Source organism: Dromiciops gliroides, chromosome 2 (assembly GCF_019393635.1).
Source record: "Dromiciops gliroides isolate mDroGli1 chromosome 2, mDroGli1.pri, whole genome shotgun sequence".
Lineage (NCBI taxonomy): Eukaryota > Metazoa > Chordata > Mammalia > Microbiotheria > Microbiotheriidae > Dromiciops > Dromiciops gliroides.
In genome coordinates, this window is record NC_057862.1 from 311279598 (window position 1) to 311423776 (window position 144179).

Consider the following 144179-nt stretch of genomic DNA (forward strand, 5'->3'; position numbering starts at 1 on the left):
AGACCTAGTAGTGGTATCATTGGGTCAAAGGGTGTATTTCTTCCTGAACATATTGTCTGCTCATGTCCTTTGACTTGTGTCCTGTTGGAGTGTATGAATTATTAGTGTCAAAAATGTTTATCAATTCTTTAGAGACTCTAAATGTTAGACTTTTGTTTGACATAGTTACTTAAAACATTTTCCCCAATCACTTTACATTTTTAAAATTTTAGTTTTTTTGGCTGTACAAAATTCTTTTATCTTTGTATAATGAAAACCATTGATTTTTGACTCCAATAAATCTTTCTATTTGTTTAATTGATAAAAATATACCTCCTCTTGAAGAGTTGAGACAAATCTATTCTTTTTTCTTCCATGTTTATTTTCTGTATGTGTGTGTGCATAAGGTTTGTTTCTTATATTTAAACTTTGGTTCCAGTTAGAACTTATTGTAGTATATGGATACAAAGCTATCTACCTTGTTTCCTCAGCAAATTTTGTTGAGTAGTGAGGGATTTTATTTGCCTGTGTTTCTTAAGCATCAAGCACTAATCTTTCTTGGGCTCTCAGGTTCTCTATTCCGTTTTCTTTTTTCTTTTTCTTTTTCTTTCTTTTGTTTGTTTGGGTTTTTTTTGGTGATACAATTGGGGTTAAGTGATTTGCCCAGGGTCACACAGTTAATAAGCGTCAAGTGTCTGAGACTGGATTTGAACTCAGGTCCTCCTGACTCCAGGGCCAGTGCTCTATTCACTACGCCACCTAGCTGCCCCCATTCTGTTTCAATAATTTGTTTTTTTAAAAATACTAGATACTGGGGCAGCTAGGTGGCACAGTGGATAGAGCACCGGCCCTGGAGTCAGGAAGACCTGAGTTCAAATTCGGCCTTAGACACTTAATACTTACTAGCTGTGTGACCCTGGGCAAGTCACTTAACCCCAATTTGCCTCACTAAAAAAAAAAATACTAGATACTTTTTATCATTATTGGTTTATAATACATGTTGAGATCTAGTAGGATTAGTCCCTTTTGGTTAGTTTTCTATTTTTATATTTCTTCTTGATATATTACATATCTATTTTTCCATATACATTTTGTTATAACTTCATCTAATTCTATGAAATAACCTTTTTAGTACTTTGGTTGGTATTGGATAAATCTTTAAGTAAGTTTGGGTATTGTTGTCATTTCTACTCTATTTATTTGGTTTTATCCATAATCCAGCTATACCCATCTATTTGTTTGGCTCCTTCTTGATTTCTTTCAAAATCAATTTGAAATGATATTTAGGTCTTTTGTACATCTTCAAGAGTTAATGCTCAGCTATTTGGTGCATTTTGCTATTATAGTAAAGGATTTTTCTGTTTCTGTCAGTTTTTCTTGATTTTTGTTGAAGCACATCAAGAAAAACAAATCATTTTTGTCGGTTTATTTCATATCCTGCTACTTTGCTAAAATCACTTGTTACTTCCGTTAATTATTTTTTGTTAACTATCTTGTGTTTTCTAGGTATCTAATCATGCCTGCAAATAAGAGATTTAAAAAATGTTAGTATTTTTCACACTTTATTCCTATTATTAATATTCACAAAACTATGCTAGATATAGTGGAGGTGGATATTCCTATTTAACACTGTTTTTAATGGGAATGCTTTGAGCATTTAAAACGATTGTGTAAATATGATCTCATGGTTTAAACTATCTACTTTTGGAAAGCCTTCTGTTCCTGTAATTTAAAATAATTTTAAATCATGAATGAGTACTATATTTTTGGAAGATTTTTTTGCGGCATCTAGTGATATACATCTGTAGCTTTCAGATATTGGTCTTTAGTTTTCTTTTTCAGCTTTGTCTTCGTTTACTTTAGGGTTCAAATTCTAAACCTCATCCGAAGAACTAGTCATTTCATTATCTTTCTCTATATTTTTAATCCGTCTATATATGATAGAAGTTCTTGTTCTTTAAAAGCTTGGTAGGGGGGCAGCTAGGTGGAGCAGTGGATAAAGCACCGGCCCTGGATTCAGGAGGACCTGAGTTCAAATCCGACCTCAGACACTTGACACTTACTAACTATGTGACCCTTGGCAAGTCACTTAACTACCATTGCCCCCCTCCCCCCCCCAAAAAAAAAGTCTGGTAGAATTTAGTTGTGCATCTGTCTGGGCTGGCTCAGTCTCTTTTTTCAGAGACCCTCTTACGTCTTCTCTGATTTTTCTTTCTAAAGTTTGTCTATTAGATTATCCATTCCTTGTTTTGTTAGTTTTGGTATTTTATACTAATATAGATAATCATCTCTTTCTTTTAAATCCCTAAATTTATTCATTTAAGAACGGTATATAGTAATCTCTGACAATATTCTTAATTTCTTTTGGCTTCATTGTGTTCACTCTTTTTTCATTTCTAAATTTGATTTGGATTTGCTCTTCCCGAGGAGGAACATCATGAGGACATTGGGACATAGAAGATTATAGGAGCCCTTCGGTGTCAGAGTTGCCTTGGCTAAAGGTATTCCTTACACATGTCTTGCCACAACTATATTCTAATCATGTTACTATACTTAGTATACTCTATTTATACTTGTGTACTCTACATTTGTATCCAAACCCAACATTCTTTCTACTAGAGCATATTGCTACTGAACTGCAATGACTCTGGAAGAGAGAGTGAGACTGACAACTTTGTGCAACTCTACCTCACTCAAATTGAATTTAGAAAGCCAACATATCACCCCATGATGTTACTGGTTCTCTTTAAAAAATGAAGGATGAACAACAACAATAAATTAAGTCATCCACTGGGCTCTCTGGCCTTGAATCTCTCTGCCAAACACCTCCCAATCTCAATAACTTAATTTTCTATTGAATCCATATTTGACTTTTTTCTCTGCTGCCAGGTATCCCATTTCTTGCGGGCACCCATATTGACTAGATTACTCCTGTGGCCTGCCCCCTTCTGGTATCTCCTACTAAGCTGGGAACTTTGCTAAAAGATGACACGGCCAATTGGAGCGGTAATGGGTTGCAAGGGGAGGAGGAGAGAAGGAGAAATCCCTTTCCACCATGTTGCCCTCAGGTAAAGGCTCAAGGGAAAATCTCTCCTAAGAACTGGGATCTTTCTCCATAGCTGTTGTTCTTCTAGGCTGATGAGTCACATTCCATAAAGCTTTCCTGTCTTGATACTGTCTCTAGAACTGGCAAGCTACCAGTTCTAGAGATAGAATTTAAAGGTCATGTGGGGTAAGACTGATCTTTGGCTAGCCAAAGCTATCTTTCTGATTCCATTATAAAAAATATAAATCCCCTTTTTATATTTCATTTAAAACCTTATTACTTGGCTGAAGGTACACATCAATTGATCACCAGTGTGCTGACCAACACATACCTCCAAAGTTATATTCCTTTATTTCAAACATCCTTTGTTCTTCTAGAAACATTCAGTGTGAATGTGTTTATTTTTGCAGGGCAATGAGGGTTAAGTGACTTGCCCAGGGTCACACAGCTAGTAAGTGTCAAGTGTCTGAGGCCAGATTTGAACTCAGGTCCTCCTGAATCTAGGGCAGGTGCTTTATCCACTGCACCACCTGGCTGCCCCTCAGTGTGCTTTTGGTAATTATTTCTTGTTAAATGACTTTTGCATTTCTTTTGTTAACATGTAAGTCTTTTTGGTTATCATTGTACTGTTGGAGCTTATTAATGATATATCTAGATGTGTTCATTCTTAGGTTTTTCTCTGGTCAGACTCTATGGATTCTATTTTTCTGCTTTTAATTTTATTTTTCATTTATTTGTTTGTTTGTTTGCTTATTACTAAACCACCTGCCTCTGCACAGGCTGTTCTCATTACTAGAATAAAATATATATTTTTTAACTTTGGCTTTCTATAGTTCCTAGATCCCTTCAAAATTCAACTCAAATGCCATTTCCTATAGGAAGCTCTCCCAATTGCTCTAGTTCAGTGGTTCTTAACTTTAGAATTTTTTTTCTTCTAATGGCGCAGCTTTCTTTGCAATAGGGAATGAACATGGGGCAGCTAGGTGGCACAGTAGATAGAGCACTGGCCCTGGAATCAGGAGTACCTGGGTTCAAATCTGGCCTCAGACACTTAACACTTACTAGCTGTGTGACCCTTGGCAAGTCACTTAACCCCAATTGCCTCACTAAAAAAAAAAAAATTGGGAATGAACAAGTAAGTTGACAACATGTATTGCAAATGCACAATTTCCTCTTAATAAGGGTAACTTTTTTGTTGAGATCTTTTTGGGTTCAAGGTCTGACATATTTTAAGGTTAATGCAAACATGTTGTAGACAAATTTTGTTCATTTTGAGAACCTACATTTACTGTACTTTGTGTACTGGATAGGTAAAAGAGACATAAGGCAAAAGAACAGCTATGGAACTGAGATCTGTTCTTGGGTTCACTTAAACAAGAACGTGTTCTTACTATCATTTGTGTGCAATCACCATTGCTGTCTGGGAGATGGAGAAAGTAGAGAAAACTTCACTACTCTCTGGAAGTCTCAGGAAAAGGCTGCCTGAGTTTTAAGTAACAGGCACCAAAGAGAGGAAAAAAGAGAAGGAAAAGGAGAGAGAGGGTGGGGTCACTCCTGTTATTTATTTTTATTTGGGGGGAGGGGCAGGGCATTGAGGGTTAAGTGATTTGCCCAGGGTCATACAGCTAGTAAGTGTCAAGTATCTGAGGCAGGATTTGAACTCAGGCCCTCCTGAATCCAGAGCCGGTGCTTTAGCCACTGCACCACTTAGCTGCCCAGAGTCACTCCTTTTAAAAACTACTAAATGGGCTGTTCTTTAGATCATTGACCTATCATCTTTGACATAGCCCTTGAGCGCCAGCCCTGGATTCAGGGGGACCTGAGTTCAAATCCAGCCTCAGACACTTGACACTTACTAGCTGTGTGACCCTGGGCAAATCACTTAATCCTCATTGCTTAGCCAAAAAAAAGGGGGGTGGGGAGTTAAGGAGCAAACTGATCCCTATGCATGGTTCATTGGATGACCCCACCAGTTTGGGGAGGGGAAGGTCCTGATTGGCCCCATTATAGGTATATTTTGTATTTACTTTTCTGAATATGTGTTATTTTCTCCCAATAGACTATAAGTTCCTTGAGGACAGGGACTGTTTTATTTTTCATTTTATATCTCCACTACCTAGTGCAGTTCCTGGGACATAGTAGGTACTTAATATATATGCTTATTGAAAAAAAAATGAATGCTGAGAAATTTTATTTGATTATTTTCTGGAATATTGTAGTTAGATTCCATTGTTTTATTAAGTGTCCTGGGATGTCAATAATCCTGAGATTTCCTTGTCATGATCTGTACTCCAGGTCTGTTACCTGGATCTGATTGTTTTCCAGTTATTTGAACAATTTGCTCATTTTTTTTAAAAAGTCCATTTTCTCTGTGTGACCCTGGGCAAGTCATTTAACCCGCATTGCCCTGCAAAAAACAAACAAGCAAATAAATGAATGAACAAACAAAAAAATTTTTCAAAAAGGGGCAGCTAGTTGGCACAGTGGATAAAGCATGGGCCCTGGATTCAGGAGGACCCAAGTTCAAATCCAACCTTAGACTCTTGACACTTACTAGCTGTGTGACCCTGGGCAAGTTACTTAACCCTCATTGCCCAGCCCCCCCCCCCCAAAAAAAATCCATTTTCTGCCTGTTCTCATCTATGTGAAGTTTCTTCTGCAGTACTAAGTTGGCTGGTTGTTGCTCTGTGTGTGTGTGTGTGTGTGTGTGTGTGTGTGTGTGTGTGTGTGTTTCTATTGTAGTCTCCATTTTAGTCAATTTTCTTATTGCCTGTCAAATCAATATATTCAGTCTGAATCTTAGTCATTTTTTCATCTGTAGTCTGATTCTGTCCAATTTTGTGCTGGACATTTCTACCTGGATGACTTGCAAGATACTTCAAACCCAAACATGTCTAAAATTGAACTCACCACTTTGCCCCTAAACTTGATCCTCCTTCCAACTTCCCCTTTCTGTTGTTCATTGTACTATTCTCCCAATCACCCAATCAATTTTGACTTTCCCCCTCCTTATTAACTCCCCAGCCCCACACATATCCATTCAGTTGATAAGCCCTCTTGAATGGACCTCAATTGTGCCTCTCATGCTGTTACCCTTCCCTTTACTTACATTCAGGTGGCCCTACTTTCAGACCCTCATCAGTTTTTGCTTGGCCATTGTAATAGAAACTGGTCTGACTGGTCACACTGACACCAATCTCTCTCAAATCGATTCCATCTTTCACTCAGTTGTTCAAATGACCATGTTAGTTATCCTCATTGCAAAAACCCTCAATGGCTCCCTATTGCCTTTAGGATAAAATGCAAATTCCTTAGCTTGGTCCTTCACTGTTTGCCTCCAACTTTCTTGGCCTTAGTTCAAATTGTTCTTCTTTATACATTCTTCATTCTTTCCACTGAGAACTGAATGCAACATAATATCTTCCATCGTACACATGTAGGCACACCCATGCCACATAGACCACTCCTGTGATTTCATTGGTATGGGGAGCTCTCAGTGAAAAAATTTCCTCTACTAACAGGGACTCCCTCTTTGTTTATGATTTTTAGAATTCTTCTCTTCCTGCAAGTTCCAATTTTACTCTGTCCCCCTTCCCCAAACTTTTTTGCCCTACTTGAATTTTCCTAGAGCACTTTGCTGGGATTTCTGCTTTGTCCCTTTTTAATATTGTACATTGTACTCATGCTTATCTGTATTACTGTCATAGCCCTTCTGTTACCTGCCCCAGCCCCAGTAGAATGCAAGCTTCATGACGGTACGGATTTTGTTTTTCTTTTTCCTTTAATTTGTGTGTTCCCAGTGCCTTGTATTTAGTTGGTGCTTAGCATATGATGGTATTGAATTAATGAGCTCTTTAAAATTCAGTTTCATAACATTGTTTTTAGGTGTTTTTTTATTATAGTTCTTAATCTCATGCAATGGGCTTGTATAATAAATAGGGTCATTAAGACAGTTTTATCATAATTGTTAGCAAGATATTTTTATTACATGTGTAGTTGCCCAGGGGTGATGCAAGAAGAATTACATAGATCTGCTTCCTGCCATTCAGGAGGTTACAGCTTAAGATAGACACACTGGTATGGGCACACCCGCACACAGCATATATACAGAAGATTGATATATTAAGCCACAGGCATGAGTGGGCAAGAAGGGATTTACATCACCACACGCTTATGTACAGCCAAGCATCCATGCAGCAGTGGGCTAAGAACCAAGTAGGCAACAGTATTGTTGGTTCCCAATGTTTCGATGGGGAAAAATGAGGCGCAGATCTGTACATTATGCTAGATGTGATTTGCCTAAGGTTGTTTGCTATCAGGTCTTCATTAGAGGCAGCTAGGAGGCTGAGTGCATTGAGCCCCAGGCCTGGAGTCTGGAAGACTGATTTTTCTGAATTCAAATCTGGTCTCAGACACTTAATATCTGTGGGACCCTGGGCAAGTCAGTTTCCTCATCTGTAAAATTACCTGGAGAAGAAAATGTCAAACCACTTCAGTATTTCTGCCAAGAAAACCCTAAATGGGATCAGGAAGAGTGAAGCATGACTGAAAAGACTGAACAACAACTTTTCCATTAGAATGTAAGCACTTTTTTCCACCACAGTATGGGAAATAAGGGGCAGTTAGGTGGTACTGTGGATAGAGTGCTAAGCCTGGAGTCAGGAAGAGCTGAGTTCAAATATGGCCTCAGATGCTTCCTAGCTATGACCCTGGGCAAGTCACTTACTCCTGTTTGCCTCAATTCCTCATCTGTAAGATGAGCTGAAGAAGGAAATGGCAGGCCACTCCAGTATCTCTGCCAAGAAAACCCCAAATGGGATCATTTAAGAGCTGGACACGACTGAATAACAACGTTTACACCTTGGAAATTAATAAATTACAAATCAGGACTTGATTTATTGTTTTGTTGATTGTCTAGACTTAAGAAAGTGATAGGAAAGAATGTTAATAATGCAGACTAAAGTTAAGAGTGTGTCCTGCATACTTTGTGAAGTCTGTTGCAAACACTTACCAGTATACCCCTGAGGTTGGACTCGGTGACCTCTAAGGCTCCTTCCATCTCTGTTTTATAGTCCCAGAAATCATAGACCAGTGTTCTTGAACTGCAGTATTACAGATGTCAAGACATTTTTTTTGGCTGACAATTGAGTCGATGATTCAATTCATCAAGGTATAATTTATATAGCGTAATGGAAGGAGTGCTGGATAGGGAGTCAGAGAACTGGGCTTCCAATTCCATAGTTAAACAATGTGACTTTGGGCACCAATCTAGACCTTTGAAAAATGAGGGGGTTGGCTTAGATTAGCAGCTCTCAAATTATGGTTTGTAAAGGGGAAAGTAAAGATCCCTTTAAGGGGGTCTGGGAGATCATAACAGTTTTCATCATAATACTAAGATGCATTTGCTACTTTCACTCATTCATTGATGTGGTTTCAGATTCCACATTAAAAGTAACCTTTAAGAAACTACCATTTGTTGATTTGGGGTAAAATGTCAAAGAAGAAAATCCACTATTATCAGAAAAAAACAACAAGATTGAGAATATTCCTCCCTTTTCCAACTACATATCTGTGTGAGGCTGAATTTTCTTTATATACTTCAAACAAAACAATATATTGCAGTGGATTGAATGCACAACAGACGTAAGAATTCAGTTCTCTTCTTTTAAGACAGACATTAAAGGGATTCCCAGAAATGCAAAACAATGCCACTCTTCTTAATAGGTTTTTTTTTGTTTTGGAAATATAGTTTTTTCTCATAAAATATATTACTTATGTTAACATCCATTGAGTTTATTGTTATTTTAAGTAAATTAGTATTTTAAAACAACCATTTTATTTTCCAGTGTGGTAAATATTATTACCTATAACCCTCATAAATGAAAACACTTTGGGGTTCTTCATAATTTTTAAGAGTGTAAAGGGGTCCAGAGGACATAAAGTTTGAGAACTGATAAAGTTCCTTATAATGCTAACTCTATGATGCTAGATCCTATATGCATGAAAGATAAATTACAAATTGGTAGGGAGAAGACCTTAGAAAGCAAAAAATCATATTCTTTTGTCCTAATAATTTGGACTGTTGATATATCATTTTCTGCAAGTAGTGGAACTGCATTTTAAAATTCATATAGTAGAAGGAAGTTAGTTCTTTAACAACATTTAACCAGTATCACAGACACCCCTCCCCCAGGAGAATGGAAACTATAGCAGAATATAAATGTACTACATTTTATATGGTTTTTGTGCTTATAGAAACATAATAGTAAATAAAAATTTACTTTTATAATGAATTATTTTATAATATAATTTGTAATTATTATAATTATTGATGTTCAGTTGTGTCCGACTCTTTGGTGACCCCATTTGGGGTTTTCTTGGCAAAAATACTGAAGTGGTTTGCCATTTCCTTCTTCAGCTCATTTTGCAGATGAGGAAATGGAGGCAAACAGGGTAAAGTGACTTGCAGAGGGTCACACAGCTAGGAAGTATCTGAGGTTGGATTTGAACTCAGGTTTTCATGACTCCAGGTTTAGCACTCTTATCTACCATGCCACCTAGCTGCCCCCAAATTATAATAGCTGGCTTTATACAACTTTTTTTTTTTCTTTTAGTGAGGCAGTTGGGGTTAAGTGACTTGCCCAGGGTCACACAGCTAGTAAGTGTTAAGTGTCTGAGGTCGATTTTGAACTCAGGTACTTCCTGACTTCAGGGCCGGTGCTCTATCCACTGCGCCACCTAGCTGCCCCTAACATTTTAAGATTTATAAATTATCTTCCATACATTATTTTATTTGATTATGCCATAGTGGATTTAGAATTAGAGGGCTTGGGTTCAAATCCTCCATCTGCCACTGCCTGGATTTGTGATCTCGGGTACAACCTCTCTGGGTCTTAGATTCCTCATCTGTAAGAGACTGGACTAGATGACTTCTGGCATTCTTTTCTTTCTTTCTTTTTTTTTTTTTTAAAGTGAGGCAATTGGGGTTAAGTGACTTGCCCAGGGTCACACAGCTAGTAAGTGTGTAAAGTGTCTGAGGCTGGATTTGAACTCAGGTACTCCTGACTCCAGGGCCGGTGCTCTATCCACTGCGCCACCTAGCTGCCCCTTCTGGCATTCTTTTCACCTCTAACTCTGTGATTCCTCCATCTCAAGGCCACCCTATGAAATAAGTGTGATTATTATATCTCTCTAGGACCTTTTGGTGAGCTCAAGCTAGACCAGGCTCTTTGGATACCCAGAGTCACCAATTAAGATTTGTTTTCTGTGAAGCCAATATCCCATAATCAAGTGTCCAAAAGGCTCAGTGAGCTCCAGTGAGTTGTTCTAGAGATTTGGTTTGTTCAGGCCAGGAGGCCTTAGGGAGGGGGAGGTGCTACTGTGAAAAATGAGGGGACTGTATTATCCAAGTTATTTTCCACATGTATAGCCAGGCCTGAGTTTTTGCTACAGTTACCGGAATGATCACACCTGAATGCACTTCCCCTAGTGCACTACCTTCTTACTGTCTCCCACTGGGGTTCTCTGGAACTAGGGGTGGAGGAAGCAGCTAGAAGAACAAAGGTGAGTGCAATAAAACAGGAAGCCAGAAAAAACAAGTTCGTAAGATTGATGGCTTTGGGGCTTGGGTAGCTTAGACAATGACTCTCCCCTGAAATTATTGACATTCTTGATTGAAACTTACAAGTTGCAGACACTCCCAAATGTGTTCTTAGCTCCTGGCTAGCTGGTTCACCACCTTCCCGGATCTCTGCTGCCCTGATAGCCTTCATACAGAGGAAAACCATAGGATATTAGAATTGGGAGGGCCTTTGGAAATGATCACATAGTCCCCCCACTGCCACTTCTCCCTGTAGTGGATTAGAACACCGTATTTAGGAAGACCAGTGTTTAAATTTGGCCTCACACACTTATCTGTGAGATCCTGGGCATTTTATTTAAACTCTTTCTGCCTCAGTTTTCTCATCTATAAAATGGGGATAAGGATAGCACCTATCTCTTAGGGTTCTTGTGAGAATAAAATGAAATTATATTTATAAAGCATTTTGCTAACCTTAAAATGCTGGCTATTATTATACTTACAGAGGAGAAAACTGAGGCTCAGGGAAGGGAAGTTACTTGCCTGAGGTCCCCTGGGTAATTAAATGGCTAAACCAGAATTCCAATTCAGATCTCTCGACTCCCCAGAATTCTCATTCCCTCATATTATGCAGAGCGGCTCAGCCACAACATTGAGTTAGATTTGCTCTTCCACCAGTCTGTTCTCTAAATCTTAGTGTCTGATTCCTATAGACTTTTAGCTAATAGTTGCAGTGTCTTGAACCTCTTTTCGTTACAGTAAGAAACCACAAGGTTGCCCTACATTGTACTTTTTCTAGGGTGGGATTTGGGGATGGGGTGAGGGTTCTTTTTTTTTTTTTTAGGAGGCGGTGGTCTTTTGTCTTTTAACATGGCAAATTGGGATGTTGCAAGCACAGTTTCCTGACTGATTCCCTCAAGCTGTGTAATAATATTTATATACAAATGCTGACTCTGTCTTTCCACCCAGGAAAACATCAGATGCTATTGAGAATCTTTTGTGTGTGTGTGACAGAAAGCAGAGGGCTGGGGCTCACACATGCCTGTCTCTTTAAGCTTCTCTGGAGAGTGTTCTTGGACTAGAAAGTGATTTTGATTTGTGTTTTTCAGTGACATCCCAGTGATGCATGCCGGCAAATGAAGAAATATTTCAGAGCCCAGAGAACCCGATCCTGTCCAGAGGAGGCTCAGAATCATTCGGTCATTATGGACTGGGGAGGCTGGGGGGGGAAGACATTTTCGAAGGGGTTAGATTCAACTTCCTCTCAGGCCATCCACATTTCAGATATGGAGACACAAAAGACTCGGCTGTATTTCTAAACAATCCCTTAGAATGCCTGTGGTAAATGGGACCTTGGTGACACTCTTGATTAACCCTGAAAGGAAAAGATTGGAGCCAAGACAAATAAAGCGCCATTGAGATAAATTAGTCAAGGGCAGACTGAATAATTGTTCTTCTAGTTGGCTGAAAGTAATACATAGGATAATTACTTTCATAACCAGTTACCCTCCTGAAATCCCACCTCCTTCAGGAAGCTTCCTCCATCTAATTGGGAGAGTGATGGTGATTTCCTTGACATATGACCCTGAGGCCTCCCCCTTCACTCACCACCCCACTTAATGCGTTTACTTAAGGCATTCATGTATTTAATTTATGCATCTGTTTAACTGTCTTCTCCGGGAGCAGCTAGAGAGCTAGATCTGGAGTCAGAAGATTTGAGTTCTAGTCCCAGCTCCAACATTTACTAGCTGTGTGGTCTTAGGCTGGTCCACTAAACTAAACCCCAATGTGTCTGAATTTCTTCATGCAGAAGATAATAACAGATACACCTCCAGCTTCTCAGGGTTGTGAAAAACTCAACATATCAACAACCTGTGATTTTCTTGGAATGGGATTCCCTCCACCAACACCAACACTTGCCTGTCTATGGCTCAGTGGATAAGCTGAGGGATCGCTCAGGGTCACAAGCAAACCAATCTCAGAGGTAGGCCATGAACCCGTGTTCTGCCCACTCCAGGCCCGGCATGCCAACTTCTACACCAGCTGCTTCTCTGTTGTGAGGAAAGTGCTTTGCAAACCTTAAAGCATATATAAGTGTGAGTTATTTTACGCACACACGTATGTATGTAGACATACCATTTAGTATACAAAGATATACCATATAATACATATATTTCTATATCATCATGTGATTTCCTCCTCTTCCTTCTAATGCCTCCTCTTCCTCCTTTTCCTCTTCTTCTCCTTCCCCTTTTACCTCCTTTTCCTTTTTCATCCTCCTACTCCTCTTCTTCCTCTTTCCTGTCATTCTCATATCTTGTTCCAATATAGGTTGCCTTTTGAAATGAAATCATCTAGTTGGGAAAGTGTCATGTAACTTGCAATTCATTTTGTACTATGTCTATCACTATAGTACGGCAAGCAGGTACTTAATGAAGACTTCAATGAAAAAAGCTGGGTTGAGTCCCACCTCTGACACTTTGTTGTGTGACCTGGGACAAGTCCCATTACCTTTTCTGAGGCTTAGCTTTCTCGTTCCTAAAAAGGTGACGATGACATTACCCACCCCACCCCACCCCAGAAGTGAGAAGAAAATGTTTAGTCCTATATAATGTAAGCTATTTATGATGATGTGCCATGCCTTTAGCTCTCATTTTAAAAACTCATATTTAAAAATTTGTGATCCTAAGATCTTAATGCAGGTTCAGTACTATCTGAGCAGGTATGTCATTTCTTACTCTTAATTGTGTATTTCCTTCAGAGCAATCAGAATTTATCAGTTTGTTTTGTTCTTCTGTGGTTTCCTTCCTTCCTTCCTTCCTTCCTTCCTTCCTTCCTTCCTTCCTTCCTTCCTTCCTTCCTTCCTTCCTTCCTTCCTTCCTTCCTTCCTTCCTTCCTTCCTTCCTTCCTTCCTTCCTTCCTTCCTTCCTTCCTTCCTTCCTTCCTTCCTTCCTTCCTTCCTCCCTCCCTCCCTCCCTCAAATGTGCAAAGGACTGGGAAGAGGCACTGAAACCTGAGTGCTTTCCTCCACCCAATTTCTATTCCTTTGCCAGAGAGATGTAGGCAGCTAAAGCACTATTTAATTTGTTTTCTCAAGAGCCTACTCCCTCCCCCCAACTAGAAAAGAAGACATCCATTTTCTAATGGGCTCCCAGCTGTCTCCAGCAGCCGGAAAGGCAGCCCCAGAGCAGTGGGTGTGAATTGGGTAGTTAATTCCAGGCCTTCCTGCCCTGAAGTGTCCCTGGGACTGGGGGCTTCACTGCATTCCCTTCACACCTGGCCTACTTGGGGGAAGGCAGCCAGCCCAGCGGAGTCTTTGAGAAACAGCCAGGTTGGTGGGAGGTGAGGAAGCAGACAAATGCCGAACTATTGTCCTCTTTTTTCTTTTTCCTTAAATCTGATTGCTTTGCACCCTGCCCCTCCACACTCCCCTCCACCCCTGCCCCATCTGCCTCCACCCCCCATGGCTCATCTTCCCTAAACAATTTGGTCCTGGTCTTCCATCTTTTTTCACTATGCAATGCTGTAATGCTTTCTGCTGGAAGGAGATAGCTCTGCTTTAGTTAAATTTGGCATTCTAGCTATAATTTAGCCAGATCTCTAAGAGGGAGGGAAAAACAGACACCTATGCATAGATATGTGCCTGGTAAATTTCAGATATTACTTTTGTGTATAACAGGCTATATAATGCAGCAAGCCTTAGGCAGAGGAAAACTGGAGCAAACTAAAGTTGCTAGTCCCTAATTGTCCCTTACGGCATCCTTAGCCCCCTGAGGCTGCCACCTCCAGCTCTCGTGCTCTTCTCCCACCCCAGCTTTCAGGAAAGGCTTTGATAAACTCATTCACCGGGGTGTGTAAATGACTGTGGAGTCTTCCTGTGTTATCCCTCCCAGGGGTATTTGCATTTTAAAACCTTTAGTCAAAGGGAATCTCCAATTCTGGAATTGGAGCCTAGTTGGAGCTGGGTAGAAGGAAGTGTGTGGGAGAGAGGAGAGCTTGCCTGTCTGGAATGGCCCCACATGGGCAAAGCAGTCCCCCGGCCTACTTTTGCAGCTGGTCCCGCTTCTGTATCATGTAAACTTCATTAAAGCCAGGACCATCTCTTACTTCTGATACACTGTGGGCACTCAGGAAATGAGAAATCCTTGCAATGATGCAAACTTTTAAAGTAGAATTTTTATTGTGTTAACTAATCAATTTAGGAATTGATAAGAAGAGAATGGTGAAAGTTTGTGTTCCTCTTAAAAGTAATGACAACTGCAATTCATCTATAACTTTAGAGTTTACCAAAGTCCCTTAGGTTTATTGTTAGTATTTACCTTTAGTTCAGTTGGAATGATGACAAAGACAAATTTTCCAAGATTCGTGGAAGGAGCATAGATTTTGAGCTAGAAGGGACCTCTTCTTGTTCATTCTTTTCTTTCTTTCTTTTTTTTTTTTTTTGGTGAGGCAATTGGGGTTAAGTGACTTGCCCAGGGTCACACAGCTAGTAAGTGTTAAGTGTCTGAGGCCAGATTTGAACTCAGGTCCTCCTGAATCCAGGGCCGGTGCTCTATCTACTGCACCACCTAGCTGCCCCCCCATTCCTTTCCTTTTATGAAACACTACACTTCTGACCCGGGACTTGTTCTCTCATTGTCTCCCATGCTTGGACCTCTTTTCCACCTCATCTCTGCTTCCTGGCTTCCTTGATAAAATCCCAATTTCAACAGGAAGCCTTTCCCCATTTCTCTTCAATCTAGTGCCTTCACTGAGTTTATCACCCATTTATCCTGCCTGCTTGTACACATGCAATGTTGGTCCATAGATCTCTGCACGTTGCCTCCCATTAGACTGTTGGCTCCTTGAGAAGGAGAACCATTTTGTACCTTTCTTTGTATCCTGGATGTTTAGCTCCATACTTGGTCCATATAAATGTTGACTTCCTGACTGACAGGAAAATGAGATGGAGAGCAGTGAGATGACCTACCCAAGGTCACACAGGCAGTGAGAAGCAGAGGGGCTATTGAAAGCCAGGTGATCTGACTCCCAGATCCAGTGTTCTCTGAGCTTGCCCCACTCCTGCCCTGAATTGTTTATTCTTTCTGTAGATTTCACTTCCACTGTATTCCAAATCTTTGGGAAAAAAGGAGAAAGGATCTGCCTCAACTTTAAGTTGCTGGGTATTATGCATACTTTAAATGATTCTTTGTTTCATTCTTCAGTGTGTTAGAATTGAAATCCTCAACATCTGTGGCCACCAAAAAGGACTACAACAAACAACAATAGTAAGTAAAGTTTATATAGTGCTTTCAGGTATGCCAAGTGCTTTACCTCCCTTATGGCATTTGATCTTTGATGCCTACCTAGGTGACCCAGTAGATAAAGTGCTGGGCCTGGAGTCAGGAGGACCTGAGTTCAAATTTGTTCATTCTTTTCTTTTCTTTTTTTTTGGTGAGACACTTACCAGCAGTGTGATCCTGGGCCAGTCACTTAAACTGCTTCAGTGCCTTTATCAATAAAATGAGAATAGTAACAGCATCCACCTCCCAGGGTTGTTGTGAGGGTCTGAGGATCATTTGAGATAATAATTGTAAAGTGTTTAGCCCAGTGCCAGGCACATCCTAAGTACTATATAAATGTTAGCTATTATTACCCTGTGTTTTGTTTGTTTTTGCGGGGCAATGAGGGTTAAGTGACTTGCCCAGGGTCACACAATTAGTAAGTGTCAAGTGTCTGAGGCTGGATTTGAACTCAGGTTCTCTTGAATCCAGGGCCAGTGCTTTATCCACTATACCACCTAGCTACCCCAACCCTGTGTTGTTAGGCATGTTTGACTCTTTGTGACATCTTTTGGGGTTTTCTTGGCAGAGATACTGGAATGGTTTGCCATTTCCTTCTCCAGCTCATTTGACAGGAAACTGAAGCAAACAGGGTTAAGTGACTTGCCCAAGGTCACATGGTTAGGAAGCATCTGAGGCTGGATTTGAATTCAGGCTTCCTCATTCTAGGGTAGGTGCTCTATTCACTGTACCACCTAGCTGCCCAATTAGCCTCTAAGCTAGGTGTTTTCTTTAGTACCATTTTATGTATAAGGAAACTAAAGCTCTAAGAAGTTGCCTTATCCAGAGTCATACTGTCTTATATTGGATACTGGATTCAAACCCAGGTCCTCTTGTATATAAGTCCAACATGTTTTACTATATTCACATAGTTTACTCTGATAATTCATTACCCAGTGGGCAGCCTTCTGGTGATGAGCCTCTGTGCCCTCAGGCTGGTCCATCTTAGTGCTTTGCTATACTGCCAAAATTGACCCATATCTGCCCTAGACTTTGAAGGCATCAAGAGGTCTAGAATCAAGCCCTTCTTGACTTTAAAGTCCTTCACAACCTGGCCTCAGCCTATCTTTCCAGGCTTATTACCCATAATATCCCTCAAGATCCTTAATATCTTGTTAAATTTGTCATGCTGTTGCATTTCCTTTCCCTGTATCTTTTTACTTAAATGTAATGGACTCCTCTCCGCCTCTGCAAAACCAGTCAGTCAGTCAGGAAGCATTTATTAAGTGCTAAGTGCCGGGTACTGGGCTAAGCAATGGGTATCTAAAGAAATGAAAAAAAATTTAATCCATGCCTTCAAAGAACTCATGTTCTAGTGAGTGTACTGTAGTCTCCTTAAAAGACTGGAGGAGGAACACCTGTATGAAACCTTTCCTGATCCTATCAATTGCTAGTTCCTCCCTTTCCCTTTCCCCCAATCACCTTTTATCTATTTTTCATAAATCTTCAATTTGGGGGGAGGGAGACATCAGAGCTCATCTAGTCTAGCCCTTTTATTTTTATATTGAGAAAACTGAGGTCCTGGGAGGTTAAGTGACTTGCCCAAGGTCACACACATGTGCTCTCCTCACCACAGAATATAAGATCCTTGAAAGAAGGGATGTTTCACTTTTTTCTATCTTTGTATCCTCAGGGCCTAGCATAGTATCTTTTTCTTTTGTTTGTTTCTGGGTTTTTTTTGTGAGGCAATGAGGGTCAAGTGACTTGCCCAGGGTCACACAGCTAGTAAGTGTCAAGTGTCTGAGGTCGGATTTGAACTCAGGTCCTCCTGAATCCAGGGCTGGTGCTTTATCCACTCACCACCTAGCTGCCCCCCTTTGTCAAAGGTGACAAAGTGGATAGAATGCCAGGCCTGAAGTAGAAAGACTCATCTTCCTAAATTCAAATCTGGCTTCAGACCCTTCCTAGCTGTGTGACCCTGGGCAAGTCAATTAACCCCTGTTTGTCTCAGTTTCCTCAGTCAAATGAGCTGGAGAAGGAAATGGCAAACCACTTTAATATTTTTGCCAAGGAAACCCCAAATGGGGTCACAAAGAGTCACACTAGACTGAACAATAACAAAGCACAGTACCTGGCACGTAGTAGGAACTTTAATAAATGCTTTGGATTGATTTATTATTAGATGATGAAGTTGACAAGTGAGGTCTTGGAATTCCATCTCACAGGGACTGTGGCGACGCTAGATGTCCCTGGCCATTGCTGCTGTTACTGATGATGAAGATTTCACATCAAATCCCAACACTGTGCTCCAAGCCCTCTATGCAGCTAGGGTGAGAGAATCCTCAAAATACCCTTTTGAAAGTGCTTCTCATTATAACAGAATAGGGACCAAGAACCTATAAGAGATGAAACTCCTATGATCACATTACTCCTAAAATCCTTTCTTTTTTCACCCACCCAAACAACCTTCTGTTGCTCTAGAATCCATAGGAGAATTCTTCGTTTGTAGGAAAATCATTGGTGCAGAGACAATCCTTGGGTCATCCTCTCAAGTTATCATTTTCCTCCTACTTAAAATAATGGCCTAAAACCAACACAGTAGGATTTGGGAGGAACCAGCTGGTCACTCAGCCCTAGCCCATAGCAACTTGACGCATATAGCTTCCCATATCAGAACTGAGGAAGAAGATGGGACCAGTCAGAAAACAGATCTTAAATTCCTGAGGATGACGGAAATTGGTAGGAGAGTTGTTGAAAGGCAGGTGAGAAACTGGGACTGGGTAGAATGATTACATTTATCTTTAATGATAAAACCCACTTGGAAGCAGATTGAATATGGAAAGTCAGGTGAGCAGATCGAAGGGGAAAACCTTGAGTGAGGGGAGGGGATTAAGAGGCTGTAGAAGCCCCTAGACCAGAATTTAGAAAATCTTTATCAGCTTTCCATTTTTTTAAGGTTTTAGTGAAGTGGGGCTGCATTACATAGAAGTCAAATGCATCCTCTTTTTTGAATCTTTCATTTTATTTTCCAAATAACAAGCATATATTTTCTTTCATCCCCACCGCTACCCTCCATCTAAAAGGGGAAAAAACTTAACAAAGATGAATAGTCAAGCAGAACAGATTCCCACATTGCCCAAGTCCAGTGTACATCTTGGATCTATCACCCATCATTTTCTTATTTAGCAAGAATTTATTAAGTATATATCAGTTGCTAGGCACTGTGATAAAAGTGGGAATGAAAAATTTAAAAAGATCAGATCTTATCTACAAGGAGTTTATAGTTTATGGGATAGTGGAAGGAGAGAATGTGTACACCCAAAAGAAAAAATTGATATGAGGAAGGCCCTAACGTGTGACCAATCATGAAAGGCATGTACACCTGAGGAAAAGCTTGAAGGAAACTTGAAAATGAGGGGTTCTAAGGGTAGCTAAGTGGTGCAGCAGATAGAACAGAGTTCAAATTCAGTCTCAGATGTTATTAGCTGTGTGACTCTGGGCAAATCACTTCACTCTGTTTCCTCATCTGTAAAATGAGCTGGAGAAGGAAATGGCAAGCCGCTTTAATATCTTTGCCAAGAAAACCCCAAACAGGGTCATGAAGAGTCAGACATGACTGAAATGACACAACAACAGGGGTTTTAAGGGAGGGATTTGGAAGAGGGATAAGATGAAGACTCTGATTGCCCTTTCCCCAACTTTCCACCCCAAAAAGGGGAGACTATGACTGGAGGTTTGCATGGTGTAATGGAAAACATATTTAAGTGATGGAGAGTGGGAAGAAGTAGATTTCAGTTCTGGCTGTGCCATTCAGCTGTATGGCCTTGGGCAAGTCACTTCTCCCATTTTTCACCTCTGACACCTTGTGTTTCAGTGGTTTAACTCATCTCTTCCAGCCAAGTACCTGTTCTCTGTGGTCTTCCTGGACCTGTGGGTCAGCCTGGGCAAACACTTTTTATTGAAGCCTCAGGGAAGGGGAGAGTGATCAAAGTTAGATTGCCACTGGGTAGGCCTGAGCTGAGGGCCTTCCTCTTCCAGCCCATTCAAAGCAGTTTTAAATAGGATTAGCATTTCAACAAACACTTCTAGGTTTACTCTCCTCAGAAGGAATGAAAGAGCCAAGGAAGAGCCTCAGCTGTTTGCTTTTCCTTTATGTAGAAACATGGGCTGTGGTTCCAGCGTCCTTCTCTCTCTCCCATCTCCTCCAACTTAGAACTTCTCTCACATGAGCCTGCTGAGTATTGTAGAACTTAAGAGCTGGAGGAGGCATTCTACCATTTGACAGAAATGGGGTGGTCTCAAGGTCTCCCAGGAGTCATTGCGGAGCCCAGACTGGAACCCTTGATCCACAGTCCAAGGCAGTCTTCCTGCTACCATGCTGCCACCCCATTGCTGCTTTCCTGGGGGCAAGAGGATGGAGCCCGCTGCTTCTCAGAGGCTCAAGGAATTAAACACCGGAACCTGCCGTCAAGCCTCCTTTTAGCTCTTGTCCCTTAACTCAGCGCTTTGGTCACTAAAGCATTTGTGAAAGGGAAGAAATGCTTTATCATGCGAAATAAAGGAGGCACCCTGGTGGAAAGCTGAAGGAAGGATGTGGGTCTGAGAGAAGACTTGGGTTTCAATCTAGGCTCTGATGTTTACTACCTATGTGACAGGCCAAGTCCCTTCCCTTCTGGTCTTAGTTCCCTTATCTATAAAATGCAGAGGTGGATAGTATTCTTCATCATAGTGATGTGGATGGGTTTAATTGATCAGATCGATTGTGAGGCGTCCCAAAGGATTACAAGACTCAGTGACTCAGTTTCCTAAGTTTTTTTGAAAGACTGTTGACCACAGGGAGAGAACCAGAAAAATGGAAAGGTATCCCTCGAATAGGGAAAGAAAAGACAGTTATATTTATAGTACCGATAAATTATCAGTCTCATTATAATAATCTCCACCTTAGGGAGGTACAGGGGAGGGCTTATCCTAATTTGGAGTTCCTGGGATCCTAGGCAAACCCCCAAGGCGGGAACCTTTTTCTGTGGAGGTATGTTTCGGGGGTTTACACATCATAAGGTGAACTGGGGACAGATTTGGCCTTTTCTGTGCATATTACCTCAACTTGCCAAGGTCAGAGTGTCCCTGTGTTTTTCATTCCCAGGCCTAGTTTCTGGGTATTAACATTTATCAATTAGGATTTCTATAGCCTGTCTCTATGTTTTTGTTGTAGTTAGGGTCTCTGTGACCTGCCTCTTTATGTTTTTATTATGAGTGGTGATTAATGGGGATAATTAATAGGAGCCAGATCTCCAGGTACCAGTTAACAAGAACCTAGACCCTGATTTGTATTGATGAAGGCCCAAGTCTTAAGTTATTCAGAACTGGGGTCTGTAAGTTATAGCTCCTCTTGGAGCTCAGATCTAAATTAGAGCTCAGGTCTTAGGTTTTTCTGTTAACCTCTTTTTACTTCCTACATCACTTGGCTCTCTAGAATTTTGTTTCGTCATTGGATTGATTAGAGTTCTTAAGTCTTGCACAGTTGTTTTGTCTTTATAACTTTGTTATTGTATAAATGGTTCTGGTTCTGTTCACTTCACTTTCTTTGTATCAATTCATACAAAACTTCTCAGATTTCTCTGAAACCACCCCCTTTCTTTTGGCAATGACAAGATGTAGAAATTCAAGGTCATGGCTAATGTTGGAATTTGTTTTTTGTTTTTTTTTACTATTCATAAAAAATGTTTTGTTTTCATTTTTTCCCAATTAGTGGGGGAATGTGAGAGGGAGAGAAAACAAATACCTATTCATTAAAAAAAATTAATTAGGGGATTGGATTAGATGACTGAAGAAATCCTATGTGCTTAAATATCTCTTGCCTCCATTTTAAAGGGCAGGTAACTAGAACTGGCTTCCTTTCCCTAATGGTAGAGGAAACAATGAGGATGGGAAGTCTTTGTTCAGTGTTGCAGAGGTAGATGGTGTGGGTGGATGGCTACTGGAGCTGGGCATACAGAAATATAAAGGAGGCTTGTTTTTCTCCACCTTTTCTGCTGATATTTCCCCGTCATTTCAGTGATATGTTTTCAGTGCATTCAGTCTCATAATCTTTGCTCATGACAAAATAATAACCCAAGACATTTCTCACTACTTAATTGAAAAAGATGGGCTAGGAAAGGGGTCTGGGAGAACTAAGGTTTGAATTGTGTAAGTTTTGCTAGTTGCCCTTCCTATAAAAAAGACTATCCTTCAAGCCCCAGAACTGAGTCAGTAACAATTTGTTGTTTGCTACTGGAACATAGGATTGTAGATTGAGAAGTGAAGGTACCTTAAAGGTTAAATAATCCAACCTGCTCATTTTACAGTTGAGGAAACTGAGTCTCAGGGAAGTAATCTCTTCTGTTAAAGTGGATTAGAGTCTCCTCTCAAACTTTAGCACAGAAAATACTAAAACGATCAAGAGGAACATGAGGCATGAATTCAAAACCAAAAATTTATGTTTTGGGTAATGATAGTTATGCAAGTATGGCTCAAGTCCTATCCAGTTCACTTTCTACCCCTTGAATGATGTAGGATGACTGTTATTATCTCCATCACTTACTGAGCCATTCTGGGTAGGTGGCCTCAATTCCCTTGGAGTGTCTGACAGTTGGAGGAATAGGCAGGAATGAGGCAATCTCTGGATTCAGCCTTCTTCACTGGGTAGAGGTATCCTTTGGCCTGGGACAGTATTTCCTTAAACCTTCAAAGAGTTCCAAGATGCATTTTCTTTTCTCTACATCTTTGAATCCAGATCTCCCAATATGGGCCTCCAACTAGCACCAACCATCCAATTACAACTGGTAGATGGGCTTTTCATGGATCCTGATTTCCTAACTCTTCACTGAGTCTATCTTCCTGGTCACCAGGGAATCTAGTTTCCCTATGGACAGCATGTGGTGGCTCATCTTTGTTTGGGGCTCTTTTATAGGCCAGTAGTTTTTCAGCTACTTGATATGGGGTAGCCTTCCGCTGGTCAGTTATCTTGATATATTTTATTTTCTTTGGATATTAAGATTTCATGACAGGGAACTTCTGGCCAAGATGGCTGCCTGAAAAGAGACAGGTAGCTCATCTTCCATACACCTACTCCAGGAAGAACCTACAAATTGCACCAGACAAATATTGAATGATAAACTTCAGTTAAAAGCTTCTTCTGCCCCATAATTGCATTAAAAGTCAGTCAAAAGCCCACGGGCCTAGAAAAGAAGGTTTCCAGCAAAGCCACCACTAGTGCAGATTAATCAAGTTTGCGGTTTCCCAGGGAGACCAGATATAGACTGGAGACACTGTTAAGTCTGAAGGCAGCAAAGGCAAAAGGCTCACAAAAGGGATCCACAGAGTGGGAGCTACTGGAAGCAGTGGTGACCAGTGCAGGCAAGGCAACGCTCAGACCAGGACACCCTGGGGTCTGAGATTCCCTAACATTCTGTTCGGAGATATTACAGAGGACACGGAAGATCTGGCACTCTGAACCTTAAAGATCAGGGAGACTTAACCCTGGGAGGTAGAGGAACCCTGGGGCCACAGGGTGAGGGCAAGTAGGGCCGACTATCACAAACAAAAGCATAGCAGGGGGCAGAGCCTGGCCTTGGTACAAAGCTCTCCAGCTCTCCTAAAGCTTGAGAGAAGGGTAAGCCAAAGAAGACACCGACAGACATTAAAAAAAAAATTATACAGCTCCCTCAAAGGAGAGGGAAACTCCATAATAACTGCAAACAGAAATGCAAAGAAAAAAATAGATTTTCCATAAGGACTATATGAATACCTAGAAGCAATGAAGCAAGAGAGGCTTTTGCTTTTGTTTTTTCACCAGGCAATGAGGGTTAAGTGACTTGCCCAGGATCACACAGATAGTGTCAAATGTCTGAGGCTGACTTTGAACTCAGGTCCTCCTGAATCCACAGCCAGTGCTTTATCCATTGTGCCACCTAGCTGCCTGAAGCAAGAGGTTTTTTAAAAATCAAAAGAATATGAAGGGGAATAAATAGCTTAGAACAGAAAGTAGTAAACTTATCCAAGTAAAAGACTCTTTGAAACTTAGAATAGACAAACAGCAATCAATGATTTTGTGAGATAGCAAGAACAAAATTTAAAATAGAATATGTAAGTTATCTGATATAAAAAATAACCTAGCTTAAGGAGAGATAACTTAAGAATTATCAGACTTCCTCAAAAATCATAATTTTGAAAAAGCTTAGATACTATATTTCAAGAGATTTTAAATGAAAAATTCCCAGGTCTGTTTGAACCAGAAGGCAAAATGAAGAATCCACTGGTCACTTCCTGAAAGAAACTCCAAATGGAAAAGCCCCAGGGTTGTCATAGCCAAAGTGTTTGCTGACAATACAAATACAAGCAGAAAGATATTGCCTGCCCTTAAGAAGCTTAATTCTAATGGGAGAAAACTATATAAAAGGAAGGTGAGACTAAAAGGGAAGAGCACTCCAAGCCCAAGCATAATAATGAAAATCAGAAGGGAAGTCTAGGGAGGAATGAAGATATGGCTGGCCAGGACATCTACCTTAAAGTGTAAGTTTCTGGCAATAATTAGCCAATTAGAGGGAAAGATTATAGAGGGGAAGGTACTTTCTTCAGTGTGAGAAACCCAGAGATATGTGTGTGTGTGTACATATACCCATATATATCCTAAGCAGCAAGAAAGGAGTTCCAAGTACCAAGGAACCACACTCAAAATTACATAATCGGGGGCAGCTAGGTGTCACAGTGGATAAAGCACTGGCCCTGGATTCAGGAGTACCTGAGTTCAAATCTGGCCTCAGACACTTGACATTAGCTGTGTGACCCTGGGCAAGTCACTTAACTCCAATTGCCCCACAAAACAAAACAAAACAAAAAAACAAACCAAAAAACAAAAACAAAATTATATAATCAATCAACAGTACTATTATATAATCACAATACTTTGCCAAGTGTTGGGGATACAAAAAGAAGCAAAAGACAGTCTCTGCCCCCAAGGAGCTTACAATCTAATAGAAGAAACAACAAGCAAACACACACACACACACACACACACATACATATATAATATACACATACATACCCACAAGCCAGATACAGGAGAAATAGGAAATAATCCAGAGAAGGAAGGCACTAGAATTCAGAGAGGTTGGGAAAGGCTTCTTGTAGAAGGTAGGATTGTCAATGGGACTTGAAAGAAGCCAGTAGGTGGAGATGAGGAGAGAACATTCTAGGCATGGCAGATAGTCAGAAAAAACAGCCAGAGCTGAGAGATAGAATGTATTGTTAGTGGAACAGCAAAGAGGCCCATGTTTGCTGGATCAAAAAGTATGTGGTGGGAGTAAAGTATAAGAATACTGGGAAGTTAGAAAGGGGCTCAGTTATAAAGGGCTTTGAACGCCAAACAGAGCATTTTATATCTGATCCTAGAGGTTATTGGGAGCCACTGGAATTTATTGAGTGTGGGTGAAATGATCAGACCTGCCCTTTAGGAAAATCACTTTAGTGAAGGGAATAAATGTTTATATAGCACCTACTATGTGCCAGGTACTAGGTACTTTATACATATGATCTCATTTCATCCTCATAGCAATCCTGCAAGGTAAGTGCCATTTTACAGTTGAGGAAACCGAGGCAAACAGGTTAAGTAACTTGCCCAGTAAGTGTCTAAGACTGGGTTTGAACTCAGGTTTTCTTGACTTCAAGGTCTGTCCACTGTGCCACCCAGCTGTCTCTTCAGTGGCTGAATGGAAGATGGATTGGAGTGGGGAGAGACTTGAGACAGGCAGACCCACCAGCAGGCTATTGCAGTAATCCAGTAGTGAGGTGATGAGGACCTGCACTAGGGGTGGTGGTGTCAGAGGACAGAAGGGGGTGTATTAGAAAGGTGCTATAAAGGTAAAGTTGACAGGCCTTGGCAAGAGCTTGGATGTGGGTGGGTAGGGGGCAGTGAGAGATAGTGAGGAATCCATGATGACTTCTAGGTTGTGAACTTGAGGGACTGGGAGGATTGTGTTGCCCTTGACAAGGTTGACAAGGCAGAGAAGGCAACTGATGAGGGAGAGGTATGAAGGTCATTAAAAATTGGGTCCTGAAAGATGCAAAGAAGATGGACCAACAAGACATCTAGTTTAAAGAGGCCAAGCATGTCATAGGGAAGGTAGACAGGAAATATAAGGACACCCTAGAAGGTGATCATTGAGGTAGGGGTGTGCTGGTAAATGTTTAAAAACCATTTCTCCAGGGGTAAAAAAAATTACCCAGGACACACCTTTTAAGTTTAATTTGCATTAACATTTTCTCATCACTTGCTTGTTGTTTAATTGTGTCCAACTCTTCATGATCCTGTGGATTATAAAGCTCCAATACTGTTCATGGGTTTTCTTGGAAAATTTACTGGGTTGGTTTGCAATTTCCTTCTCTGGTGGATTAAGGCAAACACAGATTAAGTGACTTGCCCTAGGGTCACACAGCTAATAAGTGTCCTAGGGTTGGATTTGAACTCAGGTCTTCCTGACTCCAGGCCCAGCACTATATCTATTGAACCATCTAGCTGCCTTCAGGATACACAGCAAAACAACAAATGAAACCCTGATTTGTAGTCTTTGCCTATTTTCAAAGTGTTAAAATTTAACAATCTCCCTGGAGCTCACACTGATGATTGAAAGGCAAGGAAGAGAGGAGTGAGCTGAGTTGGCCAAGTTTCTTTGACAAGGACTCATATAGATGAGCAGGTCAGACTGATGGACCAGAACCTGAAGTGTCTGAATGTTACTGAAGACAAGACTTCTCATAAAGAAAACAGATGTGGAGTTGAGATAAGGCTACTAACTCAAGAAGGCCCAGCCCCATGCCGAGTTTGCTGAGAGATCAGTAATCAACCAGAAAAAAAACCTGATGATTTAGAAGATGACTTCTGTGCCCAGAAGCTGAAGTATAAGACCATTAGCAAGGAAATGGACAATGCCCTCAGTGATGTGACCTCTAAATAAATTTTTACCATTTCTTTCCTCTGCTCTGTTCTGGATCTATCTCCTTAGCTTGAGGAAACCATCTTTCTCTCTGCACACCCTCTCCCCCCACCCCCCATGTCCTATGTTCTTTCTGGATTCTGTTTTGTTTGGCATGACTGGTCTCTTGGCTTTGGGTAGAAGGATCAGAGAGCAATTTATGTATTCAATCCCCTTTCACCTACACTAAGTGAAAATGTTTCCAAACTTCAAGAAATATTCACACACACCCCTACAGCTTCTTTTGATGCACTTCGTTGTTGCTTTTCTCCAATCTCTAGACCTAAACTTTCTTGTCTGCCTCAGAGAGACAACTCTGAATAGTGGCCCAGCAGTGCCAGTCCTGACTTGGGCTGGTTCCTAAAAGTTGACCCCTAATTCAATCTCAGCGGCTCACACCCAGGGCTCTACCTGGAGACTTTTGGGGTTACTTTTTGTTGCCTTAACCTACTCTCCCCATCCATGTACTTCCTCCAGGATTTCTGGAATTAATTTGGGGGTCCTGGGGTCTATTCCCATTATTTATATAGTTAAAGGTTCGCTAATAATAATAAAAATAATAACTAACATTTATATAGCACTTACTATGTGCCAGGCACTGTTCTAAGCATTTTATAATTATCTCATTTGATCCTCACGACAACCCTGGGAGGTAGTGGGTATTATTATCCCCGTTTTACAGATGAGGAAATTGAGGTTAAGTGACTTGTTCAGGGATGTACCTCTAGGAAGTATCTGAGGCTGAATTTGAACACAGGACTTCCTAACTCCAGGTCCAGAACTCTATCCCGTGTCACCTAGCTGCCTACAAAATGTCATGATGGGGGGCAGCTAGGTGGCTCAGTGGATAGAGCACTGGCCCTGGATTCAGGAGGATCTGAGTTCAAATGTGACCTCAGACCTGTGATACTAGCTGTGTGACCCTGGGCAAGTCACTTAACCCCAATTGCCTCACCAAAAAAAAAAAGTCATGATGCCACATTGAGTCCCCCTAGGTACTTGAGTCAGCTTTGTATGGTTCATTTACTCTATAGTCACTGTACCTCTGATAATGACCCTTTGTAACAGTTCTCTTTCTTGCCTCTTGGGAAGGAAATTAGAACTCCATATAGTTGCCCTCAAAGGGCAGCTACTAGTTGGTACAGTGGATAGAGCACTGGACCTTGAGTGAAGAAGTCTTTGAGTTCAAATGTGGCCTCAGACATTTATTAACTCTGTGACCCTAGGCAAGTCACTTAACCCTGTTTACCTCAGTTTCCTCATCTGTAAAATGAGTTGGAGAAGGAAATGGCAAACTACTTGAGTATCTTTGCCAAGGAAAACCCCAAATGGGGGTCACAAAGAGTCAGACAACTGAAAAATGACTGAACAGCAATAAAAGAGTTCAAAGCATACTATAGAATCCCTTCAGTTTCCTCATTGCCCCAAGCTGTGGGTACCTTCCAAAAAAACAGTCCTTGATGAGAATCCAGTCCCACAACTTAGACAATATTATTTCAGCAAGGTATACAATATCATTTTAACACATCTTGGTAGGCCTAGTCAACACATTTTCAGTTCCTTTGGTAAACTTATCATAGGCATAACTGGCTGATACAAAAAAGCCCCTGGGGTCATGTACTTTTTTTTTTCTTTTCTCACTTGAGGGTTCCATCCCTTCCCAGAAGGATGTCTGTCCCCTAGGCTCAGAAGTAATATTTAGAATGGAGACTGCAGTAAGAAAATTCCACTCACCTTATAGCTAACTCTAGGGCCATGAGAATTGCCTTTACTAGGCCTTGATGCTACACTTAACGACACTGGCAGCATCCGAGGGGCAGGGTAGTGCTGTGAATTAAATTCTTGCCACCATTGCTAGGTCCCAGGTTTGTTTTCATTCACATTCAGGGATCATCCATAAAATATCAGCGCTGGAAGGGAAGTTAGATAGCATTAATCCTACCCACTATATCTGAGGCCTTAAGGCCTTAAGTCATGTGTTTATTAAAAGGGCTCCTTGAAAATGAAGCCAGTTCTCCTGATTCCAGATACTCCCTTTTTAGGCTCCAGCACCTGACCTCATTAGGCCCTAAGAGCAGACTGAAGACCTGGGCCTGTTGTTGTTTTTTGTTTTTTTTTTTTTTGGTGTGAGGCAATTGGGGTTAAGTGACTTGCCCAGGGTCACACAGCTAGTAAGTGTTAAGTGTCTGAGGCCAGATTTGAACTCAGGTCTTACTGAATCCAGGGCCAGTGCTCTATCCACTGTGCCATCTAGCTGCCCCTGGGCCTGTTGTTAACAGTCAATATCTACAAAATGGGGCTGGGAAAGCTGCAAAAATCACCGGGTGGTTCGGTAAATCCAGATTCCTCCAAGAGCAAAGTGGATTGATAGGAATTCAGTGTCCCTTTCAAACCTAGGAAAGCTATTAACAACACTGACCCTACTGAGTTCTTTCAAAATCTTGTGCTTGTTTAATAGGTCCAGTGTTATTTGGCAGCACATGGGCCAGAAAGCAGAATGGAAACATGCAGAGAGCCACAGACCATTCTTCTCTTTGCATGCCAGGCCCTGTTGAATGTTGGAAGAAGAAAGAATATTTTTCTGGCTTTTCAGCTATTACATCCTGTGAGGGGAAAGACTTAGAACAGATGGGGCCCTGAGAGTTGTAAGGTATTTGTCTCCCGCCCCCCCTTTTGGGAATGTTTAAATTTCTTTTTGTGGTGAAAATTATTCTCTAAAAATGAGAAACCCTGCTAAAAATGTAGGGGTGAGAAGGCACCACAGGGGCCAGAACTAACCCTTTCACACTTAGGAGGACTTTTTAAAATATGTGCAAAGTGATAATTTATTAGCCATACCAGTTTGGGCACAGCTATTGCTCAAGTGGGTCTGTGTCCGAGGGGAAAACAGAAAAGTTGCAAATTTGTGGATTTGGACAAAACAACAACAACAAAGGTCAGAGAGAATATACATGTGAAACGTTTGTGACTGTGGCCGAGGAAGCACAAAGTGGGTCTTTGAATGGATTTTAGCCCAGGACTCTGAAGGCAGAATCTCTGCTGTAGCTCATTGGCTACAAAAATACAACGAAGTATAATGGGCCAGATGATTCACAGCAGTACACAGTATGTTTTCTTACCTTAAAAAAAAAGGCCTCTGATGAAGTGTTGCCACAAATGGGGGCCACGAGGTTATTCTGGTCCTCCTGACTCCTTAACTTCTGCCTCAGAACACAGGTTCATTTTGCACAAGGGATCTCTGGAGTGTGTCAGCAGTTGGACGCTGAGGCCTTGATGAACAGTTCTGACCAACCCAAGATGTTATCGGAAGACAGTTGTGGTCCACTGACTTGTCAAAAGGACAAGAGGGCCTTCTGGTCTTTTCTTATAGATTGTCTGACTCTTGCTTTCTTGTTGGTTTCTATTTTAGATTTTTTTTTCAATCAGCTCTTCCTTCCTTCCCTCCCTCCCTCCTTCTCTCCTTCCCTCCCTCCTTCCTTCCTCCTTCCTTATGACTTGCCCAGAGTCACACAGCTTTTTCTTTCTTAAGGAGTCCTGGTGTTCCCAGTCTTGGGAGAAATTAAGGTTGGAGTAGAGGGGAACCTATTCCTTGGGACTTTGATAAAAACTTGACTGGCAAATGCACATGGTTTCTCTGAAGCAGAGATCGAAGGGGTGTGTGTGTGTGTGTGTGTGTGTGTGTGTGTGTGTGTGTGTGTGTGTGTGTGAAGACCTACTTCTTCTATAAAAAAATATTTTTGGGGACAGCTAGGTGGCACAGTGGATAAAGAACCAGCCCTGGATTCAGATTAACCTGAATTCAAATCCAGCCTCAAGCACTTGACACTTACTAGCTGTGTGACCTTGGGCAAGTCACTTAACCCTTATTGCCCTGCCAATATATATATATTTTAAATTAAACCTGCTCATCTTTCAGTGTCATATGTACTGAGAGAGAGAGATGGCTTTTGACTCTTTGAGACTACAAGATATTTCTAGCCATCCCTTATTCACCATAGGATTTCTCCATTTGGTCTTTTTCTCCTTATCTCTGAAATTAGACATTATAATTCAGTTCTAAATAATAGGTGGCAGCTAGGTGGTGCATTGAATAGAGCGCTGGCTCTGGAGTCAGGAAGAAAGTTCAAATCTTTCCTCATACACTTAGCAGCTGTGTGACCCTGGGCAAATCACTTAACCCTATTTGCCTCAGTTTCCTCATCTGTGAAAGGAGCTGGAGAAGGAAATGGCAAATCAAACTAGGATCTTTTCCACAAAAAAAAAAAAAGTTGAGAAACAACAACTGAATTAATAGGGGCAGTGAGAGGCAACATAATACAGGGGATAGAGATTTGTTTGCTCTCAGAGTCAGGAAGACATGGGTTCAAGTCTGCCTTTGACACATACTGTCTGTATGACTCCATTAGCCTGCATTATACGTTAATGACAGAATGCAAAAGCTAAGTATATCCAGGATAAAGAGGAGGTAATCTCAGAGGGAAGGAAGGCCCTGCTATTAAAGTGGATTGGGAAAGTTTCTCCTAACAAGTGAGATTTGTGTTATTTAAATTATTGGGGGACTAGGCTGGGTTTTCTAAAATATTACTAAATTATATTTTATTGGCTATTAAAAAAATTTTTTTTGCAGAGCAATGAGGGTTAAGTGACTTGTCCAGGGTCACACAGCTATATATTAATGGCTATTGCATCAGTTTTGGCAGTAAGCATTTATTATTAATTAATATCACATATTATTAAAGTATTGATCATGTCTCCCTAACTTCCCCACTAGTCACAGGCTTACAGGCCTATACAATTACATACCCAGCATATTGAGCCAAGAGGAGAGGGCGCATGGAGAGTAAAAGAGAGTCCAGGGAAAAAGAGAGTAAACCCCTTGAGGTCAGTCTTTTTCCTCTTTTCCAGAGGGGGCTCCTTACATACTGATCAAAGCTAATTGGCTAGCATCATTCAATTCCATTGGTTGACATGACTTGAAGGTGGTCCATATTAAAATGAGCTGTTCAGTGATGACATCAGGGTCTAATGGGAGCGACTCCCTGAGGGGCAAAGTCAAAGTCCAGATAGGTGCCTGCTTAATCCTATCAGTTTACAGAGCTAGTCAAAGTGTCTATTCTTCACTTCTATTGTACCCTTAGACTGGTCCCAAAAAGAGATTAGCTAAAGTTCCTGAACTGAACCTTCTGAAGTAGAGGTGAGGATAAAGGGTCCTCCCCTAAAACCCATTATTAATAATTATTTTCTCACAGATTTTATTTGGAACTTGAAGGAACCCTTGAGATCCCTTGTAATTCCAGGAGGAGGAGGAGGAGTATAGTGGAAGAATGATATATTAACAATTCATTTAGATTCAAATAAGCATTTATTAAGCACCTCCTTTGTACAAGGCATTGCATTAAGAACTGGTGAGGCCAAGATGATGTCAAAAACAACCTTAGTATCACAGACTTAGAGCTAGTAGGAAACTTAAAGGTCACTGAGTCTCATCACCTCATTTTACCAATGAAGAAAATGAGATGAAGCAAGTTGACTTGTCTATGGTCACACAGTTAGTAAAGGGCAGGGCAGGGATGTCAGCAGAAGTCTTCTGCCTCCAAATCCCATGCTCTTTTCTCTATACTTCATTAATAGCCAGCATCAAATTCAGGTAGGGGACCTTTAAGAAAAGGATACCAGTCCCTCTGTCTGGAATGTTCTAGGTAAGTTCCTGCCTGAAGGCAGGGGCATTGGTTGAATGGCCTCTAGATGGCCCATTGGGTTCATGACTGTCAATATTCCAGACCCACTTGCTTCACAACCTCTTTGCTGTGTGTGTGTGGTTTTCACTTTAGTGACATTTATCTGGCCTACTAAAGAGCAGGATAGATATTACAGACAAAAGGAGGTCTGGTGTAATTTCCCTGTACATTATAAAAAGGACAAGAGGGATCATGGATGGGGACCCATAACTTTTCACTTCAAAAACTGTCACTAGGGGCGGCTAGGTGGCGCAGTGGATAAGCACTGGCCCTGGATTCAGGAGTACCTGAGTTCAAATCCGGCCTCAGACACTTGACAATTACTAGCTGTGTGACCCTGGGCAAGTCACTTAACCCCCATTGCCCTGCCAAAACAAAAAACAAAACAAACAAACAAACAAAAACTGTCACTAAAGTGCCAAGCACCTCTAAGTCTTTTAAGGCTTTCTTGATTTGGAGACGTAACTCTACGTGAGAAAGGGCCTTTATCACATGACCAGAGGGACTTGTCTGTGTGTACATCAGAGTTTCTGGGTCCTGCCGATTCAGACCTTTGGAAACGCCAAGAAAGAAAGGCACATTTCCACTAGAGTGGTGGACATTTTTATTTCTGGGGATGGGCAATAGGGCCTTGACCAATAAATAAATAAATAAAAGAGGAGAGAAGCACATAAATGATTCCCACCTCTTATCCTGAATGAACTCATAAATACAAACAAAGCCACACCTGGAAAAGACCTTAGAGATCAGCTAGACCGACCAATTTTGCTGATAAGGGAATTGATGCATAGAGGGGTGGGTGATTAGACAAACTGCAGGTCACACAGGTAGTAAGCAATAGATGTATTATTCAGCTGTAGAAGAACTATTATTAGAACCTAGGTCACCTAACACCTGGTCCCCCTCTTCTCCCCTCCTCTTCCTACATTTTATTTCGTTTATAACTCCTCTGTCATTTCCATCACGTTTCCATAAGGGCCATTCAACATTACTGAGGCTAAATGATAGGTGTCTGCAGCCATCCGGTGTCGTGGGCCCTTTGCCACAAGGGGAAAACTGTTTAAAAGTTGTATTGCAGGTCTTTCCAGAATGACTAGTTTTTCTGAAGACACCTGCTTCCCCTCCCACCCCCCCCCCCCTCCAGGTTGTATTTTAGACTTGTATTTTCCAGTGTGCTTGGGGCTTTGAGAAGTGGATACTGTTTTAGGATCATCAATTTAGAGATGGTCATCTAGACCACTTACCATATTTTATAGATGAAGAAACTGAGGCTCACAGAGAGGAATTTATTTGTCCAAGGTCTGAGGGAGGTACAACCAAAGGGGCCATCTTCTGGAGATTTTAAACTCAAGTCTTTCCAGCCCAATAGGTGCCTATGGTCATATCTCTTCTGTTGAGTTTGGTGGATGGAGACCAATGGGAGACATGTGTCAATCTCTTGTTCTCCTGAGAGCTTGCCCTTGTCATTTCAACAGCAATAGCTGTAGCTCTATAAACAAACATTTCTCTCGGAGGCAGTGATTTTTTTTGGTTTAAATAAATTCTTGATCCTCCCCTACTTTTTCTTTTCTCCGAAGAATGAAGAGTGAGGGAGTCTCTAGGAACTTGTAGAATCATAGATTTAGAGTTGAAAGGGACCTTAGAGGCCACTGGGTCCAGTGTCCTCATTTTACAGGTGAAGAAACTGAGGGCAAGAAGGTGAAATGACTTGCTCAGGGTCATCTAGCTATTATGTGTCTAAAGTAGTATTCAAACCCAAGTCTTCCTATGTGGCGTAATGGACAGAGTGCTGGGCCTGGAGTCAGATAGTGCTGTGTAAGTCCTTAGACACTTTTTTTTTTAGACAATGTATTATTTTTTTTTTTTTTTAGTGAGGCAATTGGGGTTAAGTGACTTGCCCAGGGTCACACAGCTAGTAAGTGTTAAATGTCTGAGGCCGGATTTGAACTCAGGTACTCCTGACTCCAGGGCCAGTGCTCTATCCACTGTGCTACCTAGCTGCCCCAGTCCTTAGACACTTATTGGCAAGTCGCTTCACCTCTATCCACTTCAGTTTTCACAACCATAAAATGAGAATAACAATAACGCCCACCTCTCAGGGTTGTTGTGAAGATCAAATAAGATAATATTTGTAAAGCTGTTAACACTGCCTGACAGGTACTTAATAAATAATTCTTCCTTCCTTCCTTTTCTTCCTCCCTTCCTTCCCCCCTTCCTTCATTCTCTACATCAGATTGCTCAGTTTAATTCTCAGCACTGACAAAGACACACTGGGCCTCCTCTTCAACACCTTCTGAATCCTTGTGTCTTAACTTATTGGCAAAATTGGGTTTATATTGGCACATTCAACATCATATTTCACTCTGAAGCTCTTCCATAGAGGCAACAGGTAGGTTCATCTCAGTGACTTTAGTCTATGTGTATGGATGGATATCTTAGCCTGCACTGTTCTATCTTTCCCCCTCTGTCCCTAAAGAAGTAGACAGTGTAGTGTAGAGGCAAGAGGGTGGGCTTGGAACACAGACTAGAACTCAAGAAATCCTGGTTTAAGTCCCCGTTTAGCCTCTAAATTTCTGGGTGACCTTGGTAAGTTTAATTCCCTTGAGTAAAATGAGAGTGTTGGATTAGATGCTTTTTTTTCATATAAATATTTTATTATTTTCTAGTTACATTTAGAGATAGTTTTCAACATTTGTTTTTATAAAATTTCTAGTTTCAAATTTTTCTCCCTCCCTCTCCTCTCCTCAAGATAGCAAGTAATCTGATATAGGTTATAAATGTACAGGATTAGATGCTTTCAAAAAGCCTTCTCAACTCTTTAACAGTTTCTGGGTTGCCTCTTTCACTCCCATCCCTGCTGAGCATCTCCAAGATTCTCTTTCCCTGTTAATAATAACAATAACATAGATAAGGAATAAGAATAAGAAGTATAGTTTAGAGTCAGCCTTGGAATCAGGAAGATCTTATTTCAAATCCTGCTTTTGACTTACTAACTGTATGACTAAGGGCAAAATCATCCAACCTTTCAATGGCTTTAAGCAATTCTAAAACCATAAGTTATAGATGAGTTGATGATCTATATTAGTGGATGGAATTTCCACACTAGAACTTCTCCAAATTAATAATGTCACAAATTGATCAAATTAATAAAACATAAATGAATAAAATCTCCAAAAAAAAGAAAAAAAAGTTGACATTACATAGTACTTTGAGGTTTAAAGTATAATTTACATGCATTATTTCTTTGATCCTCAGAACATCCCTGTGAGATAGGTGCTACTGGTATTATAATCTCCCTTTATAGAAGATAAAAGTGAAACTTATTGAAATTAAGTGATTTATTTAAGGTCACATAGCAAGTGTCTGAGGTGGCAAGATGTGAACCCAGGTCTTCCTGATCCTATAAGTAGTGCTGTCTATTTATTCCACATTAGCTCTCAAGTATCCTTTATAAGGATATCTGGGTCCTGGGGGAGGGGGAGGGGGGGTCTGTTTAGTTCTCTTCATGCAGTGCCTGGCATAGTATAATGCTTAAATTGGCACTTCAATATTTCTGACTTTGAAACCTATGTGTCTGGGAGTATACACATACATATATACAGACACACAGGCAACACACTTGCACACACACATGCAGCTTTTTAGATAAGTCATTTCAAAGGTGCCGTCTCAAATGTGCACAGCTTGAATTGGCTTCATTTTTTCAATCATTCTCCTGAGTAATCTCTAAAGCTGTCCCTATCTTTTTTTCTGCCCATTCTTTATTTATCTGTCTCATCGCTAGTGAGGATAACCCTAATCAGAATTTGACTTCCACCATCTTCCAGCCATTCAAACTGGTATGTGACGATTATTGCTCAGTGTCTTGGAGTGATTGCCATCTGATAAGAATGGTGTCGATATCCCTCCTTGATCGACAAGGGATCACCTCGCATACCTGTGAGTAGCATCCCCTGAAGCAGGAGAGGCAGTCAGACAGACCTGCCAACAGTTCCATAATCAGCAAATGGAAAAGTGGTACTTAAAATGAATTTATTCAGGTGGGAGCCATGTAAGGCATGAAAATAAGGCTCTTGAGTTGCTACACATAAACTTGAGTGTAAATGAAAAGCTTTTTATTTGGTTTCCGAGCCAGACTTTGAGAAGCCAGTGTGGCCATGTGGTCTGGAACCAAATGTTATGGGCAGCAGGTCAGAACAGGGGGCACTTTGAATGGCGAAGAGAGAGAATCTCTCTTATGCAGCTGGAAGAGCTGAAAAGTCACGACATTAGTAAATACAGAACCATGGTGTGGAGGAGCATTTTTCCCCAAAAGAAGGAAGAAGGAGGAAATTCTGTCGTCTAGCTCAGTGTATATTTGAGAGGGAAAATGCTCAAGTGAACCCATGTCAGCAGCTTTTACTGCTTCCTCCCATGTGTTGTGCATATCCCAAACAGGCTCACGCTTTATTTTCATGTAACATAGCTGAGTAGGACTAGGGAAAGCTCTCCCAACGGCTGCTTGGCTGGGCCCCTGCCAGGACAGTGAGGTAGGATTTGCCTCAATGACTTTTCAGTTCAGTCCAAATAAGGAGCAAGACTGCCCAGCCCAGTGGACAAAGCAGGAGGCCTGAGCCAAAGGACTTTCATGGGGCTAAAGCAGGGCTGCCCTTTCTTTTTTTGTGGCTTGTTTGCTTTGACACTGTCCTCAAACATAAGGTCATTTTATGGCTGATGGTGGCTGGGGGGAGGAGGGTTGCCACAGTGAGGAAGTCACTTTAGGAAGGAAGGAACTAGGCCATGTAGTCTAAATATTATTGATGGGATATTGAATGGGGGCCCATACCCTAAAGAATTTAAATAATGCTTCTTTGTGCTCCTGTTGCTTTTCACCTTGGCCCTTTTTGTAATGGAGATGAACACATATTTGTACATTCCTGTTGGTTTTGGTGATATGTATATGCTTATGTATATCTGAGACATATCTGCTAATGGGAGTATGTATAGGAATTCAAGTGGAAGTCTTATACTGCTTTTTTTATACAGGAATCTGGAAGGAGCCCTAAGCCAACAAGTGGGCATGGGTTAGAGGAGCTAAAACTCAGAATTCTCCCCACACTTTTAAGATTTGGAACTAGAAGGGAACCTAGATTTTCTGGTCCTACCCCCTTGTTTTAAGGATGAGTAAACTATCATGAAAAGAGGCACAATGACTTTTAAAATTCAACAAACATTTATTAAGTGTCTACTCTGGAAAAGGCATTATGCTGGTCCCAGGGGGTATAAGAACAAAAATGATATAGTAAGTGCTTAATAAATGATCGTTGCTTTGACTCATTGACCAAGTTCCAGGCATTGTGCTAGGCACTAGTGGTACGAATACAGCGAATGAAACAATCGCTTTTTGGAAAGAGCTAACATTCTAATGGGGGAGATAACAAGGCCATGTATAAGTATCTACAGAACAAAAATAGAGGTTAATAAATAAAACATAGTTTGAAAGGGAGGGCACCAGCAGCTGATGGGATCAGGAAACTCTTCATGCAGAAGGTGGTGCTTGAGTGTGAAGTAATAGAAGGATTCTATGAGGCAGAGGTAAGCAGGGAGTGCATACCACTTGTGGAGGACAGCTAGTGCAAAGTCATGGAGATGGGAGAGAGTGTGAACATCAGAAAGAAGGCAAGTGTGGAGAATGGTGAGAAAGTACAATGAGACTGATGTGATTTAATGCTTTGTCATTTGTTTGACTTTATGCTTCCCTCAAAGTATAATAAAGTAGTCTCTGTGTGTGTTTGTATATATGTATTTGTATGTTTGCATGGGTATATAAATATCTGATTTATGTCATGCATTAATACATTTATCTAAAATAGGAAGTAGAAACGGACAGTGAGCTGAGCTCTGAACTAAATAACCAAAAGATGGTAGCCTAGGTTGCACTTGGCAAATTGTACAGTACTTTTTAATAATTCGAAGCTGCTCCCTGAGAATCAAACCCATCTTTCACATAAATATTCACCAGTGTTGCTATATGACTGAAAACTGTAGCAACAGTACATTCTCTAAAGAACCAAAATTGTGAGTGACCCAAAGGGCGATGTAGCAACATGAAGCAGGGATGGGGAAAGGTAGGCTGTAGCATATAACTAGTGATAACTCGCATGCAAGTTGGAGTATAAAAGATATCATATAGCAAATGTATGAATGGAAAAGGTGAGTCTGTCATGTAGTGAGGATAACAGATGGACAGCCCCAAGGGCTGCGTTAGTATCTGAAAGAGAAATGCTTCTGCCATGTTGGGTCATTTCTCTATAGAAGATTTATGATAGGAAATGAACAAGAATTGCCCAGAATGAGAGAGTATGGATGGATTGTGGGTTGTAACATCAGAGAGAGTATTTACATAGATGAGATCATAGATTCATTGAAGAATGAGGTAAAGGAAAGAAGGGAATATTTCTTTCTATGTACTCATAAGGACGTACATGGAATTATAATTATCTTTATGGATCCATGACCTCCTTCAAATGGATATTCCCTTCAGTGATGTAGTGGCAGCTCCTACTACAAGACTTGTATCCATGTCCTCCTCTAAAGTATCCATAGGAAATCCTCAATATGTTGGATAACTTGCATCAAATCCTTTAACATTGCAATGGATGCCATTGGAGTTTGTGGGTAGTTTGTCACTTATCCCTCACTTTGCTATATAACTGGTCCTTCTCCTTTTCCAATCATACATCTCTCTATTGATGTCTTTTATGCTGCTTCTTCTGAGCAAGTCTTCATTGGTAATATCCTGCAGCTGACTCAGACTCATCCTGTGTTGCTCCATTGCCCTTTTGGTGATCTGTGATGTTTATTCTTCAGAAATAGTGATATTCCATGGAAGGACTCACAACTATCTAGTAATACCAAAAGAATATCAATGCTGAAAAGACTTTGTTTCATAGAGAAGGCTGGGGGTCATTAAAAAATCTGTTCAGTTTCCCAAAGGTCATCCCCACTGCTCTCTTTCTGGGCCCACTCCACTACATCTATAATGTCTGTGAAAGATATATGTGTGCATGTGCATATACATATACACACATGTAGATATAAATGTGATATATAGATATGTCGCTATGTATATCTTTCACAGACATATACATAATATTTATACATATATTCATATACACATACATATATTGTAATAGTATCTATAGAATAACTATATAGATGAACAAATACAAATGTATAGATATATATCTGTGATAATATTATCCAAATCTATCTATACATATAGGGCAGTTAGGTGGTGCAGTGGTTAGAGTGCCAGGACTGCAATCAGGAAGACTCATCTTCCTGAGCTCCAACCTGGCCTCAGATACTTCCTAGCTGTGTGACCCTTAGCAAGTCACTTAACTCTGTTTGTCTCAGTTTCCTCATCTGTAAAATGAAATGGAGAAGGAAATGGCAAACCAGTCCACTCTTTGCCAAGAAAACCCCAAATGGAGTCACAAAGACTTGTATACTACTAAAATGACTGAACAAGAACAACAACAAAAGCTTACATATATAGACTGCACTAGGTAGATAATCTCTAGATTGTCCATCTACTTGCATATCGTAGTTTCTACAACAGGAATTCTTGTTTTTCCACTTTGCTTTTCCTAGGTTGGTGGTTGTGGAGAACTCATTTGAATGATTTTATGGTTCATTCAAAGAGACTGCAGTATTCCAGGACTTGATACAATCCACATAATGTCATCTGAAATATTCTGGAAAACTTCACTCTCTCTAGAGGTTCCTTCTTCCATTTATACTCTGAACTCTGCATGCTCCATGACATAGAAACACCTCTGATGAACATGTATCTCTCTCTTTGATGTCTCACTTATTTCATCACAAGACTTTCAGAGCACACCTTAAGACAGACTCCATATATATCAAGTTGGGAATCACTGATAGTGCTAGCTGATCCCTTATTCACAGGCTGTCCTTAGGGATTCTTATCTCTCACATTTTCCTCTGCTTCTTTACTCTTCAAAACATTGGTCTGAACATAATTTTCTCTCTCTCAAAGAATTTATCAGCCTTTATATCTTATCTCTGCCTTAAATTCTTGTTTCCTTATTTCTAATCACCCACAGGTCATTTATTTTCACATGATCCTGGCTTCCAGGTCTTGCCTGGCTTCTTTCCTCAGTTTCACAGTTTCTATTCTGACTTAAGGTCGGGGAAGTTGGTCAAAGGAGAATTGTTGCAGGAACTAGGGATAGTTAACCTCAGAATTAATTGCTGCTGGACTAAGAGAATGGGACACTACATCCTTTCCCCTTCCACTAAGGGTCTTTGCTCTAAACTCAGTCTAGATGGGGTTCAACCCTTGACAGGGGGAAACAATGGCCACCTAGAAGAGGGGTCAGACTCCTTTTTCTCAGAGTCTTTGGTTCATCATACCCTCACCCCTCCACCCAGGGGAAAAATACTTAAGGCTTTGGTTTTGGCTTATGTCTAGAGTTCCCCCAAAGAGGGGGAGTAGAAAGGTATTTGATGTCCAATGTGGATCAAATAAGAGATTTGTATTTATTTCCTTTGTACAAGAAAAGGGCTAAACTCACAAGTGTTCATTGACAGAAAAACTTAAAATAGGATTCAGTACCTTAACTTATAACTACTGTTATACTGTCTCAGGAGGGTGAGACTTGAGCCTCATTTGTAGGATTGTTGAATAGACATTGTCGCATTTCACCTTGGTTCTGCATTGTCCCACCAGATTCCATGTCTACTGGAAGACCTTCAGTGAGGCCAGGGCTTGGACTCCTCTTGTCAATGGTTATATTCTTCAATTCTGAAACCTGCTTTGCCTCCCGTCAACTTGACCTGATAGATAAGTCAAGGACCTGCAAGACCTCTCAGACTTCCAAGTTTACTCTAAGCCTGGTTGATGTTCAAGTCACCTATACTCATAAAGAAACAAAACAGAAATGGCATCTATAGCTCTGAGATCCAGTATTGGGTTATCCTAGGCAGGGCATATACTTTAGCTGTTATGCACCAAAGTGGGAAACAGATTGAGTTGTCCTTCACCTCAACTCTTGCCAGGCTCTGAGGCTCCTGTTTATGCTCTGAGAATGGGAAGAGAAGAATGGCAACCCTTCCTCCTTTTTCCCCCCCTCCTTTTAAAGAGTTAGATTAAAGAGTCATCAATCCCTTCATGTTCAGTGGCTAAAAAGGGTAATACTTTATCATCCCTTTTATTACTGAGTCATGCATGGTGGGAAGTAGACAGGGTGGTGTGTCAGGTTTTTTTTTGTTTTTGCTTTTTAATCTATAAAGAGCCCAAGTGAAAGTCAGCTTTGCAAATACCCTGTTGGATGAAGAAGAAAAGACTTAAAAGGAAAATAATCAATTGGGCAGCATGGTATAGAATAGAGAAATCTGAAGACATGGATTCCATTCTGAGCTCTGCCAGTTACTAGCTGTGTTGGCCTGGGTGTCACTGAATTTCTCTGAGCTTCAGTATCCCCATCTGTAATATAAGTGGGATGAGATAGATGATATCAAAGTTCCTTCCCAACTATGTCATTCTACCTTAAAATATTTGAAAAACTGTCACCTAGAAGACGGGGGATCCAGGGGCAAGAATCAGCACTTAGGAAAGAATGTAAGTCTTGAGGGAGGCAGATTTCAGCTTTCCTCTTACAATTGTTCAGTAATGGAACTGTGCAGTCTTTTTTTGTGTGTGTGTGAGGCAATTGGGGTTAAGTGACTTGCCCAGGGTCACACAGCTAGTAAGTGTTAAGTGTCTGAGACTGGATTTGAACTCAGGTACTCCTGACTCCAGGGCTGGTGCTCTATCCACTGCGCCACCTAGCTACCCCTGTACAGTCTTAATAGGCAGTGAATTTCCCATCCTTGGAAGTATTTAAGCAGAAACTGGATTGATTTTACTCATTAGGATTCTTTTAAAGGGGAGTCATTAAATAAGAGGTTGTACCTCTGGTGACCCAACTCTGAAAGATGCCATGTTTTAGGATTACAAGATTATAGAACTAGGGCTAGAAGGAATCTGAGAGGCCATCAAGTTTAATTCCCTTGTCTTACAGAATTGTAAACTGAGACAAAAAAGTTTAAGTGACTTGCCTAGGGTCACACCACTAGTAAATGACTAAGACAAAATTTTAACTCTTGACTCTAAGTTCTTGGCTCTAGCCACTGTTCCATACTGCCTTTCAGATCTCCTACAGTCCCAACCCTCTGGTGTCTTTGAGACAAGTCCTAAATGTCTAGTAATAAGAAACAAAGTTGTAGAAGTACAGAACATGGGGAAAACCCACTGTGATCTGTTTTCATATGATTCCTTCCAGAGAAAGGGGGTCTTTAGCTTGTCCTCTTACCCAAAATCTCTTTGGCAGAGAAATCACTTAAAAAGTCACAAACTTACCATATGACTGAGCAAGGCACTTCACAGCTAAGGATATTTCATGTTTTACATTTCAGTTCTAATTTTGGCTGTTTTCCTTCCGATCCTCTCTTCCTCCTTCCAGTTTTATTGATGCCTTTTGTTTCTTACAAAGCAGTCATTTCTGGATGTCCATCTCCTCCTCCCACACCCCAGTGAGCCTTCTCTTGTCATAAAGAAAAACACATGAATAAAACCAATGGACACAGATACTGCATCTGACTATATATGCAACATTTTGTCTCCTCAGTTTCCCACATCTTTAATCAAAGGAGAGAGGTACATCTCCTCATTTCCAAGCTCTTGCAGGGGCCAAGATTGATCACTCAATTACAAAACATTGGATCTTTATTGCTCTTTTGGTTTACATGATCATAGCTACAGTGTATTTTATTTTGTGGATTTATCTTTCTTCTCTCTTATCAATTCCTGTGTCTTCCCAAGTTTTGTAGAATTCCTTATGTTCTTTCTTGTCATTACATTAGATTCATATTCCAAAACTTGTTCAGTCATCTCTCAATTGTCCGGCACCCGCTTTGTTGGAACCCACTTCTCTAAGAGTTCTGGGCAAACAGAAAAGCCTCATTCTTTGCTCTTCAAGCCATTGGAGGTTGGTCAGCTTGAGCAAAACTGTTTTTGTGGGGGTTTGCAGGCATAGTGAGCCTGTTTCTTTAAAAAAAACATAGTTGATTATATTTGACCCTTGAAGTAGCTGTGCCTAAGTTTTTACAAGGTTTTGTACACAGAGCCACGGGAGTGCAGCACAGTGTTGTTTCAAGCTGACAGATTCGCCCCCTCTCCTTGTAGTACATTTTTCAGAAATCCCAGATGTTTCTGCCACTCTTATTTGACCTAACGGTTGAGTGAGTGAGTGTGTGTGTGTGTGCGCGCGTGTGTGTGTGTGCATGTGCGTGTGTGCGTGTGTGCGTGTGTGCGTGTGTGTGTGTGTGTGTGTGTGTGTGTGTGTGTGTGTGTTCCTGCTCATGCCTCATGAACAGTTGGGAGCAACCAAATTCCAGCTGAAGCCCTGGGCCGCCCTCGAGCCTGCTGAGTGACCCCAGAGCTCTGCAGCTGCACCTGGTTTGGTTGTTGTGGGGGCTGGGTTGGGGAGGGGGGTCAGGAGGAGGGAATGATTAATTCACAGGGGTGTTGGCTGAAACAGCTGGGAGAGTTTGGTCTGCCAGTGAAAAGGCAGGAGTTTCTAAATGGCGTTACCGCCCCTAACCTTATTACTTGCTGGTTCCTGTCCACCATTTTCCCTCGGGGGCTGGGGTCTTACTGAAAGAGGGGGCCCTCTATTCTCTCACAAGTAGCCCTTGAGGGTCTTGAGGGAAGAGGATGGAAGGAGGATTAATCTGACTCCCCAGGGCCCCGTACTTCCTTAGCCTCACTCAGCAGAGGCAGAGATTGTGACCCCTGGTATTCCGGGGCAAACAGCTGACATCTCTAAACATATGGATGGACCAGCCTGGGAAACGTGTGGGTCCATATGCTGGCAGGTCATGACCCCAGGTGAGGGCTAGATAGGGCCTAGACTTATTAGCTATTGAGTAGCCCAACTTTTGGAAGTGGGTTCCAGGATTTAAAGTTTTAAAGCTGATTGGTCTCTTTTGTTTTTCCATTACCTTCATTTCTCAGTATATCCCTTCCCCTTCTTTTATTCAGAGCCATTCCTTACAACAAAGAATAAAAAAGAGAGGAAAAAAAGCAGTTCAGCAAAAGTAATCTTCTAGTTGAGTCCTACAGTATATACAGTACTCTCTACAGAGAAAGAAGAGAAGTTCATTCTCATCTTTTCTCTGTGTCCAAGTTTAGTTTATATAGTGTTAACTAACATCCTTCCCTTCCTTCCTTCCTTCCTTCCTTCCTTCCTTCCTTCTCCTTCCTTCCTTCCTTCCTTCCTTCCTTCCTTCCTTCCTTCCTTCCTTCCTTCCTTCCTTCCTTCCTTCCCTCCCTCCCTCCCTCCCTCCCTTCCTTCCTTCCTTCCTTCCTTCCTTCCTTCCTTCCTTCCTTCCTTCCTTCCTTCCTTCCTTCCTTCCTTCTTCCTTCTCTTCCTCCCTTCCTCCCTCCCTTCCTTCCTCCCTTCCTTCCTCCCTCCCTCTCTTCCTCCCTTCCTTCCTCTCTTCCTTCCTCCCTCCCTTCCTCGATTTCTCCCTCCCTTCCTCTCTTCCTCTCTTCCTTTCAACATTGTTATATATATTGTTTCTTAGGATTTAAATCTGAAGTCTTTTCTGTTGTGGCTACTAACTTAATAATAACAATATGGCCATAATGACAAGACAAGGGAATATTTTGGACATCATTGTTGCAGTATAAAACTAATAAAAAATTTACACAGAAACAATAAGCAAGTTCAGTGGAGGCCTGTAACACCACTGCATGTGATCACTTGGCTTTGGATTTACTGGGAGTTAGATCATGACCACTCCCCAAACACTACAGCTCCATATATTAAAAACCCCATATGATATGTAAGTTGTGCCCTGATACCAAGGTCATAATTGGAAAATTCTGTTCTATGTAGTGGAGCTAAAGCTCTACATATGGAAACTAAGGGGGCAGTAACATAAAGCCAATGTATTTATTCTTTTTTTTCCCCCAGGGCAATGAGGTTTAAATGACTTGCCCAGGGTCACACAGCTAGTATACATCAAGTATTTGAGGCTGGATTTGAACTCAGGTCCTCCTGAATCCAGGGCTGGTGCTTTATCCACTGCACCACTTAGCTGCTCCCAAGCCAATGTATTTATATGGACTACTAATTCCATTGTATAGAAGTAGGGAGCTGTGGCTTGTTACAGTGGAAAGAACATAGATTTTTGGAGTCAAGGTCCTTAGTTTGAATCCTTATCCTACCACTTGCTTTTTCTGTTTGTTTATTTAAATTTAATAACCTTGGGGCAGCTAGGTGGTGTAGGTGGATAGAGCACCGGCCCCTGCGTCAGGAGGACCTGAGTTCAAATCTGGCATCAGGCGCTTAACACTTACTAGCTGTGTGACCCTAGCAAGTCACTAACACCCAATTGCCTCACCAAAAAAAAAAATTTAATAACTTAAAAAACCCACATTACCTTTATTTCCAAGAATATCCTTCCCTTCATCTCTTACCAAAGAGCTACCTATTACTTGTATCGGAAAATAAAAAAAGAAAGAGAAAAATAAGGAAAGGGGGAAAGAGTTGTACAAAATGAGACAACACATCAGTGGAGTCTTACCATCTCTTGAAAATTCCATATATCCACAGTTTTCCCCATCTCTCCAAAGCACTAAATGAATTTGTCCTGTTTGTTCTTTGGGGCTAAGCTTGGTCGTATTTAGATAGCATTATTTTGTTTGTTTGTTTTGGTTGTTGTTCTTTGCAGTTATGTTGTTATGGTCACTGTATATTATTTTCCTCTCTTTAATTCATTTTGCATTAGTTCATATGTTCTATAATGGTCTCTAGTTTTCATATTCATTGTTTCTTATGGTACAGCAATATTCCATTACATTTAGGTACCACAATTTGTTTAGCCATTCCTCAATCAATGGGTATCTACTTTGTTTTCAGTTCTTTGCTAGTATTAAAAGTGCTACTATATTATTCTAACATTAAAAAATACTGCTGAGCCCAGGGGCTAGGATACTGTGCAACTCCCTCTCCCTAAGGGGCCCTCTCTTCTAGCCCATGAATATGTTTGGACCAGGTTCAGGTGTGGGGAGGGACCTAGTCTCTTAAGTGGAAGTAGGGCTAAACTCCAATTTTTTTCTCACCACTTTTTAGCTTGTTAAGTCCCCTACCCCAGTGCTCCAGGAAAAAATTGCTTAATGCTTCAGTGTGAGCTCATGTTTAGGGTTGTCCCAAAATAGAAAGAGGGTGGCTAAAAAGATTACTGATGTACAATATTAACTGGGCATTGGGCATATATATTTTTTCTTATTTATAAAAGAAACATTAAACATAAAAGATTGACAGTGTGCACTTACTGAATAATTTAAAAGAGGACTCAGTGACTTAACTTATACTATGATAGACTTTCCTGGGAGTTTGAGACTCAAAACCCCATCAGAACATAAAGTGCTTTACAGACTGCTGATTAGGCATTTTGATTTTCACTTTGACTCTGAAACTGCCCCAAACAACAGAGCATTGTTTTCTTGGCCAGGACTTTGTAATTCCTCTTTCTTGTAGCTGGTCATCTTAGCATGAGAAAACTCATCCAACAAGCTTCCCTCAATGGACTCAGGACCTCTGAACAACTTCCTGTTCTTGTTCTTGTTCTTGTCCTTCTTCTTCTTCTTGTTCTTCTTCTTCTTGGTTTTCTTCTTTTTTGCAGGGCAGTAAGGGTCAAGTGACCTTGGCCCAGGGTCACAAGAGCTAGCAGTCACGTGTCTGAGGCAAGATTTGGAACTCAGGTCCCTCCTGAATCCAGGGCCTGGTGCTTTATCCACTGTGCACCTAGCTGCCTCCGACCTCTGAACCTCTTGAACTCACAAAGGTCTCCTTTAAGATTGGACATATGCTCCTTGAGGTTGACACTTACACAGGGAAATTTCACACACAACAGAAAAGGCAGATCTAGGTTTAAGGTCATTTAACCTGAATCCACAGAAAATGGACCCCTGTAGGCCAATTCAGCCTCCTAACATCTGTGACCAGTGATTTGTCTTTGGTGACAGTAGTGAAGATAATACATCTAAAAATTTGCAGTCACTAGGCTATTTCCTTCTCAGGGACCATAGGGTCCTTCATTTTACTGGTGTGTTGGTTCCTTCCACTTGAGCAGATCACAGCTCTTCCATGCTTTAGGAGATAATTTTTATAAATTTCTGAAAACATTCATTCTCTAGTGACCAACTTTCCATTGATGAGCCTCTCCAAATGGAGTTAGGCTTGCCTTCCAGTCACAGACATACAGTTCATATGTGCAGATCCATATTTGAAGGCTTCCAACTTACTTGTCTAAAAACGTGTTGTGTCCCTCCAGTAGAATATAAGCCCCTTCAGGGCAAGGACTTTTATTTTTGTATTTGTATTCCTGGTGCTTAATGATGGATTATTTGATTGGCACGAATAGTCAGGCTTCAGAATGCCCAGTAATTTCTATTCCATGGTGAGACTTCAAAAGAGGTCTTGAGTGAAAGATTTTAATCAGAGATGATTTTTTACCTTTTTGAAAAAAATTGTTGGTGTTAAAATCACAGTCATTGCTAAATATAGCCCTATTCTTGTTCACCACCCTTATCATTGCAATTTTCCTTGTAACAAAGGAAAACAGTGAAGTTAAATCAGACCTTACAATATCCATGCCTGTTGGTGAATAAAAAATCTTGCCTATGCAGTCTCACACTTCTCTGATCAGAGGGAGGGTAGTAGGTTTCATCATCTGTTCTCTGAGATTGGTCATTATAGTTATTCAGAGTTAAGCTTCCTTTTAGAATTCTTTTCTATTACTATAATCATTCTGTATAGAATGGTTCTGCTTACATTACTCTGTGTCTGTTCATACAAGTCTTCCCATGTTTCTCTCATATTGATTTTTTGGGGTGCAATAACATCCATTACGAATAAACACCACAATTTGTTCATCCATTTCCTCAATCAATGGGCACCTACTTTATTTGCAATGTTTCAACTACCACAAACAAGTAGTACTATGAATATTTTGATATTTATAGGAACTTTCTGTCTTTAACCTCTTTGGGGGTTTTTGCCTAGGAGTGGGATCTCTGAGTTAAAGGTTAGGAATAGTTTATGCCCTTTTCTATCATAATTTGAAATTGTATTTGAGAAGTTAGCCAGTGATTATTGTATTGGTGACCAATGCTGCTAATAATGAACTTATTAAGGATTCATCTGAGTTATTAATTGTTGTGATAATAATACTCTAATGTATACTGCATCTTCTTAAAATTCAACACTTTTTCAACCTTATAATCACATTTCATTCTCATCCCTGAGAAGCAGAGAGAGACATGTGATACAAGAAAACTTTGTCAATATAGTGACTTACCCAAGGTCATCCACCAACAATATAAGGAACAGTTGACTCCAGTGTTATAAATAGAGTATAGGTAGGAAGTGGACTTCTACCCAGGGGAATGAGCACCATTAGTGCTCCAGGGTTAGCTTGGATCTTAGTCTGTCATCTATTTGCATTTTAGGCAATTGAAGGACGTTCTAGTGGTATTTGCTTTGATGTTTCAATGACATTATTATAGAGGGCACTCAGTCAGGGCCGCCGCACATGAGTATGGCTGTCCACTCCCTTGGCAGGCTTATGTTGCTCATACCAACAGATGGACCATCTCTACCTCGTCAGGAGAGTGGAAAGACTGGAGAGAAGATTTGGACAAGTTGGCAACAGTGTATGTAGGATAAGGGACTTTGAAAATCTTCCTGTAGGGTTACAATATCAACAATCACTATATAATTTACCCAATAGCTGCTTTAGTCTGAAGCAGGGGCCCAAGTGCTGGACTATTGTTCATGCAAATGTAAGTAAGAGAGGTGAGCTCAGGGGAAACTGGAAGTCCTAATAACTAGGATTAGGTTATTGTATTCATATATTCTAAAGGATTTCCCTAAATCCTTGAAGGCTAAACTAGTGGAGTACAAGTTCTGGCAGGTTTTTGCCAAGCTAAAAAGGTTTTAGGTATAGGGTTGGCCTTGGAATTTGTTGTCTCCTGTTTGAGGGAATCCCCCAAGGCTCCATCTTGGGCCCCATTCACATTTTACTCTTGACTATATAATATTGTGAGCTTATCGGCTCCCACTGCTCAATTTTCTTTGTGCAGATGGTTCCCAGAGTTATACATCCAGACTCAGTCTCTCTTCTGAGCTATAGTCATGTGTAAAACATGTTTAAAACAAAACTCATTATTTTTTCTCAAAACCTCTTCTTTTCCAAACTTCCCTTTACTATTGAAGGTATTTTCTAAGTCACTTAGGGCAGTAATCTTGGTGCTATCCTCAACTCATTCTCATTCACTCCATACATCCAATCCATTGCCAAAACTTGTTTCTATCTTTACAAAAATCTCTTGTATATATCCCCTCCTTTCCACTCATGCAGCCACAAAACTAGTTAAGGCTTTCATCATCTCTGGGCTAGACTACAGCAAAGGCCTTTTAGAAAAACTTTTTTCCCCCGCCAATTACATGTAAAAACTTAATATTAATTTTTTTAAAGTTTTGCGTTCTCAAATTCTATCCTTCCCTCTCTTGTCTCTCCCCTCCCAGAGATGGTAAGTAATCAGATATAGGTTATACATGTATAATTATGTAAAACATATTTCCATATTAATCATTTACTCAAGGAAAGAAAGGAAGAAAGAAAGAAAGAAGGAAATGAAGGAAACAAAGGAAGGAAGGAAGAAAGAAAAAGAAAGGGAAGAAAAAGAAAGAAGGAAGTGAAAAATAGTATGTTTTGGTTTGTATTCAGATACCATCAACTCTTTCTCTGGAGGTGGATAGCATTTTTCCATCATGAGTCCTTTTGGTAATGTCTTGGATCATTGTATTGTTGAGAATAGCTAAGTCATTCATAGTTGTTCATCATATAATATATCTGTCACTATGTACACTGTTCTGGTTCTGTTCTGCATCAGTTCATTTAAGTCTTCCCATATTTTTCTGAAACCATCCTGCTTGTCCATTGTCATATACCACAACCTGTTCAGCCATTCCCTGTTTGATGGGCATACCCTCAATTTCTGATTCTTAGCCACCACAAAAAGAGCTGTTATAAATATTTTGTACAAAAGACCTTTTAAAAAATTTTTCAGTCAAGAAACATTTATTTTAATTTATGGAATAAAAAAAGTATTTCCATAACATAGGACAATAAAAGATGATTGTACATTAAACTGCAAATCTGCTACACACAACTTGCTATTCCTTTCAAATATACAACAAAATTATCATGTAAATTTATTCCCTAGAGATGTCTACCATTAGACACAAATAGGTACATATATGTAAAATTATTCTCTCTATATTTCTATTTATCAGTTCTTTTTTTGGATGCAGATAGCATCTTTATATGTCCTCTATAGTTAATTTGGGTATTTATAATAGACAAAATAACTTATTCACTCAAAGTCATTCCTAAAATAATATTGCAACATATCCCTGGGGAAACTCATATACCTACCAAGGTACCCCATTTTCCTTTTTTGAACAGTGCCTTGCACACAGTGATCACTTAATCAATGTTTGTGGAATTACACTGAACCTTGAATATGCTCTCATAGGTCCCTCACAACTGTATAGTTGTCAGGATTGTTGGTATAAGTGACATGTTATGTGCATAGTATTCAAATGCTTGACAGATGAATTAGCCAAGGTCACATGGTCTGGTGAGGGAAGAAGTAAAAAGACAGTTCAGAAGGAAATAGAGCCCAAGGATATAAGGGAATTATCTAGTGAAAATGAGAAAATTTTAATCCTAGTAGAAAAAGAAGGGGATGATTGATAAAGGATCTGGAACGCTGGGAAAGAAATGTGACATGGGAATAATTTGAATATGATCCAAGTCCTAGTATAATTTTTAAAAAATCATTACTAGATTGCATTTTTTTTCATCTTTAGATTGAGGAGGTTGGGACTAGTTCGTTTCTGGGTCAGGTTCTATAATTCTTTTCTTCTTTGTGTAACCAAAAGAAAAAAAAGATGAAAAGAAACCAGACCCTGGCAGGGGGAACTACTACCAGTGAAGACTGGCATCCATTCTTTAATTTATAGTCTTTTTTTCGGCCTTTCTTTTATTCCTAGTGATTATTGCAATGCCTGACACGAAAGTTCTTAATAAAATGTTTGCTGCTGCTGCTGCTACTGATAATGAATAATAACAACACAACAATGGAAGAGTTGTCTGGGACACTGAGAGATTAAGCTGCCTTCTAAGGATCTCAAAGCCAGTACTTGTGAGGGGCAGAATTTAAATTCACATCTTCTACCAAACTAGATTTCTATCCATTATATGAAGCTACCTCTTGGGAGGAAGGTAGGAAGCTGGTGCTTTTTTTTTTTTTTTCGGTTTGTATTATCAGAGAGAGAAAGAAAAAGAAAGGGAGGGAGGGAGAGTGAAGAGAGAGGTTTGGGGAATTGCTACTTGGATTGGCTATTGTTTTTCCTGGTGATCCCAGGTTCTTTAATTCTTTTTAAATTAATTGATTGATTTAATTATATTTTATTATTCCATTTATTTTTATATTCTAATTGTTTCTATAAAATATACCCAACCATACTCCCTTCAATAAACAAACAAAAAGAAAAACTAATGATACAACTACTATATCTAACAGCATATGAAATACTATGAACCCATAGTCCCTTACCTTGCCAACAAAAGGAGGGAGATCCATTCATCTCTTCAGGGGGCCAAGATCAATCATTACAATTATATAGTATTTGGCTTTATGTTAATGTTTAAAAAATTTACATTATTGTATAACCCCCCCCATTCTTCTCACTTAACTCCACATCAGTTAATATCATTAATCCTTTGTTTCTTGGAATTCTTCATATTCATTGTTTCTTACAGTTCAATGATATTCTATTTTATTTATATACCACAGTTTCTTTAGCCATTCCGTAATCAATAAACATGTGCTTTGATTCCAATTCTTTATTACCACAAAAAAAAAATGCTGCTCTGAATATTGATATCTATGGATCTTTGGGGGGCAGCTAGGTGGTGCAGTGGATAAAGCACCGGCCCTGGATTCAGGAGGACCTGAGTTCAAAATCCGACCTTAGACACTTGACACTTACTAGCTGTGTGATCCTGGGCAAGTCACTTACCTCAATTGCCTCACCAAAAAAAAAAAAAAAAATTGGACCAATCTATGGGACCCTTTTTACTGTCTTTGCTCCTTTTGAGGTATATGCCATCAGAGGGGTCTCTGGGTCAAAGGTTATAAAACAATTTAGAGTTTTTTCTTCACATAATTCCATGCTGGCTTTTCCAGAATGTTGAATCAATTACAGTTCAATTGATATGTATTAGGCACACTGGTCGAGTCCTTTAAGTTCGAGAACTTATATGTTTCCATGCCCTATAAAGGAGATTAATGAATAGCCTTACCTTATAAAAAATTACATTTTATAGTCAACTCCCATGATAGAGAGGCATCATGGGGTAGTAGAAAGAGTACCAACTTGGAATGAGGGAGACACCAGGGTTCAGATTTCACCTATGATACTAACTCTGTGAGCCTAGACAAGTCACTTAATTTCTCTCCAAGTCTCAGCTTCCTGTAAAATGGAAACAATAATACATGCAGCACCTAATTTTTGCAGGGTTATTATGAATATTGAATGAGATCATGTATGTATCATCAGAGATTGATTGATAACACAGAAGGGCTGAAGATATACTTACCATCAAGGGGCTCTGGGCTCCTAGGAGCTTAACGCTGGGGAACATGCCTCTAAAAGGAAGACAGACTTGCTTGCTGTCTCTGCTCATTATATCCCTGCTCTTCAATAGATCTCTGGGGAAAATCACTTAAAGTTAATTTTGGTTCATGTCTGAGGTCTCCCCAAATGATATCAGAAAGATATTTAGATACAGTGTACATCAGGTACAGGACAGCTATTTATTTCCTCCATACAAATAAATGCTTAAAACATAAAAGACTCATAACGATTTATCAGTAATACTTAAAATGGGAAACAGCACTCAGTCCTATTATGCTCTCCTGGTAGTTTGTGCTAAAAACATTAAAATATGAGCGGCACCACTGAACAGCCATTTCACCTTGCATTATCCAGACAATTCCCTCAGGATCCATATCTTTTAGTAAGCTAGGGCATGGCTTTGGCTCCCCCTTGGTGGTAGACTTCTTTGAGGAAGGTATGGTTGAGAAAACTACTCTTGGGGCAGCTAGGTGGCGCAGTAGATAGAGCACCGGCCCTGGATTCAGGAGTATCTGAGTTCAAATACGGCCTCAGACACTTAACACTTACTAGCTGTGTGACCCTGGGCAAGTCACTTAACCCCAACTGCCTCACCAAAAAAAAAAAAAGGAGAAAACTACTCTTGCTACCAGTCGACTCCAAATGAGGGACCCAGACACTTCCATCTAAGAGGATGTTACACAACAACACAAGAGGTATTACAAGGTTACCTCCAAGGGCAGAAATGCTCGCTTCATGGACCACTATTCAGTCACCCGTACCAAGGCAAAAGAACAAAGAAGAAGACCAACGAGGGACCTGAGGTCCAGGCTCAGGCTCAGCCTGGCAGCGATGTGCTTCTAGTCATGTGGGAGCAGCCTTTGTAGCTGCTGGGGGTAGGGAAGGAGCCCCTTTTCTACTCATAAGAGAAGTTCCAAAAAAACTTCACAGGATCCTCGTGTTCTTGGAAGACAAGAAGAGAGATCACCAGAAAGAGGGTGGAGTTACTCCTTTTAAGGTCTGCTTTATTTTTGTTGTCCTGTTAGACAATCATTTTTTAAAATAGCAGAAATTGCTATATGATACTAAAGTCCTTCAGTGTTGAACACATGTCTCCATAACTGGCTAGAGGAGCTCAGTTTAGTTCCACCACATGGACCCATGGGGTAGCCTATACTTCCATTACATATGGAGTAACATAAATGTGGCTGTGTTTTGGGCTCATGATGTTCAATCAGATTTTTTTCATATGCATAAAGGTCTATCCCCAATAGTCAGTTAGCAGCCTTAAGATGGCAGGTTTCTCTTTTAGACCACTTGGTTACCATTTTAGTCAGTGCAACTGATACTACTGTTGTTGTCCTTCATTCTCGAAGAGGGACGATGACATAGGGAGGTGATGTCATCACTTGCACTGAATTGGATTTAAGTGAGGGCTGTGCAAAGTCACAGCCTCACTCCTCTCCTCCAGAGCCATCTGAGTCCAGTGCAAGATGACTGGAGGTGGCCCCGGATGTTTGAGGCAATTGGGGTTAAAGTGACTTGCTCAGGGTCACACAGCTTAGTAAGTGTCTGAGGTGAGATTTCAACTCAGGTCCTCCCAACTTTAGAGCCAGTGCTCTATCTACTGCATCACCTAGCTGCCCCTCCTAGTATTGTTTAGGTGTTATAAGAATGGGAAACTTTGAAACTCAACTATGATCAGGCAGGCATTGATAGAACACTACTCTGAGCAAAGCTTCATGTATGGTACTATAGGAAAGACAAAGAAGTGGAAGGCTTGATGTTTACCTTCAACAAGCCTAGGGTTCAGTTGGGAAAAAACAAGATTAAAACACTACCTACTTTCCCCCAAAACTTAATAGGCGCCAAGTGAGTGCACTGGACAGAGTGCTAGATCTGGAATCTGGAAGACCTGAGTCAAATCTAGCCTTAATGTGACCCTGGGCAGGTCACTTAACTTCTCTCTGCCTCGGTTTCCTCTTCGTTCCTAAAATGGAGATAATAATGGAACCTACCTCCCAGAATTGCTTTGAAGATAAAATGAACTAATATTTATAAAGTGTTGTTCAAACTTTAAAGCATTATATAAATGCTAGCTATTATTAATAAGGGGGCAGCTATATGTTGTGGCACAGTGGATAGAGGGTTGGGCCTGGAGTCAGGTAGACTCAGCTTCCTGAGTTCAAAATCTGGTATCAGACACTTACTAGCTATGTGGCCTTGGGCAAGTCACTTAACCTGTTTGCTCAGTTTCTTCATCTGTAAAATGAGAAGGAAATGGAAACCTACTCCAGTATCTTTGCTGAGAAAACCTCAAACAACTGAAATGACTCAACAACAACAACAACAAAAATTATTAAGAGAAAAAACAGCAATTAAAAAATAACTAAAAGGGCAGCTAGGTGCGAAATGGATAGAGCACCGGCCCTGGAGTCAGGAGTATCTGAGTTCAAATACGGCCTCAGACACTTAACACTTACTAGCTGTGTGACCCTGGGCAAGTCACTTAACCCAATTGCCTCACTAAAAACAAAGCAAAACAAAACCAAACCCCCCAAAACTAAAAAAGTCAATAGGTGACTGATTGATAAATTGAATGATTCCGTGTTTCAGTTTTTATGTAGGAAAGTTCTCTTTCTTGGTAAGTGTAAAAGCAGAAAGGTACCAAATAAAATTAGACAATTAGAAAATACAATTAGACTCACACTGATTAGGGGGAAAACGTTGCTTGTCTCAGTAGAAGGGAGTAAAGTTATTGGGTAACCTATATGGATATTCCATTCCCTTTACAAAGCCCTTTAATTCTAATACAGGGCACTTTCTAAATCTTATCAGACTATAATCCAAAATACAGAAAGGGAATGAGGAACCAGTGGAGTTTCAGGCAGAATTGGATGTCAGTTGTGCTGAATTCAAATGGCAGGGATCTAATGGAGATGGGAGCAGAGCCAGGAGATAAAATGAGTCAATGCTTGGATTGGGAGAGCTCTGATGCAGCTGGTGGATAGTGGGAGGGGGCAAGGTTCTGAAAGCATGACCTCCAGTCTTCTGTGTAATGACCAGAAAATAATGGAGGGGTGAGATCTGAGACCCTCAATGCACCTGCTTGGAGCTCCACAGCCAACAGCCTGTCTCTGTTCCAAAGGACCTTGAGTTAGCTCCGTGGGAACTGACAGCCATCAGGTTACCTTCAACTGCTCACTGAAAACGCTTCCCAGGTAACAGACCGTCTTCTAAAAGAGTGCTGTCCTGAAGAGACTCTTACTTTACTGGATCGCCCTTTCTGGAGTGGAAAGACAGATCTGATTGTCTCACTCTTTTCTTCTCTGAACACCGCTCCCAGCTTATCTAGTCATAGCTTTTGGGAGATGATAATTTGTTGTTTGTTGTTTAGTCATTTCAATCATGTCTGATTTTTCATGATGCCATTTGGGGTTTTCTTGGCTGAGATACTGGAGTGGTTTGCCATTTCCTTCTCTAGCTCATTTTTACGCATGAGGAAACTGAGGAAAAGAGGGTTAAGTGACTTGTCCCAGGGTCATACAGCTAGTAAGTGTCTGAGGCCAGATTTGATGAGTCTTCCTGACTTTAGCCCATGGAGAATGATAAAAGCACTCCATATAAACTATGCATGGAGTGGGTTTGAGATTTATGCTTAATTGACCCCAATTTTCTGTCCTGTGAAATGGAGACCAGGTTTATAAATAAAGGAGGATAGTCATCTATCCATAGGTAAAGCATAGAAGTATATTTGTGGCCCTACTCCTCAGGATCTGTGAAGAGATGCTGTGCTGAGCCTATATTGCACCAGATATATAGGAACTGTGTATGCCTTCATACTCATAAATGTTAGATCTAGAAGGAACACAAGTACATCTATCCAACCTCATGATTTTATAGATGAGGACACTAAGTCATAAGATCTGGCAACCTGCATAGCTTAGGCTCTGTCTATTAGTCTGAAGTATCTTTTGAGTGCCTCTTTTTGTGTGACTACCTGTTCTTGAGACTCTCAGAGATATCAAAAGCCAGACCTTCTCTTTACTCTTAATGAACTTGCACTCTTTGGGGGAGATGAATCATATGTCCTTAAGACATGGACCAAAGCAACTCAGGAGTCACACAGACTGAGTCACACACAGTTTATATCAATCAGTCAACACTTATTAAGTACTTACCATGTGTCAGGCACGGTACTTAGTGCTAGGGATACAAAAAGAAGCAAAAGATAGTCCCTGCCCTCAAGGAACTTGTAATCTAACGAGGGAGAAAACATGCAAACAAATCTATAAAGCAGCTATACACAGCATAAATAGGAAAAAAATTACAGAGGGAAGGCTCTAGAAATAAAGAGGGGTTAGAAAAGGTTTTTAGTAAAAGGTAGGATTTTAGAAGGGATTTAAGGAAGCCAGTAAGTTCAGTAGGCAGAGCAGAAGAGGGAGAATGTCCCAGGCATTGGGGGACAGCCAGAGAAAATTCTCCCATGGAGAGGGGCAGACCCACCAGCAGGTTATTGCAATAGTGTAGGCATAAGGTGATGAGGACCTGCACTAGAGGGCTGGCAGTGTCAGATGAGAGAAGCAGGGATATTGGAGAGATATCACAAAGGTGAAATTGGTAGGCCTTGGCAACAGATTGGTATGGGAGGGGTGAGAGATAGGAGTCCAGCATAACACCTGGGTTGTGAGCCTGAAGGACTGGGAGGACCATCTTTTCCTCTACAGTAATGGGGAAGGTAGGAGAGAGTAGGGGAAGCTTTATGGGGAATGCATTCTAATTTGGAAATATTGAGTTTAAGATGTTTGGGAGATTCTCATGTGGCACATCTTGCTGCTAATGTACAGGAGGCACAGAATGTCAGGGTGTTTGGGTGCAGAACCCCTTTTCCATTTTCCCTTTTTGCTTCCTCTTTGCCTTTAGTTCTTTATTCCTGTAGTACCTTGAATAGGTTGGAGTTGGTCCCAATCAATGATGAAACTGAAGATGTTTACTAGATCTGGATATACCCAGGTCATGAATGATTGAGTGAAAAAAAAAATTACTAAGTGCTTTCTATGTGTCAAGCACTGTGCTAAGTGCTGGGGTTACAAATAGAAAAATAAAATAATCTCTGTTCTCAAGGGGCTCGCACTCTAATTGGGGAAGACAATACATGTATTAGGATTCAGTCAACTACAGGGCAGATGAAAGGTGCAGGAGTCTTTTAGAGTGCATTGAGATAACTGTCCTATAAGATGGGGAGGCCTGGAAGACATCAGCCCACCACCACTGGGAAGATAGGAGTGGGGCTAAGGGTTAGAATGGAACAGGGATGCTGGGTTCCCTCCAGTAGGAATAGGAAGGAGGTGTGGTGGTGGTGGGTTTGTCAACATCAGGCCAGGAAAGGAAAAGGGAAAGGAGGCATTGGCCGGAAGGTTGGAGACAGGCTCTAGATAGGGAGGGGAGAGTGGGCCCAACTTGGCACTAGCTCCTAGCTAGGGACCTTAGCTTCTCACTGACACCTACAACTTCCTTTGGAAAATGAGACTACAACATTTTGGTTTTGAACTGTGCCTGTCATTTCACTGTCATTTATTTATTTCCTCTGGCGAGAAAGGCTCCTTTTACCAATGAAATTTGTATCATTTATGCAATTCAAATCTTAGTTGCTTGGGGCACTGAGAGGGTCAGGTGATTGCTCAAGGACACACAACCAGTATGTGGCTGAATTCATGTCTTCCTAATTCTAATGCCAGCTTTCCATCCACTCCACTACCCTGCTTATTTCATAACATACCCCAAAGATCAGTAGCTTTTACCCATGTCCAACAGAGATCAGCCCCTGAATGAAGGCTATAGATACCTCAATTTAGTCTTCAGATTTCTTCATAAAGCAAGTGTTCTGTAACTGCCTTTACCATGCATTGTCTCCATCATAGTAGGACATGCAAAATCTTCAGTTTTGACCATCACTGCTTCATGGGATTTATGAGTTCAGATATAGATAGATAGAGTGTTTATTAAGTGCTTTTTATATGCCAGGCACTATGCTAAGTGCTAGGGTTGCAAATACCAGCATACAAATGGGGCCCTGCCCTCAAGAAGCTTACATTCATATGGGGGAAATAGCACATAAAGGAGAACTACCTGAAATTGGAAGAAGATGGCCCAATAGTATCATCTGGAGATGGTGATAGGGAAGTGGTATGGAGGCTTAGTTCCTAGAAAAAATAGGGTGAAGGCTAATCTCTCAGAATCCAGTGTGGTTTCATTGGGAAGGGGAGTCCAAGATTCTGGAGGGGCAGAGAGGGAGAGGATGGCTGGAGTGAAGGCATCATGGTTTGAAGCTAGCAACTGGGAAATGAGCCAAGGTGGAAAAGACCCACAAAAATCTCCCAAACCAATCCTCTTCTCTCAAACTGCCCCATTGCTTCCCCATTCTTCCAGTCTCCTAGGTTCCTAACTTTGGTGTTATCTAAGAGTCTTCATTCTCTCTCATTTCACATATACAGTTATTTTGTTTTGTCTTTTCTACCTCTGTGACATCTTTTTTTTCTAAAAATATTGTTTTATTTTATTTTTCCACTTACATATAAAGACAGTTTTCAACATTCATTTTTGTAAGATTTTGAGTTCCAAATTTTTCTCCTTCCCTCCCCAGTCCTGAAGCTCACAAGCGATCTGATACAGATTATACATTACAATCATATTAAATATATTTCCAAATTAGTCATGTTGTGAGAGAAGAATCAGAACAAAAGGAAAAAAAAAACCACAGAAAGAAGAAACAAACAACAACAATAACAACAAAAAGAAGAAATAGTATGTTTCAATCTGTATTCAGAATCCATAGTTCTTTTTCTGGATGTGGAGAGCATTTTCCATCATGAGGTTTTTGGCATTGTCTTGGATCATTATAAAAGAGCTGAATCTATCACAGTTGATAGATTCATCACACAGTGTTGTTGTTCAATGTTCTCTTGGTTCTGCTCATTTCATTGAGCATCAGTTCATGTAAGTGTTTCCAGTTTTTTTTCTGAAATCTACCTGCTCATTATTTTTTACAGCACAATAGTTTATTCCATTACATTCATATACCACATTTGTTCAGCCATTCCCCAATTGATGGGCATTCCTCAATCTCCAATTCTTTGCCACTACAAAAGAGCAGCTATAAATATTTTTGTACATGGGGTCCTTTTCCCTTTTTTATGATCTCTTTAGGATATAGACTTAGTAGTGGTATTGCTGGGTCAAAGGGGGTATGCAACAGTTTTATAGCCTTTGGGCATGGTTTTAAATTGCTCTCCAGAATGGTTGGATCAGTTTACAGATCCACCAACAAACGCATTAATATTCCAATTTTCCTGCATCTTTTCCAACATTTATCATTTTCTTTTTTGTCATGTTAGGGTGTAAGGTGGTACCTCATGAGTAGTTTTAATTTGCATTTCTCTAATGAGTAGTGATTGTGAACATTTTTTTTTTCATATGGCTATAGATAGCTTTAATTTCTTCATCTGAAAACTGCCAATTCATATCTGTTGACCTTTTCTTTTGTTTGTTTGTTGTGTTTTTTTGGCAGGACAATGAGGGTTAAGTGACTTGCCCAGGTTCACACAGCTAGTAAGTGTCAAGTGTCTGAGTCTGGGATTTGAACTCAGGTTCTCCTGAATCCAGGGGCCAGTGCTTTATCTACTGCGCCACCTAGCTGCCCCCTGTTAACCATTTCTCAATTGGAGAATGACTTGTATCAGAAATACTGGCTATAAAAATTCTTTCCTAGCTTTCTGCTTTCCTCTTAATCTTGGTTGCATTTGGTTTTGTTTGTGCAAAACCTTTTGAATTTAATGTAATCAAAATGTTCCATTTCCATTCATAATGTTCTCTAGTTCATCTTTGGTCTTAAATCTTTCCCCTCTCCATAGATCTGACAAGTAAAAACGATTCCTGCCTTTTCTAATTTGCCTATAGTATCACTCTCTGTCTAGATCATGTACCCATTTTTGACTTTATTTTGGTATATGGTATAAGATATTGCTTGATATCTGTTGACTCCATCCCCCTTCTCTCCCCCCACACATGGCCATCGTCCTAGTTCATGTCCTCACAATTTGTGCCACTCTTGGGTTCCCCAGCACTTCCTTTGAGCACAACCTTCTGTAACATGTTTCCATCCTTAGGGAAAAAAACTGACAAATGTCTTTCTTTCCCCCTAAGCTGTGGTTAGAAACTTCTCTTCGGTATCCTCTGTGCTCTCAAACATTTGAGGTTCTGTGGACCTAGGAATGTTTTTCTCTAGAAGTACATGTAATGTCTTAATGTTGAAAGTGGCTCTCCTGGGTTCTCTAATACCTGCTTATGTTTCTCTGCCCCAGTTCCTTGGTGCTCTTTTCAGGCATCTTGTGGCATAGTAGATAAGGGAGCCAGGCTTGGAGTCAGGAAGACCTGAATTAAAATTTGGCCTCAGACACTTAGTAGCTGTATAACAGTGGGCAAGTCATTTGATCTCTGTCTGCCTCAGTTCCCCCCAACTGTAAAATGGGGATAATAATAGAACCTATCTCCTAGGGTTATCATGAGGGTCAAATGAGGTGATATTTGTAAAGTGCTAGGATAGCAGCCAGTACACAGCAGGCACTTAATAAATGTTTTATCCCCTTCCCTTGTCTGAGATCTGTAGCATTTTCTAGCCAAGTATGAAAACAGCCTTCTTGACAGGTATGTGCACATGGCCCTTTGTGTCCAAAATGACCATAATTGTCCATAGTAGGGCCTATGGAATTATACTGTTTGCCTGAACTTGTCCCTTGGACAGAACACCTTCCTCTGTTGGCACTGGGTTGCTGCTGAAGAATGAGAGTCTGTTCCCTTGTGTCTGTTTCCATCATGCATCTGACTGACTGATTTTTCTCTGGTAGGGACATTCATAGTCAGAAATAGGGATTTTGTAATTAATCTCCAAATACCTTCCCTCTCCAGGTATCTCTTTAGGAATCAGGGAAGGCTCCAGGATTCCAGCAGCCAATATAAAACCTCAGCTGTATTACTTTTCTATCATTTGTACCCTCCCCTTCCCAGAGAAGGTCTACATTTTATAAAATCTGTATTCATTGTATTGGGTGCCCACATCACAGTCTGTAGTCATCCTCCACATCAATAGTCTGTACTCAATTGGGTAGTCATGGTGGTGACCTCAAACCTAACACATGGTCTAGAAAGCTCCAGAAGACAGGCTTGACTAGTTGTTGGTAAAGTCTATACAGAATAGCCTACTGACAGTGCTGGTGACCTAGGCAATCCTCCCCCTACCACCTCATACGAAAAAGAACAATCAGCTGAGTCCTCCTGCCCTGGAGATGTAACCTATGCTCTAAAGGAACCTAGGATTCACATGGACCCAAGTTCCTAATTTGGTAGATTCTCAGTGATTAATACTCTCATATAGCTCATGCCTTGTCTCCACTCAAAGCTAAGCTCTCTCTTTCTCTCTGCATCTCTTTGGGAACCTCAGAATTTAGCCCGTTTTAAGGGTTTTTGAGTTAGCTCACATAATAGTGACCAAGGCAACCAATAAGCATTTTGAATATTAATCTACTTATTAGGAAAAAGATGAAGACATAAATGGGGCATATATCTGAGTCTGATAGCAAGGATCAAACAAGTAACATCAGTAGGAAAGTAAAATGCTACCTCTTGAATGCACTTGGTGCTTAACGTCCAAGTGAAGGAACACAACATTTACCTGGCTTTTCCTCGGGGTTTTTTACCCCATGTTCTCTGCTTTTGTAGGGCCTAATCTGTGTCCATCAGCTCCACTCATGCACATCCCAGCCAGCTGCAATCGGTCTTTGCTCAGGAAAAGCCTCAGGCACTAGCCCTTACAACCCCAGCCTGCACTGCTGCTGTTTGCTAGTCTGTCTCTGGCTTCCGTGCATGGTGCTTGGTTTAACAGTACCAATGCTCTGTTCATTTTTCCATATGCCACTGACACACAGTGTTCTGGGAAATGTAGCCTTTGCTTTCCTCTGATCCATTCATCAGCTTTCCTGCTTCCTGGGGGTGGGAGGTGGGGGTTGGTTAAAGATAAAGGAGCAAAAACTTCACAGAAGAGGTCTGTCATATGTTGTAGAGATGTCACAAGTATTCTGGCCTTACTTTTTTCAGAGTGAGAAAAGCTACAGCTACCCCACAGAGTTCTAGGGATATCCCTGAGGGGTTGGGGGGTAACATTCTCTAATGCTATTGGCACAAGCTCTTTATCGGATGTGGTTTTCCCCACAAATAACCACTAGTAACTAGCACCCCATTTCCTTTTTTTATTTTGGAGGCAACTGGGGTTAAGGGGGACTTGCCCAGGGTCAAACAGGTAGTGTCTAAGGTTCCAACTGAACTCAGGTCCTCTTGGACTCCAGGAATCTATCCACTCTATCCACTATACCACCTAGCTGCCCCTCCTCCCCTCCCCCATTCCTTTTTTTTGGGGGGGGGCAAGGCAATGAGGGTTAAGTGACTTGCCCAGGGTCACACAGCTAGTAAGTATCAAGTGTTTGAGGCCAGATTTGAACTCAGGTCCTCCTGAATCCAGGGTTGGTGCTCTATCCACTGCACCATCTAGCTGCCCCCCCATTTCCTTTTAACCAATTAATATCAATAAGCTTTTACAAAGGAATATTTAGGGGTGGCTGAGGTGGTGCAGTGGATAAAGCACTGGCCCTGGATTCAGGAGTTCCTGAATTCAAATCCAGCCTCAAGACACTTGACACTTACTAGCTGTGTGACCTTGGCAAGTCACTTAACCCCCATTGCCTGCAAAACAAAACAAAACAAAGGAATATTTAGGGAACATAAGGGGAAAAATACCCCCAAACCATTTATTGTGTGGTATGTGCCAGGCCCTGTGCTTAGTGCTTTACAAATATCTCAGTTGATTCTCCGAATAGCCTTGGGAGGTAGGTGCAATTATTATCCCCATTTCCAGTTGAAGAAACAGAAGCAGACAAAGGTTAAGTGACTTGGCCAGGGTCACAAAGCCATGAAGTATCTGATGCCATAGTTGAACTCAGGTTTTCCTGATACCTAGCTGTCTTAGCTTGGATTATCCACATAAATGCCATGCCCATGTAGAGTAGGGTCAGAATGGAAGGAGAGGGTCAGTCAGGAGAGGCTTTCCAGAGGAATCTAGAAAATATGTGGTAAAGGAGCATTCCTAGGGAGAAGGAAAGAATAAAGTTAAATGTACTTATTCCTTTTAGTTTTTTTTGGGGGGGGGTACAGGGGGAGCGTCACCCATTGTCCTGACCAATGTCTTGTCATTGGGCTCCGATGACTCTGGAGGAGAGAGTGAGGCTGAGGACCTTGCACAGCCCTGCCTCGTTTAAATCCACTTCACTTGCAAGTCAAGAAATCATCCTCCTGAGGTTATTGGTCCTCTCTGAGAATGAAGGACGAACAACAAGAAGTTTTCTGTGACTTTACATGTGTGAGAGAAGAGACAAAGGCAAGACTACTAAGTCCTAGGATTCCTATAGAGAAGGGGAAAAAGGTGAGCTTTATGTTAGGCCTTAGTCTTCTTTGCCAGTTACTTCTTATGGTAGGAATTCAAGAATCTTCTCCTTCCTTTATTTTATCTCTCACTCTCTTGATATCTGTCCACTTGTGTTGCTTTTACATTCTTGGGTTATGTATCATTTCATTCCTAAGGGAAAGAGTATCAGAAGTTTAAATAGGAGGCCCCCTGGGGAAAACTTTTTGAAGTTCCCACATGGGCTCACCTACTCTAGAAATACCTTTCCATGCACTTGGAAAATCTCTTTTTATGGGTTCCTGACACACGGAGGAAGGGGCTGGCTATGTGGCTATAGATTATAGGTCAGGATTCCTGACCAGCTTTTTTGTGTGTGTGACCTTGGACAAGTCACTTAAACTATATCCTCTTCTTGTAAAATTGATATAATGATATCTCTGCACTTATCTGTCTGACTGAGGAATGGTGAGATCTGATAAGTAGGAGAACTCTAAGTTCCTTAGAGGTTATACAAAGTCAAATCAATTCACAAGGAGCTTGGAGGGACTATCTAAATTCTTTGGGTTTACTGGTATTTGCTTGAAATAACAGGACCATTATGTAGACTTAGAAATCTTGGATTTGTATGAGAATATTTGCTGTAATGGCATTTATTGAAACTGAAGTTTGAACCTGTATTTCACTTCTGGTGAAGGCTGTTGTGAGCATGCCACAGAGAGGAGTTTAGTTACTATCTGAACTCAATTCAACCTTGAGTCTGTGAAGTATTTTAAATATTTAAGTTGTTATGGTAGTGGGATAGAGGGCTAGGTCTGGAGTCAGGAAGACCTGAGTTCAAATCCAGCATCAGATACTTACTATCTGAGTGATCCTGGGGGCTATCTGCCTCAGTTTCCCTCATCTGTCAAATGAGCTGGAGAAGGAAATAGCAAACCACTCCAGTATCTTTGCCAAGAAAACCCCAAATAGTGTCACAAAGAGTTGGAAATGACTGAACAACCACCACAATTGCACTCCAGGTCTAGTTCACTATCCACTGTGCCACTGAAAGGATGATGGTTTGTTGTTGTCCTTCATTCTTGAAGAGGACCATGACATCAGGGCGATGTCATGACTTGCAGTGAATTGGATTTAAGTAAGGGAGCTCTGTGTAAAGTCACCAGCCTCACTCTCCTCCAGAGCCATCTGGGTCCAGTGGCAAGATGTATATCAGGATGACTGGAGATAGCTCCAGATATTTGAGACAATCCGGGTTAAGTGACTTGCCCAAGGTCACACAGTTAGTAAGTGTCAAGTATCTGAGGCCAGATTTGAACTCAGGTCCTCCTGACACCAGGGCCAGTGCGCTATCCACTGCATCACCTAGCTGCCCAAAAGATGATGGTACCATTGTGAAGAATAGGAAAGTTTTTAGAGGGGTAGATTTGGGGGGCTATAACCCGAGATGCTGGCAGGATACGCAGTACAAAATGTACAGTAGGCTATTTTTTTGGGGGGGGGGTGAGGCAATTGGGGTTAAGTGACTTGCCCAGGGTCACACAGCTAGTACATGTCAAGTGTCTGAGGCTGGATTTGAACTCAGGTCTTCCTGACTCCAGGGCCAGTGCTCTATCCACTGCGCCACCTAGCTGCCCCATACAGTAGGCTATTAATAATGTGGAATTGGAAATCAGAAAAGAGGCTAGGGTTGGATATTACAGGCTAGGAGTTGCCTGCATAGATATAATAATTGAACCCTTATAGGCTAATGAAGTGGGAATAAACATTTATTAAGCACCTACTATGTGCCAGGCACAGTGGTAAATCCTTTATAAATATCATCTCATTTGACTTTCACAGCAACCCTGGGTGGTAGTGCTATGATTAGCCCAATTTTACAGTTGAGGAAACTGAAGCAAATAGAAGTTAAATGACTTGCTTAGGGTCATGTAGCCAGGAAGTCTCTAAGGGTAGAGTTGAACTCAGTTCTTTGTGACTCCAGGCCCAGCACTCTACATACTGCACCACCTACTGCCTCATCAAGTGAGGAGTGCATAGGGAAAGAAGAGAACCAGGTCCAAGACAGAGCCTTGGGGTACAGACACAGTTGTATCCCAACCAAGTATAGTTGGGTGGTATGGAATGGTGTTGATCCAGCAAAGGAGACCTTGAAGAAGCTATAGAAAGGTAGAGGAGAAACAAGAGTTCCCCTTGGTCCTTAGTTTCTTCATTGCCAAATGAAGGAATTGGACAAAACTGAGGATTCTTAGCTGTGGGTGGATTTCTTTTTGTTTTTTTTTGGCATGGACCCCTTTGTCAGTCCGGTGAAGCCCCTGGACTTGCTCTCAGAAAGATGTTTTAAATGAACAAATTAAATACACAGAATAAAATGGAAACAATGATATTGGAATATAGTTATAAAAATATTTAAAGAACAAGTTCATACAAGTAATTTTCCAATTGATAAATGGTCAAAGGATATGAACAGGCAGTTTTCAGACTAAGAAATCAAAGCTATCTATAGTCATATGAAAAAATTCTCTAGATCTCTATTGATAAGAATGTAAATTAAAACAACTCTAGGTACCACCTCACACCTAGTCAGAGTGACGAATATAACAAAAAAGGAAAATATTGGATATTGAAGGGATGTGGGAAAACTGGGATGCTAATCCACTGGTGGTAGAGTTGTGAACCGATCCAACTATTCTGAAAGCAATTTGGAACTATGCCCAAAGGGCTACAGAACTGGCATACTCTTTGATCTATGCAATGCCACTGCTAGGTTTACATACAAAAGTCATCTCAAAAAAGAGAAAAAGGTTTATTTGAACACATTTTCCTTTTTCTTTCTTCTTTCTTTTTTTTTTTTTTTGTGGGGCTTAAGTATTGGAAATCAAGGGAATGCCATCAATTGGAGAACAGCTAAATAAGCTGTGGTACATGATTGTGATGGAAGATGATTGTGCTATGACAAACAGGATGATTTCAGAAAGGCTGGAAAGATTTGTATGAACTGATGTATAGTGAAGTGAGCAGAAACAAGAGAACATTGTGCACAGTGACTACAATATTGTTTGATGAAGAATGTGAATGACTTAACTATTCTCAGCAATACAATGAGCCAAGACGGGCCCAAAGGGCTAAGATGAAGCATAATATACACCTACAAAGAAAGAACTGATATTGAGTGAACAAATACTGAAGCATGCTATTTTCACTTTCTTCAATTTTTCCTTTTATTATTTTTTTGAATTAAAATTTTTTTTTTGCAGGGCAATGAGGGTTAAGTGACATGCCCAGGGTCACCCAGCTAGTAAGTGTCAATTGTCTGAGGCCAGATTTGAACCCAGGTCCTCCTGAATCCAGGACTGGTGCTTTATCCACTGACCCCCTCAAGTTTTCTTATACAAAATGGACTAATATGGTAAGGTTTTGCATTAATTTCACATATATTATCTATATCTGATTGCTTACCACCTCAGGGAGGGAGGAGGGGAGGGAGAAAAGGAAGAATAAAAATTTGGAATTCAAATTTTTAATAAAAATGTTTATTATTTAAAAACATAAAAGAACAAGTTCATGCATCCAGGTTGAGAACCCTGGCATTAGACAGTGTTTGAGGTTCCTTCCAGATTTTGCTGTTAGGACTTAGTCTTCCTTCAGTTTTCCATTGTGGCCTTGGAGGTGACCCTGAGTTCTGGAAGGATATGGTAGCAAAAGATAAGCTGTGGCTGGGGTAGCCTGATGGCTTGTGTGGCTCTAGCTAAGTGGGAGGGCAGGGGTTGGTAACTCCAGGGAAGAAACTTTTGAGGGGGCTATGGATACTAAGGCAGGTTGGGATTTCAGTCTGCAAAGCTGAGAGTCCCTGTAGTTTTTGAAATCATAAACGTTGAAGCAGCAATGCCAGAATCATGTTGTTTTAGTCTTGTCTGGGACAGTGGACTGCTTGGATTAAAAAAAATGACTCAGTCCCTGCCTCAGGAAGTTTATAATCTCTTCCAATGGTAGATTTGCTACAGTTGAATATCAGAATGGGATGGTCTGTGTTGACTGCTTGATTTCCTTCTTTCCTGGTATCTCTTCTTTTCTAGCCTATCTGTCTGTCTGTTTACCTGTCTATCTCTCTGGCTTCTCTCCCCAACCTCACACACACAACCCCTCTTAGTTAGTGGCAGCAGAGAGAGTGCTCTGCCTGGGAATCAGGAATCAATCTGGCCTCAGCCATTTACTATCTTTGTGAACCTGGGCTAGTTGCTTAACCTCTGTTTCAAACGATTAATCGATAAACAGTTATCAAGTGCTTATTAGGTTCCAGGCACTGTGCTAAGAGCTACCAAAAAAAAAAGGTGAGGTGTGGGGGGGATAATTTTGTTTTAGCCTTGCTCAGAGCAGTTGGACTGCATAGATTAAAAAAATGATACATTCTCTGCCCTCGAGGACTTTATAATCTAATGGGGGAGACAACTTATGAATGAATGAATAAATGAATGAATGAATGAATTGTGTGTGTGTGTGTGTATGTGACACATATAGAAAGCTATATACAAGATAAAGAGGTAAATAAGGCACCAGAATTAAGAAACGTTGGCAAGACCTCCAGTAAAAGATAGGATTTTAGTTGGGACTTAAAGGAAGTCAGGGAAGTCAGTGGGTAGTTGAGGAGGAAGAGAGTTCCATGCAGTTTGTCTCAGCTATAAAATACCTCCCAGGGTTGTTGAGAGGATCAAATAAAGATAACATTTGTATAAAGTTCTTAGCACAGCGCTAGACATATAGTTGTTGTACAGTCATGTCTGACTCTCCATGACCTCATTTGTGGGGTTGTTTTTGGCAAAGATAAAGGAGGGCTTGCCATTTCTTTCTCCAGCTTACTTTTACAGATGAGGAAACTGAGGCAAACAGGATCAAGTGACTTGTCCAGGGGTCATCCAGCTAGTAAGTGTCTGAGCCTGGATTTGACTTGGGTCTTCCTGTCTCCAGGCCTGGTGCTCTATCCACTGTGCCCACCTAACTCCCTCGCTAGGCACATGGTAAACACTATATAAGTGCTTATTGCTTCTTCTTTCCTTTCTTTTTTTTTTTTTTTTTTTTTTTTGCGGGCAGTGGGGGTTTAAGTGACTTGCCCAGGGTCACACAGCTAGTAAGTGTTAAGTGTCTGAGGCTAGATTTGAACTCAGTACTCCTGAATCCAGGGCCAGCGCTTTATAACCACTGCGCCATCTAGCTGCCCCCTCCTCCTTTCCTTTCTTGTCACTTTTAAGTATATTTTACCTTGTTAACATTTTCTCCATCACTTTCTAGACAACCAACAAAGCAACGTCAAAGCCCTGATTTGTGTAGCATTTGCTGATTTCTGAGGTGTAAGTGCTCACATCGAAAATTTAACAATTGGTTCTCCCTATAGGAACTGGATCTGAGTACACCCCTGTTTTCTGGTTGCTCTGGGCCATCCCTAATTCCTCTCCTGTCTTTATACTTCCCCTCCCCCACTCACTCCTCTTCCTCATATCCTTCCTGCACAGGCAGCTGACATTTGCAACACTTGAAAGTGACCTAGTTTAAGTGAAATGTTGGATTTTTCAGAGAGAGAAGAGAAAGAAGAGAGAAAGCCCTTCAATAGATTGTCCTGGCAGCTGCCGGGAGGCTTAGGTCACCTAATGACTGTGTCAATCCCCTTCTTTCCTGTCTTCCTGTTAGTAAATATCCCCAGGATGCACCCCAGAACAGCCGAAGGTGTAGGAGGCCTGGGGAGGGAGAGACAGACAAGAGGAAGAGAGAAGAAAGACAGAGCAGAGCAGAGCAGGGCAGCAGAGCTGGGCCCCAAAGCCAGAAGTGTACAGACAGCAGGAAACAGGAGGGAGGGAGACTTCCACGGAGCTATCTCCTGGGGAACAGTTTCACTTTAAGAAAGGCTTATTTTTTATTATTATTTTCTTCAATGCAATTCTAATCTCCTTTATTTTTTCCGCTCATGCTTTTCCTTCCTGTTGGCTGCTTTTAAAGTGATGTTCTTTCTCATGCACAGTCGCTACAGCTGAGAGCAATACCTGAGGCAGGCCTCTGTTCCTGGGATGCAGGTATATTTTTTTGGTAATGATCTCTCCCTCCTCTTTTACTTCCTTTTTCTCTACTGCCATTTTCCAGAGGCCCAGTAATAAAGGCCCAGGTTGGGTGGAGTGTTATTGTTGTTGTGTTTCTTAAAGGTTACCTGCCGTTAGGGACAGCCTTTGCCAGCCTATTCTGTGAGCCAGACCAGACTTTGGCTGAGACAAGACACCTTTGAACTGGGAGTCCCCCAAAATTGCTTTCCATCCGATGATGCAATTTCCAATGTTTGCCTTTCATGTGTAAAGGAAGAAACCTAGATCAACCGAATCCCCAGTAATATATCTTTTGGGATTTGCCACAGGAGGTCAGGGCTCACCCTTGCAGGGGTCTAGTAATCTGCTTCCATCAGGGATCAATTGCCTGTGCTCCTGAGGGAATATGAACAGGGCTCATAATCAGCTCAGGCCAACCTTATAATGACCATATAGGTAGCTTCAGGCCTGGGTCCAAGGATTTGAGGATCCTCTTGACTGCCCTTTCCAGAGGTTAAGTTAAAGTTTTACTTTGGCCTTAATAACAAAACGGATTGGATTTCTCTACATAGGTCTCTTACTTCTATGTGAACTAGAAATTGAAGCACAGGGGGTCCAGGGAAGGAACTGGGAGAATAGATCATATGGTACCCAGTATAGCTTATGCATTCATCTGGCAATACCCAGAGGAAGCTAGGTAAGGCAGTGATTAGTTTTTAGTTTTTTGTTTTGTTTTGTTTTTGCGGGGCAATGGGGGTAAGTGACGTGCCCAGGGTCACACAACTAGTGAGTGGTCAAGTGTCTGAGGCTGGATTTGAATTTAGGTCCTCCTGACTCCAGGGCCGGTGCCTTTATCCATTGTGCCACCTAAACTGCCCCCTAAGGCAGTGATGAGTGAGTCAGGAAGACCTGAGTTCAAATCCAGATCTACTGGCTATGTGATCCATGGCAATTCATTTAACCTCAGTTTCTTCAACTGTAAAATGGATAATAATATCACCTATGTCCCAGGGTTGTTGGATTGGAGCAGATGACTTCCAAGCCTAAAATAGATGACTCTATGACAGTAATCATGGCTGAAAAGGAGGTGGGCAGTCATGTAGTGAGAATAAGAAAAAAGGGAACAACAGTTGGAAGGAGAACACGGGTACTCTGGAGAAACCAAAAAAGCCACAGGATGACCCAAAGCAGGCTGAATTTTTGCGATTGTTCAGTTGTTTAATCGTGTCTGACTCATTGTCGGACCATATCAGGCCCTTCTTTCCTCGGCTATCTCTCAAAATCTGACCAAGTGCACGTTGTCATTTCCATGCAATCTATCCATCTCACCCTTTTCCTTTGTTTTCAATCTTTCCCAAAATCAGGGTGTTTCCAGTGTGTCTAGTCTTCTCATTCTGTGGCCAAAGCATTTAAGATTCAGCTTTTAGTATCCGACCTTCCAGTGATAGGCTGAGTTAATTTCTTTAACTCTTGACTGATTTCATCTCTTTGGTGTCCAGGGGACTCTCGAAGTCTGTAGGTGGAGTATGAATGACTGATAGTAAGACTTGGACAAAAATCCCATAGGGAGAATGCTGGGGAGGAGTAGATCTGTAGATCATGTGATTATATGAAACTGAAGCGCTGAACACCCACCGTGTCTGCCTGCACTGTACAAGGTACATCCTTATACCCCAGGAAGAAGAAATCAGAAGCTCAGCAGTGGGAGGGCCCATAGAGGCCATTTCTTATAACCCGAATAAGCATCTGCTTATAACATCCTCTGCAAGAGGTCATCCAGCCTTTGCCTGAGGACCTTACCACTTCCTGAGGAAGCCTATGCCCCTTTTGAATAATTCTGATTCTTAAGGAATTTTTCCTTACATTGATCCTAAATCTGATTCTTTGCAGACCTCCATCCAAAGGCCCCAGTTCTGCCCTCTGGGACCAAGTAGCACAAGGCTAATCCCTCTTTCCTGTGATAGCTCTTTAAGTCCTTGTAGATAGATCTTCTGTTCTCCCCCCTTGGTTGTCTTCCTTAGGCTTACATCCTAGTTTCATCCTCGAATGTTCCTGATCCCAAGGCCCTTCACTATCTATCCCCATTGCCTTTTTGTGGATGCTCTCCAGCTTATCAACATCCTTTCTAAAAGTTCCCAGAACTAAGCAGAATATTCCAGATACTGTCTCACCAGGGCAAAGTATAACAGAACTCTTACCCATTTAGTCCTGGATGGTAGGGCCTTTCAACAGTGCAGCCTGAAATCATGTTAAATTTTCTGGAGGGTTGCTTGTATACACTGTTTAAGCATATTGAGCTTGTGGTCCACTTAAATCCACGGATCTTTTTCAGATGAACTGCTGTCTAGCCATGCTTCTTCCATCTTATATTAATGAAGTTGATTTTAAAGAATTAATAAAGTATTTTTTTTCCATTACATGTAAAGATAGTTCTCATCTTTGTTTATATAAGCTTTACAATTTCAGATTTTTCTCCCTCCCTCCCTCCCTTCCCCCTCCCCTAGACAGCAGGTAATCTGAATAGGTTATATATATATATATAAAATATATATATACATACATAATAACATTAATCCTATTCTGCATTAGTCATGTTATAAGATGAAAAAATCAGAGCACTGATGAAAAAAAACCTCAAAATAGAAAAAAAACAACAGCATCAAAAACAAAAGAAATAGTATGGTTCGTTCAGCATCTATACTCTGCAGTTCTTTTTTTTTTTTTCTTGATTTGGAGATCCTCTTCCATCATGAGTTCCCTGGAACTCTTCTGTACCATTTGAAGTTGATTTTTTAATCCAAGTATGAGATTAATGTTTATCTGTATAAGTTTTTCACTCTTTTTTTTTGGTGAGGCGAATTGGGGTTAAGTGACTTGCCCAGGGTCACAGCTAGTAAGTGTCAAGTGTCTGAGTCGGATTTGAACTCAGGTCCTCCTGATTCCAGGGCCCGGTGCTCTATCCACTTGTGCCACCTAGCTGCCCCTAATTTTTCACTCTTAAAGTTAGATTTGATTCAAAGTTCTTACCCCTGTTGAGATCTTTTTAGATCTTTATTCTATCATCTCACATGTAAGCTATCCCTTTTAGCTTGTGCCATCTGCATATTTGATAAATATAACATCCAAATATAAATGTTATACAAAATCTTGGGGCTCACAATTGGAGATCTCTGGCCAAGCTGCTGTGAACTACTAATAACTACTGTTTGGCCATGACCATTTGGACAGTTTGGTACTCTCATCTGGCCCACTCTTTTTTTTTTTTCCTCCCACTCTTCTGTACTCTATCAATAAGAATTGAATGAGAGACTTTGTCAGATGTTTTGTTAAAATCTAGCTAACCATATATCTAATATTTCCATAATCTCCCAATCTAATAACCTTGTCAGAAAAGGATTTAATGTTAGTTTGGCATGATGATAAAGCCGTGCAAGGCTCTTGCAATCACTAGTTTCTTTTTCTAAATGTGTTAATAACCATCCCTTTAATGAGTAATGTCTGAAATTTTTCCTGGAACATAATGAAACTATTGGTCTACATTTTGCAGATTCTTCTGCTCTCCATTCCCCCCACCCCTTTTTTTTTCTTTCTGAAAACTGGAACAGTTTATGCCTTATCTCAAGGTTGCTGGCTCTGTTCCAACTCTCCATGAGTGCTCAAGAATCACTGACAGTGGCTCAGCAAATACATTTGCCAGCAGGCATAACCCCTGCTATCAAATGTACACAAAGGAAAAACTAAAGAGCTAAACTATTGGAAAATAACTTTCAAGATACCCTCAACATAATCTGTATATTCTAGGACTGGAGTGGAGCAGAAGAAGAAGGATGGAAGGCAATAAATATTTATTAAGCATTTAGGGGCTGAAGGGTACAAATACAAGCAAAAAGACAGTCCCTGCCCATTAGGAGCTTATATATATATATATATATATATATATATATATATATATATATATATATATATATATTTATTTATTTATTTATTTTTTTTGCAGGACAATGAGGGTTAAATGACTTGCCCAGGGTCACACAGCTAGTAAGTGTCAAGTGTCTGAGACTAGATTTGAACTCAGGTCCTCTTGAATCCAGGGCTGGTGCTTTATCTACTGCACCACCTAGCTGCCCCCAGGAGCTTCTATTCTAAAGCAGCATGGCAACATTCAAAGGAGAGCTGAAAAGCAGCTGGGGACTGGAAGCCAAGGACTGGGCCTGTAAAGGTGATGGTCAGAGTGGTGTGCAGATAGTCTAGGAAGACTTATTAAGAGGAAGTGAGGGGGCAGCTAGGTGGCACAGTGGATAGAACACCAGCCAGACCGGAGTCAGGAGGACCTAAGTTCAAACCTAGCCTCAACACTTGACACTTACTAGCTGTGTGACCCTGGGCAAGTCCACTAACCCAATTGCCTCACCAAAACAAACAAACAAAAAAACCAACAACAACAAGAGGAAGTGAGGTTGAGTTGGTTAAGGCCACAGAAACACCTTATATAGGATGCAAAACTTCCATTTCATATTTCCTGAGTTGTCATGCACACTTCTTAGAATTCTTGTTTTAGTTGAATGGCACCAAGGAAGGGGGATAGATTCTTTTTGGCTGAGTTTTAAATGATCTAGTTAATCAGAGATTGAAGGATTTTAGATTTATGTATGGAAGGGAAATTAGGAGTCATCTAGTTTAAATTTAGGGCACCTAGGTGGTGCTATGGATAGAGTGTTGGGCCTGGAGTCAGGAAGACCCTTTGAGAATTCAAATCTGGTCTCAGACATTTACTAGCTGTGGGACCCTGGGCAAGCCGCTTAACTCTGCCTCAGTTTCTCAATCTGTCAAATGAGCTGGAGAAGGAGATAGCAAGCCACTCCAGTATCTCTGCCCAAAAAACCCCAAATGGGGTCATGAAGAGTCAGATATGACTGAAAAGTCCAACCATGTCATTTTACAGATGAGGAAAATGAGTCCCAGAAAGGTTATAGAACTTGCCCATGAGTTTGGATTGAAATCCAATGTTTTTTTCTGCCCCTACCATACTGCCTTGGCAAAATCAAAGGTAAGAACACCAAAGTCACAGTATCAAGTTAAGGGAATTGGTCAAGTTTCCAGAACAGGGTCAGAAACACAGAGGTCAAAATCTAGAGGAAGGCAAAGGTTGTGGTTGTGAGCAAAGTCAGGAATTGCAGATTTGAGTTAGAAGGGGTGGAGAAAGCACTATATTTCAGACTCACAGGGCAGAGATGGAGAATCAATAATCATTCATTTAAGAAGCATATATTAAGTATTTTCTGTATGTTGGGGACTATGCTAAGTGATGGGGATACAAAGAAAGACAAAACCAGTCCCTTCCCTCAAAGAGTTTACATTCTAAAGCACGTTATCAGCCCATAGAAGAATGTCTGGGGAGTCTTGAATTTATGTAGCCACTTCATCCTACTTACCTTGGCTCAAAGGTTAATAATGCCTTACTACCTATCTGTCTAGCTTGCTTCCCTAGGGAGTCCTGACACGAGCAGGGAATTTCAACTGTACCTCTCCCATCGTTCCTAAAGTCTGGTGCCTTGAGACTAAAAGTCTCCACAGCAAAAATCTGGTTAGTTTAAGGTCCATCACAGTGGGAGATTGTTTTGAACAGCAGACAAAGACATGTTTTCTCTTTGAGTTTGGGTTTCAGTTTGGGGCCTCTCAAGGCTAATGAGGGACAGAACTCTAACCAGAAGGAAAGGACTCCAGCAAACTAAATTTCCTGGATCCAAAGAATGTGTCATGCAAATCTCTTGCTCTCCTTCCGCCCAGGAAGCCCAACTTGCTCATCCCTTGCTGGCCATACTTCAAAGCTGAGCCCTGAGTTGAAATGCCTGGATAGTGCAGAGTTGTGTCTTTTTTTTTTCTGTCTTTTTTTGGTGGTTGTGGTATTATTTAATAAAGTATTTGTTGTTCCAGGTTTGGCAGCAGGGCCAGAGGAGCTGTTCTAACAGGTGGTGGCAGGAGTAACCAGACCCAGAGCCCCTGATCATCGCATTGGAACTCCCTGGTTGATTCTTTGATATCAGACTACAAGAGTACAAAACAGTGACACGGGACACTTCCTGTCCCAAATGGGACCATGATACAGGACACCTGAAACAACAAGCAGACACAAAGTTTCACAGATCTGCTCCAGGAAGGCTGGGCCTTTGGCTGCCCCCGTCATCATCAGGGATTGTCCTAGTCCAGAAGCTTTTGGGGAGGAGGCGGATGAGCAGAATGGGGAGATAGAACCTAAAGGAAGTGTGAATGGGCCCAGACTCAAAGACCCTGGCCCTTAAAGGAATGTAGGCAGGCTCAGGTATGTATGAATGTTAATGAGAATGAAAATATCAGTTCCTAGAGCCAGTGGGCCTGGATTCTTTCAGGCTTCAGTCCCTCCCTGACATTAGAGATATTACTCACATAATATGAGCTGAGTAGGAAGGGCTGGTGAAAGGCCCATCTGCTGAGAGTCTAAACCCTTTCAGAGGCTAGATTTGTCCAGCAGACCAGGGGTGGGATGGATAAGGGGAATAACATCTTCATCTTATAAGGAAAGATACTTGCAAATGAGGACCTAATTCCTAAAGGTTGGGCCTTTTTTCTTCTTTTTTGTGGGGCAATGAGGGTTAAGTGACTTGCCCAGGGTCACATAGCTAGTAAGTGTCAAGTGTCTGAGGCCAAGTTTGAACTCAGGACCTCCTGAATCCAGGGCCGGTGCTCTATCCACTGTACCACGTAGCTGCCCCCCTCCCCCCAATTTCCTAAAGGAAAGCAAGTAAAGGCAAAATTTAAGGCTGGTCCATACCTGAACTAATATCGATTCCTGCACCTATTTATTTATTCATTGATTGATTGATTGATTGATTAGGCAGGGCAGTGAGGGTTAAGTGACTTGCCCAGGGTCACACAGCTAGTAAGTGTCAAGTGTCTGAGACTAGATTTGTACTCAGTTCTTCCTGAATCCAGGGCCAGTGCTTTATCCACTGTGCCACCTTGCCACCCTCCTGCACCTATTTAGCTGGAGAACACTAGAATAGGAGCCAGGAGACATGGATCCTGATCCACAATTTACTAATTGGTTACCTAATCTATCACTGTCTCATCTATTTACGTTGAAGACATAGCATAACATCTGTGGCTAGAGTGTTAGACTTGGGGCTTCAGGACAACCTAGGTTCAAATCTTGCCTCTGAAAGTTACTGTGGTCACATGTATGATCACGGATGGGCAAAGCACTTACTTGCCCCAGACCTCACTTTCCCCATTTGTAAAAAATAATAATGGTGGTACTTTACAAGATTGTTCTGAGGTTCAGATGAGATAATGAATCCAAAGGACTCTGTGACCTAAAAGCACTAGATAAATGCCAATTATTTTTGTTAAGCACAGATAGAAGACACATCTGTGTTCCTCAGAGGTGAGGCATCATCTGTAAAATGGAAATAATAGGTCCCTTGTCCTACCCACCAACTCCATGGGGTTATTATGAGGGAGAAATGTCTATATTTTGATAATAAAAGTTGCCAACTTCAAAGTATTATTTTGAGAAACAGTAGATGAACATGAAGGGTTAAATAAAGAATTCAGTTCATTAGAGCTTCTGAGATTGTATTGAAGTACTGCAGAGGGAGGTTTGGTATTGGGTACATAATACTGGGCTTGGAGTCAAGAAGTCCCAAGGTCAAATCCCACTTCTGACATGTGTGACCCTGTACAAGTCCCTTAACCTGCTATGTTCTTGTGGCCACTCTTAAGGACTTATCTGATAAGCTATAGACTGGTTGCTTTCTGAGTTAGTAGAGCTGACGAATGCCAGATCCTTCTATAGTGTCCCGTGGGCCTTAAAAAACAGAGGACAGTGTGGTGCTTTGGACATGGGGATGGCCTTGGGAGTCGGAGTCCATGGGCCCGAATCCTTTCTCAGATGCTATACTCTCTGTGTGACCTGTAACCAATGACTTGCTCCTATGTAGACTTCATCTATGTAGGCCTCAGTTTCCCCATTTTTAAAAGGAGGAATTTAGGCTGACTTCTGAGATCCCTTCTAATTCTAAATGTATGATTTGCTTCATTTTCAACCACTCATTTTTTTTCTTTTCTTTCTTTATCTTTCCCATATGTCCCTAGTACTAGTATTAAAAATTTTTTTTTATCATCATCAGATATAGACTCTTTTTTAAAAATTTAATTTAATGTAATTTAATTTTTTAAATGAGGCAATTGGGGTTAAGTGACTTGCCCAGGGTCACACAGCTAGTAAGTGTTAAGTGTCTGAGGTCGGATTTGAACTCAGGTACTCCTGACTCCAAGGCCGGTGCTCTATCCACTGCACCACCTAGTTTCCCCTTAGATATAGACTCTTGATCATCTTCTAATCTTGGGGGGAGGGGCAGAGTGTTGAGAATCTTCCATCTCTTCCCATCAGGCCCCTGCCTTACTGCTGTCCTTTCCCTTGACTCTCACTCCAGGTTCTCAAACTGGAAACCAGACCCTAGGCTCAAAATCATCATCATAATGATAGTAACAGCTAACATTTATATGCCACTCACTATGTGCCAGATACTGTGCTAAGTGCTTTACAATTGCTATCTTCATTCCCATTTTACAGATGAGAAGACTGGGGCAAATAGAGGTTACGTGACTTGCCCAGGGCCCATGGTTAGAAAGTGTCTAGGCCGTATCTGAGCTCAGGCCTTCCTGACTCCAGGCCTGCTCCTCTATCCACGATGCTGTCTAGCTACCTCAAGAAGAAAAGATAAAATAATGATGATAATAATCATCAGATGATTAGCCTGTACTTTGATGGTATCAGTACAGTTCTCACGTGTTCTGAGCAATCTCCATCAGGCATCTGTCTAGGAGATCAGCTTCTGCAGGGCCAGCAGGGCTGGGCCAGGTGGGCTCTTCTCATTCAGATTTAGCAGCAACACCAGCCTTCACATTCAGAGTCAAACTGGGAAAGGAAAGAAACTAGCCTTGGAAGAGAGTCTCCTACCCTGGCCTAGAAAGTGGAGCTGCATGTTCCATTTCTTGTGCTTCCTGGCATGCTGCTTATTTATTTAATTCCTGCCTCTCTGTAACAGATGTTAGCAATATTCTCGATAAGGTCCAGTCCTTCCCCGGGTTTTTTATCTGCCTTAGATTATAAACAGCCGAAGGGAGGCTCAGGGACTATTAGCTGAAGTCCTTTAGCTCAACATCATGCATGCAAGTGTTTCAGAACCAAAGGATATCAGAGTTTAAGGGACTTTGACCCATCTAATCAATCAATCAGTCAACAAACATTCATTAAGCATGACTCCAGACTGACCAGATATTTGCTAAGGGCTGAAAATGCAAACAAAAAACACCACCACAGTTCCTACCCTCAGGGAGCTTAGGCATGAACACATATAGATAAATATAAAGCATATCATAGGTAAAGAGGAAGTAATTTCATGTTGGGGAAGGTGCTAGCAACAACTGGAGGAACCAGGAAAGGTTTCCAGTAGAAAGGGGATGAAGAGGGAACATTTTCCAGGACAGCCAGTTTGGCTGGAGAATAGTGTGTGTGATAAGCCTGAAAAGATAGTGGAGTTTTTCCTTGCTGGGTAATGAGGGTTAAGTGACTTGCCCGGGGTCACATAGCTAGTGTCAAGTGTCTGAGGCTGGATTTGAACTCAAGTCCTCCTGAATCCAGGACTGGTGCTTTATCCACTGTGCCACCTAGCTGTCTCCTTGGGTAACTCTTTGGTGGGAGAAAAGATTCTCAAGGGACCTCTTCCCTCTTCAACAAGGTTTAGGGAATCTGTTCAATGGGCAGCTTATGTGATGTCTGAAACTTGAAGCTCCTTTTCCTTAGGCCGTAGATGGACTGTCTGCTTTAGGGCATCTGGTTCAGACTTGGGAAAGCAACAAGGAGATGAGATAGCTTCCTGGAAGAGCATATTTGCAGCAGAAAATATTGGAAAACCACTGGGTGTTTCTTGTACTCCTGAAGAGGAGTGACACAGGACACCTGAAATAACAACCTCCCCTCATACCTTCAGTGCAAGTCACAAGCCCATTCCCCTCATTTCTTACTCCCTCCCTCCCTCCCCTCCCTCTATTCACTGGCTGCCATTTGTCAAGTTGGGAATTTGTGTGAATTGTGTGCATATGGTAGTGGAGGGAAGCCCAGAAAGAGACAGGGGTTTTGTTTTCATTCTTCTGTGCCATGCCAAGTCTCTGCCAGAGACAGGAAGTCCTATAATCAGAAGAATTTTTCTTCTTTACCCCTTTGCCTGCTGTGACAATGAGGGCGTTACTTTGTTTGAATAAATGTTCCTTCTTTCTGGATACCTGAGTCATCCCCCTGGTGTCAGCATCTCCTCAGCTCTGCCCTTTGTAGTGTCTCCTGCCCAAATGGGCAAAGCTAGCCTTGAGTCACAGAATCACAGGGTTGGAAGAGACCTTTAAGGCTACCTGATCCAACCCATACCTGATGAAGAAGCTCCTTGATGGTATCCCTAAACAACCGGCTACCCAGCCTCTGCTTGAATGAGGGCTTTGCTGCATTGTGGGATAGCTGCTAATTGTTACTTAGTCTGGCTTTTTGCATTGCTTAGAACTGAACACCATGTGCTCAAATGCGGTCTGACCAGGGCAGGGTACAGTGGTACTATTATCTACCCAGTGCTGGACACTATGCTTCTTTTGGGAGCTACCATATTGTGTTCTTGAATCATACTGAGTTTGTGGTCCACCGAAACCCCAATATCTTTTTCAAACAAAGTCCAACACGTTTTACTTTTGGATTTGATGTTTTGTTTGAAATCTTGGATAAGACTTTACACCTATTCCTGTTGAAATTTAATCTAATTAGAGTTACATCAGTATTCTATCCTGTGGAGATCCTTTTTTTTTTTTTTTTGGTGGGGCAATGAGGGTTAAGTGACTTGCCCAGGTCACACGGCTAGTAAGTGTCAAGTGTCTTGAGGCTGGATTTGAACTCAGGTCCTCCTGAATCCAGGGTCGGAGCTTTATCCACTGTGCCACCTAGCTGCCCCCTGATCCTTTTGATTCTTGATTCTCATCAAGTGTATTAGTTCTCCCTCCCAGCTTTGTTTCACTTCCCACTCTAGTCTTATGCAGTAACATTTCAGATACTTCTGATCAATTTGAAATAATAAATTATCCATACCCTTTAGTCCAGGGATTCCATTATTAGGCTTACACCCCAAGGAAGCCATTGATATGAAGAGAATCCCCACATTCACCAGCATTTCTAATACCACCTTTTGTGATAGCAAAGAATTGGAAACAAAGTAGATGTCTATCAACTGGGAAATGGCTGAACAAATCATGGTTCATGAATGTAATGAAATATAATAATATTATAAGAGATGATGACTATGACAAATCCAGAAAAAACATGAAAAGATCTATATGAACTGATGTAGAATGAAGTAAGCAGAGCCAAGAAAATAGTATATACAATGACTTCAACAATGTAAGTAGAAAAAACAATCACACGAGTCAAAAGTAAAGACTGAAGTTATAAAGAACAAGCATGGCTGGAAAGAAGAGATAGGAGAAGATTCCCTTCCCAAAACTCTTTGCAGAGGTGGGCAGTCCATAAGGTTGGCACATATTTTCAGACTTTTTCGATGTATTGGATCAGCAATGCTGAATTTCCCCCCTTTCTTTTTACTTTTTTTTTTTTGGTCTTAAAAATATTTGTTATATGTGATGGCTCTCTAGGAGGGGGTGAGTTGCCATGGAAAATTATGGGGATATAAAAAAAATGACACCAATAAAACTTATTTTAAGGTAATTTTCTAGGATTTTGCTTTTGGAACCCATGAAGGTGGGAGAAGTATGCATCACTCTGAAGTTAGATAGTGCAATGTTTCTAGGCAATTCCTGTGCATTTCAAATGTGAGATAGGCATCTTACACCCATCCATCACATTGGCAAAAATAGCTAAAAAGATATAATGAAATGTTGTTTGTTTTTCAATCTTCAGTCTCTCCTTTCTTACCTACAAATGTATCTAGGTCTCCCCTATCCTTAAAAAACCTTTACTACCACACCCTCGAGCTATCATCCCATAATTCTCATTCCTTTCATAACAAAAGTGCTAGGAAAAGCTATCTGCACCCATTGCCTCCACTTCCTTTCCTCCTATTTCTCATTCCCTTGTAATCTGGATTCCAGCCTCATCACTCAACAGAAACTACTCTCTACAAATTTACTGATAATTTCCTAATTGCCAAATCCAGTGGGCTTTTTTTCAGTCATCAGATCATCAGTTTAGAGCTGGAAGGGACCCCACAGGCCATCTATTCATATCTCCTCATTTTATAGATGAGAAAACTGAGGCCCAAGGTGGCATGAGTAAGTAGTAAGTGACAAAGGGCATATATAAACCCAAGTCCTCCTGAGCCAAGTAGGTAGTACTAGGCCTAAAGTCAGAAGACTTATCTACCTGAATTCAAATTTGGCCGCAGACAATTACTAGCTGGGTGACCCTGGGCATGTCACTTAACTCTGTTTGCCTCAGTTTCCTCATGTGTAAAATGAGCTGGAGAAGTAAATTGAAAACCACTCTAGTATCTCTGCCAAGAAAACCCCAAAATGGGGTCATGGAGAGTCAGACAGAACTGAACAACAAAACCCCCCTGAGCCAGGGCACTTTTTTTTTTTTGGTGGGGCAGTGAGGATTAAGTGACTTGCCCAGGGTCACACAGTTAGTAAGTGTCAAGTGTCTGAGGCCAAATTTGAACTTAGGTCCTCCCAAATATAGGGCCAGTGCTTTATCCATTGCGCCACCTAGCTGCCCCGCAATCAAGCCTCTCTTACCTGGTTTGTGGTATAGTAGGTTGCTGCAAGGATTTTGCAGAGCAATATGCCCATAGGCAAAAAGAGACATAAAACTAATATCACCTTTTGACCCAGGGAATCCATTACTGGCACTGGACCCCACAGATATTAAAATGAAGAGAGGACCAAGCTATTCATAACTGTTTTACTTGAAATAGGAATAGATCTATGAATTCATTTTTAGAAGACTCTCAAATGAGAGTTCTCTTTACCAATGCAGGTTGGCACCTTCCCTGAAACTTATGGTCTGCCCTAGAGCATTGAGAGGTTAAATGACTTGCCCAGGGTCACATGGCCAGTACATGTCAGAGACAGGACTTGAATATGAATCTTTCTGGTCTTTAGGCTGGCTCTCTGTCCTCTATACCATGATGTCTTGTTGTGATGAGGAGGAGGAAGAGGAGGAAGAGGAAAAGGCAATTGGAGTTATGTGCCTTGCCCAGGGTCATACAGCTAGTAAGTGTCTGAGGTCTGATTTTGCTCAGTCTTCCTGACTCCAGGGTCAGTGCTCTATACCCCCAACTCTTCTACTTTGTTATTATTTGTAATAACAAGAACTGATAGGAAATCATCTCTATGTCTAAAATTTGTAAATGACAAATATGAACAATATTAAGAAATTTAGAAAGATTCATACCAAATGATGCAAAGTGAGGTCAGCAGAATAATAATATACACATTGATTAAAACCGTATTAAAATATAAATAAACAAAATCTTCCAAGTTCATTGATGTATTCAAAGAGGGCCAGAGGCCCAACACAGTATAGTTAATATTTTATATTATTAAAAGTCATGTTATTATTTTTCAAATAGGTTACACACAGAATTCCTTATGAAACTATCTGTTCCTTTTTGGTTGTTGTTATTTTAGCCATGTCCAGCTCTTTGTGACCCCATTTGGGGTTTTCTTGGCAAAGATACTGGAGCGGTTTCCCATTTCCTCCTTCAGCTCATTTTATAGATGAGGAAACCGAGGCAAACAAGGTTAAGTGACTTGCCCAGGGTCACACAGCTAAGAAGTGTCTGAGGCCAGATTTGAACTCAGGAAGATGAGACTTCCTGATTCCAGGCTTGGTACTTTAGGCAGTGTACCACTTAGCTGCTCTATCCACTCTCCTTTACCCAGAGGCAAAAAGCCAGCATAAGGAATGGAAGATGATTATGGTGTACTGTCCACATCTGCCTCCCAAAGCAGACTCGAGGACTCCTGAACCAAATGAAGGAGAGGGAGCTGCAGCTTCAGAGAATCCAGGGGAGCAATAAATGGGTCCTTAAGACTGGGATCATTTTAGGGAAATTGACAAGGGGTTCTTCCTTCTAGGCAAATTATTGGTAATTATATAAAAAGGAGGTGAAACAAGACAGACAACATGGCCTAGTGAATCCAATGCTAGATTCCAAGTCTATCCTAACCTTTTTTTGGGGGGGGGGCAGTGAGGGTTAAGTGCCCAGGGCCACACAGCTAGTAAGTGTCAAGTGTCTGAGGTCAGATTTGAACTCAGGTCCTCCTGAATCTAGGGCCAGTGCTTTATTCACTACAGTACTTAGTTGCCCCTCTAGTCTAACTTCTGCTACCAATTAGCAGTTAGACCTTGGGCAAGTCACTAAACCCCTTAGGGCCTTCTCTGACAAATGAGAGGGTTGAACTAAATGATCTTTAAAGTCTCTTCAATGAATTAAAGTTCTATAATTCTCCCTTTCTAGTTTAGTGTCACCTCAAGTTCTGTGAATGGAAATTGCCTTACAGAACAAAGAAGAATAACCTCTGTTAAGATCAATGCAAATGGACACAATTGCTGACAGATTCACTGAGTCATTCATTTCACAAGAACCCTTCCTTCTGGAAATGACACCATTGATCTTGGGAGAAGACACATTGAATATCTGCTTAGAAGGGGATTCTCTCAGAGAATTTAAGGGGGAAGAGTACTTTCTCATCTTCCTCTCTTGTGGCAATCCCACCCCACGATGGTGTAAGAGCCTCATTTTTAAATCCTTATAGCCCTTTATGCATTAAAAATATCCTAATTGAATGTATCACATTTCATACTAATTTCATAAATGCCAGTTAATACAGTTTGATATGCAGAAGGTCTCTGTAATTCAGACCTACTACATGTTTTTCTTGTTGTATATAAAATAAATAAGATTTTTAAACTAAAAATTTTCATTGCTTTAGTGGATCTGATTCCATTGATTGGGGTCCTCACTAATGACAGTACAGATCCCTTACCCTTATTCTTTTTTTTCCCCCACCAAAGGATCTTTATTTTTTTTTAGTATTTTATTTTAATTTTTTCCAATTACATGTAAAGATAGTTTTCAACATTTATTTTGTAAGGTTTTGAGTTCCAAATTTTTCTCCCTCCCTTCTCCTGAAATAAACAAGTAATCTGATATAGGTTATACATTACAATCATGTTAAACATATTTCCACATTAATCATGTTGTGAGAGAAGAATCAGAACAAAAGGAAAAAACACACAAGAAAGAAGAAACAAACAAAAAATAACCGAAAAAAGTGAAATAGTATATTTTAATCTGCATTCAAACTCCATAGTTCTTGTTCTGGATGTGGAGAGCATTTTCCATCATGAGTCTTTTGTCATTGTCTTGAATCATTGTATTGCTGAGAAGAGCTAAGTCTATCACAGCAGATCATCACACAATGTTGTTATTACTGTGTACAGTGTTCTCTTGGTTCTGCTCATTTTACTCAGCATCAGTTCATGTAAGTCTTTCCAGGTTTCTCTGAAATGTGCCAGCTTATCCATTCTTACAGGACAATATAATTCCATTATATTCATATACCACAAATTGTTCAGCCATTTCCCAATTGATGGGCATCCCCTCAATTTCCAATTCCTTGTCACCACAAAAAGAGCAGCTATAAATATTTTTGTACCTGTGGGTCCTTTCCCCTTTTTTATGATCTCTTTGGGATATAGACCTAGTAGTGCTTACCCTTACTCTTGCTACATGATTGGTCCATCTCCTTTTCTGCTTAGTACACTGGCTGGCATATTGTAGGTGCTGCTCTTTCTGGTTTCAACACCATGGAACAAAATTTCCCATCCTAGGTTAGGCCCCTCACTTCCAATCTTCTAATAATTGTTCTGCTAATGTAAGCCTTGACTGATACCTCCTCCCTCAGCCTCTTCTCCCCTCTGATTGAAGGGCTAGATGATAGAGTGTTTGGGGCAGCTAGGTGGCAGAGTGGATAGAGCAGAACTTCTTAAACTTTTTCCACTTGTGACACATTTTCACCTGAGAAATTTTTACGTGACCTGGGGTATATAGGTATACAAAATGGGTATACATATCAAACAATTATTGCCAAAATTTTCACAACCCCCCACCATGATCTACAATTTAAGAAGCTTTGGGATAAAGCACTGGACTTGGAGTCAGTAAGAGTCATATTCCTGAGTTCAAATCTGGCCTCAAACTTTTACAAGCTGTGAGACTCTGGGTAAGTCATATAACCCTGTTTGCCTCATTTTTCAAATCTGTAAAAAGAGCTGGAGAAGGAAATGGCAAACTGCTTCAGTATCTTTCCCAAGAAAACACCATGAAAGTCAGACACAGCTGAACAAAAACAACTAGGTTAAAGTGCCAAACTCTTCTCGATGCTCTCCTTTTTAGAGAAGGCATAAACTAGATTCAGCTCACTCAGCATCTTTTGTTCTGCCTATTTTCAACTCCATTGGAAAAGATGCTGTGCACTGGGTCTCCCTTGATTCCCCATCTCCCTTCCTACTTCCCTGACTACTTTTGTGCTGTTATTAGATTGTAAGGAACTTGAGGGCAGGGACTGTTTTTTAAAAAACATAAATTGTTTCCCCAGCACTTAGTATAGTGCCTGGCACATAGTAAGTGCTTAATAAATGTTTATTGAACTGGATTGGGTTGATGCATCATTTATCTTTCTGATCATGTGTGACCCTTCTGCACAATTCATGATTGTTTATGCATTGCAGCCTACTTCTGTTTGGTAATATGGTAATATGTCTCTCCATTACCCTCTGAGCAACTTTAATTTTTCAGAGATTTTGTAGTGTTTCATGATTTGAAGCCATATAGCATTACCGGGAAGATACTGATGCTAAAAATATGTCAGGGAAAAACAGCCTTCTTAAGAGCAGCATGCAGTTTCCCAGAGGCAATTCAACTGTACTATTTGAAAATATATGTCAAAAATATATGTGTTATTGTTTAGTTGTGTCAGATTCTTCATGACTCCATTTGGGGTTTTCTTGGCAAAGATACTGAAGTGGTTTGCCATTTCCTTTTCCAGCTCATTTTACAGATAAGAAAACTGATGCAATCACGGTTAAGTGACTTGCTCAGGGTCACAGAGCTAGTAAGTGTCTGCAGCTGGATTTGAACTCAGGTTTTCCCCGAGTACTCTATCTACTGTGCCACTAGCTCCCTCTCATTCACACATACATACATACATAGGTATTATATATTCATACACACAATATTCACGTGTACATATCCACACAAAATGCACCTGTACACACATTAACACGTATAAAACACACATGAATGCATGTATGCATACATACATGCATACACGAATGCATGCATAAATATAGACACACACAATTCTATGGGTCGTCCAAAGAATGCTGAATTTGGAGTCAATGAACTTGGGTTTCAGTCCTATCTCTGGCACTTACTACCTGTATTACCTTGGGAGAATTATTTGGCTTCTTTGGGCCTTAGTTCCCTCATTTGTAAATGAGGGAGTTAGCTTCAATGACCTCTAAGGTCCTCTTCAGTTCTAGGGCTGCCTCCCTGTGACCCCCACATGGACAGTTAGGGTAAACTCTCCTGGGTGCTTCTAGGTCTCCCTCGCAGTGAACTAAGCTCAATGTCACCTGAAACGGGAGCATCTGGAAGAACTCACCTTGTAGGGAATTTGTCTGTAGGGAATTTCTTTAGTTTCATATCAAATTAAATGTTAAAAGTCTCATGTGAAATGAATACGTTGACCTTTTTGCTCTCCCCAATCTGGTGCCTCCCTGCCCTTCCTGTCTTATCTCATTCTACTCCCTTCCACATACTCTACATTCCAGCAGAACTGGACTGTCTCCTGTCCTCACCCCACACTTTCCTATCTTGTTGCCTCTGAGCATGATGTTCCCTATCCCTGGAATCGCTTTCCCCATCCTCCGCCCCTCCCCACTACTCTGCATTCCCACCTCCATTCCTATCCATCTTCCACAGCCCAATTCAAATGCCCCCTCTTCCCATGAAGCCCAGTGACCTTCCTTTCTCTTGCATTTCACTTAGAACATGGTCTAGTTCTCTCTTATGCACTTATCATGGGTTGTTTGGTGCTATAATTATCTGCTATGAGTCTCACTAGAGCAGGAACAAACGTTATCTAAACCATTGATCTCTCAGAGCACTAGACAGTACCTAGCTCAGATCTCTGCATAGAGGAAACACTTAATAAATATTCCTAAGATCATAGATTTAGAACTTAAAGGGCCCAAAGAAGTTACTCAGTCCAACCCCCTCATTTGACAGATTGGGAAACTGGGCCCCAGAAGGGTTAAGGGACTTGCCCAAGGTCACACAATTAGTAAGAGACAGAGGTGGGATTTGAACCTAGACTCTCTGTCTCTAAATCCAGTACTTTATATTGCCTCTGGTTGAATTGTCCTTGATTTTTTCTCCATTATATTTTACAGCATCCAAGATGTTTTAAAATATGTTTATTTTGGGGCAGCTAGATGGCACAGTGGATAGAGCACCGGCCCTGGAGTCAGGAGTACCTGAGTTCAAATCCGGCCTCAGACACTTGACACTTACTAGCTGTGTGACCCTGGGCAAGTCACTTAACCCCAATTGCCTCACCAAAAAAAAAAAAAAAAGAAAAAAGAAAATATGTTTATTTGCATATAAGCCCTCTTCACTTTAGATTGTCAGCCCTCTACCCTGGTGGTTGCCTAGCACAGCCCTTTTTCTAACACAGGATGTGTGCCAGGGATTTTTTAATCCTCCCTGGGATTATTCCTTGAGTGGAGCTGCTGTTATTGACCCCTAGACCTGGATCATTATTCATTCACATTGTCATTCATTCATCAAGAATTTCTCAAGCACCCACCAGGTACTAGGCATTGTGTAGGCACTTAAAAATGACCAGTGAGGTCTGGGTTGGTCTTCTGCCAGCCACTTGTGCCCAGGGGGAAAAATCTCCAAATAACTAATAGTTCCTAATAACAGTTCCCATTTCTATAGTGCTTAATTTTTTTTACAGTTTGTTTAAAAATATTATTAATTATTAATATTAACTTCAAGAATGTGGTAACAAAAATAGTCCAATTGTTTCAATAACATTTTAAAACTCTTTTTCTTCTCTGTGTGTGTTTTTGTATTTTGATCTTTTTGGTATTGTCATTTACATAGTTATCATCAATGAATGTATTGCTTTGATTTTATTGGTTTTTCTTAGTGCATTGAGATTGACAGAGTTTTCTTCTTCTTCTTCTTCTTCTTCTTCTTCTTCTTCTTCTTCTTTTTGGTGAGGCAATTGGGGTTAAGTGACTTGCCTAGGGTCACACAGCTAATGTTAAGTATCTGAGGTCAGATTTGAACTCAGGTCCTCCTGACTCCAGGGCCAGTGCTCTATCCACTGTGCCACCTAGCTGGCCTGACAGCATTTTCTTCTTAACAACTCTGTGATGTAATGCAAATGTTATTTCCATTTTATTGATAAAGAAACTAAGGTATAGAGAACTGAAATGACTTGCCCTGGGTCACCCAGCTGTTATATTTAGGAACCAGGCCTTAAAGCCAGATTTTTCCACTCTAAGATTTTCTGGTCCAGATTTCCCAATTCCATTCAGCTCAATCCATACCTGAAGCAGGAATCCCCTCTAGAATATCCTTGACAAATGGTCATCTAGCATCCCCTAGAAGACCTCTGGATATTGAACACTTACTACTCTATTAGCAGTTCCTTCCACCTTGAGACAATTCTAAATCTTAGGAAATTGTTTCTGTCCTTTTATGACTTTACCCATTGTACCTAGTTCTTTCCCCTGTGCCCAAGGAGAATGTGTTTAATCCTTCTTCCACAATATCCATTTAGATGTTATCATGTTCCCCCAAGTCATCTCTTCTTTAGGCTAAACATTGCCAGTTCCAGATCTTTGTAAGGCATAGATTTTTTAAAAAATCAACATTTATTTTTTCAATGAACAAAAGTAACTTTTTTCTTCCTTTTCCCCTTCCTCTCACCATTGGGGGGAAGAAACCACCTTTGTAACAAATATTCATAATAAAACAAAACAAATTTCTTCTTTGGCCATATTAAAAAAAAAAAACCTTTACATTTCATTCTGCACCCTTAGTCTGTCATGTGTAGGGGCCTAGTTTAACTCATGTCTCTATCAGGAGATGGGTGACATGTTTCGTCATGAGTCCTCTGGGAATCATGGTTGGTTATTGTGTATTCAGAGTTCTTTAAGTCTTTCACAGTTGTTTGTTTTTGTATTTGTTATTGTATAAATTATTTTCCTGGTTCTGCTCTCTTCACTCTGTATTAGCTCATACAAGTCAGCCCAGGTTTACTGAAACCACCCCCTTCATCATTTCTTACAGCACAATAGTATTCTGTTCCATTCACACACCAATGCTTGTTCAGCCATTCTCCAATTGATGGGCACTCCCTTTGTTTCCAGTTCTTTACTACTACAAAAAGAGTTACTATAAATATTTTTGTACATATGGAGCCTCGTCCTCTTTTTGGCTTTCTTTTGGCTATAAGCCCTATAGTTAGTGGTGAAGTCCTTCCAACATTTGTCATTTTCCTTTTTTGGCCAACTTTGGCAATCTAATGGATGTTATGTGAAACCTCAGAGTTGCTTTAATTTGCATTTTTCCAGAGCACCTAAGGCATAGAATTGAGTCCCCTTGCCCTTCTGGTCCTTGAGGAATAAAAGTAGAATTGGTCACAGGAATAAGAACAAAAGATGCTTTACCCAGTAAAGATACCTTTTATAGTAATTATTAAATTAGAAACCTTAGATTTTTCATTTCTTGTCAGTGTAAAATGCTTACTGGGATAAGGACAAAATGTTATTTGTTTAGAATTGTCCTTGTACGTAATTCAGCAATGGAAAAACTATAAATAGCCCATGACCCACAGGGAAAAAAATCAAGAGTGATATGGAATTAATAAGCAACTTAATTATCATCAGTGCATGTGTTTTTTAAAGGAGGTATGGAAAAGATTAATTCACCTGATGTTTGTATTAAGAATAGGGAATACTATATAAAAATAGAATGAGCACTAAACTTGGCACCGTATCTGCTTTGTTGTTTCAGCACTGACACTTAAATAATTGTATGATTAAGAAGCATACCATTTTCCCTTTGAACTTCAGTTCATTTATTCATTCAGTAAGCGTTTAAATATATATTTAATATTTTATTTTTCCCCTAATTATATGTAATTTTTAACATTTGTTTTTTCTTTTTTCTTTTCTTTTTTAAAATTAAATTAATTTTTTTTAACATTTGTTTTTAAAAATGTTGAGCTCCAAATTCTCCCTCCTCTCTCCTCCCCATGATTTGGTAAGCAACCTGATATAGCTTATGCATGTATAGTCATATAAAACATTTCAATATTAGTCATGTTGTGAAAGAAAACACAGACCAAAAAAACCCCAAGAAAAAAAGGAAAGTAATAAAAAAAGTATGCTTCAACTTGCATTTCTACTCCCATCAGTTCTTTTTCTGAATGTGGATAGCATTTTCATCATAAATCCTTTGAAATTCATTCATAGTTGATCATCATACAGTATTGCTGTTACTGTATATAATGTTCTCTTGGTTCTGCTCATTTCACTTTGCATCAGTACATATAAGTCTTTCCAGGTTTTTCTGAGAGCATCCTGTTTGTCATTTCTTATAGTACAATAGAATTCCATCACAATTATATACCATAACTTGTTCAACCATTCTCCAGTTGATGGACATACCCTCAGTTTCCAATTCTTGGCCACCACAAAGAGTTTCTATAAATATTTTTGTACACATAGATTCTTTTCCTTTTTTAAAAAATCTCTTTGGGTTACAGACTTAGTAGTGGTATTGCTGGGTTATAGTGTATGCATGGTGTAAGGGGGTAAAATTCTAGCTATACTGTCTAAAATATCTAATGAGCAGTCACCAATAAATTATAAGCTTTAGCAAGAGTTTAGACTTTTAAGCATTTATTAAGGAGAATAAGAATTTGGTGAAGAGAGAGAGAAAGGCCTAGATTCATCTATCTATCTTGGGGAGTTACAGTTCTCCTACTCTGCTCTCCATGAGAGTCCTGGCAAAAGAGAGCGAGAGAACCAGCCTTGCCTCCTTTGGCATCACTTCCTGATGCCAAAGAAAAGCTGCGTGGCTTGCCTTCAGATGCCTTCACCTCATGGCGGAGCTTTCCTACAGTAAGTCTCCAGCAGGTGGTGTCATTCCAATCATTACAGTTATAGCTCTTTGTTCATATTTCCAAATTGCTCTTTAGAATGGTTGTATCAGTTCACAACTTCACCACAGTACCTTCGTTTCTCAATTTTCCCACATCACCTCCAACATTTATCATTTTCTTTTTCTGTCATATTAGTCAATTTGATAGGTGTAGAGTGGTACTTCAGAGTTGTTTTAATTCTCATTTCTCTAATCAGTAGTGATTTAGAGCATTTCAAAATATGACTATAGGTAGCTTTGATTTCTTTGTCTGAAAACTGCCTGTTCATATCCTTTGACCATTTATCAATTGGGGAATGGCTCTTTCAATAAACATTTATTATTAAGCACCCCCCTTTTGTGCTAGGTACCTTGTTAGGTACCAGAAATTTGTTTGTTTGGTTTTGGTGATGCAATTGGGATTAAGTGACTTGCCCAGGGTCACACAGCTAGTAAGTGTTAAGTGTCTGAGGCCAGATTTGAACTCAGATCCTCCTGAATCCAGGGCCGGTACTCTATCCACTGTGCCACCTAGCTGCCTCCAGGTACCAGAAATTTGAAGACAAGATGAAATAGTCTCTGCCATCAAGGAACTTACACTCTACTAAGGGGAAAGTCATATATATAAGATAAGGTCTGGTCAAAGGGGGACTCAACTGATGACTTGCTCTTAAACATAAAAGTAAGCAGTGTGATACAGTGGAAAGAGTTCTGGATTGTCAGTCAGAGTACAGGTTCAAAACCTGACTCTGCTATTGAATTATCTTGGGTTAATCACTTAACTTCTCTGGGCCTCAGTTTCTCCATCTGCCAGATGAAAGACTTGGACTAGATGATCTCCCAGGTCTTTTCTAGCTCTAAATCTATGATGCTAGGATCGAAATATAAAGTAATTTCACCAGAGTGAACTATCAACTATGGGGGGAATTGGGAAAGACCTCAGGAGGTGGCATTCGAGTTGAAGGAAGCCCAGGATTCTGAGAGATGGATGGAATGAGTGAGTACATTTCAGGCATGGGGGAATCAGAGGTAGGAAATCAAGACCTTTCCAGTCTTTTAAAATTTTTTAATTAATTTTTTTGGGGGGCAGGGAAATTGGGGTTAAGTGACTTGCCCAGGGTCACACAGCTAGAAAGTGTCAAATGTCTGAGGCTGGATTTGAACTCAGGTCCTCCTGACTCAAGGGCTGGTGCTCTATCCACTGTACCACCTAGCTGCCCCTCTTTCTAGTCTTTTTACACTTTACCCCCTGATCCATGTCCATGCATTCTTTGATCCAGTGACCCCGGCCCTCACACTGGCCTCCTTGCTTTGCCTTGAACAGGGCACTCCATTTCCTAACTCTGAACATTTTCTCTGGCTGTCTTCCATGCCTGGAATGCTCCCCTTCCTCACTGCCACCTTCAGGCTTTCTTGGCTCCCTTCAGATCTCAGCTACAATCTGACCTTCTGCAAGAAGTCTTTCCTAGATCTCCTCAATGTCAGCACCTCCCTGAGAGATAATCTCTTGTGCTGGAATTGGATTGAAGTGAGGCAGAGTTGCATAAAGTCCTCAGCTTCTCTCTCTCTCCAGAGTCATCTAAGTCCAATGGTAAGACAAAAGTCAAGACAAGTGGCAATGGCTCTGGATACAGAGGATCACCTTTGTGTCCGATTTCTAACCAAGCTCTAAGAGCATATGCTTCAGCCATCTCCATGGTAGTCGGAGCAAATTGTTCTCATCCCCCCATTCTGCTGGAGTAGGGGCGGGGAGGGGAGCAATCTTCACATGCTTGGGGTTCATATCCCCCTAACTTGGTTTAGCCCATCTGTTGAAACCGTTTTACCAGCATGGCCACTGGGCATGCTACAGCTTCTTGGAGCTATAGGTGAGAGCTGGACCCCAAAGGCAGATGAGCAGCCCTGCAAAGGGCTCAGCAAGCCCCCACACCAGAGGTGCTAGTTCTCTCTGAACACCCTTAAATACCAAACAGATGTGAGAATAATAATGCTGGCTCTACCTATATCCCAGAGTTCTTGTGAAGAAAGCACTTTGTAAACCTTAAAGTACAATAGGAAGGGGGCAGCTAGGTGGCGCAGTGGATAGAGCACTGGCCTTGGAGTTAGGAGGACCTGAGTTCAAAGCTGGCCTCAGACACTTAACACTTACTAGCTGTGTGACCCTGGGCAAGTCACTTAACCCCAATTGCCTCAGTTAAAAAAAAAAGTACAATAGGAAGACAAATTATTATTCAATAGACACAAACAATTTACAAATGTTACTGAATTCAAATGGATATTTGAGGGCTGGGGGAGATGAGTAGGAAAGGACAAATGTAGAAATAAATATAGGGGAAAAAAGAGAGAGAAAGGTAGGGAGACAGACCCCGTGCAAAGGCAGAGATCAAAGTTTTCCAGTGGTGTTTTTTTCTGTGTTAATTAGGGAAACTAGTCTTATGACACCTTGATCTTCACTTGCCTATGGGTTTCCAAGTGTAATCACTGCTCTTGGCATTATCTGTTGGTTATTTAGATATTGATGATTGAACTCTAGTTGATTTTTGTCCAATAGCTTCAATCTTCAGCAGTAAGGTTATGAATGGAATAGACGTACTGGCCAATGAGGAGAAATTGTTCTTTGTATTATAGTGGCAAGGATCACAGCAATATTATCCTGAGTTTGGAGGACTACCAGTGTGGCCTCTATTCAAAATTATTTTTATACCACCCTTAACATGAATACAAGAGGTTGCCAACCACTGGCAAATATAGCAGTGGACTCTCAATTATCCACGATGCCGAATATAACTAGAAGAGCAAGTTATTCCAAAGCTACTTGTTATTAGCATTAGGAGGTAAAAAGGGGAGGGAATGGAGCAGGCTTTTCTTTATAATTGGATTTTGCCCAGGTTAATCCTCAAAATGATTTGAGCACACATTCACTAATGGTGGGAGCAGATGACCCAGAAGCCTGCTCAGTGGCAGAGGCCCCCCCCCCCCCAACTGGGATTTCAAAACTTTTCTGTAGAGAAGCCACAAAGTCAATTTCAATAGAAGGTGTTTCCAAATAATCTCCCTGGTGTCCATTTAGAGCAGGATCTTCTCACTCATGCCTCATGTTTGCTGTGGTTGCTACACTATTCTCAGAAATCAGTATTGCTTGTTTGGAAGCTGTGGGGGTTACCATGGGGGCAGCCACTTAACTATACCCTCTTCTCCCCAGGAATATATAGTACAGTGAGGAAGAGAGGGTTGTCATTCACACTCTTTTCTTGGGTCACCCTACAAGTGGGAAGAAGAACCCTATGACTTCCAAACTTATAATTTTTTCGGGGGGGAGGGCAATGAGGGTTAAGTGACTTGCCCAGGGTCACACAGCTAGTAAGTATCAAGTGTCTGAGGTCGGATTTGAACTCAGGTCCTCCTGAATCCAGGGCTGGTGCCTTATCTGCGGTGCCACTTAGCTGTTCACACCAAATTTATCATTTTGAGGCAGTGCACCCCAACCAGAAGATTGAGATCTTCTGGTACATTTTCAAGCCTTCTCTGGAAAACCACCAAACTGCCCCCCTCTTCCCTCCCCTCTATCCACCACAGAGGATCTGCCAGGGTTCCCAACAGAGAGAGAAATAGCAGCTCTAACTTCTCCTGCTCTGTTTTATTTAAGCCCCTGCCTCCACTCCCAGTCATCCCAAGGACTCTGCGAGATGAAAACAAGATCCCTCCTTTCTCTCTTCCCCTTCAAGGTCAGAGGACTCCCACTCTAATTCCTTCAGCTGAGGAGTGACATAATCATAAATCACCAGTCATATTATTGCCATCATCACTATTAGGCATCCTAGATAATTAGCTGCGATGAGGAGGGCTCTTTTCCAGCCAGAAAACATTGCACGCACTTTAGGATGTCTTGGATTAAACCTGCGGTGCCTTGGAAATGAAAGGTTTACTTAATGGGTTTACGTTTTATTTAGGCCTCACACACTTTCCACCCTAGGACCTCAGAACCACTTGGTGAGCTACTCTAGCTTCACTCTGAGTCAAAGGCAGATTATCTCTCCTGCTAGCTTTAGGCCTGGAGAACACTGGGCCAAAGGGAAATCTGGTGCTGAGCTGGTCGACCAGAAGTGATTATCCAGATGGGCAACAGCTGGGCATATCTCAGGGTTGCCCAGGAGTGTTGATGGCCCCTCCATCAGTAAGTCAGTAAATATGTATTAAGCACCTACTGTGTGCTAGTAACTAGGCTAAGCCTTGGGGATTCAAAGAAAGTCAACCCAGGGTTCCTCATTCTGTGCTTGGAGTTTGAATCCCTTCATAATCTAGCCTCCACCTCCCTTCCCAGTTTTCTAACACCATGTATTCTTCGATCAAGGGACACTATCCTCCTTGCTATTCTGTTATCAAGATACTCCATCTCTCAGGCCTGGGTGTTTTTTCTGGCTGCCCCCCTTGTCTGGAACACTTTCCCTTCTCCTCTCTGCCTCCTACCTTCCTTCAAGTCCCTGCTAAAATCCCACCGGTTACAGGAAGCCTTTCCCAATCTCTCTTAATGAATTCTTAATTCTAGTGCCTTCCCCTGGTTGATCATTTCCTTTTTAAATAGTTTGTATATACATATTGTTTGCATATTGTCTCCCCCATTGGACTGTGATCTCTGAGAGAGAGCAGGGACTGTCTTTTGCCTTTTTATGTATCCCTAATATTTGGCACAGTACCTGGTACATAGTAGGTGCTTAATTAATGTTTATTGCCTGACTGACCATGATCAAGTTGTCTTGGTTCTTAGGCATTCCTTTGAGGGGCCAGATGATCAAGGTCTTTCTTCCTTTCTCTTTTCCTTCCTTTCTCTCTTTTTTCCCTTCTCCCCTTGGACTTTGATGGCAACTTTGAAATCAGATCCTTTAGCTAGAGAAAGTAGGGAAATTAGAAACTTCTGGTGGATTTTTAACCAGGCAGAAGTTTACAAGGAAATCCCTGCCTTCCGACAGGAGCCTGGGAGTGGGCTGAGCATTCAGGTGACGTTGGTCTGGGGAACAGACAGGCTCTGTCACTGAGGGCTGTCAGGGAGGCTTGGCTGACCTCACCCTTTCTGCCTGACAAGGTATCGCTCTGACTGATGGCCAAGGCAGGAAGGAAAGCCCTTAAGTCCAGTTTTTCAGAAGTAAAAAAGAAATGAGGTCATCCGGGTCTCCTTGATCCCCTCCCCTCCTTCCTTTCTTTCTTCTTCCTCTCTGTGTCCTTATTGACAAAGTATTCCTGCCCCCCCCAACTTGTTAGTATTGGCTTTCACCTCCCCCCACCCCAATTCTGTGAAGGTTGCAGTTCAGACAAAGTAGCAATATCATCAAAGAGAGGATCATGAATAAAAAACTGCTTTATGACACGTCTTCAAAGTGCCCTTTTAAAAGTTCAAAGGATGAGAGAAAGGAGAGAAGGGATTCAGAGGAAGATGGAGGGGGTGGGTTAGACTGTTGAGCAATCAAATCTCCAAGGAATCAGAGCATTTTTTCCTTTCTTTTTCTTTGCCTTCTTTTCCTTTATCTTTTTTTTTCAGGGCAATTGGGGGTTAAGTGATTTGCCCAAGGTCACACAGCTAGTAAATGTCAAGTGTCTGAGGCTGGATTGGAACTCAGGTCCTCCTGACTCCAGGGCCTGTGCTCTATCCACTGTGTCACCTAGCTGCCCCTCTTCTATTCCTTAAAAAAAAACTTGAATATTTTCTATGACAATTTAAATGTAGAAATCAAAACTATTCATAGATCTCCAGGTTTCTGTGAGGGAATCCATAAAAAGGGAAACGATCTCAAACTCTTACTAGAACTGTGAGGCCCTGGACAAGCCACACAACCTATATGCATTAGAAGCAAGACTTGAACCCAGATCTTCTTGATTACAAGACCAGTCTCCTATTAAGAACACCATGCTGTTTTTCACATGGGTGGAATACAAACAAAGTCCTTTGTGAGACCAAAGGGAGAAATGTTATTACCCAGTGAGGGTCTCTGGGGCTCCAGAAAGAGATAGTTCTTAAAATGAATTTTAAAGGTAAAACAAGAATTTTGGATCAGATGATCTCCAAGGTCCTTTCCTGAGGGACAGGACTTCTGGGATAGGAATTCACTGGGTTGGGGGAGCAGAGGACATTCTTAGCACAGAGTATAAGGTCCTTTAGGGCAGGGATTGTTTTGGGTTTTGACTTTTTATTCCCACATCCTAGCCCAGTAACTGGCATATAGTAGGTGCTTAATAAGTGTTGGTTGGTTGATTCTTAGGGAACTATGTAAGAGACATAGTGGAAGAAAAGCTTGGGATATGTATTGGGGAAAGATGAGTAGTCCATTATGGCCTGAATGGGGGGAGATTAGAATGAAATAAGGCCAGAAAGTAAGATGGCACCTGATTGGAAAGGGCCTTGAATGCCAGCAAAAGAATTTTGATGTTGACTTGGTGGTAAAACACTATTGAAAAATTTTGATTAGAGGATGTGACTTGCTTTGTGCATGAGGAAGATTAGTATGTCCTTGATGTGAAGGATATTTTAGAAGAAGAGGTGGCAGAGAAGGGAAAGTCTGGCAAAGACATTATAGATGAACCTCTAAAATTCACTAGCAGTCAAGGGATGGGGCGGGGGTGGGGGGGAAGCCCTGGCCTGCTTTGTGAATTGCCAGCATTAGACATGAGCTTCTCTTACTGCATAAAGCAGTGTTCCCAGAGGGGTTAGGTCAGGAAGTCAATTTCTAGTTCATTTGAATCTACAAGAGGTAAATAGAGCATAATGACGGAAATGGAGTGCAGCAAGGCCTTTCCGGCGAGCATCTTATGAAAGGTGGTGCTGGGATTTTCATATCCACAAGCACTGCCCCTCAAGCTGCCAAATCTGCTTTCCCATAGTACCGCTAGCAATATCATACTCCAAGAGTGCTACCTACCCCTGAGCTAGAGGAGCACCCCTTCAGAACTTGCTAACTAACTCATAGGGAAGAATCCCACCTAAAATGAATCACCAATCCCACTTCCTCAGCTTTCCTTGGTGGTCCCTTGCCCACACATTAACCACACCCAGCTTGGCCCTGACCAATGGGGCCAAAATTAGCTTCTGAGGCAAGATGAGAATCTTGGTCCAAGGTCCTGTGGGTAGTGGATGAGACACAACCGGACACAAAGACACACAAGGCCCAGACACTGATCAATTAGTTGTTTTTGTATGCCTAGAAATGTATGGTCCCTGTCACTTTAAAAAAAGTTAAATTCTATTTTTGACCTAAATCTACTTTCTATTCCTAATCACCTTCCTTTTTTTTTTTTTTTTTTTTGCAGGGCAATGGGGGTTAAGTGACTTGCCCAGGGTCACATAGCTAGTAACTGTCAAGTGTCTGAGGCCGGATTTGAACTCAGGTACTCCTGAATCCAGGGCCAGAGCTTTATCCACTTCGCCACCTAGCCGCCCCCTCCTAATCACCTTCCAAATTGAATAAGGAAAAAAAAGCTCTTGTAACAAGTATGTATAGTCAAGTAAAACAATTCCCACATTGGCCATGTCTAAGTGGTGTGTGTGTGTGTGTGTGTGTGTGTGTGTGTGTGTGTACATGTGTGCACCTTCATCTGCACTGAATCCATCAGCTCTCTGTCAGGAAGTGGCTAACATGTTTCATCATAAATTCTCCAGAATCATGGCTGGTTTATTGCACTGATCAGAATCCTTAAATCTTTCAAAGTTGTTTGTTTTTACAATATTGCTGTTATATAAATTGTTTTCCTGGTTCATTTTATGTCAGTTTATAACATCTTCCCAAGTTTCCTTAAAACTTTTCCCTTCATTATTTCACAATAGCATTCCATCACATTCCTATGCCATAGCCTTTTCAGCCATTCCCCAGTTGATAGGCACCCCTCAGTTTCCCAGTCTTTGCCACCACAAAAAGGGCTCCTTTAAATATTCCTGTACATATGTGTCCTTTCCCTCTTTTTTTGATTGCTTTGGGGTATAGACCTAGCAGTGGCAGAGCTGGATCAAAGGCATGTGCTGTGTCAGTAATTTGGGGGGCATCATTCCAAATTACTTGCTAGAATGGTTGGACCAGTTTCGTAGTTCCACCAACAGTATCAATGCTTCTTTTTTTCCTGAAACTTTTGCCATTTTCTTTTTTTGTTCAACTTTGCCATTCTGATGGGTCTGAGGAGCAGTTTCATAATTGCTTTAATTTGCATTTCTCTAAATAGTGATTTGGAGCAATTAAAAAAATTATCTTTTGATAGCTTGGGTTTCTTCCTTTGAAAACTACTTATCTTTTGACCATTTATCAATTGGGGAATGGTGCTTAATTTTATAGATTTCAACGAGTTCCCTTAATATCTTAGAAATGAGACCCCTGCCATCTTAGAGAGAGGATACAGAGAACAATCTTTGGCACCCCTGGACAGACACATTTCTCAAAATGCTTTGCTTAGATCTCTTCACTTTTCCCTGTATCATCCTTTGTCAGACTGAATCTGGAGTAATGGGTTCTGTTCTGGGAACTACATTTTTGGAGGATAACTTGGAGTTTATCCAGGGAGAGTAACCAGGACAGTTAGGAGAATAGAGAACTTACTATTTGACAATAAGTTGAAGGAATTTGGTGGTATGGGGGAGGTGTTAGTTAAACTTAGAGAAGAGGACTTCTCCATCCATATGAATACTGTGTTCAGGTATTTGGACAGCTGTCATATGGAAGAGGGACTTGATTTTTTCTGCTTCAACCCAGAGGGTAGAACCAACCAACCAATCATCAATCAAACAATAGACATAGATGAAGTACCTAGTATGTGTCAGGCACTGTGCTAAGCTCTGGGAATACAAATAGAGGCAAAACACAGTCTCTGCTCCCGAGTTCAAAATCAATTGGGGGAGATGACATACAATCAAATCTATACAAATAAACTATATACAGGAGAAATGGGAAATACTTAAGAGGGAAGGCATGAGAATTAAGAGGGGTTAGGAAAGGTTTCCTGTAGAAGATGGGACTTTACCTGGCACTTGAAGGAAGTCAGGAGGTTGAGATAAGGAGGGAGAATTTTCCATTCATGGAGGACAGCCAGAGGAAAAGCCCAGAGTTGAGAAATGGAGTGTCTTATTGGTGGAACAACCAGGAGGCCAGGGTCACTGATCGAGGAGTAAGTGGTGGGGAGTAAGGTATAAGATGACTGAAGAGTTAAGAGGGGGCTAGGTAATGAAGGGTTTTGAATGCCAAGCAGAGGATTTTGTATTTGATCCTGGAGGTGATAGAGAGCCACTGGAGTTTATTGAGTAGGGGAGTGATGTGATCAGATCTTCAATTTAGAAAAATCACTTTGATGGTTGAATGGAGGATGGATTGAAGTAGGGAGAGACTTGAGGCAGGCAGACCTTCCAGCAGACTATTGCAATAGTCTAGGTATGAGGTGATGAGGGCCTTCTCTAGAGTGGTGGCAATGTCAGAGGAGAAAAGGAGGAGTATCCAAAAGATGTTCCAAAAGTGAAATCAACAGGCCTTGGCAAAGGGTTGGATATGATGGAGGAGGGTGAACCAAGTGCAATGAGTGGAAGTTGCAGAATCAAATCTTGGATAGATGTAAGGAAACATTTCTTAACAATTAGACCTGACCAGAGTTGGAACAGGCCGAACTGGGAAGTTGTTTCTCTCTAGAAATCCTGAAGCATAACCTAAAACCTAAATGGTCACTTGCCTGAAATGTTGCAGAGGGGATTCCTGTGCAGGTCTAGATTGGACTAGAATACCTCTGTGGGATCCCACCCACACCTGTAAGGAATCCCCACTGTAATACATCTGACAAGTGGTCATTTAGCCTCTTCCTGAAGATCTCTAATGAGGGGAACCCACCATGGCTCCAGGTAACCCATTCCACTTTTGACCCACTCTTATTGACATGAACTTCAAGTCTTTCACCATCCTGGTATTCCTCTTCTGGACAACTCTCCAGCTCATCAATGTCTTTCTTAGACAGTGGTATCCCAACCTTAATACAATATATGGCAGAGAACAATGGGCTACCAACTCCCTATTCCTGAAAGATATGCCACTCTTAATGTAGTCCCAAATCAGATTAACCTTTTAGGGCTACTACATCATATTGATGATGCATATTGAATTTGCAGTCCATTGAGATCCCCAGATTTTTGGAGAACATACCTCTGTCATCTCGTACTTGTGAAGTTCTTTTTTTGTACCCAGCTGTAAGACTTTACATTTATTTTACAGTTGAGGAAACCTAAGCCTAGAGATAAGTGATTTGCTCAAGGTCACATAGATAATAAATAGTGGAACCTTAATTTCAGCTAAGATCCTCAGATTCCAAATCCAGTGCTGTTCCCACTTATATCACATGACAATGAGGAGTAGGAGATTTAGATGAGCCCAAAGAAAGCTAGGTGGGTATAAGAAAAACCTTGACAAAAGCACTAAATAAAGGTTTAAATTAGAAGACATAAGAGCACAATTTAAGGAATATTAATCAAGGTCTTTTTCATTTGTTAATTTAGTGTTTTATCTAGATTTGTGTGATGTTTTGGGTAAGATAGTTTTAAAGAGTGAACATTCATATGATTTAAATGGGATTGTTGTTGTTTGTCCTTCATTCTCAAAGAGGACCATGACATTGGGGTGATGTCATGACTTGCAGTGAATTGGATTTAAGTGAGGGAGGGCTGTGCAAGGTCACTAACCTCACTCCAAAGCCATCTGGGTCCAGTGGCAAGATATACATTGGAGATGGCCTTGGATGTTTAAGGCAATTGGAGTTAAGTGACTTGACCAGGATTACACACCTAGTCTGAGGTAAGATTTGAACTCAGGTCCTCCCAACTTTAGGGCTAGTACTCTATGCACTGTACCTCCTAGCTATCCTTTAAAAGTGGTATAAATTGAGTTGGGAAACAATGAAATAATGCCTATAAGTGGTGATGTGTATATATAGGTACCTGCCCTGGCTCTGCCAGATATATAGATTTCCTATATTTATTTTGGAGAGGAGGCAGAACAGTAGCTGGAAACCTTTGTGAAAATTCAAATTAAGCAATCATAAACACCTACATCATATGTTGGTATCATTTCATATATATGGTGTGTATAAGGGATGTACCATATTATCTATAGGTATCATTTTATATATAGGCATATATATATGAGGATAATTTTCTATATTTGGTATGTACATTTGTATATCTATAGTATCTATTTTATCTGCTGATATCATTTCATAGATACAGCATATATATAGTATATACCTGTGTCTGTCTATCTATCTACTAAAGATTATAGTATCATAGATTTATAACTGGAAGAGATCTCAGAGGCCATCTAACCCAACTCTTGTTTTACAGTCGAGAAGACTGATGGCCAGACTAGTTAAGTGAATAGTTACCAGATTGCACAGGTAAGAAGCATGAGAGACAAGAGTTGAACCTAGTTCTGACTCCAGAGCCAATGTTCATTCTCTGTCTCTGTCTGTTTCTTTCTCTGTGTCTCTGGTATCTCTCTTTTTCTGTCTATTTGTCTCTTCCTCTCTCCCTTTCCCTCATTGTCTGTCTTCCCCCCCCCCCACTTCCCCTTCTCTCCAGGTTTAAATTTTTATAAGTGGTGTATCTCTCTCTCTCTCAAGTAGGGCAATGAGGGTTAAGTGACTTGCCCAGGGTCACACAGCTAGTAAGTGTCAAGTGTCTGAGGCCGGATTTGAACTCAGGTCCTCCTGAATCCAGGGCTGGTGCTTTATCCACTGCTCTACCTAGCTGCCCCCTCCCATCTATCTGTCTGTCTATTGGCATAACTTTATATATTTAATATAACATATATAGGCTTATACACATGTATTTACATACAAATACTTATGTGTATACATATATATGTATATACCTATACACACATGTATACCTATATACACATATAAGTAGATACCTATTATGTGTGAATACACACACACCCCTCTGTGTGAATGTGTATATATATATATATATATATATATATATATATATATATATATATATATATATATATATATATATATATATACCTGTGTGTGGGTATGGGTATGGGTGTATGTATACACACACATATATACACAGGTATCTATATCTATCTGTGTGTGTGTGTGCATGTTTGTGTATGTATTAAGAAGATCTGGGGGGCGGCTAGATGGTGCAGTGGATAAAGCACTGGCCCTGGATTCAGGAGTACCTGAGTTCAAATCCGGCCTCGGACACTTGACACTTACTAGCTGTGTGACCCTGGGCAAGTCACTTAACCCCCATTGCCCTGCAAAAAAACAAAAACAAAAACAAAAAAAGAAGATCTGGGATCAGTCCTGGCTCTAACACATTCTGGCTGTGTGACAAGCAATCAATCTCTTAGTGCCCTACGTAACTTTCTAAGTTTTAGAGCATGAGATGATCTGCATTAATGTGTGTGTGTTCAGTCCTATATATATATGGTTGACTATTGCCCTCATGATGCTCCAATGACTTTTTTTTTTTTTACTGAGGCAATTGGGGTTAAGTGACTTGCCCAGGGTCACACAGCTAGTAAGTGTTAAGTGTCTGAGGCCGGATTTGAATTCAGGTACTCCTGAATCCAGGGCCGGTGCTCTATCCACTGCACCACCTAGCTGCCCCGACATTATTATTTTTTAAAAGTCCTTGAAGACTTAGGAAAACCAGTGGCTCCTGCTCTGAATGACAGGAGAAAGTAGATTTTTTTGTATCCACGCAAAGAAGAAGAGAGAAAAGAAGAAAGAAAAGAAGGTTAGAAAGAAGAGAGGGAGGAAAGAGAAAAAGGAAACTGTTCTAAAAGGAAGGAAGTGAATTGTAGCCCCAATTGAAAAGAAAAAGAATGACAGTAAATAGTTGCCACACAGGAGGAATTGATGTCCCCGAAAGGCGTTTAAGAGAAGTACAGGGAAGGGAGAGATGGAAAGGAAAGGTTTGACTACCAATGTGGTATTTATTTATTCCTATAGTGCTTGAAGTGGGAAAAGCAGGATGCTATAAGCAAGGACTGCTTCTCCTCTCCTTTCCTCTCCTCTTCTCAAAAAAGAACAAAATCAATATTTTGTTTTAAGAAAAACTTAAAAACATTTATTTCTGAGCGGAAGCAAAGAATTGCCCAGGGCTAGTGAAGCTACTTGACTCCTGACAATTCATCCTGAATGTGCTATGTTCTGTTTATTATTCAAAACCTAGTTCTCAAATATCCAGGTCCCTCTTAGGTGATACCCAGATACCCTATTTTCTTCTAAGTACTTTCTAGTCACTAAAATCTTTAATACCACCAACGTCAGCTTTTGGGGAAATAATCGTGTATGGACCATGTCTAAAATTATGAATCACCTCTGAAAATAGTGACTAATTTACAATACACTCCATCCCTCCTCCATTCAGCCACCAAAATGATTTTCCTAAAACTCAGAGCCCATCATGTCACACACACCCTCTGCCTCATCACACACACACACACTCAAACTCCCTATCACTTCTAGGATCAAATACAAAATCCTCTGTGGCATTCAAAGCCTTGTATAACCCAGCTCCTCCTCATCGCCCCCCTTTCCAGTCTTCTTATACCTTATACCCTCCTGAGTACTCTTGGATCCTAGGAAGCTGGCTTCCTTACTGTTCTAGCTCTCACCCCGGGCACTTTCTCTGGTTGCCCTCCATGCCTGGAATGCTCTCCTTCCTCATCTGTACCTACCTGCTTCCTTCAGGTCCCACCTCAAATCCTATCTTTTTCAGTCTTCCTCAGCCTCTCAATTCTTTTCTTTTCTTTTTTTTTGGGGGGGGCAATGGGGGTTAAGTGACTTGCCCAGGATCACACAGCTAGTAAGTGTCAAGTGTCTGAGGTCATATTTGAACTCGGGTCCTCCTGAATCCAGGGCCGGTGCTTTATCCACTGTGCCACCTAGCCGCCCCTGCCTATTGCCCTTTAAAGATTACAAATTATTTTCCTAATAACCAGCCTGTGGTGTGGGTAGTATATGGATTTCTATCCCCATTTCACAGATCAGGAAACCAAGGTCTGGGGAAGTGAGTTCATTTGTCTATAATCACATAGCTGGTAAGTAATGTAAAGAAGTAAGAGAAGTTGGGGGAGGGAGAGTAAGCTATTTTAAGCCAACTGTTTACACTCAGGACTCTTGCCTGGCCAATACATAATGATGATCTGCAAGGACAGATGTTAATAATTCGCTTGATGGGAATCCCAGAAGTCCCCAGGCTTATCCAGTTACAAATAAAGAATCAAATGTGTAACCCTCCAGCACTACAGTCTTGTTCATATGCGTGACTACCAGAAGAATGCAGTTTGAAGAATAGGGACACGTGGCTATAGAATCAGATTTTTAGGGCTAAAAGATGTCCCTCAGATGCCATTTAGTTCAACCTGTTTCTGAACAGGAATCTCTCATATAACGTCTCCAATGTGTGATCCTCTAGATTCCACATAAATGCCAGCAGCCCACTCCCTGAAGCAGCCCACTCTCCTTTTGCATAGGCCAAATTCCTTAGTTTTTCCTTACATGGAGTTAAATCTGGCCCTCTGCAATGCCTGCTTTTGCTCTTAGTTTTCCAGTAGAATCCCTTTTCCACATGATGGCCTTTTATATCCTTAAAAACATCTCGTGTCCCCTCTAAGTCTTTTCCCCAAACTACTTCTCTGGCTCTTTTAGCTAATTCTTGTATGACATAGCCTTTATCCCTCTCAGCATTCAGATTATCAATGTCCTTCCCAAATGTCCCATTGCATGTAGAACGGAACACAATATTACAGCTAGGATCCGACCAGGAAAGTTTTGTTGTTTTTAACTAGTGTCTGACTCTTCATGACCCCATTTTGGGATTTCCTTGGCAAAGATACTAACATGGTTTGCCATTTCCTTCTCCAGTTCATTTTACAGATGAAGAAACTGAGGCAAACAGGGTTAAGTGATTTGCCCAGGATCATCCAGCTAGTAAGTGTCTGAGGCCAGATTTGAACTCATGATGATGAGTCTTCCTGATTCCAATCCTACTGTTCTATCTGCCGCATCACATAGCTGCCAGGAGAGTTTACAGTAGGATTATCCCATCCCTAGTTCTGAAGACTATGAGGTTTTTGTTGTTGTTGTAGTTGTTTTTTTAAGGTGAGGCAATTGGGGTTAAGTGACTTGCCCAGGGTCACACAGCTAGTAAGTGTCAAGTGTCTGAGGCCAAATTTGAACTCAGGTCCTCCTGAATCCAGGGCCGGTGCTCTATCCACTGCACTACCTAGTTGCCCCAAAGACTATGTTCTTATCAATGTAGCTGAAGAAAAGGCCTTGACTGACAACTGGTCAACCATTTCGTCCTTCACCAAGATGTGGTAAGGCCTTTGCTACAAAAATACTGAAAATATGTCGATGAGCCCTTGAAGCATACTGGCTACGGAAAATCTCACAAAAGAATGATACTGCTCTCCTCCATCCCCCAGGACAAAAAAGCCATAATAAAAATAATAGTAAGGGTAACAACTAACATTTATATAGTATTTATTATGTGGCAGGTATTGTGCTAAGCACTTTACAATGATCTTACAACAATCCTGGGAGGTAGATGAGGTTATTATCCCTATTTTATAGATGAAGAAACAGAGAAGCAGAGTTTAAGGGGTTTGCCCAGGGTAACATAGTTAATAACTGTCTGAGGCTGGTTATGAACTCAGGTATTTCTGACTCCAGGCTGGGCACTTTAGCCACTGTGTTCCCTAGCTACCTAACAACAGGTGAGAACTCTGGAAAATGGTGATCACAGCTTGGTGATGAATCAGCAATGGTCAATTTCAGAGGTGTCCCAGAGTGGCAGCTTCGAGGGAAGCTTGGGCAGTCTGCCAAGTGAGCTGTGAGAAGCAGAACCAAGAAGTAGAGAGGCATGCTAGTAGAAAGATTTGGGGGCCAGAGTTACAAGAAGGATTCCAGCCATGATGTGACCCTACCTCAGCTCAGAGCATGAGTTGCCTGGAGGGATGTTTCTTTCCCCATAGGTAAGGGAGTCAGTGGGACAGTGTATCCTTTAGGGAATGGAGGGAAGGGCCAAGAAAGATTTTGCTGCTTGAGTTTTCTGTTACTTACTTTGCTATTCAGTCTCAATTAAACACTTTGCATTTTGATTTGTGGTCCCTGTCTCGTTTGTAGAGAATGGAGCCATACACTGTATTTGCATGATTAGGATTATCCATAATACGTAATACTCATATAGAAGATGCAATTTGGGAATGGAGACCTCTCTTTTACCAAACATTCATTGTGTGTAAAACATTGTTGCTAGGCTCTTGACAAGAGACACAAAATAAATAAAATGTGGTCCGTTGTTTCCACTTCCAGAGTTTGCAATGGCCTGCTATTTTTGATCTGGAAAAGAAAAGCCTTCTTTCTATTTGTGGCATCTTTTGCTCATTCCTGTCCTCTTTCTTTCCTCTTAATGCCCAGTAGTCCCCTCTAGGATTTTAAAATTTAGACCTGGAAGGGACTTCAAGATGACCTAGAGCTGAATTTCTTATCCTGGTATCTGTAAATTTACTTTTTCTTTTCTTTTTTTTTTTTTGCAGGGCAATGGGGGTTAAGTGACTTGCCCAGGGTCACACAGTGAGTAAGTGTCAAGTGTCTGAGGTCAGATTTGAACTCAGGTCCTCCTGAATCCAGGGATGGTGCTTTATCCACTGTGCCACCTAGCTGCCCCCTTGTAAATTTAATTTTTCAACATTTTGATAACTCAATCTAATTGGTTTCCTCTGCAATCTTGTGTGTTGTTTTTTTTTATTTTAAGCACTTAAAACCATCATTCTGAGAATGGGTCCTGATTTTCAAAGGGATTCATGACATAAAATTAAGGATCCCTAGTCTAGACCAATCTCCTTGGGGAAACTGAGGCTGACAAAGGCAATAAGAGAAAGCAACAGGATCAAAACTTCAATCCTTGTACTCTATTTCTCCTTTCTACTATGCTCTTCTCTGTGAAGAAAATAGCACCTTGGTGGTAAGAGTGGGAGGATATACCAGTTCATTCCTACAGTTTTTCTGAAGGGACAAGAAGGTTTTGGTGACTCATAAGCCCTAACAAGATGTTCTCTGTGTGTTGGTCTTTATTGTTTATTATCTTTAATTTCATGGTTTTCCTACTATTGAGCTCAGTTTTATATTTTAATGTCCAACATAATTTTGTTGGAGTAAGTTTGTCTGTGGTTCTAAACAGCCCAAGTAATTTTGATGGGTACTAAGAATACCATGGTTGTCTGCTGGTGCCAGCTCTTTTTACTAAGCATAACACACACACGCATACATCACACACATACCAAACAGCTACAATTCTGTTCATCCTTTATCACCAAGGTTTGAAACTTTGGAGTTATGCTCAACTCCTTTCTTTTCCTCATCTAACCATAACCATTTTAATTTATAATTTTGGGTTCCAATTTTTATCCCTCTTTCCCTCCCTCCCCTCTCCCCTTCCTAAGGCTGCAAACAATCAGATGTGGGTTATACATGTATGATTATGTAAAACATTACCATATTTGTCATTTTGTAAAAGAAAACTTGATTAAAAGAAAAAAATGAAAGAAAGTAAAAAATAGCATGCTTCAGTCTGTTCCATCAATATCAGTTCTTTCTTTGGAGGTGGACAGTATATTTCATCAATAGTCTTTTGGGATTTTCTTGGATCATTGTATTGTTGAAAATAGTCAAGTCATTCACAGTTCTTCCTCAAACAATATTGCTGTCTCTGTGCACAATATTCTCTTGGTTCTGCTCACGTCACTATATATCATTTCATACATGTTTTTCCAGGCCTTTCTGAAGTTATCCTGCTTGTCATTTCTTATAGCACAATAATATTCCATCACCATCATATATCACAGTTTGTTTAGTCATTCCGCAGTTGATGGACATTTCTTTGATTTCCAATTCTTAGCCACCACAAAAAGAGCTGCTATAAATATTTTTGTACAAATAGGTCTTTTTTTCTTTTGGGGGATGGAAACTGACTATATCCTAAAAGACAATAAATGACCAGTTGATGATGTGAGAAACATTTCTTTTCTTTTTTTTTTTTTTTTGAGAATCATTTCTGAATCAGCTTTCTCTGTACAATTAGACTCTTCACTCATTAGAGCAAAGATAACAAGTAATGAACCAAAGGAGAAAAAATACCTATGAGAAGATATGGCATGCAATTAACGCAGCTCAAATCTGACCCATTCAAACAAGGTATTACTGCAAAAAATATTGGAAATGAACAAAATAATAAATATTGATTTCGCAAGGAAGTTTAACAGATATAATTTAATGACCATAATAAAGAGGCCAAAATAGCCTAGAAATCACCCTGATCTTATATCCAGTGAAGTGGAGAGACATGGCAACCAGAAGCTGCACTAGTTTATACTAAAAACTCATTAACAAAAACCTAGGAAGGAAGATGAGCACTAATGTCTCAGAAAATAGAAGACTACTAAAGGACAAATGAGCTTGAAGAAAGCTTGATGTGAGGCCCAATTAAGCCAGATCATCCCAATCTCATTTAGAGATGAAATTAGAAGGATGACAAACAAATGAAAAGTGGGGAAAGATCTGTCATTATTTCTCAAACAAAATATTTTATTTTCCTCTCAATCTATTTTATTTGACTAAATATTTCTTAATTACATGTAAAAATTTTTAACATTAGTTTTCTTAAAATTTTTAGTTCCAAATTCTCTCCCTCTTTTCTTTCATTCTCCTCTCCTTGAGAAGGCAAGGGATTTGATATAGATTATACGTGTGAAGTCATACAAAATATATTTCCATATTAGCCATATTAGTTCAAAAGAACCCCCCCAAAAAAAAATCCCCAAGAAAAACAAAAAAAAAAGTTTTAAAAGTATGCTTCAATTTGCACTCAGACTCTATCAGTTCTTTCTTTTCTTTTCTTTTTTTTCTTTTTAAGTGAGGCAATTGGGGTTAAGTGACTTGCCTAGAGTCACACAGCTAGTAAGTGTTAAGTGTCTGAGACCGGATTTGAACTCAGGTACTCCTGACTCCAGGGCCAGTACTCTATCTACTGTGCCACCTAGCTGCCCCTATCAGTTCTTTTTCTGGAAGTGGATAACATTTTTCATTCTGGGTCCTTTGGAGCTGTCTTGGATCATTGTATTCCTGAGAACACAATCATCATGTACCCATTTTGATCTTATCTTAGTATACAGTGTGAGATGTTCGTCTGTACCTAGTTTCTGCCAAACTACTTTCCAATTTCTCCAGCAATTTTTGTCAAAAAAATCTTTGGGTTTATCAAACACCAGATTACTTTGGTCATTTAGCACTGTGTATTGTTTACTTAATCTATTCCACTGATCCACCACTCTATTTCTTAGCCAATACTAGATTATTTTAATGATTACCACTTTGTAATACAGTTTGAGATTTGGCAGTGCTAGCCTAACTTCCTTCACATTTTTGTCATTGATTCTCTTGATATTTTTGACTTTTTATTCTTCTAGATAAATTTGGCTAATATTTTTTTCTAGCCCTATAAATTAAGTTTTTGGTAGTTTGGTATGGCACTGAATAAGTAAATTAATTTAGGTAGAATTGTCATTTTTATTATATTGGCCCAACCTACCCATGAGCAATTAATATTTCTACAGTTGTTTAGATTAGATCTGACTTTATTTGTGTGAAAAGTGTTTTGTAATTGTGTTCATAAAATTTCTGAATTTATCTTGGCAGGTAGACTTTATATTATCTACAGTAATTTTAAATGGAATTTCTCTTTCTGACTCTTCCTGCTGGACTTCTGCAACTTTCCTGAAGTTGTCCATTGTCTCAACTAGTTTTTTAGTGGATTCTCTAGTTATAACATCATATCATCTGCATAGACTGTGATACTTTTGTTTCCTTGTTGTCTATTCTTATTCCTTCAATTATTTTTCTTCCATTATTGCTATGGCTAACATTTATGGTACAGTATTGAGTAATAGTTATGATAATGGCATCCTTGTTTCACCCTGACCTTATTGGGAAGGCTTCTAGCTTATTCCTATTTCACATAATATTTGCTGATGGTTTGAGATATTTATTTTTATATTTACATTTATTATTTTAAATAAAACTTCATTTATTTCCATAATGTCTAGAGTTTTTAATAGGAATGAGTGTTGTATTTTGTCAAAAGCTTTACCTACATCTGTTGAGATAATCATATGGTTTTTGTTGGTTTCGGTATTGATATGGTCACTTATGCTGATAGTTTTCCTAATACTGAACCAGCCTTGCATTCCTGGTATAAATCCCACCTGGTCACAGTGTATGATTATTATGATATATTGCTGTAATCTCCTTGCTAATATTTTATTTAATTTTTTGCATTAATATTCGTTATGGAAATTGGTCTATAGTTTTCTATGTTTTTGCTCTTGTATTTGTGTCATAAAAGGAATTTGGTAGGACTGCTTCTTTGCCTATTTTTCCTGATATTTGAATTAATTATTCTTTAAATGTTTGGTAGAATTCCCTTGTGAAATCATCTGGTCTTGGGGATTTTTTCTTACAGTGCTCATTTATGACTTGTTTAATTTTTTTTCTAACATAGGGTTATTTAAGTATTCTGTTTTCTCTTCTGTTAATCTGGGTAATCTATATTTTTGTAAATATTCATCCATTCATTTAGATTGTTAGATATATTGGCTTACAATTGAGCAAAAGAACTCCTAATAATGGCTTTAATTTCATCTTCATTGGTGGTGAATTTACCTTTTTTTATATTTGTAACTTGGTTTTCTTCTTTCTTTTTTGAATCAAATTAATGAATGGTTTGTTTATTTTATGGATTTTTTCATAAAACCAGCTCCTAGTTTTATTTATTATTTACTAACAGTACAGTGGATTTTTTTTTAACCTTTCAATTTTACTAATCTCTCCTTTGCTTTTCAGGATTTCTAATTTAGTTTTTAATTGGGGGCTTTTAACTTGTTCTTTTTCTTTTTTTAAAAATTATATGCCTAATATCTGCTCTTTCTCTATTTTATTGATTTAAGTGTTTAAAGATATAAAATTTCCTCTAAGTACTGCTTTGGCTGCATCCTATAAGTTTTGATATGTTATCTCATGGTTGTCATTCTTTTAAATTAAATTATTTATTGTTTCCATGATTTGTTCTTTGATTTATTCTTTAGTTTAGTTTCCAATTAATTTTTAATCTATGTTTATATGGCTCTTTATCAAATGTAATTTTTTGCATTATGTCTGAAAATAATGCATTTAATATTTCTGCTTTTCTTCATTTGGTTGTGAGGTTTTTATGCCCTAACACATGGTCAGTTTTTGTGAAGGTGCCATGTACAGTTGAGAAAAAGGTGAACTTCTTTGTATTCCCACTCAATTTTCTCCAGAGGTCCATTATATCTAATTTTTCTAAAATTCTATTCATTTCCTTAACTTCTTCTTGCTATTTTATGGTTAAATTTATTTAGGTCTGAGGGGGAAAGTTGATGTCCCCCATTAGTATAGTTTTGTTATTTATTTCCTCCTGTTACTCATTTAACTTTTCCTTTAACAATTTGGATGCTTTTGAAGTGTAAAATGGATAATTTCTATTATTTTAAATTAAAATTTTCTTGTATAAATAAAACCAATGTAGCCAAGAATAGAAGGAATTCAGAAAACTGGGAAAAAACTTGCATAGACAATCTATCAGATAGGATGGAATTGTGTTGGAATATTACTATGGTATAGGAAATTATGAGCTGATGGATTGATTTTGAAAAACATGGAAAGACTTGGACCTATGTAGGAAGATGCTGTTCACCTTCAGAAAAAGAGATTACAAGTGGAAATATGCATAGTACAGTTTTAAATATATGTATATAGTATATATGTATATGTTTATAGATATTTATATATGTATTTATGTGTCTATAGATCTATCATCTCTCTCTGTTTAATTTTAGCCTTCTGTAGGGTGGGGGGGGTGAGGAAGAGGAAAAAATAAAGTAAAAAGTACACAACAGAAAACAAAAGAAAACCTGTAAGAAAGCAAAATTGGGTAGTCTGGAAAACAATGTATAATATTTATTATATACATTTTCTTAAAATGGCAATTTATTGCTTTATATTGAATTCTTTCTTATGTTCTGTTGTATACATGACAGTTTCATTTTTTCTCATTTTGTATTTAAATTTAAAATGAATAAAAAATTAATTAAAAAAAAGAATTCAGATGCTATGCCATTTGGTGCATATATGCTTAGTACTGATACTACTTCATTTTACCTTTTACCAAAATGTAGTTTCCCTGCTAATATTTTAATTAGTTCTATTTTTGGTTTTCCTTTCATGATTGCTTTTTTTAACCTCAGCTTAAGCATAGTAGATCCTGCTCCAGCCCCTTGCCTTTACTCTATGTGTGTCTCTCTGCTTCAAGTGTGTTTCTTATAAACAATATATTGTTGGATTTTAGTTTTTAATCCATTCAGCTATCCACTTCTGTTTTATGGATGAGTTCTTCTCATTCTCATTCACAGTTATGATTACTATGTATTTTCCTCTATCCTATTTTTCCTTGTTTATCCTTATTTCTCTCTTTTTTAACCCATCCCTCCTTTTCAAAAGACTGTTTTGCTTCTGCCCTCTGGTTCCCTTAATCTGCCTTTCCTTTCTTTAGCCTTCCCCTTTTCTTATCCTTTTTTCATATGTAGAGTAAGATAGATTTCTATACCCAACTGAGTATATTATTCCCTCTTTGAGGCAAATCTGATGAGATTAAAGTTCAAGTGTTGCCTGCCACTATATCCTGTTTCTCCCTCCACTGTAAAAGTTCTTCATTTCATACCTCTTTTATGTGAGATAATTTCCCAGGAAATTATCCCATCATAGTCAAATCACACCTGTGCTCTCTATGTATACTTTTTCTAACTGTCCTGATAATGATAAAATTCTTAGGAGTTACATGAATCATCTTCCCATGTAGGAATATAAACAGTTTACCCTTATTCAGTCCTTTATTATTTCTCTTTCGTGTTTACCTTTTAATGTTTATCTTGAGTCTCTTCTTGAGAAAAGTAAACTTTCCTATTCAGCTCTTGTCTTTTCATCAGGAATGCTTGAAAATCCTCTAGCTTATTAAATAGCCATGTTCTCCCCCTGAAGGATTATACTTAATTTTCCTGCTGCAGATACCTCCTACCTATGTGACCCTAAGCAAGTTACTTCATTCCCATTTCTTCATCTGTAAAATGAAGAGTATAGACTTGATGGCTTTTGAAGGTCCCTTCCTGCTTTAAGTTCTCAAGTCTATGAAGTTAAAATTGGTTGATACATTTATTGATCATGGTCCTAAAGTATTTCAGTATTTGATTGTCTTCTGTGACCTGGAGTTCCTCACTCCTCACTCTCTCTAACCCTGTTCTATAGCCATCCAATTGCCAAGTTTTGTGATTTCAACCTTTATACCATCTCTCACCTTTCTCTTAACTCTCATGATCATGACTCAGTTTAGGCTTTCATCACCTTTCTCTTGGACCATTATAGAATGATTCTAAATTGGTCTTCCTGCCTGAGATTTCACCTTTCTCCAATCTATCCTCCACACAGTTGCCAAAGTAATTTTCCTAAAGCACAGATCTGCTCATAGCATTCCGTTGCTCAATAGACTCCAGTGACTCCCTATTATCTCTATGATCAAATATAAACTGTTCTCATGAAGCTCCCTCACTTGCTATTCCCCAAGAGAGAATATTCCATTACTCCCTTTGTGACTTTACTTAAGATATCCCCTATGACTGGAATACTCTCCTTCTTCATCTCCATTTCTTAGAATATTTAGCTCCCTTTTAAGGTTAATTAATGTGCCACCTCCTATGTAGGGCCTTTTTTGATCTTCCATATTTTTGTTAGTGCTCCTTACCCTCCCCACCTGCCCCAGCAAATATACTTTGTGCTTAATGTCACACAGATCCCACCCCATAGGAGAATGGAAGCTCTTTAAAGATAGGTCCTATTTCATTTTGACCTTTGCCGGGTCCAGTGCCTTATTCATAGGAGACATATAATAAATGCTTGTTGCGCTGATTAATAAAAACAGACATTTATAAATCTCTTTGAGAGAAGTGGGACCTGTGGGGTTAGGAGTAAGACTTTATGTAAAACCTTTGAGGAGGAGAAGGAGCCCAAAGTTATAACAAAAGTTAGACGGCTGAGCTCTACATGTAATACAAGGGTTGTATTGTTTGACCACTTTTTTTGGGGGGGGGCAGGGCAATGAGGGTTAAGTGATTTGCCCAGGGCCACACAGCTAGTGAGTGTTAAGTGTCTGAGGCCAGATTTGAACTCAGGTCCTCCTGAATCCAGGGCCGGTGTTCTTTCCACTGTACCACCTACCTGCCTCCAAGCTTTTTTTTTTTTTTTTTTTTTTTTGGTGGGGCAGTGGGTTAAGTGACTTGCCCAGGGTCACACAGCTAGCAGGTGTCAAGTGTCTGAGGCCAAATTTGAACTCAGGTCCTCCTGAATCCAAGGCCCATGCTTTATCCACTGTGCTACCTAGCTTGTTGACCACTTTTACTTAACCGGCTCACCCCACTCAGTCCGTTGCTTGACTCATTCTCAAATTTCAGCTCATCATCCCAAGCTGTAGGGTAATTCAGGGCTATGTTTAAAAGTTTCCTCATTAATTACTAAAATCTCAACATCTTTCTTTTAATTCATCAACTAAACTTAGAGCCCTCACCCCAGTTCATCAAATATTATTCATTTCATAAACTGAAGAATCTTCCTTTCCTAATGATAGCTACTAATATCTCTCCACATAGTAAATTCCTTAAACTCTTTTTTTTTTTTTAGTGAGGCAATTGGGGTTAAGTGACTTGCTCAGGGTCACATAGCTAGTAAGTGTCAAGTGTCTGAGGTCAGATTTGAACTCAGGTCCTCCTGACTCCAGGGCCAGTGCTCTATCCACTGTGCCATCTAGCTTCCCCAATTCCTTAAACTCTTAAGAGTAAATATGTTGGGGGCACCTAGGTGGCTCAGTGGATAAAGCATTGGCCCTGGAGTCAGGAGGACCTGAGTTCAAATCCTGCTTCAGACACTTGACACTTACTAGCTGTGTGACCCTGGGCAAGTCACTTAACCCTCATTGCCCCGCCCCCCCAAGAAAGAATCACAGCAGATGGACAGCTCCATGGTTGCAGGGGAATCTGTGCTGTAGCAAAAGAGCTAGCACACTGGGTTGATCCCCAGTGAAGGAACTATGGAAAGACATGGACAATAATCTCACAAGATGAGAAGGCATAGACAGTTTCCAGTCTATGCTGGTGGAAGGAGTACTCACTCAGTGAGATCTCAGATTCACTCAACTAGGAGTGGGAAGGCACTACGGGTCCAGGGGAAAGATTGCTGGATTTGGAGACCTAGAACCTGGGTTCACACTCCAACTCTGTCACTTACTACCTACCTGGGTGATCTTCGGGAAGTGACTTAGCTCTCTGACCCACAGTTTCCTCATTTATGAAGTAAAGAGGTTGGGTTGGAAACACTTTTGAGGTTGCTCCCTACTCTTAATTTAGATTATGCCAGTCCAGACCCCCCATGTCTTCCTCCTTCACATTGTTTGTTGAATCTTGGTAAAGATGTCAACTACCCACTGTGTGAGTAACCCTGAGTTACTCATCATGGTGTTTTAAGAAAACCAGATCTATAAAAAGCCAAGCTTAAAGGCAGTTAAATTAGGAGGTGGTTATTTGCATTACAAAAGAAGTCAACCCATGGAGAAAATCCAAGCCTGAGATGCCATGGGACTATTAAAATTTATGGGAAGAAAAAACATGGTGAGATTTTATTCTACCTCATTTCACCTGCCCCATCTTGCACCCTAATTCAAACCCTGATCACCTCTAAATGCCCAGGAGAAGAAAAAGAGTGACAAGAAAGGAAGAGAACAATCTACTCAAAATCACCAAGTGGAAGAGGACACATCACCGACCCTCTTTAAAGGTGATTAGTCTTATGGTGAGATTCAAAGGAGAAGGCAGCAAGTGCCCACACAGGGATTCCGTTGTGGGAACTTTGAGTCATTGGCGATGACTCTTAGACATTTTTGCCGTAGCCCAGATGCCAACAATGAAAGAATATGATGTAGGCTTTAAGAGTGAGGGAATGGATGATGTGTTTTGGAAGAAATATTTGGAAAAAAAAGAAATGAGAACTCCCGGCTTGATTTGGCAAGAAGAATGCTAAGCAAGCCAAGTATTACATGTTATTCAGAAATGAAATGGCTGCTTGAGAAGACATAATAATAATAGCTGACATTTATAGGGTGTTTTTTAAGGTTTTTACACACATTGTCTTTCTTGATTCTCAAAACAACTCTGCAAGATAGGTACTACATAGAGAGCTATAACTAACTCAGGGCAACCAGGGCTTTGTTCCAGGGCATCAAGATAGAGGTGGGGATGTGCTATTTTCTGAGGAGGGTGGGTTTTCTCTCAAAGGCAACCACATATTATATGATGGTAATGGAATATTATTGTGTTATAAGAAATGACAAACAGGATGACTTCAGAAAGTCCTGGAAAGACTTGTATGAACTGATGTATAGTGAAGTAAGCAGAACCAAGAGAACATTGTGCACAGAGACAGCAATATTGTTTGAGGAAGAACTGTGAATGACTTAACTATTCTCAACAATACAATGATCCAAGACAATCCCAAAGGACAATTGATGAAATATATTATCCACCTCCAAAGAAAGAAATGCTATTGATGCAACAGACTAAAGTGTGCTGTTTTTAACTTTCTTTCATTTTTTCTTTTATTCAAGTTTTCATTTACAAAATGACTAATATGGTAATGTTTTGTATAATCATACATGTATAACCCATATCTGATTACTTACCACCTCAGGGAGGGGGAAGGGGAGGGAGGCAAGGAGGGATAAAAATTGGAACCCAAAACTATAAATAAAATTTTTTTAAATGTTTATTATTTTAAAAAGGCAACCACATCAGTGTGCTTCACTCAAAGGCCCACATTCTACACTGAATAACAGCTTCTAAACCAGCACACTTGGTCCCATTACTGTGGTGTTTCTTTCCCATAACCCACCTACCCCTTCATCTCCAGTCGGAATACAAGCTGGATTCTCTGGAGCATGGGCTACAGACTCTCCAGGTATGATTGTCATGATCAGACTATACTCTAGGCACTCACTACTACCCCCTGCCACCCTCATTTCCCATCCAAAATGGTCCTAGGTGCAAAGATGACTAGTTTTGGCTCTGAGTACCTGTGTTCTTATTCCCATTTTACAGATGAGAAAATTGAAATACAGAGAAGTTAAGTGATTTGACCATGAATACACACAGCTAGCAGGTATCAGAAACAGGATTTGAACCTAGGTCTCTCCTGCCTCTGGCCAGTGCTCTTCCCACTACATCCCACTACTCTTCTCTGTGAAATAATAGCCATAAATATATAGATGACATAACAGTAATGCTTAAGTGTAGTAAGTAAGACATTGATCAGATTCAGGGAATGAGTATGAATGGACGATAGAGGAGGAGAATGAAATCAACCACCTAGTTTTTATCCAGGAAAAAAAAAATGATATTACAGTAATGTGTTTATACAACATCTCAGGATGAGATACTTTGTGCTTGAGGTATGAAGAATGAGGTGCATCATTAGTGCTAAGGTAGAACAAGCATCTTGGAATGATTCATAGGGTGTTAGACCTGAAAGATACATGTACAGTATCTGAATTTTATACCTTGGTCCTTTCTCCTCTTGGTAATCTCAGCATGGTGACTGTTAGCAGCTCAGTGGGCTAGGATTAGAAAGAAGGGAAATGGAACTAAGGAGATGATTATAGGAAAGAGAAGAGGAAGCAGTTTAAGTGCAGGTCGAGGTATGTTCATTCACTTGTGCAGTTGTGAAATTGGTCTATCCTCTCTGGAAAACAATTTGTAATTATGGGAGAGAGATGACCAGAAATATCCATAAGCTTTGATCTGGCAATTCCATTGCTGGTTTTACACCCCGAAGGAAGTCAGTGACAAACAGAGAAACCTCTATACATAGCCACACATTTGTAGCAGCTCTATTAGAATGGGGAGAAAATTACAAAGAAATTATGTGCACAACAGTAGGGGAATGGCTGACAAGACTGGAGCATGACAAGCATAAAGAAGTCAGACAAACATTATAAAACTTGTATGGGCTGATACAAAGTGATGCAAGTAGAGTCAAAGGAAGAGTATGCAGAATAATGACAACAATGTAAATGAAGATAATGCCAAGAAAGTAACAAAACTCAAGTCAGATACAACAGTGTTGATGACAATTTGGGGGGTGGGGGCGGGGCAGTGAGGGTTAAGTGACTTGCCCAGGGTTACACAGCTAGTATGTGTCAAGTGTCTGAGGTCGGATTTGAACTCAGGTAATCTTGAATTCAGGGCTGGTGCTTTATCCACTGCACTGCCCAGCTTCTCCCCATTCCAAATTATGAAAGGAAAAGTACACGTTTTCTTTCTGTTATAATTATAAATTTAAAAAATGGAAAGTAACATGTACTTGTAGGTGCAATCACTGTTTTACTTTTTTTGGGGGGGTGAGGCAGTTGGGGTTAAGTGACTTGCCCACGGTCACACAGCTAGTAAGTTGCCAAGTGTCTGAGGCTGGATTTGAACTCAGGTCCTCCTGACTCCAGGACCGGTGTTCTATCCACTGCACCACCTAGCTGCCCATTTTGCTTATTTTTTTAATGGAAAAGTACTATGGGGAGTTGTTTTGGGGGAAAAATTGTTATAGACAAAGCAGTGTATAGATTGAGAAAATTGAGAAAGACTAACTCAGCCCCCTTATATCACTTATGGGGCAACTAAGAGCCTAAGAGGGGAAAGGTACTTTCTTGGTTGTTTGTTTTGGTGAGGCAATTGGGGTTAAGTGACTTTTCCAGGGTCACACAGCTAGTAAGTATCAAGTATCTGAGGCCAGATTTGAACTCAGGTCCTCCTGAATCCAGGGCCGGTTGCTTTATCCACTTTGCCACCTAGCTGCTCCTGGAAAGGTACTTTCTTGAGCTGGTAAATAGCATTGTCAGGTCTAGAACCTAGCTCTCTTGGATTCTTCTAGGTGGAATGGTGCGTAGAACACTGGGCTGAGGTTGGGAAGAACCAAGTTCAGAGCTGGCCATTGACACATAACTAGGTGTATCTCTCTAAGCAAGTAATTTAACCTTTGTCTGCCTCTAATATGGAGGTTAAAAATAACATCTACCTCCCAGGGTTGTGTTGAGGATCAAATGATATAAGCTTTGTGGAGCTCTTAATATGTGTTTGTTGTTGTTCAGTCATTTCAATCATGTGTGACTCTTCATGAGCTCATTTGGGATTTTGTTGGCAAAGATACTGGAGTGGTTTTGCCTTTTCCTTTTCCAGTTCATTTTATAGATGAGGAAACTGAGGCAAACAGGGGTAAGTAACGTGCCCAAGGTCACACAGCTAGTAAGTGTCAAGTGTCTGAGGCTGGATTTGAACTCAGGTCCTCCTGAATCCAGTGCTGATGCTTTATCCACTGCACCAACCTAGATGCCCGAAGACTAATTTTCCTGAGTTCAAATCCAGCCTTGGACACTTCCTAGCTGTGTGACCCTGGTCAGGTCACTTAACCCTGTTTGTCTCAGTTTTTTCATCTGTAAAGTCAGTTGGACAAGAAAATGGCAAACAATTTCAGTATCTACAAAGAAAATCCCAAATGGAGTCACAAAAGAGTCAGACATTACTGAAACAACTGAACAACAATTTTCAATGTCTTTTCAGATTTCAAGCCTAAATTGTCTTCTCTGCAACTTCTATCCACTCTTCTTTGGTTCTATCTTTAGGGAGAAATGGTGTGACAGTCCTTTTAACATAGTACTTGAACATAGCCTGCATGTTCCTCAAAGTTTTCTCTTTTCTAGCCTAAATATCTTTCCATTTCCTCTAAATGGGCTTCAGGTTCTTCACTTCTTTGGACACAGGACTCCTTTAGATACCCTCCAGCTTATTAACGTCCTATCTAAATTGTGATTCCCAGCATTGAATAGAATAATCCGAATGTGGTTTGATCATAGTAGAAAGCAGAAAAACATTCACCTCAATTTATTCCTAGAAATTAAGTCTCTTTGAATGCAGCCCAAGATTGCATTATCTTTTTTTGTCTGTTGCATCAAACTATTGACTCATGTTGAACTTGCAGTTCATTGAACCCTCTGATCTTTTTAGACAAATTGCTATCTAGCCATGGCTCCCCTATCTTGTACTTGCAAAGTTGATTCTTTTAAAAAATCATGTTGGGACTTTGCACTTATCTGTGTTAAATTTCATCTTCTCAGGTTTGATAAGGTTTTACAAGCACAGACCCTGGAACTCTGCCAAGCTGATGTTGAACCATTAATGACTGCTTTTGGAATTTGGCCATTCATCTACCTCAGAGTCATAGATTCTTAATTGGAAGAGACCTTAGAGGCTTCTAATTGAACACTCTCATTTTGCAGATGAGAACACTGAGGCTCAGTGGTAGGGTCGTCAGTGGTAGGGCAAGGTTCTTGAACTCAAGTTTTGTCATTAAAATTTTAAAAAAATATTTTTAGAAATTATTCTCAATTTAGTGAACACCAAAAAAGAGAGGACACTTCTCTCTATATATAAAATCAAAGAGAAAAGAAGATTATATGTGAAACCACAAATCTCTATTATATACCACTTGCTTTTTAAAACTAGAAGGACTACGAATGTCAATTGACACATTTTTTAAAAGAACCTTGAAATTCAAAAGATGATTAGGTATTTCTATTTCATACTCCCTGGCTTTTTTTGAATTTTTGTTATCTACACTCTTTAGCATTACAAAGCTTTAAGTAATTAAAGAAATAAAACATATGATTCTACCTCTAAGGGCCAGATACATCAAATGATAAATATACTTGAACCCTTCATACTTTCGTTGTAAATAAGGGGAAATGTTCCTACATTTATTTCTATTGGATCCTTTCTTTGTGCATATTAGTTTTCTTCTTGAAGCATCAGTAGAATTCATCAAACACTGGCAAAGCTTTCTGAGTAATGTAAATGTAGAGTAAAATTAAATTTGCTCATAGTTTCCACTATTTTTTTTTGGTTTTCCAGGTTTTTCAGGAATTATAGTTTGGTTATCATAATAATATAGCCTAGCTTGTCTTTTTACTGATAAAATGTCCAATAGACTTTCAGATGTAAAGATTGTAGAAATAGGAATATCCCATCTGAATCATCTGATGGTGAATTTCAGATAATAAATGTGATTATACAAATGATACAATTGCAATGTGTAAGGCAAAGAAAGAATATTCTTTATCTGATTCCAGTGATATCGAGTCCATAAGTAGAGTTCTTTCTATTGGTGACAATCTAAAAAGTAAAGAGAAATATAGTTCTTATAGGACAATAGTTTACAACACAAGAGATGAAGAGCCACAATATCTGAAAGGCAAAGATGGTTCTTCTTGTCAATTGTAGCTTCTCAAGCAGTTCAAGGACACCACAGCTAAACATTATTATTTATTATTTAAATATTACATTTTAATCTGACTATACTGGATGTTCTACAGCACGTATCACCAAGAAAAGTTCTTTAAAAAAATTTTTTTTTAGTGAGCCACTGCTTAGAAACATTTAGAAATGTACAAAGGCTGAGGGACAATGTGTAAAAGTTCACATTAACTTTCTGTTGTTTTGGGTCATTTCAGTTGTGTCTGACTCTTTATGACCCCCTTTTGGGGTATTCTTGGCAAAGATACTGGAGTGACTTACCACTCCAGTGGACTGGTTTGTGACTTGCCCAGGGTCCCATAAGTAGTAAGTGTCTGAGGCTGGAGTTGAACTCCCAAAGATGTATTCCTGATTCCATGTCCTGTGCTCTATCCACTGTGCCACCTAGCTGCCCCCTAACTGTCTGTTACATTAGATGGATTAGAAAAGTTCATTGTTCTTATTGTTGCTGATTACATAATTAGTAGAAGAAACCCATCCATAAAATATGGAGAAGAGCTCCTGTGGGTGTCCTTTGTCCAGTAAAATGATGCCATGTACTCAATTCCTAGCTCCGATGAAGTGCCTTTACTTGGACCTGAAAATTAAAAGGAAGCAAAAGAGACAGCTAGGTGGCACAGTGGATAAAGCATTGGCCCTGGAGTCAGGAGGACCTGAGTTCAAATACGGCCTCAGACACTTGCCACATATTAACTCTGTGACCCTGGGCAAATCACTTAACCCTCATTGCCCTGCAAAAAACAAACAAAAAAAGGAAGCAAAAGCTTTCTTAGGACAACTTTTGTCTGGCATCCTCACTGTGGAATCCTTTCATTGAAAATTGTCTGAAGGTACTTATTCCTAATCTACATATAACAGCCTTTGAGCAGTTGATGCCTTGTAAATTTATTCAACAGTATGTCAAATGAAAAAGATAAATTTGGCCTGACATTTTGGTTAGGAGTAGTTGAAAACAAAAACTTGTTTAATGGACTCCCTTAGTTGGGAAAAGATAATCCTGGGAGGAATGGAACTAGTGTCTTTACAGATGTAGTGTTGAAACTCATGAAGCTATTATTCAACAAAGGCAACTTGCAGTAGTTATTTTACATGCCTTGATCTTACCTTGAGACTTGCAAAAACAAAGGTGTGGCATAGTTGAGACTACCTGTCAGAACTTTAGAGAAATATCTGAAGAAATGAAGATACATAGACCATTGCATTCAACCTGGATTTCAAAACCTCCAGAGATGTCAACAGTGAAGCTGACTTCATGGCAGTAAGAAAGATCCACATCTGGAACTGTTATGAGTTACCCTCATCCAGATGTTCAAATTCCAATGGAGAACAACCCAAAGCCAGAGGCTGATCCTATCTTATTTTACAAGAAGAACAAGGTAGGAGTAGACGTTCTTGACCAAATGTAAAGGGTTACTTAGTGAAAGCAGCAATGAGATGGCAGAGCTGTACAAACTCATCAGCCTTGTTCTCTCTTCCATAGTCATCAAAGTCCACTGTCAGGACAAAAGCCAAGATGACCGGTGATGACTGGGGATGCAGTGGGTGACCTTGGTCTCTTCATTTTTTGAGTGAGCTCTAAGTACTCCACAGGACCTGCTTCAGCCACCTTCATGAATGTTGGAACAAATTGTTCTCGATATGCCCATTCAACTTGGGAATGTCTTCACGTGCTTGGGGTAGACACTATCCTAACTCCCTGACACATTTGAAGCCTGTTGGCTACCCTTAACCTAGTTTAGCCCTCTGCAGAGAAGGTTTTACCAGGGTGTGGCCACTTTGGATGCTACAGCTTTTTGGAGCCACAGGTGGGTGCCAGGTGGACACCAACAGTGGATGAGCAGCCCTGAAAAGGGTTCAGCAAGCATTCATATCAAAGGTGTGATAGTATTTATTATACATAGACAGTATTTATTATATTAAGGAAGAATCCATTTACTGCTTTATTTGAAAATATTTTGAATAGAAAGGGTGTTGTATTTTATTTAAAAAATTATCTGCAAGTATTAATACAATCGTGTGATTTTGATTGTTTTTGTTATTAACATTGTCTATTGTATTTATACTTTTCCTAATACTAAACCAATGTTGAATTCCTGGCATAAATTCTACTTGGTCATAGTGTACAGTATTTACAATGCTTTGCTGTAATCTTTTTGTTAATGTATTATATTTAAATTTTTCATGTCGATAGTAAAGGGAATAAGCATTTATTAAGCATATTCTTTGTTAGGCACTGTGCTAGATGCTTTACAAATATTCTCATTTGGGTCTCACAACAATCTTAAAATCTTCATTTTACTGTTGAAGAACTTGAGGCAGACAGAAGTTAAGTGACTTGCCCAGGGTCACAGAGCTAGTATGTATTTAAGGTTAGATTTAACTTGGGTCTTCTTGTCTCTAAGCCTAGCCCTTTCTTCATTGTGCCACCTAACTGCCTCTGTCATAGTGGTCTATAGGTTGAAAAATATATGTATTCATTTCTGGTCTTATTCAGTAACTCCAGAGAACTTTCATGTCCAACTTTTCTAAAATTCTCTCAATTTCTTTCTTTATCTTTTTGTTAGATTTGTCTATGATCTGGATAGATTCCCATTACTGTAGTTTCACTATCTATTTCTTCCTGTTACGTTGATTAATTTTCCTTTAAGTATTTAGATGCTATGCCATTTGGTGTTTGTGTATAAATATATATATTATATCACTATATCTATATTAATTCCCTGTTTATAGTTTCTTTAAACATAATGTAATTTCCCCATATGTCTTTTAATTGTCTATTTTTGTTGTTTCCTTATTTGAGATCATGATTACTGCCTTTTTTTTAATTTTAAAAATTCTGAACTTAAGCACTCCCCAAAAGCATTTCCATAGACACAGAAAACAAAAAGGAATTATATATGAAACCATGAATCTTCACTTCATAGAACTTGAGTTATTTTTTAAAAAGAAATATAGAATTAATTCTGTACATTAGTTTCAAAACTGTCTTGTCTGTGCTTCCTTCTGAATTTCCTTCTGTACTCTTCTGTGCATTTTTTTTTTTTGGTGAGGCAATTGGGGTGACTTGCCCAGGGTCACACAGCTAGTAAGTGTGAAGTATCTGAGGCCGGATTTGAACTCAGATCCACCTGACTCCAGGGCTGGTACTCTATCCATTGCACCACCTACCTGCCCCTGTGCATTTTTTTAAAAAAGTTTTAACAGCCCTCTGTTTTGAATTACTATTGCTAACTCCTTTTCCTCCATCTCCCTTCCCTCAGTTAAAAATCAAGAAAAAGAATGCAAAGAATACTTATAACAAATAGGTATAGTCAAGCAAAAAACCACAACCACCACCAACAACAAATCTGTCACCTCTTTATCAGGAGATATTTTTCATCATAAATCCTCTGGAGACATGATTGGTTATTGCTTTGCTCAGAATTCTTGAGACATTCAAAATTGATTTTCTTTGTCATATTGCTATCCATATATAAATTATTCTCTTGGTTCTGTTCACTTCCATCTGTCAGTTCATATACCCAGGATTCTCTGAAATCATCTCTTTTTTCATTTACTACAGCAGAATGATATGACATTTGTATCCCACCATTTTTATAGCCATTCCTCAGTTGTCTATACAGTAATATAAGGCACCTCATTAGGTTCTAGTTATTTACTCTTCTTTTTGTTTCCCTTTAATCCTGCTGCCCCCGCCCACCCCAACACACACACTCACCCTTTCAGGATGAACAAGTTTGTTTTGCTTGTAATTATTCCTTCGTTAATATTTTTCCATCTTAACTTTTCCTTTCTATTACTGATTGCTTCCCTGTTGAGTCTGATATATTTCTACATCAAACTGGTGTGTTCAAATTCAGATAAGAATGAAGCTCATCTGTTGCCCATTCATCCCACCCCCTTCTGCCATGTTTGTACAGTCTTCTCATCCCAATTATGAGAAATAGCAAGCTCCACCCCCTTCATCTTCCTTTCTGCATTGATATATTCTTTTTATCATCCCAACTCTTCCTCATCTTCAGACCCTCAGAACAGAACCAATTCACTCCCAGGACCTCTGTTTTTCAATACTCTGTAAAGGAATTAAAACTCTGAAAAGACATTTGTTTCTTTTCTCCCTATTCAAATTTTAGCATATCATCACATAGTTCCTTTCACTTTGTAAAGAAAATTTATCTTCCTCAATTTCTCTAAACTCTTGTCTTTCTATTTCAAAGTTCCTACTCAGCTCTTACCTCATCAGAAATGCTTTAAATCTTCTATACCATTAAAGATTCAGTTTTTTTCTTTCTGTAGGATTACACTCAGCTTTGCAGGGTAAGTTATACTTGGTTGTAAATCTGTATCTTTTGCCTTTTAGAATATTACATTCAGTGACACAATGGATGGAGTGCTGGGCCTGGAGTCAGGAACACCTGAGTTCAAATCTTGACCTCAGACACATTGGACAAGTCACTTAAGCCTGTTTGCCTTAGTTTCCTCATCTATAAAATGAGCTGGAGAAGGAAATGGCGAACCACTCCAGTATCTTTGCCAAGAAAACCCCAAATGGGATTGTAAAGAGTTGAACATCACTGAACAATAACAGCAACATTCAAAAATCTGTTGTTTAAAGTAGAAACTTTGAGGTGTTATATGATCCTACCTTAGTCCCTTGGTACTTGAACTCCCTTCCAGATGGTTGTAGTATTTTTTCTTTATCATGGGAGCTCTGGATTTTGGCTATGACTTTCCTGGGACTTTTTCTTTTGGTGTTCCTTTAAGGAGAACACCAATAGATGTCTTTTTATCTTCACTTTACACTCTGATTCTAACATCTGAACAGTTTCCAGTTATAATTTCTTGAAATATAGTGTTCAGGTGTGGAGGGTTTTTTGGCCATGGTTTTCAATTATTCTTAAATTCTCTCTACTTGACTTGTTTTCCAGGTCAGTTTTTTTTTTTAATAGAACAGATACCTTATATGTTCTTCTATTTTTTCGATCTTTAGATTTAGTTCTATTTCTTTCTGTCTCATGGAGTCATTGATTTCTGTTTCATCTGTTCTTGTTTTTAGGGAGTCCATTATTTAGGTAAGTTTTTATCACTTTCTCTGCTAAGCTGTTTTTTCCTCGTTCTTCCAGAGCTTCCATTTCATTTAAAACAAAAACCTAAAACCTTTTGCTTTATTTATTCTGAGTATTCATATAGACCTTGTGGAAGATCCATTTTTCCTGTCATTCATATCTATTTCGGGGCTTTCTAGATGTACAACAATTTTTCAGATACTAGTTTGGTGCTTTCTGTGATTTAATCAACTTTTCAGCATTAGTCCCTGAACGAGGCTTTGTGCCAGGGCTAGGCTTGGCCTCGTGATGTACTTTTGGGTTGGATGGTTATCTCTGCCTGGGCTCTGCCAGGGTCCCCTGAGTTCCTGTGCTGACCTGCACCTCCTGGGGTTACCTGTCCCCCCCATTTGAAGTGACGTCATCCTGTTTACATTTTTTTTATGCTGGGATCAAGCTCTGTGCATTTTTGGAAGGAAGGGCGAGCCTTCTTCAGTGCTGATTTATATAATCAGGGGTCTAGGTAATGAATGCCATGTTCTTTAAATACTTTAGGAGTGGCTGGCCAGCATGCTACCCATTTGGGGTCTACACAGAGTGGCTGGGATACCAGGGAAACATTTGTAGGTTTCCCATGCTGCAGGGAGGTATACATGGGTGGCCTGGGTTCTGTGGATGTGTAGTTGGTTCTATGCTGGAGTCTGGTTCTGGGGCAGTCTATGTAGGGAAGTCTGTCCTGGGATTGTCTAACCCAGGACACACCTTGATCTTTGCCATTTAAGTCTGAGACCTAGTCTAGTGTCAGACTGACATAGACACAAGCTCCAGGCATCGTTAGCTAGAGCCTCATCTGAGTCCTGTGCTTTTGCTCTTGGTACACAGGTTGGCCCTAGGCTTTCCTGGTTTGTCCTTAGTCCCTGGGCTGGAAGCCTTTCATGATCTGCCCTATCAGGCTGGGCTTTTCTGTCTATACCTCTTCCCTAGCTCCCAAAGGTTCTGTTTCTTTATGTAGTTCTTTATTGTGACAATTCTACCTATAGTAAACTTCAGCAGGGAAAGATGATCATCTGAATCAGTCTTTCTATTTATTTATTCCTCATGTTTCAACATCAAAAGCTGTTTTGAATAGATGTGAACTGTTGCAATTGCATGTAATGTCTTCTCATCTTCATCTCTTTCATTTCTTAATCCCAAACCATATTTCCTTCCTTCCTTCCAGCCAGATCAGTTAATACATTGAAAGACTCTGACAACATATGCAATACTCTACAGTCATGGACCCCACACCTCTGCAATGATTCAACACCAGAAACTGATAGGATGTTGTCTGTGGATATAACATTAAATAAGAGGCATGATTATCTATCTGCTTTGCTGCTGCATCCTAAGGACCATAGGAGTGCTCCATCTGACTTAGATCTATATGTGTCCTCTTTCCAATTAGATTATAAGCTCCATGAGAGCAGGACTGCTTTGCTTTTCTCTTTGTACTCCCACAGTGCTTTGCACAATGTTAGGGCTTAATTAAAGTTTTCATTCATTCATTTATTCATTCATGTTTCTTTGGGAGCAAGTTTTGAACCATTACTTTATCATGTCGAGAGGGGGTGGTTTCCAAACACCAATTCTAACCCCTCCTTCTCCTCCATTTAATTTATTCATTCATTAAGCACCTGATTTATGCCAGGTGAGAGGCAGTGTGGCCTACAAAGCAGATCATGGAGTTAGGAACACCTGGTTTCAAGTTCCAACTTTAATACATATGCCCTGTATGACCTTAGAAAGGCAAGGCAACAAGCAGTTATTAAGCACTCCGTGCCAAGTCTTGCGTAAGTCATTTAACATATTAATGACCCAGACAGTAAGGTACAGAGCAATTGCTTATCTGCTTTGGTAGAGGGAGTTTCCTAATGATGGTTCCTGACACTAATGAAATCATAGTTCTAGACTCCTCTTCACCTCCACCTTCAAGATGAACCATTATCATTGCATATGGGGACTTAATTTAGAGCAAGGGTACTTACCCTAGTGTCTGTAAACTTGTTGTTTTCTTAAATAATACTTTATTTTCTCCTGTATTACATGTAAAATCAATTTTCAACATTTGTTATTTTTTTAAAGTTTTGAGTTCCAAATTCTATCCTTCCTTCCCTCCTCTCCGTAGCCCTGTCTGGGAGATGGTAAACAATCTATGCCATTCTTTTTTTTTTTTATCTTTTTTTTGTGTGCGAGGCAATTTGGGTTAAGTGACTTGCCCAGGGTCACACAGCTAGTAAGTGTGAAATGTCTGAGGCTGGATTTGAACTCAGGTCCTCCTGAATCCAGGGCTAGTGCTCTATCCACTGCGCCATCTAGCTGCCCCGATGGTAAACAATCTGATATAGGTTATACATGTGCAATCATGTAAAACATTTCCACATTAGTTATTTTATGCAAGACTCTGACAACAAAAAAGAAAAGAAAGGAAGAAAGGAAGAGAGGAAGAAAGAAGGAAAGAAGGAAAGAGAAAGAAAGGAATGAAGGAAGGAAGGAGAAAGTGAAAAATAGTGTGCTTCAGTCTGCATTCAGATAACATCAGTTCTTTCTGTGGAGATGGATAGCATTTTTCATCATGAGTCCTTTGGAATTGCTTGGATCATTGTATTGCTGCAAATAGCTAAGTCATTTACAATTCTTCATCATATAATATTGCTGTTACTGTGTATAATGTTCGCCTGGTTCTGCTCACTTCATTTTGTATCAGTTCATGTAAGTCTTTCCAGGTTTTTTTAAAAATGATCCTGCTTGTCATTTCCTATAGCGCAATAATATTACATTACAATCATATACCACAGCTTATTCAGCCATTCCCCAATTGATGGGCATTCCCTCAATTTCCAATTCTTAGCCGCTACAAAGAGAGCTGCTATAAATGTTTGTACAAATAGGTTCCCTGTCCTGTCCTGTCCTGTCCTGTCCTGTCTTGTCCTCTCTTTCATACAGACCTGGTAGTGGTATGCCTGAATCAAAGGGTATGTACAGTTTTATAGCCCTTTGGGCATAGTTCCAAATTGCTCTCCAGTGTGAACTTGTTTTTGTTTTTGTTGTTTTGTTTTGGTTTTGGTGAGGCAATTGGGGTTAAGTGACTTGCCCAGGGTCATACAGCTAGTAAGTGTCAAGGGTCTGAGGCCGGATTTGAACTCAGGTCCTGAATCCAGGACCGGTGCCTTATCCACTGTGCCACCTAGCTGCCCCTTTTGTTTTGTTTTTGCAGGGCAATGAGGGTTAAGTGACTTGCCCAAGGTCACACAGCCAGTAAGTGTCAAGTGTCTGAGGCTGGATTTGAACTCAGGTCCTCCTGAATCCAAGGCAGGTGCTTTATCCACTGAGGCACCTAGCTGCCTGTGAACTTGTTTTTAAAATAATATATATATTTTTTTCTTTTGTGAGGCAATTGGGGTTAAGTGACTTGCCCAGGGTCACACAGCTAGTAAGTGTTAAGTGTCTGAGGCTGGATTTGAACTCAGGTACTCCTGACTCCAGGGCCGGTGCTCTATGCACTGCGCCACCTAGCTGCCCCTAAAATAGTATTTCGATAATTTCATTCCAATATAATTGATTTCCTTTGTAATCCTTATGCATGCAAAAATAATCTTTTGCCATATGCTTCACCAGCCTGCTGAAGGAATCCGTGACACAAAAAGGTTAAGAATCCCTGGTTTATAGTGTCTTCTCAAGTTCTTGGTGGAATTTCTCTACTTTTTCATCCTTTATAAAAGATGCTGGCACTCAAGCAGCAATTATCTTCCTGGCGGCCTTTTTGTTTATGCTGATCATAAGGACCATGAGGTTAGATGTCCAAGATGCCTGTGAAATGGTGTTTCCAACTCCCTCTGTTTGTAGGATGAAACTTCACTAATTCTTTATTTACCTATCCAAGGAGAAAATGTGAGTCATCCTTCCACTTAATGTCAACTTCCTTATGTCTTCTGTTTTTATTTTTAGCAAGATTGTCAATTTTCATATAGTTCATTTCCTCCCAGAACACGTTAACACATTAGTCTTTGGACAAAATTTTAATGCTCAGAATTTTAAAGGTTAAATGAATGCTGAAAGATGGTCAGGGGGTATGGTGGCATTCTTGTCACTTTCTTAGCCCCCTTTTCATCTTCATTGCAGAAGCATAAAGGGGTTATGTGGGACTGAGGCTCATTTTGTATTTTATTTTGTTTCATGAGTTTTTTGAGAATAGAATTCATTACCTAGAGACCAATCTACTGACAAAGAACTTCTTCTTACTCAGCTCAGCTGGTACAAGAACAGTCTTGCTGATACTACAGTTGGGCTATTAGAAGCAGCTGTGTGGTATGTTGGATAGACAGCACTAGGCCTGGAGTCAGGAAGACCTGAATTCAAATCCAGCCTCAAAGACTTACTAGCTGTGTGACCTTGGATGAGACCCAACTTCTATTTGCTTTAGTTTCTTTATCTGTAAAATGGAGATGATAAATGGGTGGTTGCAAGAATTAAATGAGATATATTTGTCAAGCATATTGTAAGCTTTAAAGGACTATATAAATGCTAGTTATAATAACAATAACTATTATTATTATTATTATTTCCAACTTGGTAGAGCCTGCCAGAACTTGGAGGGCTGGCATTGCTTATAAGAACCCCAGGGTCACTTTCATGTTACAATGGGGGCAGCAGGGTAAGACTTTTACTCCAAAGTATATTTAAATTGATTTTGGACAAAGAGGCCATTTTAAAGATATCCTTCAATACTTCCTCTGCCCAAACACTCACCCTAGAAGACTTGCCTCTAAAAGCTTCTTTTAGACCTCTGGCTACTAGTCTGGCATCATGGACTTATGACCAGCCTGTTAAAAGGATGAGTCTAAGGAGGGGGAATGTGCTTACCAAAGGGACCTGGAAAGAAAGAAATGTATCAGAGGAACAGAAAAACCTGGGCTTGTGGTTATTCTGCTAAAGGGCAGTTCTGAAATTTGGTGTTGAGAAGAAGGAATGATCTGAACTTGATGTAAATGGAAATGTGTGAAGTATTAAATAGTAAGATGGGAAAATAAAAATTGAAGGTGAATGTATCTGTTTTAAATACTTTAAAGAACTTCCTTCCTTCCTTCCTTCCTTCCTTCCTTCCTTCCTTCCTTCCTTCCTTCCTTCCTTCCTTCCTTCCTTCCTTCCTTCCTTTCTTCCTTCCTTCCTTTCTTTGTAAGGCAATTGGAGTTAAGTGACTTGCCCAGGGTCACACAGTTAGTGAGTGTCAAGTGTCTGAGGTCAGAATTGAACTTAGGTCTTCCTGACTCCAGGGCCCATGCTCTATCCACTGTACCACCTCACTACCCTGAAAGAATTTCTTTATAAGTGTGTTTGTTACCCCACAAAAACAATTTCTAGCATTTTTTTGAAAAACCCAATGATTTATCTAGAATAGGTAAAATGCTTGGCTATTTTTAGAAGTTGGAGGTGATCATTCAAGGCATTGTCGCTTAATTTTGTTACTGAATTAACTTTCTACCTACAGAACCCAAGGTTCTAATCATAGGTCTCACCATTGAGATGGAGTGCAAATGAGTTTGTGGACCATCTCCAAAGTCCCACAGCATTTTCTCTGAAGCCCTGTAAGCTTCTATGATACTCCTCTAGGAATATAAAAACAATAATTGTAATACTTATGGCCTGCCAACTGTGCGCTGGGTTCTGTACTGTAATAAACTCGTTTAACATTTATGTAAAGCTTTCCATCTGAGCGTTACTAAGCACTTGGCCAACATATTTGCTGGCAAATAGTATTAACCTGTCCTACAGATAGGGGAAATTTAGGCACAGGAAGTTTAAATAACTGATTCCATGCCATGTCCTGAGTCAGTGGCAAAGAAGGGATTATACTTTCCATTACTGTTCTAAAACACCTCTTTTTTTTCTGACACCTTCAATACATAGTTGTGAATCCTGCCCCAGAGATCAGTGGCTAAATCCCTTATCTGTAAAGTTCAATGGCCATGAAATGAGTGACATCTCAGTTGGAAGAAAGGAGGCATTGTAGTGTGATCGAATGCTACCTTAGATCCTTCCTTATGGGTGGTCATGGGTGAGTAGTGGAAAAATGACTAGATCTGGAGTTTGAGGATATGGGTTCAAATACTGGCCTTGTCACTGACTGTGTGACCTTAAGCAAATACCTTAACCTCTCTGGGCCTCTATCTTCTCATCTGTACTTGGTAGATGATGGTGGTCTCTTCTCCCTCTAACAACCTTTGACTCCTAATCACAGGGGATGGCAAAGGATAGTACAAGATGATTTTTATGAAGCTCTTGGGAGGTTAAGCAGTGGGTCAGCTGTCCTCTTATTCTGTCCTGTTACAGAGTCAGTCAGTCAACTAGAATGTATTAAGTGCCTACTGTGTGCCGAGTGCAGGATACATAGGTACTGTCCTTGGAGAGCCAAAGAAGTCAGCCTAGGCACCAAGAATAATGAGATAAAGGGCAAGGACCAAGAATGAGTCATGGAGGAAGGGTCAAATACCAAGACTGAAAATTTTATCTGTCCCAGTCTCACAGCTCCCACCTTGTTCTCCTCCAGCTGTCCTCCATGATTCCTTTTCTTTCTTGTCAATTTGGGTTTTCATCGGTATTGGCAGCTCCCTACAGAAGCTCGCTCTACCAATGCATTTATTCAGTGCCTACTGTGCGCTGGGTGCTATGCTGAGGGCTTTACAGTTATTATCTCATTTGATCCTCACAACAACCCTGGGAAGTAGGTGATTATCTCTACTTTACAGCTGAGGAAACTGAAAGTTCACTGACTTGCCCAGGGTCACAAAACTTGGAAATGTCTGAGGTCAGATTTGAACTCAGGTTTTCCTGACTCCAGGACCAGCACTGTATTACCTAGCTGCCACTATGGGCACCTCCTCCAAAGCTGAGTCCCAGAGAGTTGTCTGAAGTGCTGAGAAGCGACTTGTCCAGAGTCACATATCCAGTATGTGTGAGATATGGGATACAAATCTCATTCTTCCTGATTCTGAAGACAGGCTGATTCTCTCTCTACAATGCCACACTTCTCCTTGCTTCTTCCTTATTGTGTGTCGAGGGGTTAAATCATGGATCTGGGAAAATAAGGTACATAGTTAATTTCAGGAGATTATAAGGGGGAAAAAATCGACTTCCTTTTCAAGATTACACTCTTAACCTTCCCCTCCCACACAGGCCATATGCTCTCTCAAAGCCTCAGCACCCAGCCAGAAAAGCCCTTTGTATTTTCTTGGCAAAACTCTGGCCCAATAATTAAAGTCCATATGCAAAGCTGTCTACATCCAGCCCACACTGAGTCTTTTAATTAGTATGTAATTGGTCAGAGAGGTACTATCAAATAGCTCCCAGTCTGGTCGGCTAGAAATACAGTGTTTGAAAAGTCCCAGACCAGAAGGGGATAATAAAAGCCTAAAGACCCATCTGTTGGAATGATTTGTTTAAGGTATGAATTTCAGTACTGTTTCTATTTTTAACAATTCTGCTCATGGCATTTCCCCCCATACTCTCTAATGACTACCAGAGTGTATGCACCTTGGAGGCAGAAGAGAGAATCGAGGGAATGAGAAGTGGAGGTATCGTTTCATTCTTCTGCTCAAAAGGAGAGAGAGAACAGGGAAAAGAAAGCGTGGGCTCTGCTTTTTGTCTGTGCGATCAGCCTGGTGATTGTACCGATTCCAGATGCTTATTCCTGAAATCATAGCTTTAGAGATGACCGTAGAGGTCATTTAGCTCTGGAACGATGGGTGGCTCAAGTGATGCAAAAGTTTTTGAAATAAAAATTTCCATCCCACTATCTCTATTTACTTTGCCTTATGGCTAAAACAAAATGCACTTTGCTAATTGATACAGCTTGGTCTTTTGAGGTATTCTTCGGTTCTGGTTTTTCTAGTGCTTGTCCAATCTCCTTGTTTTACATATTTGGGAACTGAGGCCCAGGGGGGTGAGTTGATTTGCCCAAGATGGCACAGGTAGTTAAGCAAGAGATGCGGAATTCAAACTCAGATCTCCTGAATCGAAATCCAGCATTCTCCATTGTACCACCATGTCTTCTTGAGACTATCACTCAGACAAACTGATTGTTAGCCATTTTGAAGTCTCTGAAATGCACAGTATTCTTTTCCTTAGCACTGAGGTCAGGAGTTTCATTGTAGAGACTTTTAGTTCACATTACTAGGACAGTTGGTTGGGTGGTTACACTAGCCACTTATGGTAGTAGTAGGTCATATGCAGTGCCAACGACCCTCATGTGGCTTACTATGAAGTAGTTAATGCCCGGTCTCACATTCACATTCCAGCTCAATCAAACAGTTTTTTTCATGATCTATCACTTTCTTGATGGAGTCTTGATGGAGTCAAAATCAAGTCAACTTGGCAGATTATTTTATATGAGCAGTAGAGATCGAATACAAATGAAAGGACGTGAGCTCCCCATCGTTCGAGAGATCTTCCAGCAGAGGCCAGATGGCCACTTGTCAGGGATATTGTGGAAGGAATACCTATTCAGGTACCTAGTAGACTAGATAGTATTTCAGTTCCCTTTCAATTCTGAGATTGTTTGCTAAGGAACAAAAAACAGAGTGACCTAGTGTATAGAAGGACAGCCCTAGCATTAGAAGAGACCTGAATTCAAATCTTACCTCTAGCATGAAATTATGCTTTTGAGAGGAACCATCCTTGGTCATCTATTTCAACCCATGTTTAAAACTGAATACCCACAACAACATACCTGATAAAGGGTCATCCAGCCTCTACTTAAAACCCCCCCAGTGAAGGGGAGACCTTCTGAGACTGCCCATTCCACTTTTAGATAACTCTAATTATCTGTGAGGGTTTCCTGATCTCAAGTCCAAATTTGTCTCTGGAGCCAAAGAGGACAAAGCTAATCATTCTTCTATAAGACAGCCCTTCAAATTTTTGAACACTGCTACCCTGGTCTTCAGGCTAGTTGCCCTTCTCTGAACACTCTTTAGTTTATCTATATTTTTATTAAATGGTAGCATCCAGAATACTGGCAACCTGACCAAGTTTACTCCTTAAGAATATAAATTACAGATGAGTGGCTGATCTGTGTCAGTAAATGGGAGTTTCCGTACCAGGAGTTCCCCATGCCAATGAAATCAAAATTCTGGACTCTCTTCTATTCCACCACCAAAAACAAATACATGACAACAAAAAACTGCTAGGAAAGAGGAAGTTTGGGGTCAAAGAGACTTCATTGTCCTTTGGAAACCAGGCAAAGTTCTCAATGAAACCACATAATAGACATCGTCAGCATCCTGGGTCAAAGAGATCTTTGGTCTTAGGAACATTTGCTTGAAGGAAGTGGTGAGCACAGCTGACAGCTGGACAAGACAGCTGAGCAGAAATAGCTGTCACTATGATATTGGGGTGGTGTGTGGTGTGTGCTTTGAGGTAGGGGAGAGTCAAGGGAGATTGGAAAAGCCAGCTGATGAAGGGCTAGATTAAAGGGAATGGGAAAAGCCTGAATTAGAGTCTTGATGCACTGAACAATGAAAAGAATAAAGGACTTCTCCAAGTTGGAAAAGGAATATGAAAAGAGGAAGGGGAAGTCTGAAGGTTTGCCTACTTTGCTGTTGTCATTGTTGAATTGGAGAAGAGGTTCAACTGTTGTAAATTTCAATTTCAATATATTTCAATTCAATATATTTATATATTTTATTGTCCCCCAATTATATGTAAAAACTATTTTAACATTTGTTTTTTTTAAAAAAAATTCCAAAATCTCCAAATTCTTTTCCTTCTTCCCTCCCTTCCCATTCCCTTAGATAGTAAGCAATCTGATATAGGTTATACATGTGCAATTATGAAATACATATTTCCATATTAGTCATTTTGTGGAAGAAAACTCAGAAAAAAGGAAAGGAAGGAAGAAAAAAAGAATGAAAAAGAAAGAAAGAGAAGGAACAGAAGGAGGGAAGGAAGGAAGAAAAAGAAGAAAGAAAGAGAAAAATAGTATGCTTCAGTCTACCTTCAGACTCCATTAGTTCTTTCTCTGGAGGTGGATAGCATTTATCTGTATTTGCATGTTATATTATATCATATTCATGTCATGTCATATAATGACATGCATGATATTATTTATATAATACAATCATATATCATATTTGCATTGTAACACTTGCCTACTTATTGCATATGAAGCAAAATTCCAAGTCCTTTGCCTGGTATTGAGGATCTTTCACCATCTGCCTTTCCTGCCCTCTTTCATGTGACTTCCTTCTCTATAGGCTGTACTCCAACCAAACTGAAAAAAAAAAATCCTATCACTCCTTTTTCCCTTTGGCTCTTACTTGCCATGATTCCATTATAGTCCATATAAATTCATAGGCTTCCTTAATACAATTTTCACTCTTGCAGATAAGCTGGGACCCCAGAGTTTGACTACATTCCCTCTTTTGGGTTCTAGGGGTACATCTCAGGGGTCAGGGGTAATTTCTCTAATGCCATTGGCTCTAACCCACCATTACACTATTCAAGACCCTAATATATATTCAATATTGTGGAGAATTCCCCAGTAGAATGTAAACACCTTGTTATTAGGGATTGCTTTGTTTTTATATCCTCAGTGCCTAGCATAATATTCTACGCACTTAATAAATGCATGTTGGATTTGATTGGATTCCTCTCTCCCTCTCCCCTCACCTCCAAGTTCTGGTTTCTGTGTCTTTGTCGGCCTCTTCCCTATGCTAGAACGTTTTTCTAACCCCTCTGAGCCTATTGAATTCCTGTCCATCTTTATAATAAAACTCAAAAATCCCCTCCTTCATTAAGCTTCCCCCTGATCTCCTTGTTTAGTAACAACTTTCTCCCTCAGATATTACTCTGGAATGCACATTAAAAATGGATATATTTTATTTATACATCATCTTAATTTTCCAATCTATAAATCTTTTCTCCTTGCCTCACTCAGAGAACCATTCCTTATAAGAATAAAGGAGAAAGAGAAAAAAAAAACAGACCAGAAAAACTAACCCATCAACCAAATCTAACAGCATAGAAGAATAACAATAATAACTAACATTTACTTTGGAGTTTGTGAAGCTCTTTACACATATCATCTCATTGTTCCACATACATGACCCTCCACCTCTCCAAATGAGGAAAGGAAGTACATGAATTGTATTTACATAGTGTGTTTTAGCTTACTATTTTTGGCATCATCCCCCTACAACCTGTTTCATAAGGATAGGAACTGTGTTTTATTTAATCTTCATATCCTCCCAAGAACTTGCCAGAGTGATTTGCATATTGCATATAGAAATCAACTAATAAATACATTTTCTTGTTGGTCTATAACAAGGTGAATAAGGGAAACAAATTTCTGTATGGAAGCTCTAGCTGAGGACTGAAAGATCTGTTGCCTCAATAATCACTCATTTCTTGTTTTGAACAAATAAAAGAAGCCCCAAACTGGGATTAGAGCAGAAGTATAATCATGAATGTTTAACAACCAGCTTTTGGGGGGATAATTTACCTCTTACCATTTTAAAGTTTAATATGCATTATTTGTGTTTTCTCTATCATTTTCATAAGTCTAGACCATCAACAAAACAATAAATCAAACTTTGACTTGTATTGTTGGCTGATTTCCAAGGCGTAACTGCTCATGTTGGAAATTTAACTATCAGCTCTCCCTGGTTTGAGCTGGCCCCACTACAACCTTAGATCAAAGGCAAAGAATTAAGTTTCCATAATGTAAATACACAACTTAAGGAATTTTTAGATGTCTCCATTTACAAATCACATAGTTTTTAAGTGTCTACTTGAATCCTGACTGGAACATAATCCTGGAATTCCTTTGGTTGGAACAACAGCTGATAGCTCCCTAGGAGAACTATTTATAATGCCTAATATTTTTAGGCAGCTAAAACAATAAGAGATGTCCTGATTTTTTCCATTGCTGAATATATGAGGTTGAAAGACTTGTCTTATCACTTTTAGGTCAGGCAGTTCTGAAAGTTTAAGATCTAAAGCATCATATTTATGTATAGGCTTCAACTGTAAGATCTAGATGTATAATAATACAGAGCTATATTAATATCTAATTCTTAAATATATTAATTAATATTAAAATCAATTAATAGTATTACTATATTAACATAATTTGAGTATGTTTTAATCTAGATCTATAGTAAAATAAGGCGGTATCTATTAGCCACTGTCATTAAAAGTATAGAGGCTGAAGTCTGAAATGGTTTAAATCCAGTGCTTACCACAGAGCATGGCACAAAGTAGGTGCCTAATAAATATTTGTTGATTAATTGATTAAGTGATAATATGATACCTACACCCACAGATAGATTGGGCAAAGGCAACACAATGTGGCAGAAAGAGTGGGAGACTGGGAATCAGGAGACCTAGGCTCTATCTAAGTCTTAGCTTAATCACTAGTAGCTTTGTGACCTGAAGCAATTATTTCAACATTTGGAGCCTCTGTTCATCCACATGTAAATGAAGCAATTGATTATCTCATGTGTACTTAAGTTTGGTTTTTTTTTTGTTTGTTTTTTTGGATTCTTGACCCCTTTGGCGAGTCCTATGGACTCCTTTTCAGAACACCATTTTTAAATGCATAAAACAAAACACATAGGATTACAAAAGAAACCATTGTCTTGAAATAATTATCAAAATGTTTAAAAACAAAATAAGTTTCATAAATGCTAGGTTAAGGACACCTGAACTGGATGATCCTCTGATCCTATTTAGTTATAACATATTATGATTTTAAAATCTAGGGTGCCATGGAAGCTTCTTGTTAATGATGGCCATTATAGAGAAATTTACTTATAAATGTAGGGTCCAGATGTTTCAGGCTACATATAATTATACAGTCATTTAACTTATTATTTTTAGTTGATTGCTTTTATTTTTCAGTTACCTTAAAGACTGATTTTAGATCTGGTTCAGTCTGGTCACCAGATTACTTTAAAAATTTATTATTATTATTATTATTATTATTTGTTATACTGGTATTCCAGATAAAGTTATGAATCATGTCTATGTTAACACTTCCATTGTCAACTCCATGGTATGTTTCTTTAACTGATGGCCACTGTCTCGCTAAGCATATTTAAAAGTTATCGATTGGTGAAATGGTACATTATTCTTGGGTGTTGTTTTGTTCTCAGGCTTCTTTAAAAAATGCTCTTTTTATTATACTAAGAAACATTGAGGACAACTCCTATAAATCATATAACATGTCAGTCAGTCATTCAACAACAATGTATGAAATGCTTACTAGGTGCTCAGTACTGGAAATACAAAGAGAGGCAAAACAAAGAAACATCCAAACAAACAAAAAAACATGGTCTCTGCCTCCAAAGGTCTCACAGTCTAATGTGAGAGACAACATGCAAATAACTGTATACATTCAAGATATATACAGTGTTGGAGCAGCTAGGTGGCGCAGTGGATAATGCACAGGCCCTGGATTCAGGAGGACCTGAATTCAAATCTAGCCTCAGATGCTTGACATTTACTAGCTGTGTGACCCTGGGCAAGTCACTTAACCCTCATTACCCCACAAAACAAAACAAAACAAAAGATATATACAGTGTCAATAGAAGCTAATACAGTCCAGGTGCAAGGTTCCGAGGGCCCGTACTAGTCTGGTGGCTGTGTGACTGGAGAGAAGGGGCATTTAGGGGAGATGTTGTGAAGGTAAAAATGACAAGATTTGATGCCAGGTTAGATAGGTGGGGTGAGTGAGAGTGAAGAGTTGAGCTTGACCTTGAGTTCATGAGCATGAGTGTCTGGGATGATGGCAGTGTTCTTAACAGGAACAGGAATCTATCACTTCGGCAGTTGTGTGGAGGATGGATTAGAGAAGGGAAGCCAATGTAGGAATAACTTACTTATTGTCAGCCTGTTCACTTTAGCTCAGTTCAAGGTTTCAAACATTTATTAAGTGCCTACAGGGTACAGAGTGCTGCTAGCCACCCAGAGAGTTATAAAAATAAATGAGAAGTGGTTTTTGACTTCAAGGAACTTGAAGTGTAGAAGGAAGAATGTGGCAAGTGTGTAGATATTTATATTAGAACATAGAAGTTAAGAAGTACATGAGAGATGGATTATATTGGTCTGAATATAGGCCAACTTTCTCCAGCCTCTCCCATGAAACCTTTCTGAAAGGAAAAAAAAATATGTATGTATGTATATACACATTTATATGCAAATATATATGCATTATAGCCTTAAAAATACCTTCCTG